Below are 124212 nucleotides of genomic sequence, written 5' to 3' on the forward strand. Positions count from 1 at the left end.
CAAGCATCAATCGGCATGCTTCGACAAGTTTTTTACAAATCACAATAACTTAATTCATTAACTAATACTGGATAGCAAATTTCATTTTTAAGTCCTTTTGAATATGATCTCTCATTGTCGACTTGGAATTTTTAACTCGGCTGAATGTTTACGTGTTCATTTCATTGGAGATCACTAAATTGACTTCTGCACAGCAGCACAACTCTCCACATGAGTGCTTGGTCTCTAGCTATGTGACAAATCAAGAATAATTCTGTTGCAAAAGTTTTATGACACCACATTAATAATTTCAATTATGTGACGGTTTCCCGAAACGCAAAATCGTTCATAAGTTCATCCATATTTTTTCCACTTCTTAGATGTTCATGAACCTAAACACAAGCCACCAGACGCTTCTCAATAGTGAACAAACTTGTATCCGCCATTGTTTGATCTGACTGGTAGACTGACCTTGGTTGTGACTGTTGACCCCCTCCACCTCTTGTACTTCTAACATTTCTCCCCTACACCAATATAACTCCCAACCATCACTTGATATCTACTAACAAAACTTGTGATACGCTGGAAAAAGTTTGTACGAGTCGTTACGGACTTTTCGCCCAGCCTCTTTTAATTCTTTACAATCTTTTGGTACATTAAAGATATATTGTATATTCTTATTTTTTTTAAATTTTTTACTACACAACTAGTATTACAATAATTTTATCACTAAAACCAAATATTTTCCTGATAGAGCACATTCTCGATACAACAGCATATATGAAGAATAATTTTGAAATTGGCGCTAAATACTTTATAATTATTTAGTATTTACATACATATATTTTATTCTTTCTCCTTCTATAAATTAGCAAACCAATAAAAAATTTAATATTTTACTATAGTCATATTGGTTGTAAATGTTTATTTACCAACGTACAAAATTCTAAAGAATGTTGAGAAATATATGCAGCAATTATCATATTTCATGATTCAATGAATTTCTTGCTTAAGCAATCTCGGTATTATACGAGGGCAACTCTGTCTCTATCTACAACTTGTTATTACACAGTATAAGTAGGTTTAGATTGTGTTACTAGTAGTACCAAAGTTAAAAGTTCATCTTTACGAGCGCTCATATAATCTGAGCTTGAATTTGGGTACTATCTTGAGGTATGTTTTTCTTTCTTTGCCCAGATTGTCCAACATGGTATAACGTCGAAAAAATACTGACAAAAAATGTATCTGGCCATAAGTGCGAGGTTCAGCGCCACTTCACACTTCTGACAAAAGAAAAACATCCCTCGAGATAGTACCTAAATTCAAGGTTAGATCTTGTGAACGCTCATGAGGTTAATTTTTTTCTATTTGTAGTACGCATTTAAGTATTTACCTACTTGCTTAATAACAAGTTGTAGATAGGGACAGAGTGGCCTCCGTATAATACCAAAGACCTTTAATCTCTCACTTTACAATAAGATCATATAAACTGAGATTTAACAAAAATATCTTTTGCTGCAAAATAAAATACGAAGAGCAGAAGAGATAGGGACATCGCATTTTTCACTAATTATAGTGGTGGCGACATAACTTGACATTATAAGGGAGAGTATTATTCTAAAAATTAATAATATAAAACAATAATACTAAAATTGTATTTGATTTTTTAGCCAAGCTTGTGTATAGATCAATCCTTAAACAACTTTACAGCAAGACATATATAATTGTTACAAGGAGCCTGATAGCAGGGATTAAGATATTTTATACTATTTTTTGAGCACAGAAAATTTGTTTCCATTCCACAAGGGGAATGGTAGGTATTTAAAGCACAATTTAGGAGCCTAAGAAATATAGTTGAAGATAACGATATTAGTTTTTTATAGTACGTACATGAAACTATATTGTACGAAAATACCATTTCTTTATTCATCGAAAAAAATATTTCTTGCATAAAATTTTCTTAAATTTGTACACAAACAAATACATTGTCACTCCTTGAAACTTTTAACTCATGGAAAATTTTTTATATGAGTCTGATTACAAAAAATGCCTACATTTCCAGTTTTAAATGCCTGCAATTCATTGTGGAGTTGAAAGTTGTCTTAAAGAGCTACAACTGTAAAATTAAAACATTGCCGGAACCAAAAATTATTTACATCACTTTAATAAGAATGCTAGTCTTTTTTAGACTAAACAATTATGGGCTTTGGGGAAAATAAAAAATTACATGCAGTTTCAAAGTTCAACCTCTTTGACTCACGAAGTTACTACTCAGCTGAATGACATTTTAAAATAAAACATGTAAAAAGAACCATTTTGAACACAAATAAAAGATACTTCACAAGAAACAGTTGCAATCCACAGGAATAAATAATTACAAGATCTAAAATATGTTTTATTCACATACAAAAGTCGTAGGTTTTACTTAAAACAATTAGCGAATACACTACAGAATTATGGTAAACAGGATCACTGATTGATAAAGTGAATAAATTTAAAAATTTGATACAACTGTTGAAGAAAAATAATACAAAAGCAATACATGACTCCGAATCAAAGCACTTAAAAAGAGGAACATTTAAGAAATAAAATCGTAGAAAGATGTCCAAAGAAAAGACAAGTTATTATGCATCAAAATATATCTCACGATTGATATTTCATATGTCATGTTTCATTATTTTTATTAATTACTGTTTGTCCCTCTAAAGTTTCACTGGTCACAATATATCCATTCTAAGAATTGACCTCAAAATATTTACATTATTCCTAAATTAAACGCCTTATAATCTAGGGAACGGTAGAACACTGTCTGCTGAGAACGAGAAGATTATCACAAAGACAGTTGACGATACTCAGAATCGATTTCAGTCCTAGTATGGTCGAGGAGGTGGACCTATAACAGCAACACGTTCAATCAGCTAAAATATTAAGCAAGTAAAAATATTCTTAGAGTTAAGGTAATTTTATACTTTGCAATAATGCAAAAATTATTTTTCATTCAATCTCTAAAAGAATCAATATCGTAAAAAAAATAATAACATACCTCCTCTCATCATGCCTGGGGGTGGACCCTGCATTGGAGGTGGGCCTCCCCTGCCCATTGGTGGCATTCCTTGCATACCCGGCTGCATTGCTGCCAACATAACAGTATAATTAAATTAAAGGGTAAAATAAATATTAATACTTAACTTATTTTAACTATCAATCCAGATGTTACTTGCTCTGTACTAGCATATAATTTTTAGCCATATTCAAGTTTATTATAGCATTGTTATACAAGTCGATAAGTGGGATTATTTTTGAGTCAAATGATACTACTTTTTTTAGATGTAAACAATTGTTGTGAGCTCCAAGAATACCTAACTTTCAAAAACATCATCTGATACTAAATAACAATAAATACTTTTGATACTAAATATTATCTGCTTGTTATTTTAAGTATACAAATACAGAAATCACGTCGTGTTACGTTCTGTGTATTTTATTCCACATCTGTTTGACAGTTTCGCATCGCATCACTGTCTGTGTGTGTATTCATGCCCTTAGAAGGTATTGGAATTGTCATTTGAATCCTGTCCTACTAATATTACAAATGTGCAAGTTTGTATGGGGTTTATCCTTTCTCACTCAAAACCTACAGATTGAATTAATATTTGGTATACACTTAGTTTAACCAAAAGAATGTACATACTCGTATATGAGCCTATTTCTGTTTCGATATTACTATAAATCTCTATTGTACTGATATTTAAATATCCCATTTCAGTGCATAGGGATAATAATAGCAAGATGGGCTGAAATATTAAAATATTTCTTTTATATACAATTCCTTAAAGTATTAAAGATGTTTATTTCCACCCATTTCGTAATTAATATTATTGTTTTGTTCAGAGCAGATAAGACAATTGGCGATTCTACAAGCTAAATACAATAGAACTCTGCTAATTATCAGCTGCGGGACACCGAGGGTAAGGTTAAAATATAAGAAAGGTTTTATTACCAAGAATAAACAAATTTTATTATTTTCATCCAATACCTTCAGTTTCTAAATATAATGCAAAATTATTAAAGGCTGCATCAAGTTTTAATTTTAACTATGTAAATGTTCATAATAACAATACCGTATTACATTGCAGTAATACACACCAACATTAAAATTAACAAAACTGAAAACAAAGTCACACTCTGCCAAAACATTACAAACAATTATCTTCTTGAAATATTTTGGCCTCAATTGGGGGAGAGCCTTCTTCAATCTACAGATATTAAACTGAAATCAAGTAAAGTCACTAAAAACACATACCAAGCATTCCAGGTGGCGGCATCATGTGGGGCATTCCCGCTGGCCCCGCTCGGACCTGGGGTGGTCCGACCATGCCCATACCTCTGCCTCCAGGAGTCATCACCTGTTGTGACGGTCCACCCACACCACGCACTGGGCCTTGTAGTCCTGTACACACCAACATCAATATGACAATTTAATAAAGTATTTCACATATAGATATCATAAGCGTTTCAGAAATTTAAAAAATGGGTTCGAGTGGTAAACAAAAGTCTTTAACAATTTGAATATGACCCACAAAATAGCTCTTCGTGCCAATTTTTGGTAATTAAAAAAATTGTAAATAAAGAATAAAAAGGATTCTTATAATGCATGATTCCCCTCAAGTTTTTTGTATTTTCACACGTTTTTGATTTTCCTAATAAATTAAGCTAAAAAAAGTAAAGATTGGGAACATATTTGAAGAAACTTGATCTTCTAGCGGCAAACAAAAGCTTTTGACAATTTGCGAGTGGCTCCTGAAATACATGGTTCTAGTTGCCTATTACTAGTAAATTATGAGTAATTGCAAATTTAGAGTAAAAATAAAGTTTTTATAATGCTGAATTCCCTTTAATTTCTTTTTTATATTTACGCAGATTTTTATTTTTTTTTTGAAAATTTGAAATCATATTTGATGGTTACCTTTTAATTATATTATAATTACGAAAGGCCTAAATGTATATAAAAAATGTTTGACATGCTCAGAAAATTTGCCAACACTTTTTATCTTGTATTTAATTATATTATGGGATGATTGAGTGATGAAAACAACAAAGCAATAGCTTTGTCAGATTTTGCTTTGTAAAGCAACCAAACTAACGCAACACACACATTCTGGCAGTGATTTGTGTTATTAACATCCGAATAGACATCACAGAGAATGAAAAATTCTATGCTTATAGAAGTCTTTCCAGATTAATTAAAGATAAAAAATCAACTTTATCACATGGAATAATCAGCAATTTAAGTATCAAAAGTTAGAATTCGCAATGAGTGTTAAAGTAACAGTTTACCTTACAGACATATTATCATTAATTTACTAGATATTGTGAACTGACTTTCGTGACCACTAAAACTGTTTGATATTGCTACCATCCAGGCTCTAAACCACGCATATACTAAACTAACTAATCAACTCAGTTGCCACACAGAACTGTGATAATTATAACCTATAACAATTTACTACAAACTATCCTTAGAATCACAATTGGAACAAAATAATTTTACTTCATGTTCTGACCATAACTTGTGCAAGTTACCGATATAACTGAAAGTGAAGGTGTTTTAAAAACCTTGAATTCTCCAAAACTCACAAATATAAATTTAATATAGAATGTAGGACAGAAGACTACAAATTTAATAACAAAATGGGATATGTTGCGGATAGCACCTGCATCAAAAGACTAGGAATATCGTAACTGTAGGGTGTGGGTTAGCCTTCACAGATAGGGTGGTTGGCTCTTATGTAGCGTAAGTTTGAGCACATGTGTGATAGGTAATTAGGTTAGGTTAGCTTTTATTATTTCAAAACTTAAAAAGTACAAAAAGTAATGTGTTTGCGATTATAACGCTTAAGAACCAAAATAGTTTCTACATAAATCTTTATAAAAAAATACACAGCCTAGAATAACGTAGATACAGGTTTTTTTTCTTACTAGAAACTTCCTCATTTTTGTAATGAGGCTAAGAAGAAATGTATATTAGACTATCAATGCAAACATTTGTTGGGTATTTTAGTATCATAAAAAAGCTATTTTCACAAATTTCTGGTCATTTCATAACTAAATCACTAGTTAAAAAAAGGACAGGCCAATTACCTTCTAAGCCTTCTTTAACAGTCCTCATGAGCCACTGGCTTGTGAGAAGAGTATTGTATCAAACAGAATAAAGGGAGAGTCAATACAGTACAAGGTCCATAGTACTGATAAAAAGTGCCATGGTCACGTGCAGGATTTGAACCTGCCTCTAATTCAGATCCAAAAGCCTGTCTTAGACCGCTCAGCCATCGGAAACTTAGTAATTCAGATTTTGACAAATGCATAATTAATAAGTGAGATTACCAGCTGGTACTCCACCGCCTCCTGCTGGGATGCCACGACCAGCTGCTCGTGCGATGCCGGGACCTGGAGCTGCTCCGGGGATAGGCACCCTAGGACCCTCTTCCGGAGTCGGGGGCCCCTCCACTGACAGCGACACCACGTTTTCTCCTCGCAACAGCACAAACCCTAGTAGTCTCCTCTCCTCTTTCTCTGGCTGCTTGGACCCCTTGGGTTTGAGCTTCCTGAATTCCTCACAATCTCCGATGATGACATTCATGTGTTTGTCAAATGCTGAAATTACAAAAATTTGTTTAAACTCAATCAAATTTTGTTTGTAAAGCTCAGTCAAAACACCTTTACTGCAGCTGTATACTGAATGAGACCAACTCGCAATGAGAATGTGTGTTTTAAGGCGTCTGCTGCAGTAAACGTGTTAATACACAATATGATACAGGGAAAATGTACATATACAGAGTGATTCAGGTAATGCAACCGGCACTTTCTAAGCTTATTGTATTATAAAAAATAATGAAAAAAGTTCATATAAACATAGGTCCAGAAATGCTTTGTTACTGAGTAACGGCCAACAAAAGATTCACCCACAATTTAATACCCGAGGTTAAATGATCATTTGCTGAGAGTTTGGGAAGAGGTATTCAGGGATTTTTGGATAATCTTGAACAGCAGTAGTACTATTAGATTTTAAATGTTAAAATGTAGTTTACTTCAAACTTAATTTAATTTATCAGTATAGTTTGTTACTGAATTGCGGAATTAACTGAACGTTTATTCCACTGCAAAATGTGTATTTCTTGCACGGTAAAGTGTTGGTAGTAAAATTTGATTTAAGAAGTAATATTTCATTGTAATTGCCTTATAGTACATATACTTTTCTTCAGTATTAAATTTTCTACAAATTTTTCTGTAAAAATGTGTTTTTATTAGCTATTTAACAAAATTGTTGTACATTAAACATTAAAAAATCGTTTTTTCAAATGCACTTTTTTGTGTTTTTACATATAGTACACCATAAACAATAAGAGAGATACAGTTATGGAACAAAATTTATTCAATTTATCATGTCAAAAACCATTAGAAAAAACTGCATTTGTATCTAAATCCCTCTTCCCAAACTCCCAGCAAATGATCATTTAACCTCAGGTACTAAATTGTGGGTGAAATCTTTTGTTGGCCGTTACTCAGTAACAAAGCATTTCCAGACCTATGTTTATATAAACTTTGTTCATTATTTTTTCATAAACTTTGTTCATTATTTTTTCATAAACTTTGTTCATTATTTTTTTCTAGTACAATAAGCTCAGAAATGACCGGTAACACTACCCTTTATAATATAGAGAAGATGAATCTCCTTAATTTGACAAGTTTACATCTCTCTTTGATTCAAAACTCGGTACAAAAGGTATGCGACAACAAATGCAGTAAAAAATTACAAGTAATTTTAATAACTTTGAGATGAAAGAAAAGCTGTACAATATAATTCAGGCATCAATCACATTATCTGAGACTGTTTCATAAAATTACTATAACTATAACTAACAGAATTCTAATTAATCTAACATACCTCAATTTGCTACAGATATTTCATGACGAACAATATTTGGAACCAACCAATTCGTGTCAGTAGCTTGGATATGAACTCAAAGGTTTTCAACACCAGAAATCTTGGCCACAAATTCTTCATTGTATGGAATAATAATCAATTTCAAATGTACCGTAAACAAGGTAAGAGTAGACCACACCACACGACGTGTAAAAGGTTTCCCTGAGGTTGCATGTAAAATTTCAAGTCTACAACTCTGATTGCATACTCAAGGTGTCCTGCGGACTGATAGACAGACGGACATCATGCAGAAAACAATTATGCACGTCTTCGGCAGACAAAAGAGAAATCCTGTCAGAGTATTAACTGATAGGGTTAAATGGTACTCAGCCAAATTTCATGGTTGGACATGCTCAATGAAGAAATCATTCTTGTCTAAGTATAAATGAAATTTCATACTAATTTGAAGTCTACAGATGACCTTTATTGCCATGTGATACGTTGAGTATGGTTTATAAGTGTTGGAGGTTAAATCCTTTTAGTGCCAAAGCATGATAAAAAATTTGTCCAAAAAAATGTCACATCTATTTCAGCGATTTTGTAACATTTTACTAAAACATCCATAAAATTAAAACAGTTTTAGATATGCTTTAATTTTTATTTTATTTTCTTTATAGATAAATTGTTTCAAAACATAAAACATGTATATACTGCTAATTTAATAAACCACAGGAATGGTTCTTACCTAAATATTTTTGAACATTTTTTTAGAAAGGAACATTTTTACTTTTTGTGTTGTTTACACTAAATTTGAACTAAACATCAAATTAATCTCATAAAATTCATATATTTTTTTCTTATAATTTAATTCATTCTGATTGTTTATATACACGAATTTTATAATATATAAAAAATGTTTGTGATAGAACTTTTTCATCAAATGCCCCTATACACGGATGTCAACATTTTTCAGTAGTTTTAACAATGCCCATATATATGTATGGATGTTGGTATTTTTTGGTAGTTTTTCAAATGTCCGTGTAAGCGGAAATTGACACTAAGAGGGTTAACATTGCTATTGAATTGCAATCAAGATGACCATAAATACAGCTAGCTTTATGATTGATAATTTATAAGATAATTGATCAAACAGAGCATTTGCATCAATGCACACTATTCCAGCATTCCTCAATTTATTGCAGTTGACAGCATTTCCATGACTGTACCATCATATTTTATTTGTGCATCATGTGAACTGAGTCTGCCATAACAGGGAACTTGAATACTGACAGAATAGACTTACACAGAGCAATAGATAGGGGATTCTTTATTTTAAAGGGCATGTCATTATTTTTGTTATTGGGATGCTATATATATAATTTATAAAAGTTAACTTTTGATCATACAGAAATAAAATATAATAAGAATAAACTCACACTAAATAAAATAGTTTATCATACACCTGTCATTATATTTAAATTGATAGTCATACATACCTTTAAATGTTCCAATAAATGTCCTGGAATCTTGTAAGGTAATTCTAACCCTGTAGTTAAGATGCTGTTGCATCTTATTGTTCTTCCCGATTGTCTGAAAATAAAATTTAAAATGCACAGTAAAATTATTCAAGAACTAAAATTACTAGTGAACATTTACTCCATATTTACTTTAAAAATGGCATGGAACAAATTTTTGTTGTCAAAGGCTCATCTGAATGGGATAAGACGAAAAAACACATCGCTAAAGAAAATGTGTATTTTAAATTCAAGTTTGTAAGCTGCAGCCAAAACAGCTTACTTCGTCCTGATGGAATCACATCTTAGATATGGCTTGACAGCATGGGGAGGAACTTTAGCACACAATATGAACCGAATCCTTGTTCTTCAGAAGAAAGCCCTAAGAACTCTTGCTAATCTTGACCCTCTACAGACTTGCAGACCAACTTTCACCAACCTACGAATCCTCAGAGTGGCGGCTCTCTACATACTTGAAACCATAAACATGTAGATGAAATAAACTCTATACACCTACCAGACTGTCTGAGAGACTTGACTGGCAATAAGCTGCACCAGGAAATAATGAAGTGGTTGATTGAAAAACCGGTCTACTCATTAAAGGAATTTTTTTGAAAACACTGAAGAGTAACATGTACTTATGACACGATTGTAATTCTTAACGGATTTCTTAAAGAAGATTGTATTGTATTGTATTACATGTTAATGCTGAAAACAAAACACAATGACCAATAAGAATATGAATTAATTTCCTAACATTTCAACAGCTCACATAAACCACTCAAACACGTAAATAAGTCAACTTAACATCTGGAATAGCCAATCAAAAATTCAACATCATTAACGTATTCTGCTCATGCCAGTGAACAAAAATATATATGGTTTTAGGGAGGTGGAAATCACAAACGTTATTTTTTAATAATTTAAATGTAAATTTGTGATTATATTTGTGTACTATGCTTCTTGTTATCTATAACTTTCAGCATTACCTGCTCCCGATACCTTATCTGAGTGTTATATGGTCAGAAAAGTTTAATTATGGACCATCTACCGTTCCATGCAATCTCTTCAGCAATGGCATCTACTCGTATTTCTCAATCGTGGCAGGTTAACTCTAATACAGTTAATTAGTTTTGAAAGTTTTTTAGCTCTCTGATTGTGGATTATGTGAGCAATTAAAATACTAAGAAATTATTCCTTTTTAATTGGTCGTGTTCTTCTGAGTGTGAGTATAAGTTGAGTAATCATGTGTTATTTTCAAATCAAGAAAAACTATTTTAATGTGATCGGAAGTTACCACGTGGCATATAAGTACATACAAAGTTATGGTTCTTCTTCTTTTACATTAGTTCTCCTTATTTATTGGACTTGTGTTTGTTTTTTACACTATTTATTGGTTTGTTAAACGGTTGCTTCAATTTGTATGCATTATTTTCAAATTTATTTTTATAGAAACAAGATTTGCGTTATTAAACTATTGCTATTGTCCTTCTGAACAACACAATATAAGGTTTTAGGGTATTAAAATGACAAAGAATAAATTTTAGAACATTCAAAGTGGAACTACTTTTCTTGCAAGATAGTAGGAAGTTATGGTTAGATGAATTTGCAATATTTGTGTTATTTCAAGTTATGTTTCCTGTAAGAGTTATAATAAATTACCGTAACAAGAAGAATATCGTACATTACAATTTTAAATACACAAATTTACAATAACATTACAAAACCAATTATGATCTAGGCTTACATATCAAAGAAACCTTATAATATTTATAATTTGCCCAGCTTGGTCAATAAGTAACCGTTTTTTTGAAATGGAGGAAAGAATTCTCCCCATATTTTACCAGGAGCCAAACCCACATATTGAAGCTACTTAAAACAAAACTCATCACTTGTGAGAAATATCTTACATATCTTCCTCATATTCATCGCCATTTCAAAGTCTCAAAATATTAGTTACTTCTTGTAGTTTATTATTTTCATTAAAATTACTATAAATAATAATCATATAAGTTAAATAAATTGTAATATCGTATTATCCTTAGGATAAAAACAATCATGAACCATTCAATACTTAATAGCAATCAAACAATGAGTGTAGGCTCCGTATCAAAGTCCACCCTTGATTTTATGAGTTCTTGGAGACGGAAAATAGTTTTTGTAATTTTCCCGGTTCTCAGAAAAATTTCCGGCTTATTACCGGTTTCCCAGTCGGGTGGCCACCCTGTTTACTGTTCTATAACTTAGGTATTTGCCATTTCCACCCATTGAAACCTTATGGATTTTATTCAGGAGGATGATAGCAATAGGTTGATAATGTGAAACCCGTATTTTGATGGGTCTGCCTTTAAATTCACAATTAGATAGTTTATTATGATGTTGTCCTGTTAGTACTAGGCTATCAATGCAATCTGACTTTTATGCATTGATAGGTATGTAATGAATGATAAGTGTCAGAAATATGAAGAGTTTCCAATTTCTTGCCCTACTGAACAAAAACATATCAAATCATACATTATGTAGTAATTTTAAATTGTAAATATCCATTATCAAAAGATTCCAAAATCTAGGTTGCCGTAAGAAAAGTTTATAGCCTATACGAATGTCCTTCTTAAATTTAATAAATGAAATAAGTATTCTCTCACCATTTTGAGGTTGAAGTTTTACACTTTTCAAAAAATATTAATCGCCTGAAATGAATGTATTTGTTTTAACACTTATCTTGGATGTCGTACCTAACCGGCAAATCACAACTCACTGAGAAATAGGCGCCATTACCACATTGAGCATTGCGTTACTCAAACGTTCTAGGAAACCAAATGCCAGAACCAAAGACATAAGAAAACAAGCCAGCGTAGAGATATGAGATTCGCAATTTATTGCTGCACCAAGCAAAGGGAAAAATGTAAAATTTGAATGCACTATTATATATGTAGATTTCAGCCGTAAATATACCGGAAGTTTTCAAAGTATTAGCCCCCTATTAACTTTTTTATGAATTGGGATAAAGTTATTTGGATTGGGGCATGCTTATTTGACCAACTGAGGACTTTTTTGGTTTATGAGAATGTTTGGCCTCCTCCCAAAATAGGTTAGTTTGGAGGTAAGTTAAATTTGAAAATTATAATTCCTAGCAAGTGGTACCCCGTTTCAAGTGTATTATAAAAAAGAAGAAGAATAGCACAAACTAGAGGTCTAAAAAATGTTATTCTATTAAATTTCGTGACTAATTAAAGTTTTAATTGTTTTATAACCTCCCATTTAAGTTACATTTAAAGTTATTGGGGAAGGGTACGATAAGCGGACCCGGTTTATTATATCGAAGAATGTAATCATCAATATTTAATATCCGCTTATCGTTCCCCAACACTTGTAATCTTGAACAGGCCAACAAGGTATCTAAACGAAATAAATCTTAAACGCATTTAAGCCCATAAACTAAGTAATTTGATCAACCGAGGTTTATTTATAACATAGGAGTAAAAGTTTAGTTATCAGATTTAACTGTTTATCCTCGTTAACTGATCGTGTGTGGAATTGTTCATGTATTCTTTTGTTTAATTTAAAACTCAGAATATATTTTAATTAATAAATTTTATTTTCATTGTAATTTATATTATTCAAGGAATGGATTATAGATTTTAATATAATCAAGGTTATAAGGAAATGAATGTTGTTATTGTAATGTTATATGTTCTTAAATGAATTGCATGTATCAAAGAATAAATATGGGTAAAAAATATAAATCATATTCAAAAAAATAGAATTTGAATAAGAAGACAGAAATTCCAATCAAAAGATTGACCCATAAAACCAAGTTTATTAACCCATTGGTTAATAAACTTAACAATTCGGTCTGGAATAATTAATTATGGAAATCATTTTTGTGGTCGTTGCCGCTCTCCAGTGGGCAACAGCTGTTCAGGTTAACAAGCGGCTCATTCTCAGTATCATGTCTTGTCTTGTTAGTGTCAGTCTCATCAATCATGACATGTTATTGTTGGATGGATAGTGTTGATAGCTGATTTGTTTTAAGGTTATGCTGGTTACAGTGTTTAGACAGTTTTCTCGTCTCATGAGGTATTAGTTGTTTACTGAGATAGTATTTTATTTTAGGTATCTATGAGTTAAAGGCCCACCCGGCAAATCACAAATTTGACGTTAGTTAATATATTCTGCTTATCCTCCTAAACAAAAATATATATGGTTTTAGAGGATGCAAATGACAACTAACATGGTTTTAGGCGATATATTCATATAAATAGTTAAGTTTTTAATGTTCTGTTTGTGTACTGTGTGTCTCGATATCTGTGTACTTCAATGTTGTCTGCGGCCGGGACTGATAGCTTATCTGTTATCTGAGCGCTTCGGGACTGTGGTCCAGTGCTTCACAAAAACGTGTTCTGTACCAATTTTTATATACAGCCATTGAAGGTATCCCGTCTTGTTTGTAAATTAATTTGTTGTTGAGCGAGAAACAGATGAGATTATATTAGATTTGTTTCTGTAAAAAACACCATGGTATTTAGATTGAGTAGAGTATGATAAGCGGACCTGGTTTTTACATCACTTATTACAATCATCTATACCTTATATATTGAATAAGACCGGTGATAGGAAAAATGACATTTAGTTAAGAAAACATAACAAAACAAACATGTTTAAATGGAGAAAGATACAGTAAATAATCTTTTAATGTTATTATGTATAGTATTCTAAAGTTCTATCTTTTTTTTATGTAAAAGATGTTACTTATGGAACAAATTGTGATCAGAATATAAAAATATGTGTACAATTGGTGCAGATAATTTAGTTATTGTTAAAGTTAGTTACTAATGGTTGATTATATCGATGGGTATAATAATTAAATATTGTTTGATAATTTAAATATAAAAAACCGGATCCACTTATTGTACTCTACCCTTTAGATTGGCTGCAGTATAGTAAGCCACCGCCACCACCACAATCGGATCAAGGTATTTTCTGGTTTGCTATGTTCTAATTCAAAACCTTATCTTCTGTAGGTAACTATATCATTATCCTGATCATTTTAACAGGTAGACTCTGGTAATGCTTGCCTTTAAAATGATCGATTATAATACTTGATGACTATAGGTTGTGCTGTTATTTGATATCTAAAGAATTGATTGTCATTAATTGAAATTAAGTTTTAAATAATTAACAGGTGTTTCTTTTATTTGCTTTTGTTGCTCAGATCTGTAGGAAACTGTTTGAGCAATTACTGTTAGAAAGACTATAGGGAAATAGAATGGCTTAGTGCTCTGTTTGAGAATCGGGTCTGCTTTAAATCTGGACATAAAATGGTGTTGACCGTGAATAAATAAATAGAGCAGGTTGTAGAATGAAATGCATAGGGAGACGAACACAGCCAAGAAATATCAGCAGTGATTCCTTTGGACTTGAAGAACACCTTCAATTTTCATGAAGATTGTTCTCTAGAGTCTTAAAAATAAAGGAGTGTCACAATACCCAAGGCGTATGATACAGGTATACTTCAGAGATAGAACTTATAAACTCTCCGATGGCCTAAAGATAGCTGTTACCAGTGGGATGCCACAGGGATCACTTTGAGGTTCAACATTGGAATGTACTGTACCTAAGATTGAGTTCTTACTTTGGGCCTCCTAGAAGGCTCCACCCTCATTGTTTTTGCCAATGGTTAAAACAGAGATGTGGAGTTGATTGAGCGAGTCAATGAGTCAATTGCCTAAACTGGACAGGAACTATATGAGCTGGGACTCTTTCTGGCTCCACAAAAGATGGAGATTATCATAATGGCTGGATGGATGAGGATCCTGTCTATCACGTTTATGGTCGATGGCACGATGACCACACTCAAGGTAGGATCAAGTACTTAAGTATCCCGGACAAATGGAGAACCTTCATCACTCACATTGAGCATACAGTGAAGAAGGCATCTGTGATGACGGTAGCAATCAGCAGGATCAAAAGAAACGTGCATGGCCCCAAGGAGTCAAAGAGACAACTGATTTTCTTTGCAATACATTCTGTGCGCTTCAACAAGGCTAGGTGCACTCAAAGTGCAGCAGGCTGCACCACAGGATTCTGTCTGCTTACAGGGTGGTCCCTTTGGAGGCGGTTATAGTTTTAGCGAAGATTCACCTCTTAGCGCAGGAAAAAATGGACAGTTTCCAGGGGAAGAAGACAGTACAGAACTCCATAAAAGGCTTCTTGGGCCTGGCAGCAGGAGTGGTAGGCAGAATGAAGAGGAGCCTAGACCAGATGGCCTATTCTGGATATCCTGTTGTGACTAAAAAGAAGACATGTGAAGTCAACAGCACCTGCCATGCTGTACTGCTCAAGAGAAGAGGACTCTACTTAATACATAGTTTACTTGTGCGAAGTGAGAAAAAGAGAGAGCTAGCTGAGACACCCAAGTCACCATTACTTGTTAGTTGACACCCAAGAATTTGATTCTCTGCACGTCAGAGTACAAAGGTGGCTGGGACACAGTGAGCCGATCAGCTAACTCCATCATCTATCTACAACAAGATGGAGGATGGAGTGCACAGTGATAAGAAGAAAATTATGAAGAGTTCCAATGTAGCAAATACCATGCTTGGTTGGCTCCATAGCGGTCTCGGCTTGGGGTTTAGCGGATTAGTGATCTTTATAATATAGCCAACCCGCATACCCTGAAATGAAGATTTGGAGAGATCCTTCATGGTATCTGAATAAAAGATTTCCAACTTCTCAGCTAAATATACAAACATATATCCTAATAAGAGAAGAAATGCTCCATTCCAAATCACTAATTTTTAAACAAATAGCAGCAATCCATGGACAACAATCATAGAAGATGTGTATAAAAATTAGCCTACTGTTTAGCTCCAAACTTCCTAGTGAAAGCTATCGTTTTTGAAAATTTCGTCTCTTTTAACGCCCAGACTTGGACGCCACTTATAAAGATTAATAAGTAGAATCCTTGCTAAGATTATTGTTAAAATCTATGTGGATGTTTGTGCCAACTTCAGAACAAATTTCAGTTGGATTTTCATCATCAACTGGTTCGAGAGGCTCTCATAAACACTTGGCCAATGAGTACCCACTTACATACTGACAACAATACGTGTGAAGTGCAAGGATCACAAAATAGTTTTGTATAAATACATATGCAATGTAATAACAACAAAAGTATTTTTCCCTGTGTAGTGTAAGTTCATTCTTATTATCTTGTGTAACTTAAAAGTATTTGGATGGTCAGGTAGAAAAATAATGAGGTTTCCAATACATCGGACTGCAATTTTTGATGTAAGTCCAGTGCTGTCTAATCATGGTGTTATAAAGGGTAATTATATAATCTGTTTTGAAATTCCGCAGGAAATGAGGATGAGTTCGTTCGTGCCATTTATACCTCACCAACCCCTGGTGCTGAGGGAGGATCTGTTATACAAATCCGTATCTTACAAGTGGAAGCTTGGGATGAAAGCTGGTGTAACCTCCTCAGATATAATTAATGATATACTGCATGAGGATGTTGGCAGTAAATTACCGGTTCAGCTGACAAGTCAGCAACTCTCCAGTCTGAAATTATCCCTTGACAAGCTTCTTGCCAAGAAATTTGCAGTCAAAAAGCGACTCACGGAATTGGTAAGTTACAATAGACAATATTCTTATTCCAATTTCATAAAGAAATACAATAGTCTGTCAGTTAGAGGAAAATTAACTGTTAGTTTGAGGGTTAATTTGGTGATTGAATGAATTTATTAACATTTTGTTTGTATATAATAAACAAATTAATTAATTTTTGAAACAGGTTATGAAGACCACTGTTGATCACAAGTCTGGCATGGCAGTGAGCGCAATGATCTTCGCTCCCCTCAAAATTTTGATCCCTTCCGACTTAGTGGGTGGAAGTAAAAACAAAATAAAACTGTTACATGTCATCCAAAGGACTCTGAAGTTTGGCAGGATGGATATCATCCCTTTGAAGTTTCTGATGGAAGGGTTGACTGTCAAGGGGTGGTTGAAGACCGTAAGAGAGACAAAGATAAGGGAGCATGTGCTCGCTAAAGTTGTAAAGTGGATTTGGATAGTAACAAAAAGACTGGTTGCTTCACTATTCTATGTGACAGAGGGTCAGGGCTGCCACCACAAGCTGCTGTATTTTCCCAAGAAGAGCTGGCAGAGTCGGACCGATTCTGCCTTCAACTACCTGGTTACTAGTGGGACACTACAGCCCTTGGACAAAGTGGAGGCGGAGAGGCTGGCAGCACTGAGGAAGCCGGCATCGCTGCGCTGGCTACCCAAGAAGATCGGGCTTCGTCCAGTTGTCTCTGTAAAGTAAGATGAACTGTGAACACGACATATGCTATCTCGCTATTATCAGATAAAGCAAACTGTTCCTCAGATATTAAAGATAACATATATTTTCATAACATGAAATTTTATATTATAAATGTATCAATAATTTAATTTTATCAAAAGTTATTGTTGACGGTGTATTGTTAAAATATCACAAAAGGAATGGATGTATTTGTCGTCATTAAATTGTTACTGTAATAAACAATATCCGTTTAGATATTGTTGTAAATGTACAATATGCCATCGAGTATAAGAATGTAATTAATATTATGCAAAAATAACAATTCATGTTATGTTTACTGGTTTTACATGCCAGTTGTAATGAGATTGATTTTATTTTCTTTATTTGTGTTTAAAGGTTAAGTGGAGGAGAGGACTTTTTAGTCCTAACTTCGCCTCTATAAATAAAGGCATTTTTCATTTCATTTCAATTCATAAGAAAAGAATTTACAGGTTAAACCGAAATCAGAAATTTATTGTCACGTAACATTGCATAATTGTAGTAGATAAGATCTACAATGAACAGGTGACTCGTCAATATAATTTAAAATCTACTTATCCTAAAAGAAATTTATAAACATAATTAATAATTGATTGATAAATAATCGTTATTAATCACACAAAACAGTGATCCAGTATGTATACATATATAAGCACACATGAAACATTAAATTATAATGGTACAGGTACAGATTATAATTTTATTCATATTAAAATTAAATAAAACTAGATGTAGCTATTCTTACTAAAATAAAATAATTTACTTAGTATTTAATAATTTACGTAGTCGCATACATTAAAATTATATTTGGGAGTAAAAGGAGGGGCTCAGATGTGTAGATTTTACAGTTTTGTTAATTTTTGACAATATAACAAGAAAAATTGTTAATACAGTTCTTTGCTTTTACCTTTAAACCCTCAACATTCAAGTTATTTTTTTGGTGTGTTTATTCAGGGTGATTTTTTCTTTAAATGTTTTGGGAAGAAGTCTAGACCAACTAGATCTTTATCAAGGATGGAAGTTTCTGTCAGCAACTACTGATTCCCAGTTATGAATTGACAATATCACAAAAAATCATTGTAAATAATAACTACATCATCGTTTATCAAGACCAAAATTTTGTCGTAGTTTTGTATTTGGTAGTGTAAAGCCAATCAATTTTGAACACATGTTCTCTTTCACTGCTAGAATTCCATGTTTTTCAATCAGTAATATTCTTGCTCACACCTTAAACTTATTTGGAGGCAACTTATGTTGTTGCCAGCTGGAGTGTAGTTTAGTCAAAGGTTATAAACACCAGAATCAATGAAAATATTCCAAATGCACTACAGGCAATGAGAATAAATTAATATGTTTGTCAATTTAAATATTTTTGTATGCTAGAGACAAATTAATGAAGTGTCCCTACAGGAATACAAAAATTAGATAATGAAGAGGGAGAGGAATAGAATAGAATAGAATATTTATTCAACAAAGAGACATTTCATTACAAATGTATGAGACAAGTCAATAGGCAACATTGGGCTTTATAACAAAAAGTCTTGAGTAAAATGATTTTTTAAGAAAAATTAATTAATCTTGGTCTTAAACTTAAAGTAACTTAAAAGCCTTACAGTTAGAGGAATTTTAATAACTTGAGGGTATTATCAAATGATTTTTAACACTTTTCTTCAACCTATGAGATGATACATCAACAAGACAACTAAACCTAGTACCATAAGAATGCATTTAATTTCTTAATTAATTGAACTTTCTCAGGATACTTTTTTAAAATATAGCAAACATTCAATAATGTAGAGGGAAAACAAAGTATTAATTCCGAGGTTTTTTAATAATTCTCTACAATGGTCAAGTTTAGTAGCTTCTGCTATGACTCTTGCAGCTTTTTTATACTAGAAATATTTCCTCTGATAGTGAAGCACCATCCCAGACAATTAGATGGTGCTTAATAGACTTAATAACTAATATGGGTCTGAAACAGCCCAAAGCAAGCCTGTCGTAGATTGCTCCTATCTAATTCAGCACTAAGGCGCTTCATAGCGAAAATACTCTGACAGAGTTTCTTTTTGAGACCAATAGTTTGTTAATTCCAACAAAGAGTTGGGTCAAAGTTTAAGCCCAGAAATTTTGGAAAATTGTTATTAGATTTTTCTTTTGTGCCAAATATAAAAGGACTTGTTTTTTCTTAATTTAAGACCAATTGGTTTGCAGCCAACCAATTTTGAGATAAATTTTGATTTAATTTTGAATTTTCCAATGCTTGGCTGCAACTTATATGCTTGTTGATGATAGTGGTGTCATCAGTGTACAAGACAACCTCTGATGGCACATTCTTACCTAGGTCATCAATCATTACCAGGAAAAGCAATGATCAATGCTTTTTTTTTCAATGAGGCGCTTGCTCCTTGGATGCAAAGAATGTGGTTGATGTCAAAAACAGCTCTGAGTAAGGCGGTTCAGACATGATCAGACCCTGATTTAGTACCTTCAGGTTTGAACATGTTCTGACTGGCGTGTTCAGCCCTGAATAAGCCTGATATACTCTGGCTGGGAATTGCATCAGTTGGAGCTTGCTTTTGATCAGTCATGTTTATTCATTATCAGGCTCATTACAATGTTTGAAAGGTATATATGGGGAAGCCTTAAAGACAGTGATGGAAGTTCTTATTGATTAACAAGGAATGAGGAGGTGACTATTTAGCTAATCTATTTGGTGGTGCAAGTAATTAAATTATTGTTTAGCCTATTGTCCTGTCAACTTACTCCAATAACATTTTTAATCTCAATTTTCCATTTTTCACTGGTATTTTTCTCATTTATCAATCATCTGAGATTGAATATTTCTTATTAATATATTCCTGGTTGCCAACATCCTAAACATAAATATTCGTAATGCTGCGAATATAGAGATGGGCAAGTCATAGGGCTAGTGGCAAGTCCCACTACGTACTCAGGGGAATGTAGCAGCTACAGTAATGGGGCAGATGGAAAGGCTATCTAGTAGAGTCGCCTTCCTCCAGAGTGGTGTCTGACCTTCTCTCACTAAGTAGATCAATGTCTTCTCGGGTTATAGGTCTGATCACGGGACATGGAAGGATCTTCACAGAGTTGGCATCCTTTAAGGGGATTCGCTCTGTAAAATGGTGATGAGCAGGAGGAAACTGCCGAGCACCTGCTTTTTGTTGTCCTGCAATAGCAAGGGAGCGATACGCCATCTTTTGTGGGTTGGACAAGGGTGGTGAATTTCCTCAGGAGGACCTGATAGGTTGTTTTCGGTGGTTTATGGACCTGCTGAAATCATAGACTAGTAGGCCTCATGTGTGCTTCTGGGGTGCGCAAAAAGCCCTTGAGGCTTAAGTGCATGGCAGTAGGCCACCCCATAGAAGAAGAAGAGTGCCGATGGCCTAGCGGTCTAAAACGTTGGACTTTGAGTCTGAGTTAGAGATAGCGCAGGTTCGAACCCTGTTGTGACCGTTGCACTTTTTATCAGTACCATCGACGTTGTAATGTATCGACTCTCCTACTTATTCTGTTTGATAAGGATCCTTGCACAGGCCAGTGAGAACATTAGTGGGTGTTGATCAATTTGATCTAAACTTCATATAGTAGACAATATTTTTTCCATGATTGGACATACATATCATTGAACTCATTCTTGTCTCTTTAGAAATGAATTTCCATTCAAAATATAAAGTCTAGTTCTCGAGATATCTTGTGGATAGTTAGACTACACAACCACTCAACCAATACACATATTGTGTCTTACGGAATGGTCAAACTGCAACATTTAATTAATAGTGCATTTGGGATATGAGGGAGTTTCCATATGTTTATTAGTTCTATTTAAATTGTTTTTACTAATTTAGTTTGGAAAAATTTAAACAAATACCCATTATAAAACTATCGAGCTTCTAAACTTTGATTTTAGAAATGACAAAACAGACAATGATGTGATCCATGCCAAAGCATATTTGAGAGGACTTCTTATAAAGACAGGCTACTCGGATTTGAATGAAAAAACTTTACATCAGATTTGGAAGAGTGTAGTGCTGAAAAACTGTGAAGATGGATATAAGAAATTGTACATGGTAGCTGTCGACATACATGATGCCTATGGCTCTATGAGACAGGTTAGTAAGAGTTGTATAGATACTTTTATCTACTATTTTGTTATTTACCTGGACAGGTTCCCTAACTGTGTAGCAGTATGTCTAACACTTGTTTTGTATTGGCTGTAAGAATTGCCATTTTTCCTTTACATATTTAAAGAGCTAAATTTGATTCTTGAATTTCTGGGATTTTAGGTAAAAACCAAAGACTAAAACAGGTATTTAGGTAAAAAATGTAGCTATGCATTTTTGCTTACTATCATGTATTAGACATTGTTTTTCTCCTTTATGTTATTTATAACAAAAAATATGTTATCTCACTGTGTCCAAAACTTCTGTGTGTAACATACGCGTATATACTAGGTTAGGAGCTACACTTGGCATGATACTAAAATTGTCAATTATATGTGTAATCCCTCAGATTATTACTGAAACAATTTTTGGCAAGTGTAGGAACAAAAAGCAGCAGTTAAATGAAATTTAAAAAATGTTTTTATTAGTATTAAAGTATGCAACTAAAACCCTCTTTAAAAACATTTTTTGTCATACACGTGTTTTGGCATCAATCCATCTTCAATGTATATTAACCTCTAAAGCAAATACTAAACAATTAAATATACTCATATGGAACGTTTAAACAGTTACTAACTTTTTAATGACACTGTTATAATTTTGATTAATACTTAATTTTTTTTATTTTTAAAAAAATTGATTTTGCCTTATTTTTCATATTGCTATTTAGAATATGTTGATGATCTTTATTATAGTTAGGATAAATTACATAATTCTTCTTTTGTGTTTAATTTTTCTCTTTTCAATATCTAAAATTTTCATGTTCTTTTCAATATTTGAGTAGTTGTGACCAGCTGCTAATAAATCTTTAGCAAAATTTGATTCTGCTGTAGATATATTATTCATTTTCAAAGATTGTGTATGTTCTTTAAACCTTTTATTAAAATGTCTGCCAGTTTTTCCAATATAATAGCTCTCACAGTCATTACAGTTAATTTTGTATACTCCAAATTTGTTTGTACAATTCTTGTTTGTGATCACTTTGGTTTCCTTTCTTTTCAGTAAGTTTAAAGGTATTTTTCTGATTGTTTAAAAATCCTTAAAGTTTGGTTGGAAAAAGACATGACTGTAGTGTGATTATTCCCAAGGATTACGAAGGAATTGTTTGTGTGCAGGATAAACTGTTGGAGATTGTAAAGGAAACATCTGAGTTATATATGGGGGAAGATTATATGAACCGAACTGTTCACATGGATAAGGTACATTGGCTGAGACCTCCTATATGCAGAGAACTTCACAGTAGTTCATATGACACCAGTCCTCACAAAGTAAGCACTCAATTTATATTACAACATATTATTCAGTACAGCATAGGATAGTAGTATGCCAAACCAAGGGTCACGTAAGTTTCATTGAAGTTGCATGCGAAATTTTAAGTCTATAGCTCATTTTGTTTTCTCTAGACAGAAATTAATCAAACAAAAATACATTTTTACAGCCCCAAGCAGACAGAAGCGATATTTTACAAGCCTACTGAGTAATAAGCTTCAATAACGCTCAGTTAATTGTCCCATGGTTGGGCATACACATCTGTGAAGTCACTCTTGTCTTTGTAAAAATGAAGTTCCGTACAAAATATAAAGTCTGCAGATGAAATCCTTCTCGAGATATCTTTTGGATAGTTAGGCTACACAAACACTCAACAAAATTGACACATGCTTATCATTATTCACAACGTTGCCTATCTACAAATAAAGTTACATGCAAAATGTAAAGGATAGCTCCATTTTTTTTTGAGATATCTAGTAGAAAACAGACATTTAATGGTATAAACATTTACAAAATTTCTAGATTTTAGCTCAAATCATTCACAAGATTTTACCATTAGTTATAGTCTTTGCTAATGTTCAGCCAAATCCCAAGGAAGGACTTCATAATTTATTAACATTTTAAATTTGACTAACATTATTTATGGTCCTAATTTATTGTCTAGCGTTTTCAGAAGCAATATTTTTTATTAGCTACATAACAATGAATATGATAAGAAGACTGGATATTAATCACTGTTTATTTCTTTTTCTCTCTTAAGACAAGAAGCTTAGAAATTGCACCTAGTCCTATAATGACCTTTGCCCTGCTTACAGAGAGAGTGACAGGATATTCTAAATGGGTAAGGATAGGGGCCGATTCCTATCAAGATCCATGAGGAAGAATTTAGGCCACTAATCTCAAGTCATGTCCCTCCGAAAGAAGGGGAGCCAGCTCTGAACCTCAGCCTCTCCAGTCAAAGCAGGCAGAGGGTGGCACATCCTTGTTGAGGCTAGCAAGAACCTTTGACACTTAGGAAACGAACCCCACAAACTCCCAACAGTAATCTCCCACAGTAGACTAGACCTATCTAATTACCCTTGCATTCCAGAATCTCGACATTTGCGGTTAGTGATGTGCCACTCCTGGACATCCATAAGGTTTTAAGTGAAACATTGGTTTTTGCTGTCCCCAGTGTATGTTCAGCCGGAAAGTATAAATTAGCCAGAAGTGATCTCTGCTAGGAATTGATCACTGTTGGTCATAATGGTCATTGATTAGTTATAACTTCAGCCAGTAGTGACACAACTCTACCCCCTTCAATTTAACTGTTGTTGCATATGTGTATAATGGCAGTTTCAGTTCAACATCTGTTAAGTGAAGATGGTCCTCCATAACAAGGCTGAAACTTTAAAACATGAATTGCGTTAGCAATATTTTTATGCAGTGTGAGCCTGAAAGCTTAGATGTTAAATATCATCCATTTCTGCAGTCAGAATGTTCTCTCAAAGTTTTCTAACTCAATAGCTAGGAAAAGATGATTCCATTAAAACAAAATTGGACCCAAAATCATGCCTTGTGGCATTCCACAGCTCACATTATGGATTTTTATTAGCAGCTGGTTTGTTGCATGTTAAATTATAAGTTATATACTTTTTTCAGTTAAAAAAAGGACTTAAAAAGTTTTAAGTACTCCTTAATATTTCAATTTCCCCAAAAGGACTATCATTTACACAATTAAAAGCATTACTGATGTCAAAAAAATATTGTAAAGAAAATTTTAAAATGCTGTGTTTGTTGATTTGTCTTGCATGAAACCATGTTGCTCTTTAGAAATGATGTCATTATTATGTAAAAAATGACCTTGCTTTTCATATATTATAATGTTTACCACTTTATAAAATGACACAATTGGGATGGGGTAATAGACATTTATTATGTATATATATATGTGTGTGTGTGTATCTATCTATCTATATATATATAATACTTTACTGAATAGTGAAAAACACACAAGGAAGCAAGGCATTTCTTCTACGTCAGCTGCTGGTGTATCCCTCAGCTCACTGACTAACCTTATCACTTCCATCTATGAGACTTCCATATGAACAGCAACTACTGTAGGAAGTGGGTCCTCTGGATTGCTCAGAAATGTAAATCGGATTTGCAAATCAATACTAAGAAAAAAGCTACATTCAAATTCAGACGAGGTTATGTTGGAGTTTTTTGTTTTTTGTTTTGTTCTCTTAGACAAGAGCTTATAAATTGCACTTAGTCGTATAAGAACCTTAGCACTACTTCCAGAGTGACAGGATATTCAGGATGGGTAAGGTTAGGGAGTAGGAGCCGCCTCCTATCGAGATCGAGGAGGAAGAATTAGGGCACTACATCTCAAAGTCATGTCTCTACGAAAGAAGGGGGAGCCAGCTCTGAACCAGCCTCTCCAGTTAAAGCAGGTAGGGGGTGGCATACCCTTGTTGAGGTTAACAAGAACCTCTAAGGTTAGGGAACAAACCCCACCAGTCTCCAACTCCAACAGTCATCTCCCACTGTAGACTAGACCTATCAAATTGCCCATGAACCCTAGAATCTTGACATTTGCGGTTAGTGATGTGCCGCTCCTGGACATCCATAAGGTTGCCCAGATTGAAGTGACACATCGGTTTTTGCTGTCCCATTGGTGGGTTCAACTGGAAGGTATAAACCGGCCAAAAGTGATCCCTGCTCGGTGTATGTTGGAGTTACTTTCTACCTTGCCATTCATGTTCTTGCTCTCTGTTTTATGTGTGTATTGCTCACAAGGCTGTTTAAATGTTTTCAGACAACAATAAGGAAAGTGTCAGACTTGATGTGTACGGTACAGAAAGCAGTACAATACCAAACCATCAAGAGAGAGAAACGGGCATATTTGGTCACCAAAGGCTTGTCTCAGGGTTAGTCACTTTGTTTAGATGAGCTGCTCTGAAAGTGACCTGTTAAGTTAGCGGTATGGGGGGAGGAGTGAGAGAGATAGAGTGATGTGGAAGAGGGAGAAGAAACACGGACTTACTTCCCCCTCTACGCTCAGTCGTAACTTTACCAATCGTAGGTTTTGTGTTAAGTAACAGCTGTTTTACAAACCCAGTAATAATAACAACAGCTGTTAACAATAAACACTTGTTAAAATACTTCTTAATTGTACTAAAATATTAAATAGATGCAATGGACTATTCTTTACATAAATAATAATATTTGTTATTCCATAACAACGAGAATAACAAAACATAGCGTGACGCTCCAAAACACTAACACAGGGAAGCAAAGCACTCAGTTCCCACTTGTGTCTTTTATATAATAGGAAATAGATCGAGCAGTAAAAGAGGGGGTTGGCGATAGGCGTGGTCGAGCTCCTGTTCCCTCCCGCTATGTGCAACAAATCTCCGTGCAGGTTACTTTCAAAGCGGCTCATGTATAGTCCTCTGGTTTGCCATTCAGGTATAATCCTCCTAATGAGTTGTCAACCTTCAATCCTTTTGTATTGGATTTTAATGTTGATTACAAATTAATTGATCTTAAAATCATTGCTTCATGATGGACAATTTAAAAAATTAATGGCCACAATCGTGAAACCAACCAGAATTTTATTAATATGCTAAATTCTAATTCTCGTCATCCAGGTTAGTTAAATCGAAGTCAAATTGTATGTTACCACAATTGCAAGCTACTAAGACGAAAGTTAATAAAATTTATTATTTTGTAGTTAGTATGTGGCAGACGATAAACCATATAGAAAGAAAAAGACTGAACCGAATGTTATGTTTTGGTATGATTTGTTTTACACCTCAACACCTAACATATGCAAAAACCTAGAAATTAAAAATATCACAGGACTCAGTAGTTATCTAGTTAGTTATCTATAATTTAAATAACTGGAGTGCAAAATGTTTATACCAGATTGTTTTTATTAATACCTTCACTATTTATTAAAAATTCCAAAAATCATAAATCTTTGCTGATTTTATTAGTTTTGTTTTTTGTTGATATGGTTTTACCTAGTTAAGATATCAAGCTTTTGAGGTACCTTTTTAAATATTTTAAAGGTATTTATGCCTAAACACTTTATTAATAATATTATTGAACTTTAATAAATATTTTGTTTTGAAACCAATTGTTAAAGCAATAAATTGTAGTTAATTGATTTAAAAACAAACACTCTAAAATACGATTGTTATTCTTGTGAGGCCTTTTGTTTTCAAAGAAAACATCATCAGACCACGATAGAAAGACAAAATACAGTGATAAAAAATGGATTTTTTAAAACTAATTTTGAAAATTTTAAAATTTGTTGTAGAAAGTTAAATTTATAAAGGAAAAGTTAAATGACAAATAACTGCTGTTGTAAATAAATACAGTGAATGAGTTTTCACATTATGTAAGTAATGTAAATTTTATTGTTTAGTTGAAAAAAATGCAAATGACATTAGTACAGAGAAGTAGTTTTAAAGCTAAATTTTGAGTGAAAGAACTTGTATAAAAGCTCATGTGCAGCCTTATCCTTAGTTTTATATTTATATTCATAAAGAAGTTGTTCTATTACACAACAAAATGACGGGATACATTGGTATATAGATTCAGTCAACTATTAACCCTCTGACGGCCCTTAGTATTTTCCTTAAATGCCAGGCCGTTTTTATCCCAGTTTTGCAAGCTATTTTTCTAAAATTGTTTTTTACTGCAAACCTATTTGTATTTTGTATACAATAATAATAAGTAACTCGAGTAAATATTTGCATTTGAATTTTTTACAGTGAGTAGGGAATTTTGTTGTTATTTACAAGTAAAAAAGGGGGAGAGGTGTGTCTGAAAAATATAGTTCAGTATATAAGTTTCAAATTTCAAGATTGCCTAAAGGTCACAAATTCAATCAAGTTTCAGAAAATGTATAGTTTTGTATTAGTCTTTGGGCAAAGAAATTAGTTTTAGCGCAAAAACTGAAAGTAGTACAATAAGCATGGTTTTTGTGTTCAAAGACATATTAATTTGTAAAAATGTTTATAAGCTGTTTAAACTGTAAACCGAACAATACTTGGTATCATTTCATTTACAATAAACTAGAGAGTACTATAATGATAAATACTGTGAGAAAAAATATGATTTTTATTTTTTATTTTTAGTAGAATTGATTTTATAATATGTTTAAAAAAACGGATAATTACCTGATAAAATCAGTTATTCTAATTATGCTATTGGGTTTTGTAAAATTTTATAATAAATGAGATTAAGCGTTCAGTCCAAATCAATGGATATCCGTTGATTGGCGTTTTAGGAACGAAAATAAACAACAGATATCCAATGAATGGCAATCGGAAGGTTAATAGTGTGCATGTTCAGACAGATTATGTGACCTTGACTTTAAGATGAGTGGATTCTTGGAGCCCAGGTGACAATTTCATTTAAATTAAATGTGATGCCTTTGTACGCTAGTTTGAGCTCAGTGTTCATGGTCTTTTAGTAAACAACTATAGTAGTTTGCATTCATTTTAAAATCAAACCATTCATGTATTAATTACATTTTATTTTTGTTATCTAATTAATAATTAAATTTTTTTTTATCAAAGCAGGTCTAGTAGAATTGCATTTTGGCTCTTCAGTATCACTACAGTTTTATCTGAAAATAAAAAAATTATCCAGTTTCTAAACATCATAAACTATATTTATATTTTGTCACACGTCCTGGAGTATTTTATTCCTTGGAGTGAAATTAGTGAAAAGAATTAAATTTAAGAAGAAAGGGAGCATCTGCAATGTAAGTGCAGTGATGTTGATAATTTTTGAATATTCATTAATTGTTAAGCCAAACTTATAATATTACTTATATTTACTGAAATCATAATTTAGAATTTAAAGTTTTGAAATAAAAAATATTTTTAATTTATTTGTATTGTTTTACTGTAAGTTATAATTATTAATTGTAATATTGAATGTTGTCTGTAGCTGTGCCATTGTCCGCGGTCCTCTGCAAGCTGTACATCGCCCATTTGGACAGAACACGATTGACGGAATTGAGGACAAAATCATGTGATACCATGGTCAGAGCTGTGGATGACTATTTGTTTATAACCCCAGATAACTCAAGGGCAAGCAGGTATAATAGTAATAACAAATTTTTTAAGTTATGAGTTCTCAAGGTCTTAACACGTTCATGATGGCTTATTTCCTGACTTTTTTATATGCTGTTGAATTTTACAATAATAATGGTAAAAAATTGTTATCTTTTTTTATGTTAAACATCTAAGTATAGCAGGGAAAAGTGGGCTTCATAATTTTGCACAAAAAAAGATTTAATATGTTTTTTCAAGGTTTCTCTGTGTACCCCAACGGTTACTCAAAAATTAATTTACGTAAAAAATTAGGCAGTAGTGTGTTTGATGGGGTCCTTGATAGTCTGATAGTATTTATTGAAGCGCAGGATCAAATTTAAGACAGGCAAAAAAATTAAATAAAGAAATCGATAGCAACACGTACCCCATCAGCCGTACGGCACGCTTTACAGATGGCTGCTGTGTACTCAACCTGCAATTGTGTAAGATCGCCTATACTCAATGGGGTACACATCATTGTGAAAGTGTTAATTTAATTACTTAACCCATTGGCTTAACTCATGATGGTTACTCCTGCACACTAGAAATGAACTCACGACCTCGGAGCGATTGTCCAATGAATTCTTTTGGTTTCTACAATTGCGGTAGTTAAAAATCCATTACATGGACAATGAACTCATCAATAAACATAATGCTGTTCAAAAAGCCTTTGTAACTATAGTTGAAAACCAGATAGTTGGAAGGGAATGTAAAGCTTTTATATTTATCATTAGGTTTTATTTCATGCACCAAATTGTATCATGTAAATACAGAACTTCAGCATCTCATTTACAAATTTAGACAGTAGTTTGTGATGTTTGCGATTTTGCTGATCAATACCAACAAATCTTGGCGAACTAAATGACACATTGAGCTTTTTACTGTGAGATACCCAGATCAAGATTTGGAATCATTTATTTATGAAAGGTCTCATATCATTGGAAATTATGTTTTTAGTTTTCTGAAAGTGTACTTTTTGTGACAAGACGCCATTCATAAATAAACTATTTGTGGAGTAGTTCATCTGTAAAGTAGTAAAACAAAATTAAATAGCTTTTCAACTAATAATCTATACAAAATATTTGTACTTGTCTGCATTACACTAAATTCCAAATCAAGTGATGTACAATGTCAAAATCCCAATGAATCTTAAGTAACTTTTATTTTCAAACAATAACTTAAAACTTTTTAAAAGAATTACTAAATATTTAATGTATTTTTTCAGATTTTTGGAAGTGATGTCAAGTGGATTTCCAGAGTACGGCCTGTACATAAATCCGACAAAAACACAACACAACTTGGAAACCTGTTCAGAAATCCATTTCTTTGGTTATGTAATCGATTCTGTTAGTTTAGAGATTTATGTGAAGTTTAACCAGGGTGAGAAGGCCCCTTATAGAAATTCGTTTAAGTTCTCAAACTGGACGAATCCTTTAATGTAAGTTTTTGAAAATATTATTCTTCTGCATGTACAGTATGTTTCAGAAGTGTCTCTGGAACTTCAAAATATAACCATGTTGAAATAAACTAAGAATTTTTGATAGGGTAAACCATTGTTAATGTCAAAGAATGACCTGTGATTTATTTAATATTTGAGCAAAGCAGAATAACTAATTGGAGACTTTTAAACATAAAGTGATAATATGTTTATTTATATGTGTGTAGTTAATTTAATTTGTAAATGAAGACTGTTTTCCCACTGATCATATTCAGTGAATATTGTTGATCTTACAAGGGTGGTCTGAAGTTTCCGACCTAACAAAGATACAAAACATTTTTGTGAAAATTTTATTTTTCAACATAGTCTCCTTGTAACTCAACACACTTCTCCCAGTGATACTCCCATCTCTGTAACTCGTCCAAATAGTAGTCAGCATTTTTCTCTGCAAAATAATTGTTCACAAAGGTGATTGCCTCTTCATTTGACAAAAATCTTTGTCTTACAAATGCAATTTTTAGATGAGGGAACAAAAAGAAGTCGTTTTGGGCCAGATCTGGTGAGTAAGGCAGACGGTCAAGCACTTCAAACCGTAATTCGTGGATTTTCACCATGGCAACCGCTGAGGTGTGAGACGTCATTGTGAAACAGAATTTTCTTTTCTTGCAAATTTGGCCGTTTTTTTCTGCAAGTTCTGCCTCCAGCTTATCAATTAATGATGCATATTATGCTCCTGTAATGGTTTTTTCCTTTTTGAAGATAATCGATTAAAATAACTACATAACTATCCCAAAAAACAGTCTACCCAGCAGGAATCACTTCTGGCTGGTTTATACCCACCACTGGGCACAGCAAAAACCGATGTGCCACTTCAATCTGGGCAACCTTATGGATGTCCAGTAGCGGCACATCACTAACCGCAATTGTTGAGATTCTGGGGTTCATGGGCAATTCGATAGGTTTAGTCTACTGTGGAAGATGACAGTTAGAGTTGGTGGGGTTTGTCCCTTACCTCAGAGGTTCTTGTTAACCTCAACAAGGGTGTGCCACCCCCTGCCTACTTTGACTGGAGAGGCTGGTTCAGAGCTGGCCTCCCCTTCTTCCGGGATGACTTTGAGATGTAGTGCCCTAATTCTTCCTCATGGATCTCGATAGGAGGCGGCCCCTATTTCCTAACCTTACCCATCCTGAATATCCTGTCACTCCAGAAGCAGCGCAAAGGTTCTTACAGGACTAAGTGCAATTTATAAGCTTCTTGTCACAACCAGTCACAATCACTTTTCCAGCCAAAAAACAGGTTTTGCTTTTTTTGGAACCGGTTCTCCCTTTGTAGTCCACTGTTTGGACTGTATTTTTGTTTTGAGCATATAATAGTGTATCCAAGTTTCATGTAGAGTAATTAATTTGCACCCAAAACTTGGATTTAAAATGCATAAACTGCGCCAAACGAGCGGTGGAAATGTTCATTCGAACACTATTGTGGTCTAATTTGAGTAAACACGGCACTCAACGCACAGACAACTTTCTTATGCCTAAATGTTGATTTAATATGTGACAAACACATTCTTTTCACATGTTCATAACCTCTGCTATCTCTGTCACTTAGTTTATATATGCTGCAAAGTGGGATCACTGAGTGTTTAATTCTCCGACTGATTACCGACGGCACAGCCATTCATCAATACCGCTTGTGAATTGATAAAGACGGCACTGCTGTTGGTCAACTTTCCGCTATTTTTACGTGAAAACCATTTAAGTTATAAAAATATAACTTGCATCATTCGAATCATCTACTCATAAATACCAATTAATTTTATATAGTTTATATTCGTAATATTACTCATTGTCAACTGGTATTAATCTAAATGTCGCTCGGCATACTGCTGGTGACGTGCTGCACGTTCTTTGTTGCTACTGTTGCTAGGTTATTATGTAGACTAGTTGTTTATAATTTATTGATACGTTGTGAAATGGGCGATCCTCATTGTTCAAATGATATACATGAACTATTGGATGAAAATATTAGTTCTGATGATGAAAGTGACAAATCGGCAAATGAATTGCATAATGATATGTCTTCTTCAGATATGTTGTCAGGTAGTCTGGATGAATTTAAACTGGTGGAATGTGAGTTGGGTTCTGAACAAATTGATAATGATAGTGACAACAATTCAACATTATCTGATATTCCTCTTCCCCAAAAAATTCATCAAACACCAATATGGATACGCGTATTGCCAAAAAAGTAGTACATAGTTTACATTTTTATCAAAACACTTTTTTTGTTTTAAATAAGTGTATATAAGTAATCAATTTATTCGCTACAAAACTGTGTATATTTTGTACATTTACAGTATCTTACTATGTAATGTACTACTACTATACACTTTAAATAAATGGTTAAACTTAATTTGTATTCTGATGATTATAGCTAGAAATAATAAATAACTCAGTATGATACAAATGTGAACTTTAATGATGATAAATTGACATACAGGTTTGAATTTTGAAACAAGATGGAGGATACAATAATGGTAAATTTTTTTAAATGCAGTTCTTAAATTTTAGGGCAGAGTGGTCGTGCTGCTTAATGGAATAGAAATATTAGGTATTGTTTTTAATAAAAGATATTGTAATTTAAAAAATAATTTTGTTAAATTTTAATTATATTAATTTTGAATTGTTAGCCAAATCGAATGTTCCTGGGTTTTATGTTCTTCCAATGGATCACTGTTAAATTTAAAAGGAATTTTTTCACCCAATGTCTGTCTTCCTTTATATAATAAATTAACCTTTCTTTTGAACCAAATACTGCTGAATAAAATGTAACCAGTTTCTTTATTTAAAATAATAATCTTGCTTCACTTCTTCTATATCCCTCTCTCCTCTAAACCTTTAAACCTCTGCTCTCTTCACTCAACAATCATCCCTGCACACTGTATCACTGACTTTAGTTTACTTTACAACTTTTGAGTTTTATATGTAATAAGGTGAATTTTCAATAATTTTGATATATTTAATTTTGTATTTATTATTGTTTGTATTAAAATTTGAGACAATTTATAAATTAATTATTCCTTAATTATCTAATTATTATTACTAGTACATTTCTAAATTAAATTAAATATTGAAATGAATGTGAGATGGGTGTATGAAATGAGTCATTACAACTATCTCAAGTCATGTGAAAACTACATTGAGTAAAAACTTAGAAAACAAAAATTTACAATACAGATTTTTCAATTTATATACAAATAAAAAAAACAATGCTCTAGTAAGTGCATATTTTTATTATTTTACATTTGTCTCTGGTTTTTAACAAAAGAAATCAGAAATCAGAAATTCTTTATTGATAATCTTTAAGATTACAAGTAGCGTCAATTAACAAAAAGTTTACATAGTTATAAAATATAAAAGTTCATGTTTGTCTCTGTCAAGTTGTCAGTCTCCATAAGTAAAATTCCTCCACTGTGTAGATGGTTCTTTGCAAGAGCCAGTTCTTTATTGCAGTCTTCATGTTAATGTGATTGTTTCCTATTTTCTTAATTTCTTCTGGCAGAGCATTAAAAAGTTTTTTCCCGGCATAGGTTGGTTTTTTCTCAAATACAGCTGTTCTGTGAAGAGGTAGGTAGGTAGTCTTGACCATGTCTTGTGTTATGTTCATGAAGATTACTATTTCGAGGAAAGTCTTTTAATAAGCAGTACAATATCGTTTCCAGAATATATAGAGAAGTCACTGTCAGTATATTCAATTCTTTAAAAGTAGCTCTACAGCTTTCTCTAGATCCTAGCTTCCCCATTAACCGGATTGCTTTCTTCTGAATTTTGAGGACTTTTAGTAGGTTAAATTGAGTTGTGCCCCCCCATGCTGCTATCCCATACCTGAGATGACTTTCAAATAGGGCATAGTACGCTATTTTGGTAGATTCAAGAGTGCTTGTTGCATGGGTCCTTCGCAAAGCATAGAGTGATGAATTTAGCTTCAGGCATAAGTTGTCAATGTGATTTGTCCATGTCAATGTATTATTTAGTGTTATTCCTAAATAATTCATGTCCTCTGTTTCTTGAATACCAGGGATTTCGGACACATAGTTTTTATTAGTTCCTAGAGTGAGTTGTTTAGTTTTCAAGCTGTTTAAGACCAGATCATTGTATTTGCAATATTGTTGGGCCATATTGAATGAGATGTAGGAGTTTATTTCTAGCTGTTCAACATCCTTCTGGGCTGAGAGTAGTACGGTATCGTCTGCGTACATGATGGAATTTGTGTAGTTTTCCAAGAATATTGGCAGGTCATTGGTGAATAAAATATATAACACTGGTCCTAAGACGGAGCCTTGGGGAACCCCTCGAGTCATAGGTAGTTTTTCAGATTTAACAGTACAGGTCTCTCCCATTCTTCTCTGTTTAACCTCTACAACTTGGTATCTTTCGTTCAAATAACTCTCAAACCATTTTAAGGCTGACTGTTGGACGCCAAGAGTTTGTAGTTTGGCTAGGATGAGCTTATGGCCAAGACAGTCGAAAGCTTTGCTCAAGTCTAAAAAGATACTAGTGATGGTGTTGCCCTCTTCCAGGTTGTCTGTAATATATTCAACAAGGTCTATTATTACTTTTATTTATTGCTACTTTACTTAAATTTCATGTGAACTTTTTACAACACTTTTGTGTTAATGCAATTTTAGCTCTAACAATGTATGTAATTTTAAAATGACTTGTCCTATTTCTGTAAACAGATCAATGGAATAAATGATTCTTATTCTTATTCTTATTCTTATTCTTATTCTTATTGCAGTTGATGTAGATCTTTCTTTTCTGAAGCCATGCTGATTATTGGATAGGAGGTTATTGTCTTGTAGGTGAGTGAGTAGTCTAGAAAGAGTGATCTTCTCTATTATTTTTGATACAGTTGGTAGTAGTGAAATGGGACGGTAGTTTGTTGCTTCATCTTTGTTTCCTTGTTTATATTTAGGGTATACTTTGGCCTGTTTTAAGTTTTTTGGAAATATGCTCTGTATAAAGGATATGTTAGTGATGTGAAGGATTGGTTTCAGAAGTTCAGCTTCGCAAAATTTTATGATTTTTGATGAAATCTCGTCCAAACCCGAGGAGGTTTTACTTTGAACTTGTACTTACAATGAACGGATTGTTTGTTTAATTTCTTTGGCTGTGGTTGGGGTCATTTCTGTCATTGTGGTATCTATATTGTAGCATGGACTATACAGTAAGTTGTCATTCGATATTTGGTGTTGCTTTAGCGTGTTTTCTGCTATATTTACAAAGAAGGTGTTAAGGTGGTCAGCGATTTTCTTTGGGTCCGTTTCTTTTATTCCGTTGATTGTTAAATGATTCAAGTCTGATGTTGATTTGTTCTTAGCAGCTCTTTCTCTATTTATGAGTTCCCAGACTGCTTTTGTTTTGTTATTAGCGTGATATATGTGGTCTGCATTAGCTTCCTTCCTAAGTCGCCTGAGTTTCAGATCATAGGCCTTCTTCTTCTGGCTTGCCTCAGATTTATCTTCAGTTCTTCCTGTGACATTAAACTTATCCTGCGCATTGATAAATTCCTTTCGTAATCTTAAGGTTTCTTCATCATAGACTGTGTTCTTTCTAGAGTGGCTTTGTTTCTTGGTCTTGAGTGGGCAGGCAAGATCTAATGCCCTTGTAAAGGTATTAAGGAAGTTATCGTAAGCGTCATCAATGTTGTTCGATTGCGTCACATTCTCCCAGGTTTCTGTGGCTAGGATAGATTTTAGGTAATTTAGGTTCCTCACGCATGTGTTTCTGTATGTTGAGAATGTTATATTTTCAAATATTTTAGGAAAGTCAGCTGTGCAATATTGGCCAGTATGATCTGATAAGCCAGTGTTACAGATTTCGACATTTAGTTTACTGGGTGGGAGGTCAGTGCATATAAAGTCAATAGAGGAGTTAGAGGTGGCTGTGACTCTCGTTGGTGGCAGGGCAAGTCTCTTTAGGTCATGTGAAGCCAGCAGTTCATCTAGTGCACCTTGTTCTCGGTTTCTGGTAAGGTTATCTATGTTGATGTCTCCAGTGATTATGATGTAAGAGTTGTGTCTTTTGACTTCAGTTAAGGTGTCTTCTATCACTTGGAGTGCAGTCTCAAGATTTGCATTCGGTGGTTTGTAATAGCCTAATATATGTATGTCCTTTTTATTACTAATTTTTATTTTAGTTCCAGTTACCTCACATACCATTTCTATACTGTATTTTTCCAGGTTGAGAGTGGTGGTTTTGTTGGCTAACTTCTTGTGTCTATATATAGCAACTCCTCCCTTGATATGCTCTGTTCTGCCATATGCACACACAAAGTCATAATTACTGAGCCTCACATGATTGATGACATGCTGTTTTAGTCCGTGCTCAGTTAGGACCACTATGTCAGCAGGTTTAGTATGTAGTTGGTGTTCCAGTCTTTCGATTTTATTGCTTACTCTGTCTATGTTCTGATGAAAAACTATGAGCTTCTCTGTTTTTGTGTTACTTAGACAGGTGCGTCGTGAGGTTGGCTTGTTTCTAAAAAATTGCTGGATGTGCTAGAGAAATTCGTAGAAGCTAAGGCAGATTCATTGTTAGTGCATGACAGATCACCACTATTACAAGCATACCCATAATGTTTTTTCATATGCTCCTTATAGAAGGCAATGTATTTTATGAAGAAGTCCTCATAGGTTTCATCGCTTCTTTTTGATATTGAATTAAGTGGAGGAGAATTGCTCAAATTCATCTTTCCATAAGGCTTTCCATTCACTTGGAGCTTCAGTGAATTTGCTTTATCTGCAGCTTTGGCCACTTGCAGGGAGACACTAAACATGTTTACCTTTTTACCTCTGGTTTTCCGGGGTGTATGTACTTTTTGTTTACTGGTTCCTGAGGTCGGGGGTAGGTTGCAATCTGTCAAAGTGGTTTGCAGTTTTTGTTTGCAGGTTTGGCTGGTTCCTGAAGTCGGGGGTAGGTTGCAATCTGTCAAAGTGGTTTGCAGTTTTTGTTTGCAGGTTTGGCTGGTTCCTGAAGTCGGGGGTAGGTTGCATCTGTCAAAGTGGTTTGCAGTTTTTGTTTGCAGGTTTGGCTGGTTCCTGAAGTCGGGGGTGGGTTGCAATCTGTCAAAGTGGTTTGCAGTTTTTGTTTGCAGGTTTGGCTGGTTCCTGAAGTCAGGGATAGGTTGCAATCTGTCAGAGTGGTTTGCAGTTTTTGTTTGCAGGTTTGGCTGGTTCCTGAAGTCAAGGCTTGGATTGTCTCTGTCATCGGTAATGTCAGGGTGTTTTCTAGTTTTTCACTAAATGTTAGACTGGATCTTGAGGTCAAAGTATTAATAGCTATCTCCATTCGTTCAAGTTTTGTTTTTATGTTAGATATTTCAACTTTGAAAAAAATTGAGCTGTCTCTAGTTTCATGATTACCTTTTCTACAGGAGGAAGTTTGAGTCTTAGTGTGTTTCAAAATGCTTGTTTTTGAGACTTGGTTTTCAGTTTTCCTTTTAAGCATTGAAACAGTTTTTTCTAGTTCCGCTATCTTCTTAACATAACCATAAATGAGTAGACCGAGTTTTGAGTCATTTTCCTCATAAATAGTTTGTGCTTCTAAGTAAAGTTTCTTCTCTTTAGTGAGTTGACCCTCAATATCCTTATTAAGCTGTAAAAGGTTTTCTATTTTGTCAATGTGTGCCTTTTCTAGGTTTTCCATTTCCTCCAATTTTTCCTCCATAATGCTAACTTTGGTTTTCAGCTTGAGTGTTTCCTCTTTTAAAAACTTGTTTTCTTCTACTAGTGCTGATCCTATCTTTGCAGCCATTTCCAATTTATCTTCTTGACTATCTGAGTTCTCTAAACAGTTATTTTCAATTAGACTATTTTGAAGTTCTTGAATGGTGTCAGAGCTGTTGAATGATATTGGACAAGCTAGCCTTTGATTGTTAGGATTGGGGTTAGATAGAGAAGAATTCAGGTTGAGAAGAATGATCTATAACACTTATTACTTATCATTCAGCACATATTTTTTTTTTAATGTGAAAAATATCCTGCATTGCAAAGGCAAAAAACCAGTGTATCATTCTGGAAGTTTCTTTTTATCAGTCGGAGGGTTAAAGGCAGAATATGCTGTCCTTCCTAGAATGCAGAAGAAATTACCTCTTCTTTTTATAATTAATCTGTGCTTCTAGTTTCTTTTTCCCACTTGATTTTACTTACGAATTTGAAGGCTAAATGGTGGTACATATATATTTTAGTAGTGAATTATTTTGTACAAAAAAAGACAGATTGTTCGTATGTTTAGCCTTGTTCTGTTATTTCTAATCTGCGCAGGGAACTTAATAGCCAATAAATGAGTGAGTTCTGTTCTGTACAAGGTAAACAGAACTTAAATAAAATTGTTCAGGTCTAGGCAAGTTTAGATTACAGTGTAGTAATAACTTTAGCGAAGGTCTCCCAATTTCTGCATTTCAGGGCGTTTGCCATATTGTGAGTAACTTTTACAGGGTGATGGAGGATAAGCTGAAGCGGATTGTGACTTTCAAGCTGAACTCTCTAACGACTGACCTCGATTACATGTCTGTGGAAGGATCTATGTGGAACGTGTTCCAGACTGCTTGTCTAGCAGCTTGTAGCTTCAAGGCGATGCTGGGATCCTGGCGGACATCATTGGATCTTGAAGCACTGGTGGGTTTGATACGCTACAGTGCTGAAAACATTGCGAAGAGAATTCGCAGGCTCAGATTTTCTGACGGTAATTTTTTAATTCCTCTTTAATTCCAAAGGCATTTCTACTTTGGATATGTGTGTGTGTGTGTGTTTGTGGGTTTTTTTATTCATCTAACAAGAAAAACACCAGTAGCAGTGTTGATTCAGTTTGTTAATGATGACTCTCATATTCAATGTTTATTGAAATTAAATAAGGCTAATGCCATTTATACAATAATGTAAATAAAAGTCATTTGACAGGTATTTGGTCTTCCGATCATATGTTAGTTTGCTTATTTAAAAACGCATATGTGACAGATATGGCCAAATACAAAATAATTGAATCGGAAAAAGTAAGCGCTCTGTGGTGTAATGGTAGCACATTCACCCAGCAAGTGAGAGATCCAGGTTCGACTCCCGGCGGAGCAAGTACTTTTTGTGATTCAATGTTTATTGAAATTATATATATATATATATAAAATATAAATTCCTAACTTTGAATTTTTCGAGTCATACTTTTTGTTGTTGTATATAGGACATATTCACTGTTAGAATAAATATGGCTTTATGGCTCAACATTATTTTATAACTGGCCAGGAGTGGTTTGAAACTATTTGTTTTCAAAAATTTCAAATTTACAATACTTATTATAAGTATTAATAATTCATACTAATATGTTTTTTTGAAAGTAAATAACATATATTCTGGTAACTCATTTTATAATGTCAATATTAAAAATATAGGTAAAGGATATCATTTGGAGTTCCTAAAAAATAGCCATTTCCCCCAAACTCTGCAAATCCCATAAAAATACTTCGGTGTTTTACTTCTTGTAATATTGACTTGTCTCTAAAGAGTTAAATAAATTTATACTGTATTTTTCATTGTAACTCTTTTATACCAACATTAATAGAAATAAATGAGTTTTCATCTGATAGTCTTAATTTATCTTTCTGATCATAATAAAAAGTACTAATAAAAAAAGGCCACTCCTGTTCCTTCCTTTTTTGCCACCATCTTGTTTCTGCCATTTGCTATTGGCCTCTGGTCAGTCGTAGGTGGTTGGTCAGCGAATGCAGACCTATTGTGAGCTGTATTCTGTAGTTGTTTTAATAATTAGTGTTGTGTTTAGTTTTTTATTAAATGCATGTTTTAGAGTTAGTAAGGTTAACACACAACATGGTGGTTGTGACTCCTGATTTACGCGTGTCACAACGCTCTGGTATAATTTGTTTATTTTAACCTAGTTTGTAATTGTTTACCTGAAGAAGAGATCAGATTGCAGCTCTCAAAACGTAGTGTTACTGATTTTTTGTATTACTGAATGATGACAAATGTCCGGAAAAATCCTGTTTCCCTCACAAATGTGGTGCGAGCCACTTCTAGTATTAAGTTAGGATCCTGGAAAGGCATTTAAAACACAGAAAAGTATTCTTGTAATCATAATATCCAAGAATGTGCACATGCTGTGTAGGAATGTGGCTGCAGGAAACTCGCTGGGTGGTCATTCGAGCATACTGGTTGTGTTTATCACACGGGATAACAGATCACAACAACTTCTTGGGTGATCTGATCCCAGCCGTGGAGACCCTAGAAGAGCAGATAAGGTCAAATGTCCGGCCCAAAACTCTTCGTCTTCTGCAGTCCATCACTGAGTCTCTTCCTGCACAGTTCACCCACGGCCACTAGTTCCACCTCGGGTATAATTATTTTTGCACAACATTTTAAAATCCTTTTGAGGTTATTATATACTTATAATTATGGCCAAGTTTCTATTCTCTATTTTAGAGTCTGTTGCTCTTATTACAATTGTGGTAATGAGAATTTCAGATTAATCAGATCATTTTACTCAGTTCCAATAAAAAATTTTTGGTTTTTTTTAAATACATAATTATTAATAACTGCGGATTTGCTTTGTTTATGCCATTCTGCATTGTGAACCGAAAACTGAAGACTTTTTTTGGGAAAATGTAACTAGTTAGGCAAAATGTTGAGTTAATTTGAGTTTTCTTAGCAATACTATTCTATAGCAAATGTATAAATATTGCTTTTTGTATATTGCCACACAGTATTTTATGGTTGTATCATAGATAAAAGTGTTGTATAACTTCTGTGTTCTCATACATACTGTGAGATAATACATACGTGGTGATTACCCTATAGTAATCGACCAAAGGCTGATAGGTAGGTCTCGAAGGCGAAAGGGCAGAAGTGTTGTGCTGTGCATTAATTGTGCTGGACACTTAAAGTCTCTGAAGAAAGTTTGTCATTACTTGCTCGTTTTTGGGATTGATTGTACACCCAAGATTGAGTTCTTAGACTCAATTTTATCTACTATTTCTAAAAGCTTAACTATTGTTGTTGGAGAGGATTGTCCTTTTATAAATCTGTGCTTGCTTTTTCTCTAAAAGTAGATAATTTCATAGCAAATGTTTAAACAATCTGCAAAGTATGATTTTTGGATTCTTGAAGAATCAAAGAGATAGAGATCTGTAATTTCAAGTTGGAATTTTCTAGGTTTTTTTTGTATAGGAGTAAATTTATTTATTTAAATTTTAGATGAGGAGTGCTATGAATTAATAATTCTTGTATGATTTGCAAAAGAGATTTTTTCACTTCATTTTTACATTATTTCATAGTCCAGGGGCCAATTTACATTATATAAGCACACATCCTGATTTTTCTTCAAATAGATGGAAGAATTTCTTCTAAGAAATCAAAGCCGTGCTAGTTTGGAGGAGGTCGAAATGGGAAAGATATCAAAAGGGCTAATAATGTGAAAGAGTAACTTAAGAGAATTTCATTGATTTCAAGGAAAATCAATTTGTATGCTTATGTAATCAGTATTATTAAAGATATTCTATCTAAACTGGTTGAGCGTTTTCATGTCTATTTTTCATAGTTCTATTTTTTTTAATAAACAACCTCTATTGATGAAGGTCTAATTGAGGTCAGTTGAATTTTGATACCGAGGTCTTAATGATGTTGTGGTGTTGGGTTGATTCAGTAGTTATGTTTTTCTGGGTTACTTCAGCAATCACTGTGATAAAGTGGTTTAAGTAACCAAGGAGATAACCCCTAAGTAATTTTTACATAACTAAGGTACTATGGAGCAAATGAACAAGTAAAAGCTCCAGGATCTACAGCATTAGAATGAAAGACATAAATAGAAACAGAAGAGATTTCATTGCCGATACAGTATCAGATAAGGTACCTTGAGCGGGTCACAGCAGTTGAGCCAACTGGGGGTCGATTCATTGGCATAATTACACTGATAACGATAATTTCAGGTTGAAGAATAAAAAATTTGATAAACTGTTGATAAAACTGTTCTTACCCTCGGGTCTAAAAGGTACTTGAACCACACTGTGCACAGTATTCACAAAAACAAATTCGAAAAACTCACCAGAATTGTAATAAAACACAGGAGCAATAGAGCCACGTGAGTATTATCTATCCATCAGTCTACTCCTGGTGTAATATAGTGTTTCTTTCACACCCCTCCCTCTGGCACACAGTTTTAGTTCAGTGCTCATAGTATTTAAAAAAAATATATGTTGTTGGTGCTTGCCAAGAAGTTGTGTTGACAGGGCTATGTACGAGGTCCAATCAAAAAGTATCCGACCTCGTCGTGTATCGCGGCTTCTGCTGCCAATAATGAGATAAGATTTGTTGTGACAATAGTTCCTACTATGATAAGGAAAGGTACAAAGTCTTATCTTGATCCCCCGACTGGTTCGCCGGAGACGGGTCAGTATGTACTGATAAGTCAAGTGCGTGTATCGGTTTTCTCTAACTGTGAAGATGAAGGAAAAAGTGGAACAACGTTATTGCATTAAATTTTGCGTGAAACTCGGAGAAAAACAAAGTGAGACCATTCGGAAAATTCAGCTAGCATTCGAAAATGAGGCAATGAGTGTTACGCAGATTAAAGAGTGGTATAACCGTTTCAAAAGTGGTCGAACCTCGGCAGAAAGTGACACGCGTTCGGGCCGACCAAAAACAAGTCGAACTCCGGAAATCATCGAGAAAGCAAAAGTTTTGATCTGTGAAAATTGTCGAATTGTCGACTGTGGAGGAAGTAAGTACTGAGTTAGATGTCAGTTTCGGATCAGCTGAAGCAATTGTAACGGATGACTTGGGATTGCGCCGGGTAGCCGCAAAATTTGTGCCAAAATTGCTGACAGACGAGCAGAAGCAACGGCGATTGGATGTTGCCGAGGACATGCTGCAATGTTGTGAGGATGATGCAGACTTTTGACATCGATAATAACTGGAGACGAAAGTTGGGTCTATGGATATGACCCTGAGACCAAATTTCAGTCATCACAATGGCAGTCTCCCCAGGATCCTCGGCCAAAAAAAGCAAGGCAAGTTCGAAGCAATGTCAAAGTGATGCTTACTGTTTTTTTCGACCACCGTGGAGTTGTGCACCATGAATATGCCCCTGAGGGTCAAACTGTGAATGCACAGTACTATTTAAGTGTCCAACGTCGTCTCCGAGATGCGATTCGCCGCAAAAGACCTGACTTGTGGGTGTCTCAAAATTGGCGGCTACACCACGACAATGCGCCAGCTCATTCTTCCCAGCTCATTCAAACTTTTTTGGCGAAACACGGCACTCCGCAAGTTCCTCAGCCTCCGTACTCTCCAGATATGGCTCCATGCGATTTTTGGCTCTTCCCCCACCTCAAAAAAACCATTGAAAGGCACCAGATTTGAAAGTCGAGAAGCAATTATGAAAAAAACGTCGGCTGATCTCATGGCGATGCCGAAAAGTGATTTTCAAGACTGCTTCCAGAAGTGGAAACGTCGCTGGAATCGTTGTGTTGCTTCTCAGGGTGCTTATTTTGAAGAAAATTAACGCCAGCTTTTTTCAGGTAACTTCAGTTTTACATTGCACCAAAAGGTAGGATACTTTTTGATTGGACCTCGTATTTGTAAAGATTGGTAATTTTAAATAAATAATAAAAGAGAAGTACATATATTAAATATTTATAGTATTAAATCCAATATAAATCTTCTCAGAAGAGTTTGTCCATTGAACGAGCAATAATATCAGGAAACAACACTGATATAAGCACATTTGTTTACTATAGAATATTAATGTTCAAAGATTGTAATTAATTCCAGGTTGAATGTTATTCTTTTCTCAGACCATCCCAATATTTTTATAGTTTTGTGATATTTTAATTGCTTTTGTTAGTGGCTATTAAAAATATTTCATCAGAAAAACATTCAATTTAGTAATGTTCTTACTTTGCAGGCTATTTGAAATTCCACATTCATTATTAAATTATTAAATGAAAAACAGATTTTTTGTTATGTTAAGTAAAAGTATAGTAGACTTGTATAGTTCTTTTTAATTAGTCAGTTTTATAATATATTATGATTTTTGCTATGTCTACTTAAGTCAAATCGTAATTAAAATCACTTTATCAGTGCAGTATTGTTAAAAGTTTTAAGTTTTAGTTGTATACCTAGCTAACATAAGACTGCATTTTTTATGGATCATTCCTTGGTTTTACTTTATCAATAATTGATTCTCATTAAATTGGATACTTCATAAATTTATATTTATTATCCCTGTCACCTAATTTGTAGTAATTTTGTCTTTCAGAAATCTATCTGAACACCAGTGTGTGTTAAGAGTCCATCTCACATGTGAATTATTAACATCGTACCAGGTAAGGTTTTGTTAAAACAACCTGAAATACATAAATAAATTTAGATATTTCATAAAAATGTTAAGCGTGAATTTTTATAACTTAATTCTTTGTTACAGAGTTCCTTGGCTGTCAGTACGTATTTAGTATGGATTTATAGACGTTTATGGTAAGTTTTTTTTTTTTAAACACATAGATTTTAAAAAGATTAAATAAATAAAAAAATTTTGAACTGCTTTTACTTCAGCTTGTATGATACTGTATCACCAGTACAATAAAAGACAGAGTGACGAATTGTGGCTACTCCTCATCGATTGGTACTTTTTTGAAAAAAAACCACAATATGCTGGAATTAACTTTTACAAGAAAATACTCAAAAATATAAAATCAGAAATTTCTTTTTTTAGTTTAAAAGCAAACTAAAAATGTATTTAATAAATAAAACCCTTTGTTCATTCAATGGACTATGAGGATACTGTACCGTACTCTATTTTAATTTAGTAAATGATCATAAATACATGATCTTAATTTGTTAGTTTTTGATACCATTCAATTGTATTCATGTTATACAGTATGAATAAAGAATATTTTGATTTGATTTGATGAACACTCTAAAAACAATTATGTTTAGTTCTATTATTAAGTAGTACGAGGGTCGTTCAATAAGTCTTTAGAAAAGGATAGAAAAATTAGTTATAAGTCAGCAAAATCTTTTTTATTTCTTATTATAATCTCCTTTCAGCTCTATACATCTAAATTAAGATGTCAAAAAAATACGATTTTGGAAATTCTTCAAAATAAGCATTTGTTTTCTCAAAAACCTCCTTCTTTGAAGTGAAGCGATGTCTGCCAAGCCATTTTTCGAAATTCAGAAACAGAAAAATGTTACTGGGGGTAAAATCTGGTGAATATGGTGGATGTTGCAACGTTTTGAATTTCAATTCAGCCATGTTGGCCGTCGACCACACGATTGTTCTTATTGTCCTCAGTTAGCAAACACGGCATCCATCTCGCGAAAATTTATTTTACTAACAATGTTTCATACAAAATTGAAGTGACTGCACCTTGTGATATCCTTGTAGCCACAGCTATTCGTCGATCATTCAAAATCATTTCCCGGAATTTTTCAACCATTTCGGGAGTAGAACTTCCACTGGTTGTCCCGATCGGTGTTCACCATTTGTAGATGAACGGCTATGTTTAAACTTGTTTACCCAATTGTAAACTGTTTCAAACGCAGGAGCAGATGTGCCATGAACTGCATCCAACTCAGATTTGATTTGATAACTTTCAGCGTTAAGCCTTTCAAGTAAAAATGTTTTATCACCGCTCGAAACTCTTTTTTCTCCATTATTATAAACTAACAAAAGTTGTTCACTTCACTCGTCAATAGAAACAAAACTACACGATGGATTGAGCAACAAAATATTTTTTCTTAAATCCTACGAGTGCCATATCTAGGATTTTCTAAGAAATTATTGAACGATCCTCGTATTAAAGCAGTTAGAGACAAAAAGGCCAGAATTGCCATAGTTGGAAGAAACAAACTAACAATATTTTTATTAATATAGTGAAAGAAATGTTATTCACAATTGCAAAGGTAGTTTCAAGAGAGTTCATTCTGCAGTTGGTGTTTTTAAAGGTTTTAAATAGCTTTGTGGTAGAAGGCTATAGGAGGGGAGTCCCCTTCCACCATCAGTCGCATCTGTCTTTACATGCATTTCCAGTTTCTTCACTCAACTCAAGGCCTTTATTAGATGTTGAGCAACTGTTCATAGTCTTCAGTTCATGGTATCTCTGAATTTTTGTATGGCGTATTTGGAGATTTGCTCCAGTCATTGCTTCCAAGTTGCAAGTAAATTCGTGCATATTGTTACTTTTACTTGTGTTTAATGACTTAATCCTTTTGTGATCTACAGTTAAATTTTTAGAGAAACATAAGTGGAAAATGGCTTAAGATTTAAGCATCATCTCCTAAAGTTGGGAAGATTTCTTGATTGGTGGGAATGTTTACGTTAAAAAAAAATATTTCCATGGATTTCAAAATTGTGTATAAATCCCCCTTTTTTTGGGGGGGGGGAGGGTTATTATTTGTGATTGTGAGTCAATGCGGTTTTTATTTGACAGATATAGATCATTCATGGTGTATAAAAATGTTGTTCATTATCAGCTAAGTTATACATTACATTAATATGCTCATATATGGCTGTGTTTCAGGTTACCTACAGACAATGTACACTCAAGATATCAGTTTTAATACTTTGTTGTAAATATTGGATTAAAAATGTAGTAATTTTTTACAACTTTTATTGCAATCTATTAAAACCTGTGTACACACTATTTTCAATCGTTCTGCCTGGAAAATTTTATTTTATCACACTGTACTTCCTAGGATATTGTACATGAAGCTCAATTTATCAATTTAACACTAGTTTGGTTTAACGAAGAAAGAATTATTCATAAATCAATAACAACCCCTTTTGTTAGGAAATAAATACACTACTTTATCTAAGGCCAAATATCTTGTTTTATGATAAGAAAAAAAACTTATAAAGCAGAACAAATTCTAATATTTGAGTATAAAATTTAAAAATAGTTGGTTTGAGTTCACGAAACATTGTTCAAAACTATTATAATGGTTGATCAACTTTTAATGAACACAAAAATCATAAAAGAATATTTAAAGTTCTGTGTTATATATTATTTTTTTAATTTAGACAAGTTTTCTAATCTCAAACTCTATAGAAATAATAAAGGGAAGGTCACTCAAAAGTTTTAGTAATGGGAAAGAGTTGACCAGTTTTGAAATATGATGATGTTGAGGACCAATAAATTCCTAAAATTTTGAAAAGTGGCTGTGTTGAGGCTTTAACCGTATGCACTCGAAGGCAGTATTTATTATTTGTCCTTGGAGCTTGTATGGCCAGCTCTACTGACCGCCGCCATTTTGTCTGAAGCGCGGATTAATTTTTGCGGTAATGTTACCTCAGCTTGTATGTCCAGCTGTACCGGCCAAGATGTAATACGTCCATAGCTAGTAAGGCCAGCACTACTGGTCACTAAACATAGCAGTTGGTTTTTAATATTCTCTTTGTTTTATAATGAATGGTGAGTCCTGAAACCTATCGAGTAGCTATACTTTAAAAGTCATTTTTAGGTAAAGCAGTAAATTTTAAATTAACCTATAATTCTTCTCTAAACATTGACTGTGGAAATAAGACGAATAACCCGTAGTGGGCCTATACACTGAGGGGATAGAAACCTAGAAAATTTTACTAGAAGACCTGTGCTAACTATTCTTTACTGCACATAGGTGCGTATTTTTCCATAAAAGAATGTAAAGAAAGAAATAAATGTAAAATAGTTCATGTCCGAGAATAACATAACTGTAAATGCGTACTGTATAATATTTTATTTACATATCTTTGTTAACAATATACATATAAGAATGAAATTTCTCAAATGTATGTTTATTTTTGCATTAGAAAGATTTATTGAAAATAAATTTTAAATTGTTTTTCATTTCTTTAAACATTTTAAATTACTATGCATATAAAGCTGAGGATATTGAAAAATAATTCCGATCTGAGAAGGCAAATAACAAATATGGCCACAATATGGCAACAATATGAGCTGTCAATGAAAGTAGTGTGGCCATCTGTACTGGCCATACAAGTTGCGAGGACAAACTACGGCAAAACTAACGCGAGCTGTCTGTGACCTTGGTGTGGCCAGTGCTGCTGGCCTTTCGAGCGCAAAGGGTTAAGAAACACTGTGGTCTTGAAATGGGTACTAGGTAGTTATTAATCAATCATTACATCTTTTCTTTAGTGTTTCAAAACTTTGCTATTAATTTTAGGTGTCTCAATATGAACAAGAGAATAGTGAGGTTTTAGTAATTGTTCAGTATTACAAGCTCTTTGCACGTTATGTAGTACTCTAGAACTCTAGAAGCTAAGAAGTGATGTGCGTTTTATAAGCACACCACCTATTTTTCATAAAATTGATAGAGGGGGATCCTCTAAGAAAGAAATTGATCATCTAGCTTGCCAGTAATGTTGGAGATCAAATGAAAAATGTCTTATCCATTAAAAACTAAAAACCAGGCTGTAAATAATAGTTTATCATCACCACTGATTTTAAAATTTAGTCACCATTTCAGCTAAATAGCCTTAATAAGGTTGGCTGACACTGATTTAACTTTTAATTATGCGTATGAAGGTGTGGTTGTCACACTGTGGTACAAGCTTTCCAATAACCTGTTCATATAACGTTGCCAAGAGTGACTCCAGATGGATTGTCACAGTATTTTGGAGTTCGTCATCTGATCGGAAGCTCTGCCCTCCTAGACACTTCTCCAATTCAGAGAAATTCACTTGATGCTAGGTCAGGCGTATAGGCTGGATGGTAAAAATGTCCCAATGACATTAAAGATGTGGGACGGGAATATTCTCAGTGGGAGAGAACTTATGAAATGGAAACATTGCTGAGAATATTTCTTTGCTCTGGGAAGATTCGCAAAATTTGGGAAATTATTTTATTTTGAATATTATAACACTTACTAACTGTTAAAGAACCTTAAAACTAGGTTAACTAAGTAAATTCATACACTTTAATATAAGAATTATCATTCCATGCATTAAGGTCTTATATTAAATAATATCCGGGATATTTATAGAACTAAATGAATGTTACATCCTAAACCATTATTAAAAATCAAGCATTTTTTAACAAGTAATTTCCTTGGGACTCATGTTCAAACATTCTAGGTATAAAGTTTTAAAAATCTACCTAATTTTTAAATTCACTGTTTTTTGGCTTTACAATTTGTAATTGTTAGGCTAATAACTACCAATATTGCCATACCATTTAGTACATTAATGTTTTAATAAATAATAGGGAAATATAAAGCTTAATGTAATATTTACTTAATTCTATGATCTTTAAACGTTGAAAAAAATGTGTTTATTTCTAACAAGTCGGTTAAGTTCAGATCCAAAAACCTAAACCTATATCCAAATATTTTATTTATATTTTAAAACATAAAGTAGGAATGCACAGATAACAACAAAATTTAAAATAAAAAAGCTAATTAAGTTGATCATAAACCATGGTTTAGGTCTTAATAGTAATTTAATTACAATGAGGTTTAATGTAGATATTTTATGGAATTTTTATGATGTTTTGATTCAATCAATAATATTTTTTTAACATTTAAGAGTGTTTGTTATTTTATCATACAATTACCATATTGGCTAATTAATTTGAGTGATTTACCTTTTAAATTTATAAATACCTGTGAATGTTATTTTTAAATATATTTCAGTTTTTGAGTTTGATTTAATCCAAATATACTGCTAATAAATACATATTGTGTAAAGGTGTTTGAGCTGTTTTGTTAATTAATCATAAATTCTCTGGAGTTTATGAATTTTAGGAATTGCCGACAATGTTCCCTGGGAATATTTCCTAGATTTTAAATTCTCGGGAATTTTACATCACTGACTGACATCTATCAAGGAGCCATGTTTTCAGAGCAGCGCTGCGAGGACAGGCTATGTCTTGATTAAGGACAATTTCAGAAGTGAAAATTCCTCTCCTTGTGCTCTGAATGACTCCCCACAACCATCATAGAGTTTCACAGTAGCCTTTTGCATATATCCCTGGCTGTAAGAATTGTATAAGCAGAACACCCTTCTGGTCCCAAAACACGGTAGCTGTGGTCATTTCGTTGTTGATGGGTTTTTTGGTACTTTGGATTTGTTTAGTTAATTTTAATGCATCAATTGTTCTTTGTTTGAAGTTAATTTTTGACGATGGGAGGATTGTGAAGGAAACAGGATTTTTTGGACATTTGCCATCGTTCATTGAAACAAAAAATCTTTAACACTGCTTACTGATTTTTTTTTGTTTCACTGAACAATGGAAAATGTCCAGAAAATCCTGTTTCCTTCACATACATTGTTGTTTAGTTTTTGGGGTATGATACAGAACCCATGTCTCATCCCCTGTCATAATTGTTTTCAAAGAATTTTCTCCAGCTTCATAATAATTAAGAAACTATAATTTTGCTACCATTTGTCAAACTTTGTGGTCATTAGACATCTTTTGAATCTATCTTGTAGTTCTTTTTTCTAGATTTGTGGCATTGGGCTATAAATAGAACAAGTTATTAAATTCTAGTCACTTTTCCAAAGTTAAACAATGTTTGTAATACAGTTGTTTAATTACTGTAATTTTTTGTGAATGATTTATCAAATACTGTAAATAATATTATACTAGTCACTTTTTAATTTGCAAATTAACTAATACGTAGTAGAAAATAAGAAATTGATGCTGCTATTCCTACACTGTTAATTGTCCATTGTCAATGCAATCAGAAACAAGCATTTGACACTGTAATTAAGATAGTGCATACAAATTGTTTGCAATTACAATTGCAATCGGGTATCACAATCTACGATGCACAATAATAATAATAAGGAAGTTGTAGTTTCTGGATGGAAAATTTTAACCATGCCAAGTTGTAAATTTCATCTGAATTTATTTAAGCAACTTTTCATTGGTTTTTGTAAGCAAATAAATTCTACCATAATGATTTACTTCTCGGATGCTATTTAAAAAAATTAAATAGTGTTGACTGTTGGTTTTTTTAATGAATGCTATTCTATAAACACGGAGTACTTTCAAAAATCATCATTTGTAGTTATGACAGAAAATAACCTTAACAGCCAAATTTAACAGGGAATATACTAGAACTGTTTTAATTACTAATTTAAAAGAATTAAAAGAAAGTCAGCTGTATTCAAGCTGAGTTGAGACGGGTAAACCAGTCCTGGACTACTACACGCATCCGTGGCACGTTTTGGCACTAGATGCTGAAATCGGCTATTCCGTGTGAAAGCACCAATGTCCACCCATTTTTCCAGACTTACTTACCTAAGAAACTTTATTTATTTGAAGAAGAGGTCAGATTGCAGATCTCAAAATGTAGTGTTACTGATATTTTTGTATCACTGAACAATGGCAAATGTCCGTAAAAATCCTGTTTCCTTCCATTATGAAAAACAAACATAAAAAAAAGAAGCACACCCATTGTTTGCAACTCCACAAGTCCATTCGGCAAATTTGTTCAAATACATGCTATTCTATAAACACAGAGTAGTTTCAAAAAATACCAGTTGTAGTTATGACAAAAAATAACCTAAACAGTGAAATTTTACATCTATATATTCACTTAGTGCTAAAATGATTTGCTGTCACAATATTTATGTTGAATTAAAAAATTCTATTGGCACGTTACATATAATATTAAATACTTTCAGTCGACAAATAAGAGAGAAATATCATAAAATAAACTGTACAGTGTCTTTAGCAATGTTGAATGTCCAATTTAACAACAGAAGAATATTGCCTTGTGTTGTTTAAGTGGGAACACACTTGCATGTTTAACTCTCACAGAAACATCTGCCACTTATACTCATCAGGAGATTTATATTGGAAAACAAAATAATATGATATTGTAAATGTTGTGTTTAGCTCCATTTCACCTTCCGCCTAGTGTAGTGTCTAGTCTGACTCGTTGATGAATTAAAAATTCGATGATGAATACGTTCTAAACTAACTCTTTTCATTGTTTCGACATCAGACGCCTAGACTACAAAAGTGTTTTTTTGTTTACCCACCAGCTATCCAGTGTAATGTAGATTAAGCGTTTTCATTCATCGTGTTCACAATTAAGTACACAATGATGTTTTAGACACAATCCTAAAACATGACGGAGCAACCGAGTTTTCTACACATAACTTAGCTATGGTGGGAAAGGTTGGTTCAATGTGAATGTTGAGTTTAGCTCCTTTTTCTCAGTGCAACATCTTAAATCTGACTGTCACAGACTTGACTCCTTCAGGCTTTTACCTCACATGAATGTCAAATCGATTCATCTCCCATCGGTGGTGTGACATACTGTACGAGATAGAGTACAGAAGCTAGTACTATCAGAAGCCTAATTATCCAACCGTATCAAGAGCCTATTTTTATACTATAGTAGAGTTTGCCTATTCAAATGTTTTTACAATTTTTGTTTTAATACATTTTACCACTTTCGTTTAAACTATATTTTTAGCCTATGTATATGTTTCTGAAGTTTCTCTACCCTTGAAGTATGCTGCCCTTACCTATAGCCCTTAATTAAGCCCATATGTAATTCCAGCCTTGCCTGTACTACATGGGTTTCTAAACAATTAATGCACTTCAACAGCAATACAATTAATTTATTATCGATAAATTGGAAGTATATATATTTATAGATTTAAGTAAGGATTTTGAATGTTTGGATATAGTTTTAATATTAAGGTTGAATCTCTGGGAGTCAATGACAAGGAACCACAATTACCTAAGCAATAGGAAACCCAAGTAGGCAAGGATGTAGCCAGGACAAAATTTGAGGGGAGTCAAGACAAAATTGGGGGGCCTCCCACAGAAAATTGAAATTTTTGAAACATTCAATTTTAAGAAGCAAAATAGTGACTTTTGCACAAAGTTTTTATGTGTGAATAGGTTGTATTGACAAGTGATATTCATAATTGTGGAGGCACTGCTTTAGTAGGCTTTACGATTAATAATTGAAGTTAATTAGTATTATGTAGTAATGTAATTTAAAAAAAGAGGCTTTTATTGTCTGCAAAACACAGTGCATAGTATACGAATCCACATTGAGAATTGATAATATGTAAGAGTTTTTACAAAAACAAAATTCTTCTTGACTTCTGAGCCATCGTATCTAGTACTTGCTCTGGAGAAACTGATATTTTCCCGTAGTGGACAGAAAGTAAGGCAAGTGCAGTCAACTGCTCATTCCTCATTTTGTTCCTTAAAAACTTCCAGACACATTTGTTAAGAACAATTTTTCAGCAGTACATGCTAAAAAAGTAATTTTAAAAATTGGGAGGGGGAGTCCGGCCCCCTTGGACTCCCTCGCTGGCTACGTCCTTGTAGGTAGGATTTACTCCTTGTATTGTTTATACCTACGCTGAGTTTAGCGAAACTTACGTTGTCACTTACTTTATGGGCAACCCCAGGAATATCTAAGAACAGCAAAACACTAACCTCAAATGTCGAGATATTTGGTTAAAGGACAACTTGATCGGTAGGTCTAGTTTATTTTATACTATCATACATTTTTGTATTATATTATTGTCGATAGTCAATTATTTCAAGGTAAAAATGTAAAAAATTTGTGGTTTTTACTTGGTAACTGAATCTGTAGTTTTAGAAACAATAAATCATCTGGAAATTATAGCATTAGCAATCACATTTTAAAGAAATTTTCTAAAAATATAGTTCTATTACTGACAGATTTATTCAATCAAAGCATGTTAGAAGGTGAATTTCCATATTGTTTAAAAGTATCCATTGTAATTCCACATTTAAATGTGAAAGAAGAGAATTCTATATGAATTGTTATAGAACTATTTCTTCACTTTCAGTGTTTGCTAAAGTTTTTTGAGAAAATAATAAAAAAGCTACTAATTGATTTTTTTAATTTGTGGCTATCTAAGCACAAAACAGTTTGGATTTAGAGAAGGAATGAGTACAGAATATGCTTTGTTGACCTTTTTTGAGGATATTTATGATGGAGTCAATGTTGGCAAAAATATTCAGCTTTATATATTGACATTACAATGGCCTTTGATATAGTAGATCATAAAATATTAGAACAGTTATGGTTAGGGGTTGTGAGGGGTCTGCCCCACAAATGGTTTGAAAGTTACTTAAAAGATAGAAATCAGTGTGTGATAATAGAGAAAGTATACAATGAATTTGAAAAAATTGAGTGCAGTGTGCCTCAAGGTTCAGTTCTGGGTCTAATTCTTATTCTGGTGTATATCAATTCATGTAATGGAGGATTAAATGGCAAATTGACACCTTATGCATATGATACAGCGTTTATGTACTCTAATTACAATTTAGAAACTGTTCGTAGACAAATGAATGATGATTTAGAAGTTTTAAAACTTAGTTTAATAAAAATGCAATGCTTCCAAGTGACAAAACCTTTGAGGTAAAAGTTGGAAATAAACTTAGAATACGGTGTATCATATCATTTTATGTGCTCTGCAACTGTAGAAAGTTGCAACTGTAAAAAGACTGAATAAGTAGATCGATACAAATACCTTGAACTAACCATTAACTCAAATTTATCATGGAAAGGTTATGTAAATTCACAAAAAAAAAGAAGTTTTATAGAAATTTGTGAAATTTTTATATGTTGCATAATGTATGTCCTTCAAGCTTGCTGTTAAATGTTTACACTGGTTTAATACACTCAGGACTAAGTTATGGGCTTGTTGTATGCAGGGGAGGTACATTTATACATGCTTTACCTTTCAAAATTGAGTGCACTACGATGTTGACTGACACAATCCCAAAGCACGGTGGAGCAACCGAGTCTTTTACACATAAAGCAGCTTCTTCAGTCAACATCGTAGTGTGCTCAACTGTGCACCTGATGAGACAATGAGTATACCTCTTCACCTAGATTGCACTACTTTTTGTACTTTGGTTGTCTCTGATGTCAAAACGATGCGGGGGGTTCGTTTTGAGTGTTCTCATTCTTTGTCACCGACTATTTTTGGATCCCTTCAAACCAAAATGACTCCAGATTTCAGGAGTCAAGTCTGCAACAGCATTACGTAAGAGGAAGGTGAACTGGAGCTAAATTCAACATTTCTAATCAGCCCTTCCCACCATAGTTTTATGTGTGAACAAAGCCCTAAAAATAGGTTTATTTAATATATTTTCCTATTGTAAAATGATTTTTTGTTTTAGGCTGAGGTTTAAATAATAACTCATTGCTGTTAATAACATATATTTCAAGTGCTTCATGTTTTATGTTTTATATAATTATGTATATATAAAGCTACTTGATTGAAGAAGAACATATGTAGGCAAACAGTCAAATGATTTATAATAAGTACTGAGTAATGAGCTGTAATTATATGGGATATTTTAGGTTACACTCACAGAATAAATTTCTTAACTAACATAACTACAGGTGCAATCTTTTTGGATATTGGGTAACATAGTGAATCAGTCTTGAGTAGTAACAACATTGTTTTTACTGTAGGTAATAATGGTTTTGAGTCTAGTTTATCCAATAGTTGTGAATGAGTAGAGCAATGTCAGCAATCAGTACCATCGAGCTTGCAATTGGAAATAACATATTGGAATATCATTCAACGGTTGCGACCCACAACTACTCAGATACACCTGTTCCACTGTATTTTACTCATCCCCAAAGTAGAATGGCTGAGATGGTACCCACTACCACCACTGCTACTTTACTGTGGATATGGAATGAGATCTGGACAGGATGTAACTCTCTGAAACATCAGTCTAGAAGCTGTACAGGAGACATTTTAGGTTTAAGTGCAGAAGATGTTTACTGTTTATTGTCCTAGAAAACAAGGAAACAGTAACTTACCCGTACAGAAAACAAATCTGCGATAAAGCATATTTTGAACAACTACCAGAGAATGAAAGAGTGAATTAAGGCTCTGTACTTGGACTTTTCTTGATAGCCTCTCAACTGCCCAAAGTAACTTCAAAATCATTGAGGAACAGTCACACAGCTCTGTTTGTTAATATCAACTAAACAAAGACTGTCTCTATCTTCAACAGAGCCAAACAATACTGTCACATCAACGATCTGGTTTTTAATCAAACAAAACCCAATCAAGTAATATTTACAATATTTCATAACCACTACCAAGGTCTCCAAGATAAACACACTAGAGTGAGGTACCTTGGGCTTACTTAGGCCAAAACCAATCCTGGGAATCCCATTTAAATTGACTTTGACGCATTAGTTCTATTTAGCAAATGGATTTTCATAGTTTGGTGTTATATGATTAACTCTTAAAAGGTGTTATTATGGTTGTAAAACTATAAAATAACACTCAAGTGTTTGTTTTATGTATAGTAAATAAAAAAGAGCAAAATGCCTGTTTAGAGTCAAGTACACTTATACAAGTATATACTGATACCTTCAACTTCCACCCAAGAAAACTACTGTTTATTTCACAGACCAGTGACCGCAAATATTCCTAACATAAGGCACATGAATCGAACCCACAACTTCAAGGCCAACTCCTGTATATTTTATCTGTTACATTATAGTACCTTAAACCACCCAGCTATCCTAAATTGATGTCTGAGAGAGCAAATAGCTCACTAATGTTTTAACTATACCACAAAGTATATAGGTAGTCAAATTTGTGTAATCCATTTACAGTGGAAAGCAGCGATCATACTGAGGTTCATCAAAGGTTTAAATATGATATGAGTATTCATACAGTAGAAGAATGAAAAATAAGAAGCACTGAAATCATAAGTGTATATAAGGGGGGGAGGGGAAGGTATTTAGGGGGCTCATCCCTACCCCCCAAATTTTGAAAAACACATTAAAATTGTATCCAGTACTTTGTTTTAAGCTAGGTCACATTTATGAGGTCATGGGCTCAAATATTTCAAGTGGGAAAATTAGTGAGCCTCTATTTTGGAGAGTATTTTCAAGAACGTAGCAGAAAAAATTTTGGGGGGTCCAGACAACTAAAATTTTCCCGCATTGAACAGAGAGTAAGGCCCCATTTTGTTCCTTAAAAAGTTCTTGACCCGTTTCTTTATAGAGAACAATCTTTCAGCAGTACATGTCAGTAATACTGAATTATTTAAGTAATAATAATTGTTTACTAAAAAAAGTAATTGAAAAAATATGGGGGATTTGCACCCCCTGGATATCCTCGCTGGCTACATCCTTGAGTATTTTATACTTCCTAAATCACTCTGTGAATCAGCCTCCCCCCCCAAATTAATTTTCTTTATACGCCATTGAGCTGTAATAGCAGTCCTTACATGACACACTTGAGATATAGTCTGATTGCTTGGGGAGGATTAAAAAGAAAACAAATCATATGACATTACATTTTCATACCAAAGTATTCTACATACAGTAGCAAAATAAATTAAAGGCAAAATACAGAGCATTCAAACTGGCATCCACCCAATAGTGCTCCTTATACAAAAGAAGAAGTCTTTATCAGAACTTTTAATAGGGTTTTCATAATGTTCCTAATTCTCAGTCTGCTGTTTATATATTATACAACAAAAATGAAAATTTCTTTGTAATTAGCCTATTCGAGAAGTGCTATTCGAATAAACAACAATCTTTCAAGATTTTCACTATTGCTAGTGTAATTAAACAAAATATAAATTATGATAAATCTCTTGTTTTTATTCTTAGTGCTATTAAAACCTTTAACCAGTTTTGAACCTAAATTTGAATGTAAATGTAAGGAAATGTAATATTTATTTAAAATAAACATTGTAGTTTTGAATAATTTTATTTCAATTTACTGAATAGTAATTGTCTTCTTAGAGTTTTGAATCACAAAGATCAGATCTTTGGCTTTTTTAGCCTTACTGAAAGATCTATTTAATAATTAGGCAATTATTATTATCAGGAAATCCGAAAAGTGTCCAAAAAATGTTTCAGGACATCCAGAAATCAGTTTTTAAATAGGTTTTATGAAACCACATGCCGTTACCCACCACATTACATGCAACTTTCAAAATCAAAATCCTTATACTACTTAGTAAAAGCACTTATGTAATTTAATGGTCATATGAACTTTTCCAAACATGACGAGCATACATCAGGTACATATTATTGCAGTGTTTATGGTTAGGAGGATTAGGGTTTAACCTGACTTAGTATCATGTTTTGTACATATAGGAGCTGGGATTGTCTTGTTGCTCCGATCAAGAGAATACAAATACAAAGGTTTCTGAAACCTACTTCACTTTACTTCTATCCATTGTCCTACACTTCCTATCTCAGTCAAAAGATATCTACTTCCGGCCGTTTAAATTCAATTACCGTGCCACAGTTGAGTTTGCCTCAATTTGGTCTTGATCAAAAAACGAAAACAATATGTATGTAGCTCTTTAAAATTTGTTCTACGATATTTCCAGTGCCATAGTTGTATATGCCTTGTTGTCCGGATGAAGATATATACATACATATGAAGGACTGAGAAGCCTATTTCGGACTAGAGGGAAACCATACCTACTTCCAGTATAAGGGGGCAATCCTAATTAAGTTCAAATGTTTCAAAATAATCATTTATAAGGTTTTGCCTTATAGAAGTTTTTTTTCCCACTATAGTCTGGGAAAGAATGCATCATTTAGGCATGTTAGTGTTGATTTCTTTTTATTTCCTTAAGACACTGTTAAAATGCCATATCACAATTCCAAGGAAGCCCACCAGTTTTGAGTACCTTAAGTGAAAACAATCCATTCTCAGATTTCAATGAATATTTTACAAAAGGAATTGCCTGAATTGGTTAAGCCATTCTCGAGATTGGTGTTTAGCAACACATTTTGTGATTCATTTTTCCTTATAAGTTGTAGAGATTTTACTTAATTTTATATTGTGCGACAAGGGAAATTAATAATATCTTAGGAAATTTTAAACTTTGAGTATTTTTATTACAAAGGAGAATGCTCTGTTTGTAATTGTTTATTATTATCAGTAAAATTTACAGATATTTAATATTATTTTCCCTTCTCAACATGTGTTTTAATATTTTTTTAAAGCTATAAATACAATACAAAGATTATATTTGGGACAATATTATAGTATGACAGATAAATATTTAGAGTTAAAATTATTTAGAAAACCTATAACAATTTTGCCTTAGTGATAAATTTATGAAATATTATTACAAGAGATACTGAGGCACTATGAATAAATCATATAGGTTTTTCCTTTTGGAGAACAAACAGCCAGTTGCTCAGTGGGAGGGGAGGATTCAAATTTGGAGATGTCTCTGTTAACTCCAGAAATGATTTGGTCACTCTATTAGGTTCCTACATCTAAAAGAATGATACCGGAACAAGTTGAGCAAGAAAGATTGTTTTCTGTAACCTTGTGCCATAGGACAGAATGTAAATCACATCCAACAATCAATACAAGGGTGTAGCCAGTGAGGGGGTCCAAAGGGTCCGGATCCACCTCAAATTTTCAATTGTATCAATTACTTTTTTAGTAAACGATTATTATTATTTCAATAATTCAGTATTACTGACATGTACTGCTGAAAGATCGTTCTTAACACAGATACGGGTCAAGAACTGTTTAAGGAACAAAATGGGGGCCTTACTTTCTGTCCACTTTGGGAAAATATAAGTTGTCTTGACCCTCTCCACCAAATTGCTTTCCTGGCTACGTTCTTGAATCTGTATAAACATCAGGTGCACCTGTGCGCTAATTACTTGGTGTTCAAGTTTTCTCGAATTAAATATCAAAGTATTGACATAGGTTGATATTAAATTTATGTATTTATAATGAGGGATATTCTTAATAACGTAAATGATAATATGATTACAAGCCCATCCGTGGACTTTATGTTCTTTTCAATTCAGGTAGTGTATGAAACACATTCAAAGTTGAGCCATACCTTTGACCCAAGTTGTAATTTACTATTACTGTTACATTTGATGTGGACCAACTATTCTGAATTGAACATATTCCTGGATGTAAACTTAGTCTCCAAAAATGTAATAAAAATTAAAACATATTAAGAGTAGTTTTGTTTGTCTTTTCCTATTAATTTATAAAACTATTTCAAAGCAAACAAATATTTATTTTAAAATGCTTTGTTTTATATTTTACCGTTTTCTGTAATGCAATAAACTCTATTGTGCAAAATTGTATTAAAAATTACTTATCTCCAATACAGAAATAGTTTAGTAAATATAAAATGAAGAACGCTGGTTTACATGGTTTTGTTGCTTTCTGGTCATATCGTCAATTTACAATTGTTTGTAAAGTTTCAATTTTTAGGAATAAAATTATAATTTCATGTTCTGTCACAGTTGCATTGTAAGTTTTATAGCAGTTAGAAGCCAAGTGTTGTAAAACGATCTTGAGTTTTTCTCCATAAGATCAATGTTGAACTTCAAGCGCTTTTCCTTCAATTATAGAATAAAGTAAGACACACTTCATTTTAAAGATATAACTAATACAATCCAAACACATTTTGGTTTTTCTTGTTAAGTGTATCCTCTTTCATGGTGTTTAATAAAAAAATATTTTTAACCTTTAAAACTGGTGATAAATAATTTTTTCAACAATTACTTTTGGATGCTATTAACCACCAAAATTCTATAACCACAAAAATAAATAATTACATAAAAGCCTTGAATTTTATTGTTATTATGAGGCTAAAATCAAGATGGCCACCAGCATACCCACCTCTTATGTCATAAGAAAGCAAACTAAGGAGTAGTCTTGTTCAACCATTCCTTCAGCTTTTCCTTTCCTAATACAGTACTATTCCTTTCTATTTCTACTCTCATTAAATTTATTTTAATTTTGATCAAATAGTAATGAAAGGTAAATATTTTTATTGTAACTCTCTACACACTACTAAGTGCTTATTAGAATGACTTTTCAAAGGTGAAAAATAAAACTCGTGTTCTGGTTACAACAATGTTATTGTTAAAAAGACAATACAGAGGTAGGCTATAGCATTGCAGAGGACATAAACATGTGCTCAAACAAGTATAAATAAGTCTTCTCAATAATACAACTATAATAATAATCTTAGACATCTCGGCATCAACACGTACAAGCCAGTCAATAGGTGATGTGCCTTCACAAACATACACCAGACAACTCACGGAACATCACAGAAGAGATCAAAATGTACAAATCAAAACAACACAATTTCAAATACTATAACCGCGTATAAAATATTCATTTACAACATTTTCAAATAAGCAGTAAACAATTTGGAAATTTAAAAATTGAAATAAATTATTTACAATAGAAAGGGTTGACTAATTGTACAAGGCTTAACATTTTTAGTGATGTGAACTATCAACACTTATTCCTTAAACAAAACTGTACATCATAAAAAATGTTTCATGTACTTATTCTGGTGCCTTTTTATCTCTAAACTTACTGTATACATTCTATGCTTTAGAAGTCTTCAGTGAATCCTAGATCTTTAAAAACATCTTCACTTTTCCTCACACAATTTTTACAAAACCGTACCATCTTTACAAATATACGGACAAACATAAAACATAACAATAAATAATATTAGTACCAAATGGGTTTTTAAACATTTTATTAGATGTCACGTCTCTAGCTTAACTGCTTATTTTGATTTTTAAACGATCTTGATTTATTTTCATAGCAATAACAAACATAAATATTTACATTTTAGTTACGATTAGTATGAACTTTACCCTAATATATATTTATAGCTGAAATATATGGCAGTGAAATACTTTTAAAAACTTTTATCACAAAGTACAAACTAGAATATAAAAACTGTACGCTACATATAATTCAATAATTTTTTTAAACTTCCAGGTTTCCCATGGAGTAATTAATTGCTTTTGTAAGCTAAATGGTAATTTCGCAAATTACCTCCAGGATCCAAGAATCTTCTTAAAACAACTTGCTTAAATGCTAACACACAATAAGTACAAGCTAACATCTAGGAGGTAGTGAGTTGTTTGGCATTTCAATAGATAAAAGATAGAGTAAAACAATACAGTCTTATGATCGAACTTAGTCTATATTGCACAGTCTCACTGATTACTAAATTACAGACAGCAGCAAACTAAAATTACCCCTGTCTATCACAGTAGTTCAGTCTACTAATAACCCTGAGATTACGATGCCCGAGCGAACTGGATGACAGAGCTATGTCGCACAGCACTCACTTCGGGTTCGGAAGTCTCCATCACTTCGGGTTTGAAGTTGATCTTCCGTTTTCGTGGGGGAAGTGTCAGTTCATCTCGAGGGAGTATGGCCAAGTCCAGAGGGTCGGGAGAAGAAGATGGTGATGGACTCACGGGATTGCTGCTCGGAGGGGTTAGAGGATCGTTCGATTCACGACGAGATAGATCACTCATAATTTTGATCTCCTCCTCCGTCATTTTGTCCTCAATAGGGAAATTTATAATTACTTGCTGGTTTTCCATGTACTCAGGGGGTTGTGGGAGGGTGAAGTTGTAGGAAGGTTGCCTCCGATGAATCGTAGCGAGGGGGTCCGGTATAAGGTATACCGGAGGTTCGGTAACTGGAAGAGATGTCGTCTCTATCACCTGGATCAGTCCAGTGTTGTGATTACGGTCATCGTTCCAGTTGGTTATATGTCTCCCCTCGTACTCAGCAGCGGCTGCAGCCAGGAGTGCAGGATTCAGCCCGGACGAAGGTGGGTGCTGCATATTGCGCTCCATGCGTGGGTACAAATACTGAACGAGCTCACGCATGTTTGGATGAGGTTGGCTGGACGTAGCCTCGTAACTCTGTCTCGTCACCGAACTGGAAACCGATGTTTGTATTTTGATAACTTCTGCCTCCAAGTCTTTATTATGATTTTCTTTGTCACTGGTCGATGATGCACACGACGACTCGGCTAGTCCAGGAGATCTAACATCATCTTCACCTCTCACATCGACCGCCGATTCTGAATGACTTTTGATGTGACTTTCCATTGACTTTTTGGATGTGAATGTCTCGTTACAGATGGTGCACTTGTATACTTTCTCGCCGTAATGAGCGACGAGATGAAGTTTCAGGACGTGATTGTATCCGAAACTCTTCCCACAGATTTCACAAGCGTATGGTTTTTCTCCTGTGTGGGTCCTGTTATGAACCTTGAGCTGCTTGGAACAGGTGAAGCCCTTACCACATGACTTACACACGTACGGTTTCTCTCCGGTGTGGGTCCGCATGTGGATTACCAGCTGCCCGCTCTGGATGAACGTCTTGGAACAGACAGTACACTTGTGGGGACGCTCACCCGTGTGTATACGCATGTGGCGGTGTAGCTTACCACTGTGTTCGAACGCTCGCTCACAGATATCGCACTTGTAAGGTCTTTCCTTCGTGTGGATTCTCCGATGCACACTGAGGTTCTCCTTCACGGAAAAGGACTTCTTGCAGTACTCACACTGATAGGGCTTCTCGCCGGTGTGTGTACGGTAGTGTCTAGTCAAACGAGCCGGCACCGCAAAACTTTTCCCACAGAAGTTACACTGATAAGGGTCCTCTCCTTCCTTCCCGTGAGAGCGAAGGTGGTTTTGGAACGTATTTTTTTGATCAAAAGTCTTATTACAGAATGTACACTGAAACACTTTCTCAGGAACAGACGTTGAAGAGTCGACGGCTGCCTCCTCGACGGCTGGAGTGATGGTAAACACAGGGAGGTCAGGACTACAGACAACTCTCTTGACGGACAACTCCTCTACCGTGGTGGTGGTTGCCGGAGCTGTCTGCGTCGTGGGCAGTAGAGGGCTGAGCGTACAGTCAGATCCCACCGGCAAGCACTCTCGTAGTCGCCCGTCCTCCGTGACTGGAGACATATCCGGGTTGAACAATCCCAGTCCCACCATCTCAGACACTCGGTTCCAGATTGTATCTGAAAACAGGAACAAAACCATCAGTCATACATACACACAAGAACAAAAAAGTATAATTAGTTATTCACATTTGGTGTTCTTTTAAATCAATACAAGTAATAGATAGTTTTGATTCATAATATTTAAAATATAAGAAATGAATAAAAAGAACAATAATGAATACATAAATAAAATTCTGAAATATTCCTAATGTTTAGTTTAATTATTATTAAATGCATTGATGCTTTAAATTACAATACATTTACCGTTAATACCAGGTTAAATTGTTGATTTGAAAATACAACTTGAGCAGGTAATAATTAAATCTTTACACAGTATCTATTGTATATAATGAATGTAAATAATTAAATAGTGTTACATGTATAGATTCATTGACAGGGCACAAATATAAATACTAATCCAGTTTTCTGCAGCATTTCTTTCTTATGGTAATATTAATGTTGTTTGTTAAAACTAATTGTAATACTTTTAGCATTCATTTTTAGTCTTCATTTTATATGAGATAATTTTTTTAGTAAATTTTAGGCACTGAACAATTTAATAAATCCCGAAATGATATAAAAAAATGTGATTATAAAAATCATCTTTATAGTATGAAATACTTTCATAAAAGTAAAACAAAATTTTAAAATTAAATTTTGGTAAAAATTCGATTATAATGGTAAGGATTTGAAAATTGTTACTTGTCTTTGTAAAGTCCTAACATAATATTTAATTTTATAAGCAAACCAGTACACATTAAAGATATACTTATGGGATATACTTCTTCATTAATTTAAAATCAAACAATTTTGAAGATATTTTCTTAAATAAGGATAGCAAGTTAGCTTTAATTACAATGTTAGTTGTCCAGACTTGAACAAACATTTAATAACTTAATGGTGGTAGTTAGTCTGATTCATTGTGATAATTAATGTAGTTTTATAAACAAAATTAGCGTCTATGTTCAGAAAAGATATAAAAAATGTTCTAAAGAACCACATGACCCCTTCATGTTATTAATTATCAATATTTAAAGAGTGGTTAATCTTATTGACGACATTCAACAGACGTAATAAATTAACTTTATTCCAAATATTAGTAACTCTTGCAGTCTATTTACAGTTTTATTTTTTAATTTAGAAAATATTGAAAAATAGCCTACACACAGATCTAAACAAACGATATACAGTGTTTTTTTTTTTTTTTTTTTTTTTTTTTTTTTTTTTTATCATTATTCTGGATAAACACAAATTATTTTTAGAAATGTGACTAGTGAGAAAAGTTCTTATAAGATAAACTGATAATTTAACTTAAAAATAACTTTTACATCAGAGTTACCACCAAGACCAATCCAACTTTTGGCATTCATTGGGTTATAGTTTTATCTCATTGCAGAAGACTGTTTTACTAGGTTGGTTGGTAGTAAACATTTCATGATCTCATTTTTGCACTTACTGGTAGTATTGTTCTCATTTTAAAGTGGATAAACTCTTTTTATAATATAATAATTAATCTCAAATTAAAACACAAAAAAAAACAATAATAACTAATTTATTTGATTTACTTTTATTTATTGAACATAGCGTTATTGCAATAACTTGTGTTATAAAATTTAAATGCAACAATTAACACAAGGAAATATTTATATGCATCAGTTTGAGAAAATAGCAAGGACAACAGTAATTAAAAAAGAACGGACAACAGTAATTAAAAAAAGAACGTCTTACTTTATAATGATATTTACATTCTCACATTAAATGGTTTTAAATATTTTATTTTATGTTCAAAATATAACACTAAACAATTTAATAGTATATTTGGGAATTAATTATTACTTACTCTGTATTTTTCAATAAATTAAAGAATATTCTCTTAGTTTCCATGTTACTAGAAGTTTAATAATGGTACTTTTCAATAGGGCTAACATTTGAATGGTTTAGAAATTTCTCTTATAATGAATTAAAACCTATTTAAAACCATAAATCATAAGTTTTTTATATGAAATTTGGCCAATTTTGGTCTTGAGCTAAATTTGAGATGGTTTGCGTTTGTTTTATAACATAAGTTAGCTACAACGTACACACTGATGTATAGAATAACACTGTTATTGAAGTCGTCCTTTACAGTACGTATGTTATCAATGTTATTTTTATAACATTGATAACATACGTACTGTAAAGGACGACTTCAATAACAGTGTTATTCTATACATCAGTGTGTACGTTGTAGCTAACTTATGTTATAAAACAAACGCAAACCATCTCAAATTTAGCTCAAGACCAAAATTGGCCAAATTTCATATAAAAAACTTATGATTTATGGTTTTAAATAGGTTTTAATTCATTATAAGAGAAATTTCTAAACCATTCAAATGTTAGCCCTATTGAAAAGTACCATTATTAAACTTCTAGTAACATGGAAACTAAGAGAATATTCTTTAATTTATTGAAAAATACAGAGTAAGTAATAATTAATTCCCAAATATACTATTAAATTGTTTAGTGTTATATTTTGAACATAAAATAAAATATTTAAAACCATTTAATGTGTGAATTTTTAATATTCATGAAACCCCAATTTAAAAATCAAGCCTACTAATAGCAACTTCAGATCGAATTTAGCCTAATATTTCAAAATAAAAAATGCGTTAGAACATTTAAGCTCGGGAAATCTGTTAAAAGTGCAACCCGAATAGTTAGTTAGTTTTTTCTAAAATTAAAATGTCAGAAAATCACTAGTTAATCAGAAATCACTGTAAAATATGTTAAATTAATGACGCGACTTGTAATTTCCAAGTCACTTATTCATGCGTTCTACGTAATAGTACGGCTATTACCGTCTGTGAATCATTATAAAAATTATCATATTAGCCTATTATATAATCCGGTGTTCTAAAGCAGTCGATATAGTAGAAAATATTTTAAAGTGTAAGGAATCATATTGCACTTGAATTTCTGAGCAATATAGTTTTAGAAGGCGGCAATGTATCAAATAAAACGTTATATACAATAAAACGTTAATTAGCGCGTTTTTATAACGAAAAATAATAAATACCGGTACGATACAAAACATACAGGCATCTGATAAAGTAGCCCGCCAATAAATTAGCTTGTAATATCTTCAAAGCTGGATTTTATTATTTTAAAGTGTTCTAGATTTCTAGTACAACGGAGACGTATTTTTCGTCGAATAAATTCAAACATATTTTTCAAAAATAAAATTCTTTTAATTCGCGATTCTTTACACAAAGATCGATCGATGGTAGATCTATTGCGGAGACCGTAACGAGAAGTTGGGAGTAAGTTTTAAAAAGTAGTCAAATATATCAAAAATAAATAATAAAGCGTGAAAACTTTATTTAAAATCGCACAAAAAATAAAAATAAATCTTACCATTCTGTTTATAGAAAATCCTAAGATTTTTAATCCACTCCTTATGCGTCCTATCCCAAATTTCAGCCATGGTAGTACTAGAGGAGACCCACAGAGGCACTGAATGGTGGTGGCAGGTCCATGACTCCCCTGCACGTGGAAACTCCAGCAGGGAGGGAGAGGAGAGGAGGGACTGCCAGGGAGGGGAGGGAGGGGACGCCGTGACGTCATGGTGCATCGCCCCGACCGGCGTCGGCACGTGTACAGAGTACCTGCCCACCGGCTCCGAGTTGTGGAACACGGGGAGTCGCCGGTAGGCTAGGTTGTTGGCTGGGAGGATTTGGTTGCAAATGGTTGGGAGGTAATAGGATTGGGCCGATCAATCCAAAATTTGTCAAAATATCAAATGTCGGATCGTTGGATTTATGATTTCAAATATATTAACTTCTTTAGAGCTTAATAAAATCAATAAGTTGTGGATAACGGCTGTTAAATTTTTAGAAACTAAGTATACCAAATTGTTCATATACAAACAACGGTTAGATAAATCAAGAGAGTATTTTGACGAGTTAAAATACTACACTACGATCTCTTTTTAGTTCATAATATGTACATTTAACATTGTTATTTACTAAATCGTCGGAGCCACAGTTCAAAATATAGTAACTAATTTACCAATGTAGAAGGCATTTATTTCTTAGCTTTGTTGTGATCGACTGACATTTCATCTCAGGAAGAATGCATCTTTAGCCATTAAAAGGCAATGATATTCAAAGGCTTTCCGTCCTGCAAAGTAAAAAACTCCAAAAGAAATAAGCTAGTAAATTATTTATAACGAATGCAAGCCGCGATCGCGGCTGGAGTGTATTGGACTGAAGGAGCGCATGCGCCTATCGCTTGTGGAGGCGCGGTGCTGGGAGCGGGTGTCTGGTTCTGACGTCACCGCGGACACCAGCGACCAGCGCCTCCACGTGTGCGCTGCCATCTCGATCACCGACCTCACCAACAGACCCGCCAGTGAGCCGCGCGTGCCAGAACTGACCACCATAACCTTCTAGCTACTGCCACCTTCCACAGCCTCCTCTTCGCTACTGTCTTCGCTTTGTTGCAACCATTCATTCCACGAACATTTATTTAAGTGGCAACTCATTTTGGGACATCGATTTACTAAAATTACGCGGCCTTGAAAAGCCAGATAGTCTGAATAATTAAATGTATTTTTATCTTTCAATTATTGTTTGGTTCAGCTTATAGTTTATAAAAGGGCAATAACTTAATTCTTTTTAAAATTCATCCAACACGTTTTTACAAATAGTCTAACTATAACAATGTAAGCTTATGCGACACAAAATAAATGATTCATAAAGTATTATTATGAAACAATTACTTTTAAGTAACGACTACGACTACAGATCGGTGTTTACCGCTGTACTGTATCTAATTAATACGAATAAATACTCCAAAATAGAGTACTCTAATATGATTCTAATATTAAAAAAAATAAAAATAAATAAAATATTACGTATGGTATTCGAAATAAATTTTGTGTATTGAAAATTTTAACGTTTATCTCTACAGTGATGTAGAACTTAGGCTACTACTCAAACACAAGTCAGTTCTATCAAGCAAGATTGATAAAAATTGATAACTTTTGTACATCACAGTGGTTCTTATCATTTTATCGAAGAGAGTCGGAAATGCTAGAGTCTAAACATAGCTATTATTTAATTTATATCCTAGATTATCACTAGATTATCATTAGAAAGAAAGTTGGAGAACGTTAATATTTTTAATTCCCTCACACTATTTTAGATTATCCGAAAAACAATGCCTTCTCGGTACAATAATTTTTAATGTGTTGCCAAGTTTAACGCTGTACGGATGATCATAATTTTTAAATGGTTTTATCCCGTATATTGTACAGTAGAGCTGTGCAAATAATTCTCATTATATATTTTGTTTTAACTGGTTTACTAGAACATTTCAAAAATACTGGATATAAATATATTACTTTAATCTATGATTATTATTTAAATTACGTAATTATTACATTTGTGCACTATTTCTAAGTTTAAAATTACAATTATTGTTATAAATCGGGCACTGTAACGGGGTTTTCTGCAACATTTTATTCATTTCTCAAAGAATGATTTTTGTTTGAGTTTCGAATGAAAAAGACCAAATAAAGACTAATAATTGTATGTTATTAATAATTTCATCGGTTATGTGATTAAAACTTATATGAAATAATTTTTAAATTTAAGCATCTTGACTGCTTTCAATAATGAATTTACATTGAAAATGGTATAAATTGTAAAAACAGTTCACTTATGCAACATTACTGTTATATAAGAAGAAAGCTATGAAAGCAGAGTTAATAGAGAAGTGGTTTCGTAACTGAATTTAGCATACACATTAAAATAGCTCTCATCTTATTTGATTTAAACCTTCCCAAGTTTTGTATAGGCTATGGATCTTATGCACTGGCAATCATTATTACGTTTACTAATGACAACAAATACTAATCGAATTCTAAAACAATGTTCCCTATAATGGAAATCCTTATTAGATTCACAACTGATTCATTGGCACAAAGTAGTCTTTTAAAAAAGGTTCAGAACCCGATCTGGTTGCCTAATTTTATCCATTGCAAGAACAGAGTGCATTGACCGAGTAGGGCCAATCCCCACTCTTGTCTCTAATAAAAGATAGCTAACGAATCTCCTTAGTTCGAGAAATAATAAAACACTTGAATTATTCATTTTTAGTGATAAAACAACAATAATAAAACGAAGAATAAAGGATTGTAGCCTACATTTTTATGGTGAGAAAGCTTGTTGCAATTTTTCAACAATCACTCAGACAGGAATATATACCGAGTTCATGTCCCGTAATAATGGTTGGAAATTAACATAATTCGCTTTTAAATGTTAAAAGCAATGATTTTATAGATGAAAACCACATAAGCGGTATCAAAGTTCTACGTTAACAATAAAGTTTAGTCAGAAATGTCGAAATATGGGTGCAGCAGCAATGGCGGAGGGTCCAATCCAACGTCCGCCATCTTGGTTCCTGACCTTACATACAGATTCAACGCATGCGATTTGGAATGAATTAGAAACACCACGATGCATTTCTCGAAATAAATTATTCATAATTAATTTTATACATTTTCGTTTTATCGAATTAAAAGTGGAAAGCACAGTAATAACAGTCATTTGCTGTAATAGTTTGCTGAATTAGTTTGATTTTGAACTGTACCATCCACCATGGAAACCAGACACGTTGCATGTTACATTGATCAGGCTTTGTAATTATCACTAGTTATCACCCTTGCTAATAATTCGGTAGCCTAAAACGTAAATATCTTCATTAAAAAAAATTGTTGGGTGAAAGAAGTCAAATTTTATTTTAGTTCAGTCATTGTGGCACTAATTTAATCTTGAAAGGATAATCCTAATTTATAACAAATAATTGGTTGATTTTCTCGAAGTGCATTTTAACGACGAAAACTGAGTTAGAATAATTATAGTGGTAGGGAATCAAACTTAATATATTTGACTAATTAATGAATACATGATTGTACCTCTCTAAAGGTTACATTTTTTCTGGCGCAATAAATGTATTTTGGGAAGCAAGTTTTTTGAGTCGAGCTGAAGGGGAAGCTTATTGTAGCACAAAGGGCGAAGACCCTCTCTGCTCCCTCTCCCCCTCCGATTTCGAGTAATGAATGCCACCCCCCGCTTCACTAGCATTGAGCTTGCATCAAGATGTGGAGAAATTGTCTTTCATATTTAGGAGCCAAAAAATCCCCAAAAGGCTTTGAAAACTGAATACTAGTTTGAAAAAATCACCGTTTACACAATTTTACTTTACCACTTCAAAAATTATTATTTTATTTTTTAAAGAAAATCATATAAGGGAAGCGTTAAAAAGACGTGTAAAATTAATTATTACAAAACATAATGGAAATAATCTTTATTACATTCAAACTTATATTACATTAATTAATTATTACATTTAATTATAATTCCTATATTTTTTGAAATGCTTATCAAACATGAATCTTCAACGTACACATTTTTATTACTATATTAATTACTATAATATGTTTACTACTATGATATAAAACTAGTAGTAATTTACTACATTCACATTATGCAGTTGCAGTAGTGGAGGGAGGGGGAGGGGGTGGCGTTCATCCTGAGTGAAATGTGATTATAACGAACAAGCAAAATTTTTAGTTACATTGACCTGTGGTAATTTCGTAGGAATTGCATTCGATTGCAACTTTGATTGCTTGAAAAAATTACTAAGGTTTCATAAAACCTCTCGTACAAAGGCAAACATTAAAATGTTGTGATTTATTTATAAAACAACCGAGTTGGTGCAGTAAAACAACAAATAAAATATATTAAATATAAGATAAATCTCTTACCTTTAATTATTTGTAAAAACCATCATCTTCCACTCCTGACCTACGCCAAAATATAATTAGACTACGGCGACCGGTTATAAAAAAAAATTAAAACGAGCCGCACAACACTTTTCCGGCCGTAAAAACACTACACAACTTTTAAATGATTTTTCACACGCGTATTTAATTATAAAAACTAATTAACCACGAGCGAAATATATATACGGCAACCCTTGGCGATAGCAGAAGACGTATTGTACGAGGAGAGTGTTTACTTCGTGGTGCCGAGTGTAGCCGAAGCGATCCGGAGATGGCCGACGCTGCCAAAAATCTGTTGACACGAGGCCCCCTTCGTCAAAGTCCAACGACCTCCTGATACGGACCCGTGGCTCAGTGAGGACTCCACGTGGAGGCGCTGGTCGCTGGGGTCCGTGGTGACGTCATGACCCTGACCTACCTTATGCGAGCTCGGCCGCGCCAGCGCTGGTGGTGGTGGGAGGGGGGGGGACGCGCAGCCGAAATAGCTCTCTTGTTTACACTCCCTATCACACCCACTCCACTCTGCTCGGTGACTTGATGCACTGCTGTGTTCGCTCTCTCCGCCTTGTCTCTGGTGGCTCGCCCGTGTTCCTCTCGCCTCGAAATCCTACAGGAAGAACAGAAAAGTGTTCAAAATTATGTTTTTTACTACTTACATCAGTAATCAGTATGATGTTTGTAAGAACATCGTATTATTCCAGTAACCTTTTCAAAAATTCCTCTTTCATTTTGAAGAAAAATGTTATACTATTAGGGAAATAAACCAGAGTTTCACGACTTGTCAGTTTCAATAGAAATGCAGGGACGTAGCCAGCGGGGGTACAAAGGATTTCCCAAAATTTTCAATCTTTTAAATTACTTTTTTTAGAAAACTATTATTATTATTTAAATAATTCAGTTTCACTGACGTGTACTGCTGAAAGATCGTTCCAAACATTGAAACGGGTCAAGGACTTTTTAAGGAACAAAATGGGGAATGAGCGGTTGATTGCACTTGACTTACTTTCTGTCCAGTAAGAAAAAAATATGTCATCTTGACCCTCCTCCTCCCCTAAAACTTTTATTCTGGCTACGTTCTTGTCGCAATTTAAATCCTAATTTTTCGCAAGCTGGCGCAAATGATTAGCTATAGATACAAATCGGATGTAGTAACGTGAGAATAAAACGAAAATAATAACACAAAAATTAAAATAGAATACTTTTCTATTATTGAACAAACCGTAATTGGAATGATCTTTTCTCAATACAAATCGTAAATACACTGGAAGATAATATTGATCTAAATGTGTTAAAAATCATCAACACAACCGTCCTCTTACAAAGAATAATGATAACGTTTCGTCATCTGTAATCATGCAGTTGGCTTTTATTCCCACGATTGCAAACAACACCATTTATCTCTCGGCGTATTTTCAAAGAAATAATATCTTTGGCCAGGAATAATAATAATAAAGTCCTCCAGGAACTTGCACATTCTGGTGACATTGCGCCAAAAGTAATAGTAATACTAACAAGCCAGCATGGCAAATTGGATCACCTTCCTCTTTGTATTACAACTCTCAATGTCAAAGACTTTATTATTTATACTGTATTACATTCGTCACCATCCGAAAACTTCTTTACTCTTCTTATAAACTACATGCCATTTTTTGTGAAATGGTTAATTGCAAGAAGTAGCTATAGTATTTATGACTGCAATAACTGTATTCGCGTATTCAAATCATTACCGACCGAAACCAATCTCAAAAGAAACACCGCAAAGTCCAATCAATTTCAATGGACAGATAATGCTCATGTAATTGATGCAGGTTTCGCGGAATTCCTTGTGATAATTTAGATCGAGGTCTGACCTAGAAAATCATGTTGCCCTTGTTTGCCTCATTTATGCCTAATTGATAATCAAATTGTATGTTTAAGTTCCATAAATTCTTATGGACTTATGCTCTGAGAAGGCTGTGTAAAATACAACAGAAAAGAGTAATTAGACTACAAAAACTAAAATAATTGCTCAGTTAAAATTAGGAGAGCTGTATTATGATGACATTGTCTGCACTGCAGATACAGCCATCAGTACAGTGAGTTAGTGATGGGAGGATCGAATACAAAATCAAATAGTATTCGAATACAGCCTGGGTATTCACATATTCGAATACCTCAAAATGAATTCGAGTAATCTTGAAATGAATACAATTTCTCTGGAAGAATCGAATTCAAAACTACAGTATTCATTAGTTTGGACTAATAGTATTCAAATAACATATTCAAGAGCTGTGTATTCGTATTCATATACAAGTATTCATTGGGGAGTTTTAGATGAATATATTATACACTTCATTAATGTTTTGAAATAAGTTATTAAAATTTACAAACTTGACAAAATTTATAACTGTACAAATATTCGATTTGATATTTGATCTGTACACAATGAAGACCAAAAAGAATGTTTATTTCATGTTATTGTGTAAAAACAAAATATGATTGAGGTTTTGGCTACAATCATTGGTGACAAAACCTTCAGTAGAAAAGAATCTTTCAGACGGGATTGAAGTAGCGAGTAAATAATTTGTTTTTTATTTTAGTTCATAAATCATGGAGTGTGACATGTTTGTAGGAAGTACAAAAAGAGAAAGGATTTTCCCACCTTTTTGGCAGGACTATTCCAAATAACCAAGAAACAATGGATTACGGGAATGAAGTAAGACAAGTCTCTTAGACATAATGCAGATAAAGTATTCGAATACTTGTAAACATAGTATTTACAGGATGGCAGATTCAGATAGTCTCAAGGTAGGTCCAACTAGGTAATTTACGGTGGCTAAGGCTTTACTCTGTTGGAATTACTGGATTTTAAATGATGCTACCGAATTAGTCTTGGACTACACCCAACACTGATGTCAGCATAAATGTGGTTTGAATGAGAAGATATGTGGTTTGTGAGTGAGAGTGCGATAAGAATAAATGATTTCTACGCAATATGCACAGTGTACTTTGTTGAAAATAAAATTGGCTACAACACCTACGATTGTATTTTCCCAGGAAATAAGAATACAAATTTTAACTGAAACTGAATTAAAACTAATTTGTCAGGTAATCACACATTGATATTCTCGATACGAATATCTGTAATATGAGCACTATTTTATAAGGGCGCAAAGTATAACGCATTCTCCACACAAATTGCACAAGATTTAAAAGTTTTCTTCCAGATAAATTGAGGGGTTTTCATATTTAACTCAATGCTTAAATTGTAACTCCTAAGGATTTTGCATTTTCGACCATTACCCTATATACTTAGTTTTTACTCGCTGTTCAAATTACTTATTAGGGGACAGACAGGCGCTTCTTGAAATAGTGCCGATGTTCATCCATCTGATGACTTCATAGAGGTTCTAAAGACTTGAAACTTGGTACATGGGTTCCTCTTGGTCCAAGGAAGAATAATATTTATTTTGATGCCAAAAAGTTAAAGGTCGACCCGTCTGTACTATAATTGTTGTTAAAAAGGTTCTAAAGACTTGAAACTTGGTACATGGGTTCCTCTTGGTCCGAGGAAGAATAATATTTATTTTGATGCCAAAAAGTTAAAGGTCGACCCGTCTGTACTATAATTGTTGTTAAAAAGGTTCTAAAGACTTGAAACTTGGTACATGGGTTCCTCTTGGTCCGAAGAAGAAGAATATTTATTTTGATGCCAAAAAGTTAAAGAATAGCCTGTGCGATATTTCTTCATAAAAATGTTCTAGAGACTTGAAACTTGGTACAAGGGTTCCTCTTGGTTCGAGGTAGAATCATATTTGTATTGATACCAAAAAGTGAAGGAATTCTCTGTTCGTTAATCCTTACAATAACTTCGTTTCTTCATGTCGGGTTTATTCATACTCCGTTTTATAGATTTATTTCTATAGTTCTAGGTGCTATGCATTAATTTAGTCCTGAAATATGTATTGGAGGTAATAAAATAAGACATCGGGTGAATCTTCTACGAAGGCTTTCACTTTTAGTCCTTCACTGGGACTACCGCGGTTGTTGGATCTCCGAGCCTTTTCCTCAATTACATCACAGGTACAGAAGGCTGTGGGCACAGAACCATTATTTCTCCTTATGAACTGTCTCCAACCACTCTTCCCTCCGTGTCCAAGGCTATCCACAAGTAACTTTCTCTCTCTTTGTCCGACCAGTCGGTAAACCACGCTCCGAGCATCTTATCTCGCCTACGTAACAGACGCATCCACTGCGTGTGTAATATTCATAGTCGGTGTTACGTAACAACTCAACCTCGTCAAACTTGGATTGACTGACATGTTATGATGTGATAGCTCCGGTTTCGAGGTTATGTGGACATGATGGTTTTTAAATTACTTTATCCATTTATCAAACAATTTGTTTTCAAACAGGTCTTCTGGAATTTCACCGATCGTTTAGTGGTTGCGTGGACTTATCTTCAACTATATAGAAGTGACTGGAAATAATTGGTTTTCATCGAAGGCGCATCCAATTCTTTAGTCTGTACGGTTTCAGTGTTCATATTTTTAATACCTGTAAACGTTACTCAAGTCACTGACTGTGTTCCAAATTCAACTTTCTCAGTCCAAAATTCTCAGTCCGTACTGATAGTTGACACCCAGTTGAGAATTTAACTTCACTTAAATTGTTCACAGGTTAAAGTACAGAAGTGGGAGCTATACGCTAAGCCTTCATAAAACTATAACTGGAATTTTAAGATGAAGTTTATTTTAAAGCAGGCGATAAAGTGATAAAACAAAAACCGAAGCAGAATGAAAATAGATTTGAAAGGTGAGGGTTAGCAATGAACTCAAATACAGAGATGAGTAAAAACCTAACCCACTTGGTAACCCATGTAGATAAGCAAATGTGATGTTGTCGTCATTCAATGATAGAAGAATACTCTTCCTCAGGTGGATAACTAACCTAACACATAACTAAAATATTGAGTGATGTATCGGGACTCGCATAACTCAGGAATCACCACAAAAATGTGTTAACTGCGAGCACACGATCTCTAAAACATGGACTTAATAAAGTAAGAACTAATTATTTAAACCATACTAAAATTACAGGTGACCAACTAGTTTATACTAGAGGCATTTGTTTAGTACTGAAGGAGTTTGAGGTTATTCAATGTCCTGTTCGATTTTAACTCAAACCCAACGAGGCACAATTATATATAGACCCTTAACATGTTCCAAGTGTTTACTATTAAACTATGATTAATATTCAAAGGAAATCGTGCAACACGATATGTTCCAGGAACTACATAGGAATGTCTGTCAATAATCCTATACCGAAATATTCCAGAGGAATCCTAGTGATCATAAGAGCTTCTATTATACCTTATATAAAACGCACCCTATTAATTGTCCAAGTGGAGTATGATTTGGTTATCATCTCGTAAAAAATTCACCTTCTGGACGTTTTAAGAGTTTCTGATGGAATACGAAGGGCTACAAAGGCCATTATGCCACAGGACATTGTTTCTAGGAATTTGGGTTTGTGATTATCTCTAGCCTTGGATTATCATTTAGGGACAAACATGGGGCATGCATTCCTTTCTAAAGGATATGATTAGGATTTGTAAAAAGGCATACGTATATGCAAAAAATAAAATAAAAACACGTTTGGGAGTTAAGATCCAGAGCGTCTGGGACCTGACGCTGTTACAGACTTGACTCCTGAAATCTGGAGTCATGTTGTCTGAAGATCCAACTAATTCGGAAACAAAGAAACTCAAAATGAACTATTTACATCATTTCGACACCAGAGAGTCACCTAGACCACACAATATAGGTGAAGATGTACTCTCATTCTCTCACCAGGTGCACAATTGAGTGCATTGAAAGAGATTTCAGGAGTCAAGTCTGTAAAAGTGTCAGATCCCAGACACTGAACTAACAGGAAGGTGAATTTGAGCTTAAATCAACATTCACATTGGATCAACCCTTTCCATCATAGCTACGTTATATGTAGAAACACGTTTCTTCAACTTAATTACTTGGTATATTATATAAGTCGCTACGTATAAAGTCGCTAAGATATATACAGTTTCCAATGATGTATTATGGGGGAAATGCTGCTATCAAATAAGTAAATAACATTGTTATTCCCATTAACAAATGTCAGAAGCGTCTAAGAGAGTAAATTTAAACTCCGAGTTGTTAAGGGATAATGGTTGATTTCTGTCTCCTAACATACCCATACTAAAACGTATGGTGCGGTTTGTGGTGCACCACAAAATATAAATTAATTGCCGAGCTGTGGAACTAACACACCCCCTAAAATCTAATTTAAATTTATTTTAGTGAATTCCACAGAATGATTGAGTAACCCAAACGCTTATTTATGTAAATTGAACTGTAACCTTAATTAGGTTATCCTAACTGGAAAACGTATGAAAAATTAATCTTCTAGCTAGATGACTTGTGAGATAAATGAACATCAGAGAGTTAACAAGGGAACAATGTAGCAAGTAAACTAGCCAAGCGGGCGCTTTTAACATGCGCTCTTAAAAGTCCTTAGAGGATAGAAGAGGATGATATAGGAATGTATGTAAGAAGGACGGACAATAATGACAGAATGAGAATAAATGATATAAAAGGAGAAGGTGCCACAGATTAAGTTAATTCAATACAGAGGCTGTGCACAGTTTTATGTTCTGATATACAATGTCAGGGACACATTTTAGTACAACTTTCCAGTGTAAAGTATGAGGGTATTTTATTTAGGTAGTCAAAGATTGGTACATGCCGTTGAAATATAGTAAATCCTGGTGATTGAGGGATGATGTCAATAAACTTTCACTGTATATGGAATCTCATGGTAATGTTTTTTAAACGTGAAACAATAAATAGATGTTCTCTCTGTTATAATTGGCACTTCGTTCTTATTTGGGGAACAAGATTTTACCTAGATTGTAGTCATGCATTGGTTTAGTCATTTGCCTGAAGAAGAGATCAAATTGTACATCTCAAAACGTACTGTTACTGATTGTATTGTATCACTTAACAACGGAAAATGTCCGGAAAAATCCTGTTTCATTCACAATCCTCCCATCATTAAAAACAAACTTCACACAAATAAGATTCCACCGACATTATCTTTTCATTTTTAAATATTAATTTTGTGTGTGTGGTTTTACTTACGACAAAGCACACACGTCGTTACTTTACTTACGTTTTATTTACTTTTATTGTGTTCGTTTTCATTTCTTATAATGTGACAAGAATAATGATGCATTAAGTCAAAATTTGGACCACATTTGAGTTCGTTCTGTTAAAGAATTGTATCATCAGTATATACAGTTCCATATAAATGTTAATGATTTGGTTTCTTAAACAAATTTGAAATATTTCTTCTCTATATAACATCACTGTGGTTAGTAGTCAATGCAATATTACAAATATGTAGTCGTAGCATACAAACATGTCTTTTTTGTCCTGAATTTTAGCAAATAGTAACAAACTAGTTTTAGCATGTAGACGTGTCGTTTTTGAGCTGAACTTTAGCAAATGTAACCATCTAGATGCAGTTGTAGCATACAGACATGTCGTATTTTAGCTTAAATTTAGCCAATAGTGGCCAACACGGTGTAGTTGTATCATACATACATGTCATTTTGGAGCTGAATTTTAGCCAATAGTGGCCAACAGGGTGTAGTTTTATCATACAGACATGTCATTTTGGAGCTGAATTTTAGCCAATAGTGGCAGCAGGGGTAGTTGTATCATCATACAGTCATGTCATTTTGGAGCAGAATTTTTAGCCAATAGTGGCCAACAGGGTGCAGTTGTAGCTTACAGACATGTCTTTTTTGAGCTGAACTTTATCCAATAGTGGCCAACAGGATGTAGTCGTAACATACAAACATGTCTTTTTTGTCCTGAATTTTAGCAAATAGTAACAAACTAGTTTTAGCATGTAGACGTGTCGTTTTTGAGCTGAACTTTAGCAAATGTAACCATCTAGTTGCAGTTGTAGCATACAGACATGTCGTATTTTAGCTTAAATTTAGCCAATAGTGGCCAACAGGGTGTAGTTGTATCATACAGACATGTCATTTTGGAGCTGAATTTTAGCCAATAGTGGCCAACAGGGTGTAGTTGTATCATACAGACATGTCATTTTGGAGCTGAATTTTAGCCAATAGTGGCCAACAGGGTGTAGTTGTATCATACAGACATGTCATTTTGGAGCTGAATTTTAGCCAATAGTGGCCAACAGGGTGTAGTTGTATCATACAGACATGTCATTTTGGAGCTGAATTTTAGCCAATAGTGGCCAACAGGGTGTAGTTGTATCATACAGACATGTCATTTTGGAGCTGAATTTTAGCCAATAGTGGCCAACAGGGTGTAGTTGTATCATACAGACATGTCTTTTTTGAGCTGAACTTTATCCAATAGTGGCCAACAGGGTGCAGTTGTAGCTTACAGACATGTCTTTTTGGAGCTGAATTTTAGCCAATAGTGGCCAACAGGGTGCAGTTGTAGCTTACAGACATGTCATTTTGGAGCTGATGTTAGGCAATAGTGGCCAACTGTATCATACAGACATGTCCTGAACTTTATCCAATAGTGGCCAACAGGATGTAGTTCGTAACATACAAACATGTCTTTTTTGTCCTGAATTTTAGCAAATAGTAACAAACTAGTTTTAGCATGTAGACGTGTCGTTTTTGAGCTGAACTTTAGCCAATAGTAACCATCTAGTTGCAGTTGTAGCATACAGACATGTCATTTTGGAGCTGAATTTTAGCCAATAGTGGCCAACAGGGTGCAGTTGTAGCTTACAGACATGTCTTTTTTGAGCTGAACTTTATCCAATAGTGGCCAACAGGGATGTAGTCGTAACATACAAACATGTCATTTTGTCCTGAATTTTAGCAAATAGTAACAAACAGTTTTTAGCATGTAGACGTGTCGTTTTTGGAGCTGAACTTTAGCCAATAGTGGCCAACAGGGTGCAGTTGTATCATACAGACATGTCATTTTGGAGCTGAATTTTAGCCAATAGTGGCCAACAGGGTGCAGTTGTAGCTTACAGACATGTCTTTTTTGAGCTGAACTTTATCCAATAGTGGCCAACAGGATGTAGTTGTAACATACAAACATGTCTTTTTGTCCTGAATTTTAGCAAATAGTAACAAACTAGTTTTAGCATGTAGACGTGTCGTTTTTGAGCTGAACTTTAGCCAATAGTAACCAATCTAGTTGCAGTTGTAGCATACAGACATGTCATTTTGGAGCTGAATTTTAGCCAATAGTGGCCAACAGGGTGTAGTTGTATCATACAGACATGTCATTTTGGAGCTGAATTTTAGCCAATAGTGGCCAACAGGGTGTAGTTGTATCATACAGACATGTCATTTTTGGAGCTGAATTTTAGCCAATAGTGGCCAACACAGGGGTGTAGTTGTATAGTAGTTGTATCATACAGACATGTCATTTTGGAGCTGAATTTTAGCCAATAGTGGCCAACAGGGTGTAGTTGTATCATACAGACATGTCATTTTGGAGCTGAATTTTAGCCAATAGTGGCCAACAGGGTGTAGTTGTATCATACAGACATGTCATTTTGGAGCTGAATTTTAGCCAATAGTGGCCAACAGGGTGTAGTTGTATCATACAGACATGTCATTTTGGAGCTGAATTTTAGCCAATAGTCGCCAACAGGGTGTAGTTGTATCATACAGACATGTCATTTTGGAGCTGAATTTTAGCCAATAGTGGCCAACAGGGTGTAGTTGTATCATACAGACATGTCATTTTGGAGCTGAATTTTAGCCAATAGTGGCCAACAGGGTGTAGTTGTATCATACAGACATGTCATTTTGGAGCTGAATTTTAGCCAATAGTCGCCAACAGGGTGTAGTTGTATCATACAGACATGTCATTTTGGAGCTGAATTTTAGCCAATAGTGGCCAACAGGGTGTAGTTGTATCATACAGACATGTCATTTTGGAGCTGAATTTTAGCCAATAGTGGCCAACAGGGTGTAGTTGTATCATACAGACATGTCCTGAAGTTAGCAAATAGTAACAATCTAGTTGTAGGTTGTAGCATACAGACATGTCGTATTTTAGCTTAAATTTAGCCAATAGTGGCCAACAGGGTGCAGTTGTATCATACAGACATGTCATTTTGTAGCTGAATTTTAGCCAATAGTGGCCAACAGGGTGTAGTTGTATCATACAGACATGTCATTTTGGAGCTGAATTTTAGCCAATAGTGGCCAACAGGGTGTAGTTGTATCATACAGACATGTCTTTTTTGTCCTGAATTAGCAAATAGTAACAATTTAGTTGTAGTTGTATCATACAGACATGTCTTTTTTGTCCTGAAATTAGCAAATAGTAACAATTTAGTTGTAGTTGTAGCATACAGACATGTCGTATTTTAGCTGAAATTTAGCCAATAGTGGCCAACAGGGTGCAGTCGTAGCATACAGACATGTCTTTTTTGTCCTGAATTTTAGCAAATAGTTAACAAACTAGTTTTAGCATGTAGACGTGTCGTTTTGAGCTGAACTTTAGCCAATAGTAACCATCTAGTTGCAGTTGTAGCATACAGACATGTCGTATTTTAGCTGAAATTTAGCCAATAGTGGCCAACAGGGTGCAGTCGTAGCATACAGAGATGTCTTTTTTGTCCTGAAGTTAGCAAATAGTAACAAACTAGTTGTAGTTGTAGCATACAGACATGTCGTATTTTAGGTAAACTTTAGGCAATAGAGGCCAATTAGATTCGTTTTTCACATACAGGAATTCTTTATTCGTATTAGTATAATAAATTGTTTTATAGTGTTTCTCTGATTTGTTACTCCGTCTGTCAATAATTTAACCTTATCTTTACACAATATTATTTTTAATTGCTCTGTATACTACAAATAAAATTAAATACTAACAAAACTGAAATAAATAAGTCATGGAATTGTTCTTCACAACTTTTTTCCTTTTTACAATAATATTAAATTACAGCGATCCCCGCACTTGTTGATTGTGTAAAACGCAATTTACTCACCCACGTGTGACATCACAGTACTTAAACGATCAACAGGTTTTATGTAACTATTGTGTATTTGAAACCAGCACTTACCGTCGTCACATTGCAACACGATGCTCCACAACACCGCACGGACAATGTGCAGTGCAACTGCTTAGCTTGCAGCTACCAGGAGACCTTGCCACATTGACCACAGCTTATCAGTCTGATAAGGCATTTGCTTGTGAAAGGTCATCCGTAATATGTTATCCGTAGTAAATAAAGAGAGAATATAAAACTCAGCAAATTTTGCAACGAGTGTTTCCACCATCATTAAAAACTGCGGACTTTGAAAGCGCTTTAAAAATATAAATCTATTAGTATTTTTAAATAAATGAGGTCACAATCTTTGATCAATCAGTTTTATTCTATACAGGATGTCAGGTAACTCTCTGAACAAAGGTATACGCGTTATTGCTCAGGTCAAGACAAACATACTTCACCATATGAACTTGGATCTCCGATGGTTAGTTTCCCATCTGTCTGTCTTTATACGTTTTTCATGCAAAAAAGTAATATCTTAAAAACTAATTATTTAAATTATACCAATTCTGGCTCAAATTTTTATAACGACAAGGCCAGTTACTGAAAAAATATAATCAATTTATCTTTAGTATTTTCAAAATGGCGGCCATAAAAAATTTTAAACTTTGAATATGTTAAAACTAGCATTTTTTCTCAAGTATTGCGAGAGTAAAAGTTTTAGTGGATTTTTATCATAAATCTAATGACACTAAAGTTATTTAAATTAAATATTAAAAAAAACTGATTTAGAGCAGATTTACTGTGACAAGACACGACCCACATTGAGATTCTCAGCGAATAGCCAACAATACAAAAACTGAATAAATGGCAGAGTTTGGGGGCCACCACAAGGCACTTTGGTGATAAACTTTATCACCTAAGGCAACTTTATCGTCCTTGGAGACTCATTAGAGTCTCCGAGGACAATTAAACTCACAACACCATTGATAAAAATCTTGTTTTTTTTTAATCAAAATACGTCACTGGTGGCGTTACTGGACGCAATGCTAAAGTATTTGCCCGGAGTCCAATAGAACACAGCTGTTGCTTTTATTTATTCTTAAAATTATCTTAGGGTACTAACCAAGTGAAATAATGCTGGCAAAACGTATCGCAAATTTTAATTTATGAAACAGATACTAATTACATAAGTATGAGTTACAGAATACAACGCTTTTCTATTTGAATATTTAAATGTGTGCTTGTAAGAAATCTAGGTCTTACGTGACTTTTTGCTGAGGTTGACAATGCTATGCGTGTTTAGTCCGATGGTAAATACACCGTTTAAAGCTTTGTACTGTCAATGAAAAAGGATCACTATACCTTTCCTTTTTATGTCCATTTTCCCTCACCTGATGTCGTTTATTACGTCATATATTATAATATGTAAAAATAATTAATATTTAACTGTAATGACAATGAAGATTTAAACTACGAGTATATGGCATTCCGTCAAAGCTAAATAAAGTCAGGAGCAATACCACTTCTACTTCATTTTATATTTATTGGTAGACTTGGTCAAAAATAGTAGGAACGTAAATATATTTTCTAACAAAATTAGAGTATGGTTGATTGGTCAAAATGATATATGTTTAAGATAATAAACTAGTGTATGGTTAGTCCAGTCTGCTATGTTATAATAATATTTAAATGGATACATGAGAGCTTTATAAAACATTTGTTTATAATATTTAATGTCACATGTTTAAAGCCTAATATTTTAATTATAATTATAATATATTAATTATACTCAAATTAAACTTTGAAACATTGTAGTACGGTAATATGGTGGTTAAGCGGTGCCTAAACTGTATAGAGATGTGTGTGTGTGTGTGTGTGTGTGTGTGTGTGTGTGTGTGTGTGTGTGTGTGTGTGTGTGTGTGTGTGTGTGTGTGTGTGTGTGTGTGTGTGTGTGTGTGTGTGTGTGTGTGTGTGTGTGTGTGTGTGTGTGCATATGTATGCGTATCATGTATGTAAGTATATGTATGTATATATATATATATATACACAATTTTTACAATAATGTATTTTGTACTACTTAAACAGATCTTTCGTAAATCTTTATGTTAAACTATGGTACACAATTACAATTACGATTACAATTAAGAACAATTAAGTACAATTAAGAAAAGACTGATGGACTCTTCCCCCTACACAGACCTATAGTCTATATGGGGAATTATTCATTGAAATTATGGAAGTGTATTGTATATGTTATTGTTTTGTGTATGTGAATAAAAAGATTTTGATTTGATTTGATTTACTACATAAGCTACAATAACAAATTTTTATTACTTAATTCTTGCTCGTTTCCGCTATTGATTTACTCTTTTGGTATACAGTATCCCCAACACAGGCACAGCCTTATGGAGTACCTACATTTCCCTTATTGTGTCAAATGTATTGGCCCAATTATTAGTACACGTACCAATTGCAAAATAAAATAAGTAGAATATTTTTGTTTGTATTTGTTATTACTTGCTGTTATGTTGACACTATGGTGTTATTTATTTTTAAGCACTGGCAATAATATGTGGTTGTAATATTCAGTGTGTTTTTTTAGTGAAATAAATTATTTATTATTATTTGTATGCGATGCTGTAAACTAGTAGTTTGATAACCGCCACGTCATTGCGAGTTTAATTTAATGACCTTTTGAGCACTGTTGAAAATTCAATAGCTACTATAGATTCAGCCTTGAGTTTCTTTTTGAGTATGATTTATGTAATATAGAAACTTACATTTTGAGATTGAGGATGTCAGAGAGTCTATCGAACCACAATAAGGGCTTACCACGCGTTGTTCGCGTGATTCCAAAACTGCCAAAACATCATCTCCCCCTACGTCTGTCTACAGCACGCGACGCACGGAGGAGTCCAAAAATTGTGGTGTTCACAGTTCAGCACAGTTTGTACTACAATGTATCATGAGATTATATTGTTTTTTTTTTTTCAATCCAGGCAAAATCAAATGAGTAAACGGGAATGCTGAATTTATCTACATTTCGTCTTCCGCTCAGTGGAGCGTCTGAAATCTGACTCTGTCACAGCCTTGACTCGTAAAATCTGCCACTGTCACAGCCTTCACTCCTGAAATCTGACACGATCACAGACTTGACTCCTGAAATCTGCCACTGTCACAACCTTGACTCCTGAAATCTGATACGGTCACGGCCTTAACTCCTGAAATCTGACATGGTCAGAGCATTGACTCCTGAAATCTGCCACGCTCACAGTATTGACTCCTGAAATCTCCCAATGTCGCAGCCTTGATTCATGAAATCTGACATGATCACGGACTTGAATCCTGAAATCTGACACTGTCACAAACTTGACTCTTGGAATCTGGAGTCCGCTTCCGTATGAAGAGAAAAAATCTACAACGAAGACGTTCAAAACGAAGACAATGAGAACCTCTCTAGATTACACTGGGTAGCTTCTGGGTAAACCAGACAGAGCTCTTGTGTTGTCTAGGTGTCTCAGATGTCAAAACCACGCTAAGTGTCTTCTTTGTCGATTTTCTGGATCTTCATAAGGACGTGGACTGCAGATTGTGGAAGGTGAAATGGAGCTAAACTCAACATTCGCATTGAATCAACCCTTCCCGCCTTAACTAACTTAAGTGTTGATGAAGTGCTTGTGGTGCATGTTTCTGAGTTCATAGTGTATAATAGTTACAGTAGTCACTCCACATATAAACAATTTTGTCCAAGTGACTTCGATGAAAATACATTTAAAATATCAAATCAACATATTCACCTCCGATCATTAAACTAATTTTTTTATACAGATTTTCGATTGGGAATAATTAAACATCTTTATTACGTGTATGTAATAATTAAGTATTATTTTTGTTTATTATTAAAAATGGAAATTCCACTTCAAACTTTTTCCAAATGGTAACATGCAAGTAAATAAATATGGTACTACAAATATAACATTTGATAAATTATCGAACTAATTAACAGTTGCTAAACAATCGAACAACTAATTAACAATTGATAAACAATCTAACAACTAATTTATTGGTACATAATCTAACAACTAATTAACAGTCGATAAACAACGCACCAACTAAGTAACATTTTTATAAATAATCGAACAGTTAATTAACAGTTACTAAACAATCGAACTACTAATTAACAATTGATAAACAATCTAACAATCAATTAACAGTTGCTAAACAAATAATAAGTAAGTAAAAGTTGATAAACAAACTAACAACTATTAACAAATTAACAGTCGATAAACAATGTAGCAACTAATTAACAGTTTATAAATAATCGAACTACTAATTCTCAGTTGATAAACAATCGAACAACTAATTAACAGTTGATAAACAATCGAGCAAGTAAGTAACAAAACATGACGACTTTATAAAAATAACAGTGGATTACAGTGAAATAATTAGTAGTTATGAAATAAAAAATGTTTCGAGTAAAGTAAAACTATGTAATATATACAATTGATAAACAATCTAACAACTAATTTATTGGTACATAATCATGTATATAGTACATGGTTATAGTAATTTAAGCGAGTAGTTTTGTAGTTTTAGGTAATAGATTGGAAAAAAGGATTTATGAGATATAGGTGTGGGAAGACTTACGAGCGGGTAGGTCAATGATTGAAAGGCGTGAGTGGTTGAGTTCAATGAGTGTGGGATACTGGGTGGTAGGGGGAAGTGAGGATGGAATGAGCAAGGTTTATGGAGATGTGGACAGCCATTTATGTTCATGGTGTTCAAGCCAACACAGAAGAAGTCCACCTCGTCAGGAACGGAGTTTCCAAGGTCATGCAATTTTGTTATTGGTCGATAATTGTTTGATATGCTGTACCGGCCTAACCTTACTGTATGGAAGTACAGCAACCCTGTATTAACTTTCAATACGTAAAATAAAATAAATATCCACGAGTTTACTTTAGACTAAAGAATATTTTTGTGCTTTAACAATACCCAGGCTTCTATTGTGGATGCTCTAGATATTGTGAGGAAAGCAAACTAACGCTTTCAAATGGTAAATCTAATCTTATGATCTATTTACAAATATTTTTATTTAGGTTCCTGTACAAAATGGCGGACGTTGGAGTATTTGTAAGTCAAAACAGCATAACTCTTCTTTATCCTCAAAATCTCTTCAGAAAATTAAAATTTTTTCCAATCTTATTTTCACATTTTTCAAAATAGAAAGGAGGGGAGAAACTCATGATAACTCAATAAAAACTGTTATTCCACTTTAAAAAAATCTTATGTGGTTAACCCTGCACGTTTGGAGTTTATTACTTAAGTTCTGGACCATTTTTCAAACATTTGCATGTGATATTTTATCATTTTGTATTACACATGATCTTTTTTCAGAAAGAACATGGCCTATAAAATGAAAATCCTCAGAAATACATATAATTTTGTGTTTATATATCAAAAAATTTTAAGAAATGAGATATACATGTTTTTCAAAACTTCCAAAACTACAAATTATATATTTTTTCCAAAATAAATAAGCCAATTACCACACCAATGATCTTTGAACAAATATTACTTAGAACAATTTATAGACAATAACAATGTTCTGTCGGCATACATTGAAAAATAATATTAGTTACATTATCGTTTTGAAAATGGATATTCCTGTTAATGTTAAATATCGATTACAATGTAAAGCGCATAATTTAGTGTGTGCACAATCTGCTGTTTCATATAAGCCCATAGCTAACTGAGGAGCTGACTTGAATTTCTCACTATCTTCTGAATTAGAGCTTCAATTTTGTCAACGCATAGAGGAACCTTTCCTGTTTTACTTTACACGACGTAAGAAAAATATCAACTTAATGGCACTTTAAGGGTTAAAAATTTCATAATGTATTTTGAGCTTAAAATCAAGCCGCATTTATTTTGAGATATAAACCTACTAATAATTTAAACTAAATGTATAATATTGTAAATTAATAGTCTATATAAACGTAATTTTTAGTACGCGTTTACGAAATAAAAGTTGCTTTTTATTTGACCAGTTTTGAGTTTTAGTAGCCACATTAGATGTAAATTTCCATTTAAAATAAATAATAATGTGTCATAATGTTTTAAATTACTTTTTTTGAGATCGATGGTAAAACCCGTATATCAATATATAAATCGGTTAAAAAGTTATTTTAAAAATACAACTGTTGGATTTTTGTTTAATTTTTCCGATCCACAGGTAATTTATCACTGCCATGCCTTGTTGCTCCTAAAACGCGAAAATGTATACTTATTAATGTATATATTATTAAGTAGAGACAAAATATTTAGTCAGCAAGACAACCAGTAAAATAATAGTCATGGCATGAGTTCACCCAAATACCCAACACGTTTATCCCGACAAAAATAGTAAAATGTTGTAAATCACGATAACAGTAACATAGGTTAAAGTTACAACTCAAAAGCCACCGGACCGACCCGTGGTTGTTGCCCTGATATGTATTAATGTACTTGACAATGGGGGAACTTGAGCTTGATTCGATTAACAGGCGTTGAGGAGGGAGAGTTCTGTCCATGTTTGATAGCGGTAACGTGTGTTTTAGCGTCCATCAATGTTTAACCTCCAACAATATGACTTTGAGCATCGCTGTTTCAGTATGAATTCTCCTAAAAGAAACGTAAACACAATAACACTCAATTTTCAATTTATTTCTTATATTCTGGAATTACCAATAATCGCGGTTTGCTTTCAGTGGAAAAATGAAAAATTTCTATATGTCGCCATAATTTAGCGTCAAACCCTAGCTTCTTTTAAAAAAAAGTACAGCCATGAAAATGTTCCATAACAGAGGAAGAACTTGGACGGTAATTTAATTTTTAATCTTTTGTAGGACTCTGTTACAAAAAATAAATCCGGTGGAAAGGGATGGCCGGCGGGGGGGGGATGAATACATGGAAAAACGGAGTTACACTTGTTTGAATCAGATTCTTACAATCAACGTTTCATTGGCTGAGCGTTAGCGAAGCATATCACTGGAGGGACCCGAAAAAGCAATTTCTGTATGTCTGCCTATCTCACACTGGATTTTGGCTGAGCGTTAGCAAACCTTCTTATACTGGTAACAATGATGGTAAAGAGACAATCACAGAATAAATAAATTCATAAACAAACTGGTTATATGACATTTTACCATGTGACGCAGTAACACATACAGCTATGGTTGAAATTTTGCATACACCTCAACACATTGTTGTAAAGGTGTTATAAAAATTCCCATCACTTCTTTCCATTTTTATCGGAAGGCTTACAAATCCACCTTAAATAGGCTTCAGTTCCGTTTATTCGAGAGCTGGTTTCAGCTATATTCTAAACAGCTGTGGCTGTAATTAGATTACTACTTAATGTATTATTATTGAGTGAGCGGATGGGGAGGAAGTAAGCAAAGAGAGTCAGACACGCACCATGTCCTCCCACACTGTCTCGGGGCTGCTGTCCTAGGACGGACGATCCTGTGACGTCAGAGAGAGGTCGACAACCCTGCACGCGCCATGACCAGGAGACACCCGTGACTGCGCCTCCCTCCCCTACTGGGGGAGCACACCCCAACATCATGCCTCGGTTCTCCTAAAGGTCCTTGCCCTTGCAGCCAGCCACCCCTCCTAGGGGCGGGCCTAAGGCAATCTCCGGGCCGCTTTGTCTCCAACAATTAATTTGGAAATCGATCAGTATTTTTTGGACAGCTTTTTCAGGTTGAAATCAGAAAAAGTTGAACTGATGAATTCAATTAAATTATGATTTAATGGTTCCTTTTGCAAACCAGGGTTGTAAAATTGTAATTATTAATTTAGCAAAATAGCGTATACATTTTCTACATTCTACCAGCTTCTTCTTATTGGAATCAGATGCTCAATTTATGAAAAAACTCCAATAATTAAAAAATTGTATTTTTGTGAGGCCTTTTGTGTTCAATGAACATATCATCAGACCCACATAACTGAAATAAAAGTAACGTCATAATACAAAAAACTTAGACTTAAATATTAATTAAGTCTAAGTTAACAATACAAAGAGATAGAATTTGAAAGACCAGGAAGTATGTCTACTGTGTATGTAAACATTAATATTTAATTAGATTAAAGGCAGTAACGGTGATTTAGGAGAGGTCAAGGCTCATTATTTACTAAATCATTTTGGTTCGTCTGCATAAAAATCGTTTCGTAAGCATCGAGGGAATTTTTTATTTCTATTAATAATTTAACTTTTTTCTTCATAAATTAAGCATACGTTTTCTATTTAAAAGCCATCCTCGGGGAAACGCAGTCTGTACAAGATAAGCTATAACATTGAAAACGAAAACCGCTACAAACAGCTATAACAATACCTTTCTAACAGAATTAAATTGAACTATGTCTTGAGAATCTTTCGTGAGGAGGACCAGAAATAGTCCACGTCTCTCAAAATTCAACATAACATGCCGATAAATATATAAATAAAGTCAGGGTAGTTTGTTGTTTTTCTTTATTTAGTTCTACGAAACGAGATTATTTGAAAAGGAATGGAGAGTACTTTTATCAAAGAGGCGAAGCCTTTTATCAAGCCTTTTCAACCACTCAAACTCTGGTTCTTTGTTATCATTGGACAGACCTACAGCTTCGCCAAATACTTCACCGTTGTAACTCGATGAGGACAAAGTAAATATAAATTGGGATGTATCATTGCAATAGATGTAGTAAAGGTTGGGTGCCTATAAAACCTGTGGAATTCCCGTATTACTTTAGATACATTGATACATGATTGGGGAATAAATCAATTTCGTGTATAGCTTGCGTTGATTGGATACACAAACGACGCGAGGGCTTATCAATTTAAATTTTAAACGCAGGTTGTTATTTTTCAACAGAAGAGATGTCCTTTGAGAGAGTTTGTATATTACAGAAGAGTTGAGAAGTAGGAGCAACTGTGTTTTCGGGTGTTGCAAAGGGATTAAAAAGATTTTATAAGAGATATATTTTTATTTTTCCATTTATGGTTGCATTTCAATTAATTTTGTTCATCTTCTAAATTATTTAATGTTTCTTGGTTGAACTCACAATGAATGGAAAATGAATTATGAAATTAAAAGTTGACTTTCGGTTACAGTCATGTCTTTTTTTGTTTCTTGGCTGTAAATCTTAGAACGCTCGTTCATACAGTATCCAAATCCATTCCAACGCTCTACATCTACTTACATCTGGAATTACAAATTATCTGAGAGCTTTGAAAGTTCAAAATTGAATGAGTGAATTAGTGAAGAAGAGAGTTTACTCGTCGAAGAGGCGAATTTCTTAGTAATCCATAATCTACTTATTATACATATCTTGGTCTCTGATGTCAAAATTATGCATAAAGTTCGTTTTGAACTTCTCCATGGTCAACTTTTTTTATCACTTCAGACGGACGTTGACTCCTGATTGCAGGAGTCAGGTCGGTGACAGTGTCAGATTTCAGACCTTCCACTAAGCAGAAGACCTCAAATTTCATATTACACTCTATTATTTACGGAATATATTATAGTAAATAATTTCGGCCATGATCCATACAATATTTTTGTTTATGCACATTAAGTAACGATTGTTGAGCAATTGTTATATTTCAATTTTTCGAATCTACCGTTTTAAATGAATGATAAAATTCATCTAGTCTATCATAAGACTTTTTTGCAATATTTATACGTATTTAATTCTACTACAAATATCACTACGTACTATAACTCAAATAATTATCACAATTGAAGAACCTGTAAATAAACTCATAATGACGTGATATTATCAACGGGGCTTGAATTCTGCATACACTACTACAGTTTTTTGTTACTACTATATATGTAGAATCCGACTCGTCCTTATAAAATCATGTCATTATCATCTGTTCGTCCTTACGATATGTCTTGATATAAAGGACCTACAGTCTTCAAACTTGGTAAATGGGGTTCTTTTGGTCCAATAAAAAACTCTATTGATAATGAGTTAAAATAGTCAAAATTTAAAGGTAAAAATAAAATTCTAACATTTTTACATTGGTCTTATGAGTAGCAGCGACAACGAGAAAACCGCAGAGTAAAATTTTGTAAACGAACTTAGGTAAAATAACATGACTTTTTATCATGTGACATCGTAATCTTTCGTTATGTTCTGTTAGGTCATCGATACTTAGTTGAATCGATTGACACAAAATCGATGATTAAATAACCCCAAGTACAACTAGTAATGATCACACAGTTTTCCAATATTAATTTGTATTTAACAACATGAAAATTGATAATGGAAAATTGAATGACCATGACTACTACATCTATCAGACTAAAATTGTTCCAATTGCTCCATATACTTAGTTGAATCAATTGACACAAAATCGATGATTAAACAACCCCAATTAGTACAACTAGTAATGATCACACAGTTTTCCAATATTAATTTGTATTGAACAACATGAAAATTGATAATGGAAAATTGAATGACCATGACTACTACATCTATCAGACTAAAATTGGAACAATTGCTCTAAGAATCTGATTCTCAGTTCGGCTCAGATGTGCAGTATTTAGCTGATTTGTTTCAGGTTGTTGATTCTGTGTGAGGGTTAGGGTAGAAATCGTGCACCTCCTTAATGAATTCACCGTTTCATACGTTCTTATTGTGCTACAGTAGGGGAGGTGGGTTAAAGGATATTGCAATGAGAAATCCGGCTAAACCTTTTGCATGACGGTAGTGAAGTCGGTCACTAGTTTACAAGAGGTTTACCTGTGATCCTGGTGCTGGAAAGTTTAACAAGCTTCCAATTGTTCCATTCGAAGCTTGGAAACTTCTACGGCCTCATTGTTTGTGGTTAGTTTTCCCATTTCTTCACCAGTTTTAACTTTAGTGAACTAGAGATGGGTTGTAGGACTGAAGGTCCACGCCTCATTTTGACGAGGGTGGCTGACGTCACGTTTCTGCACGGCAGGACTCTTAGACGCGGGGACTACCAATCCTACTTTCCAAAACTGACCCGGCCGTGTATTAGTTTTTGTAGGTAAACTCATTCTAGCCTACATATTAAAATGGCTTCTTCGTCTGGAAATCAGTGGAACACACTTGCACCGTTACCAAATCAACACTGTGCCTCCATCTCAATAGTCAGATAAGTCTTGTAAAGTTGAGCTAAATTGGTAACGATGACATTATGTGCCACTGTGTTGTAGTAGTACATAATTATGTAGTGGTACATAATTGCACCGTTACCAAATTATCATCGTGCCTCCATCTCAATAGTCAGACAAGTCTTCTAAAGTTGAGCTTCTTTGCCTGGAAATAAATCAGTGGAAATCATAATTGCACCGTTCTCAAATAATCATCGTGCTTTCTCACTTATTGTGCTCCACATTGTGTAACATACAATAACACGTTGTAAGGGTTGTAATACGTTTCTGATTAATGATGATTGGTTTTTAAATAGATTTTTGATGATGAAGAGGATCACATCAGTGTTTCTGACCACCACTAATCCTATTACAGATAAAAAGGAAGGAAATTGCATTTGCAATGATAAAACCATAAGCTGTGAGTCAACCCGCTATTTCTCATATTACTAAATATATCCGGCAAGAATACGTCTGCAAAGAAGATTGCACAAGTTACAATAGAGTACGGAAACACCAACAGAGCAAATGTGAAAAGAAGGAAAGTTCATTGCATAGTGTGCTCAAGGAACAGGAGCGGAAAAACAACTAAAAACATGTAAGAAACCAATGTGGATAAATCACATCAAAACTGTTTTAGAAGAATGCTTGTATCCTGAAGCTGAATCGGTATAAGGACTAATTGTAAAAAAATTCTGCATAAGTATTTCATTGATTTCTCCCGGTAATTCTGTGTACTAATAATATTTTATTTTGCTCGATCATGAGCAGTAAAATTGGTAATTTAAAAAAATATATACAAATTTATTTTATTGTTTTGTAAACAACCAAACCATATTTTAAGACTCCAAAAGTTGAGCAATTTTAAGTTATCAAAATAAGTATGTACCATAATGAAGCAAAAGGAAACATATTTAAAATACATTTTCAATATTATTTCACACACACAAACGCACGCGCGCGCGCGCGCGCACACACACACACACACACACACACACACACACACACACACACACACACACACACACACACCGTAAAAGCTGATCAATAGTATATATATTGATCAAAAAGAAGACGACACTGTAAAAGCTGATTAATATATATATATATATTAATCAGCTTTTACAGTGTCGTCTTCTTTTTCTAAACAAAGTTATTAAAAACTGTTATTTTTACACAAATGTTAAGGATTGAAGAGAAAGCAGGTAAATCTTTTTTTGAATCTGTTAAAAAAACTTCAAACAGTTATGCAATAATTAAATACAACTATATTATGATAAACCAACATAAAATTTAACAAAGTATTTTGGTACGTTTATTAAAAAAATTACTAATACAGTAGTACCACAAATAATTACGTTACTACTTAAGGGTTAAACATCCTATGACAATTTTCAATATATACATTAACTTTTTAGATATTATGTATTCAGTAACGCTAAAATTAACTGAACAGCCTATTATAATTAATATTTATCACCAGGGCTTGTACTTAATGAACCAACCTGACATAAATGCTTAGGGTATGTAGTTTCCATATAATACAATAAGGATTCCTTTAACTGCCCCCAAATCTTTTTTCTGTGATTCTGTAACTACTGAAATAGTAACGCAACCAGGAAAATATATCTTTCTGGTTGTAACAAGATAAAAAACATATACTAGTTTCCGATAGGTCTGACACTAATGCCATAATAGTAGATTACTTGATGGGAACAAAAGAACAACCCTCGACATAGTGCCTATCATATAACAGGATCAAATTCTGTAGGGTCTGATCTCACATGCCTGAGAGAGTTATAAAATATTATAACCTCATTTGCATAGATGTTCTATAAGTTCTATATCGTAAAAACAACTCCAACCCCGGTTGACCAGTTGGAAGCCTGTTATCTTTAAAGCGATAAGACGGTTGACTCGTACTGATAAAGCCGTAAAACTGATTCTTAAAAGCCTTTACCAATGTAGAATAATTAGAGAATTGTCTTAGGTTAGAAAAAAGTGTTGGGAGTTGCTGACATAATTTGATCTGATAAACATGTAGTGGTTCTTTTCCGTTAATTCACTACCATTAGTTTTAAGGTCTGGAATTCCGTTAATTCACTACCAATGATGTTTGTACTTAAATTAGATTAAATTTTGGTTTTCTTTAGCCAATTGTGTTAGTTAATAATAGTAAATACCTGGAATGAAGTGATTTAACGGAAAAGAACCAACTCGTCTTATCTTATCAGTGATAAACGCGCGCCGCTTATCTTTTGCCTGTAATGAAACCTGCGTTAGTTCTGTTTGAGTTTTGTGAGTTGATCTGGGCTTGGACTTTGCAAGCTCGAGTTAATTTTTTTTTAAAGAGCAAGCAGCGCAAAGCGCTGCGCAGCGGGCAAGAATCGCGTGGTAGTGAATTTAACGGAAAAGAACCCATGTAGTGTGTAAGATAAGGGACATAAATAAACACAAATTCAAAATACAGTATTACAATCTCTGACAATTATAAATATAAATCTTGAATGAAAATAGAATCCAACAATTGTATCCATGTAAATCTGTCTAATCACGAATTCAATAGTTCATTATCAAAGACATTTTGCTCAGTTTTGTTTTTACAAAATTAGAAACTATTCCTGTGTTATGGTTTATTTTAACGGGCAGTATTCAATGTGGGTTCAAAAGTCAGAGTTACTTAGAAATACCCAAGTACTATTATTGATTCTATCGCTCTACTTACAAGTCAGAGACGAATACTAAACGATCTGTACAGTTTTCAAATCCGTTAAAAGCTTCTACATGTTTCTCATGACTAGACTACGAAATTGCTCGTACCTAATAATTCAATAAAACGGAGCTTCCTCTTACTTTCCCAACAAAATATTATTTATGCATTGGCTTTTTCCCAGAAAAATTAAATCGCTTACAATAAAAAAATATACTTGTTTGGTAACTACCTGGTTAAGTGGATCCTGAAAACCCTTTAATCATTTAAATGCATTAGAAACGGCAAACTGAAATCGTGTCAGTAAATCCAGCTAGCAGTTTTTCAAGTGCAAGCGAGTTTTTGAGGTTGGCCCACTGGAAGAACTTGTTTGCAGCATTAGTGATGCAGGATGCCCGGTCCTGGCACAGAACTTTATAGGACCTGTTTGTTCCCTCTTTCTCTCTCCGATCTTCGAGCCTGCCGGACAAAAACTGCAGCCTTCAGCCTTCCTTTCTTTTTTCACTTCACATCGCGCGGTACCTGCTCGGTACCACAATCAGACAGTGTCTCCAGACTCGGTGGCTGATGATTTTTGGAAGATCACAAGTTTGCGCATCATCTACATATCTTTGAAAAATACTTTAGATGACTTTGAAACACTTGAAAGATTCATATGAAATTAAATTACTTACTCATTTCTTTAACTTCATTGAATTTAAATCTCTTCTATAAATTTTTGTCAAATACTCGTTTACAAATTGTTCTTGTTTGTTATTGCCAATGGCGCAGTGCATCGGGAACAACGGTTGTCGCGAGATAACCGGATCAAGCAGCGTCGAGCGTGGCTGCTGCTTGGATGGGTGACCACTGAGCGATCCTGTCCTTGCAAGCAGCCTGCCTGCCCGGCCATTGGTGGTGGTTCGGAAGTCACCTTTAAGCCGTTGGTCCCCAGGTTGTGTTAGAGAAGGCGGTTCTTTTCCGTTAATTCACTACCACGCGATTCTTGCCCGCTGAGCAGCGCTTTGCGCTGCTTGCTCTTAAAAAAAAAATTAACTCGGGCTTGCAAAGTCCAAGCCCAGATCAACTCACAAAACTCAGACAGAACTAACGCAGGTTTCATTACAGGCAAAAGATAAGCGGCGCGCGTTTATCACTGATAAGATAAGACGAGTTGGTTCTTTTCCGTTAAATCACTTCATTCCAGGTATTTACTATTATTAACTAACACAATTGGCTAAAGAAAACCAAAATTTAATCTAATTTAAGTACAAACATCATTGGTAGTGAATTAACGGAATTCCAGACCTTAAAACTAATGGTAGTGAATTAACGGAAAAGAACCGAGAAGGCTTCTTAGCGCTAACTTAGCCTGGTAAAATAAGACATCTTTACTTTTCTTTCTATAGTAAGTCTATCTTAAAATCCCATCGTTCTCCATCTTGATTACTTTTTCCCTTTAGAACTTCTTCCCTAATAACCTCAAAGTTATATTTTAGCTCTTTCCAGTTAATGTGTTAACTGTCTGACTCTTAATTTTGCCTTTTGTATACCCTAAAGGAAATTTGTTTTCTACATTTGCAACCAACGTACTGCTTTGTATCTTATTGCAATGAAGTCCACCTTTACAACTTCTTAAAAATATAATCACCTGTTCACAAAGTATATTCTCTCTTATTTTCTCTACTTCCCTTTTCTGAATTTGCAAACAACCATCATTGGGGATTTAATTAAAAATCTTAGAGAAATTTTAATGCTACATTCAGTGGAAACACTAAAATGTAATTTTGAAATACATTGGGTTAGTTCTTGAAACGGTATTTTAAATTTTGTTTAAAAACATTTCGCCACTTCTTGGGCCCTCTTCAGTTTGAATCGTATGGTGTTGTATGTGGTATGTTCAGATGCGAATTGTTAGTATGTATGAATGGTGGCAACGCGACTTCGATCGTGATTGCATCACACTTCATTATAATGTACTCTTGCTCTATCATTGTTCGTTCGTTGTAACGCAGTACTTGTCCAAATGTTTAGTCTAATTAAAAAACAATGTACAATCGAATTAGTGTAAAGAAATTCGGAAATTCTTAACGTATACGATATCAACATATCGCCAGCCACCTTACAAGTAGGTACACCCCAGAATTGTAAATAACAATGCAAAAACCAATGTTTGTGTCCATATCGGAATATAAAGGAAATATGTGTGAAAAACACACTTTCAGAAGCTAAAGCATAATGAAAAGATTTATAATTGTTTTATTATTAAAACAGTAATGGTTATGTTTCTTCTGGAACAGCACTATTTAACGTTGTTGTATGTTATTGTGTCTTTATATTACCTCAAGATTATGTTTTTTATTACTTTATATTAAACGTTTTAGTACATAGTTTCACTAATACGCTTGTCTTATACTTTATATAAATCTTACAAATACAACAAACTCACAAAATATCGATAGAAAATTAGTTACAGTCCAACGTTAGTAACGACATTTTTAGCTAATTAATCACTAAAAACTTATCGAGCTCTTAAAAATATAAACTTTTTCTACGTCAATTTTATTCATAAATTGTTGAAATGGGCAGTTTAAAGGGAAGTAATTATTTAGTTTTTACAATCACCTGTTAGCTGACTAATTTCTCAGAATCGCTCAAAATATGATTTAATTGAAACCCCTTTCAACTATTATCTCAATTGTTCAAACTTATCTAAAACTATATAACTCATATGCCTAACGTATACAAAATGTCCCAAAATTACAAAATTAAATACTTATAACTCCTTGTAGAACGGTCAAAATAGTCTTTTATCCTGTCTTTGGTGTCTCTAGAGAGATTATCTCTCTAGACAGTGACTCTGGAATAAATAAACACGTTGGTGCTCTGGGCCCTCAAATATCTTGCTACTCCCCTGTACAATATGGTAAGGTAAGAAGAAGCAAACAATTATTTTATAGCGGAACTTGATCATAGCCATTTATAGCCATACTCAATGAAGAAGAATTGACTAGATCAAGTTCGCACAAGTTTGTGACGTGGAAATCCATAAATGAGTGCATCATAATATTCGCAGAAATGAACTGTGGCGTGAAGTCATAATACTCTGCGGAACAGGTGGCATGTCAGTATTCTTTATTTCATGCCATCTAGGCGGTAGTTGTTTTTAAATCTTGCTTTTTAAGAATGCTGTACCAAGCGCCTACTTTATAATACACAGGGTGGGCCATAAGTAACTTTACAAAAATGCACTGCTGCAGTAATTGTTAATTATATTCTGCATTTTATTTATTTAATTCTCTTATAAAATCACTTCTAACGAACCACATTGTGGTCGATGCCTGTCCTGGCTGGACGAAAGTCATAGTTTAATTTAATAACTATTGGTATGGGCTAATATTCGGTTTGAGTGATATCTAGGTACGTCAGACCAAGAGCGGAATTCTTTGAAACCTATTAGTAAGTGCACAGTACAATTCCAAAGTACATTTGTGTACGTAAACCACCTTGAACTTCACATGGGATGAGAGGCTGAAATGGTAACATAATTTTGGGCATATGCCGTAATTATACGCTACAAAAGGTTTAACACAACATTTCGAAGATTGGAATCTATACTCTTCGTCAGGTGGGGGAGAGTTATTAATACATGCAAAAGGAAGAACAGAAAAAAACAAAAAAGGTTCAAACATACCCGAAAGCTACTCGGAGTTTAGTCCAGGGGTTATCACTGCACAGGTTGAAGTCCTGAACACAAGTCACGAGCACGAGAATCACGAGCGTCACTCTTTCGCCTGTGCTTGTGTTATGTGCGATTGTCATTCTCGTGCTCATGACTTGTGCTCAGGACTTGCATCCTGTGCAGTGATAACGCTTGGCTGAACTCCAAGTAGCTTTCGGTGCGTTTGAACCATTTCCCCCCTTCTTTTCTTCTTTCTGTTCTTTATTTTATGTATGTATTAATACCTCCCCCACCTGACGAAGAGGATAAATTCCAATCCTCAAACGTCGTATCATAATACCTTTTATAACATATAACGATTGCAAATTAATGTCCGAAATCCTGTTATCCTTTCAAACCTTCCATCTTAAAAAACAAACTTTAAACAAAGAATAGATTCTGAACAAAAGGAAACCAAAGTCAGAGGAGCTCGGGAAAGTTTCGATGTGCGATCCGTTTATAAATAAGTGAACTTGCCCTTCACTGGTCTCTTTGGCAATTGCAACAAGCAATATTTAAAACTTAGTGCAGTGTTGCCAACTGCAATAATGTTGCAACTACGAGTACATCGTAGTAAGTGACCTTACTTCTCCCTCTTTCACACACACGCACAAACACACTTTGGCGCCAATATAAACTGTTTCAATCTACGATGCAATCTCTTGTACACTGGGTCAAGGGAACAGTTCAGTTCAAATACAATACAGTATTTCAAGCTTTTCAAGTGTAATCAGAAATCGGGAACTATATTGATATTTAAATTGACAAATTTACAATGGGACTTATTTGATGTAATATCTCATTAACTCAAATAAGGATAAAATGAGAGGTTCGTAAGTTGTATGAACGAGTATGACAAAATTCTAGTAATAAATGCCAATAATAAATACTTGGCTGAGCGTTAGCGAGCCTATAGTCGAGCTGCTGGAGGAATTAAAATTCTGTCTGTCTATCTATTCGCAAAACATAACGGAAACGCACTAACCAATTATAAACTTAAACTTTGCATACAGGTTTCTCTAAAGGTAACAAGAAATTCGATGATGGTGCAAATCACTGTATGGGATTTAGCTGAGCGTTAATGAAAAACTTTACATTGATCTTATGGTTAACCAAGACAACAGAATACCACAAAATAAATTAATGGAAGCAAGCTCAGTTACAGGCAGCATATTAACACATGTATCCTAAATAACAAAATTAAATGAGCTATACACTTGATCGAAGTATGTTAGGCGACAAGTGGTAGCGTAGCCGTGTATATTAACAATTATTAACCTTTAGTAAGTTATTATATTCATTATTAATCCATTTTATAACAACTATGACTAGTTAATTAATTAAATTAAATGAATTGATTTTAATGTAGGTTAGCATAATTTATACAACAAACCGTCGTGTAATTTGGTTTACTTCTTTAGCTTGTCATAATGTAACCTAAAATGACTATTAAGATACAAATAAAATGCCACATGTTAAATAAACTTAGGCATTGTACGCCAATAAATTCAACCAATAAAGTCATCAGAGTAGGCTACTCAATAATATTATTTAATGCAGTGCAGTCTTGTAAAAAAATCATTTTTTGGTACCTTATCCGAAATAATTGACGATTTCATAAACATTTTTCAAAAACATTATTATAAATTACCAAGTCTGTGAAAAGCCACTGGAAAAAATCAAGCGGCCATTGGGCTACCTTCTTATCGGAGTAGACAATAAAAACCCGGTAAATCACGAAGTTCAACAGCAAAAGCTTTTTGTTTAAATATCTCGCGACGATCGCATCTTTTCGTAACTCAATTAGACAAAAATTGAATACAATGCGAGTTACATTCGTAGCGAATTTTACAACGATTCACTTTAACCTAAAAATATTAGGCCGTTAAAATAGTGAAATGCTAGTTCAGTATAATAATTCTCGCTGCAATACAGTAAGCACCATTTGATGCTTACGTACAACGCCTTTGTATTAGGTACGCCTTAAAACATTTACAACGCCGCACAAAAGAAGCTCTGTCGCACAACGGCATTTAATTTAGTAGCCTACAGCTGATGTGTTGCGGCACACAGCACAAATCTGTTGTGTACTAGAGTGCAAGGTCACTCCGCACTAACCTACATCAAGATGGCGGAGTGTGGCGACAATTCGCAAGGTTATGTTGGCAGTACAGTTGGCAGTTGGCGGTCTTTCCCTCACTCGTGCCAACATTGAGACATTGAAACGATAACAGCTATCTACGAGAAGCATGATAATTTCTATCGCCATAACAACATTTGGATTAATTACATCTATCTAATCTAATTTGTGACACTACGGGTTGTGCACTGACAATTTTATCGGTTTTGTTATGATAGTTCTTATCTTAATCTTGATTGTCGTAGTCGGTATTTAATGCAATTGTGATGATAGAAAACTAAACTATTGTTTTCGATAGAAGCATCTTCAGTGACATCGGGTGCAATAGAATGGGGTTTCGCGAAATAGATTGTTCGTACTTGCGCAAGGCTTTGTAACCATCAGACTGAACATTTCTTTTACATTCTTATTTTGATTCATTAACCCAAAACGTTTTCTAGAACGTCAACGACTTGGTCAAAACTGTATTATGTACAACAATTTATGTCCACGGCTTCATACAATCTTTAAAATCGACTCTGGTGATTTAGAAATGATCTGGGCTACATTGAAATTCTCAGCGAATACAAAATCTGTCATGCAAATACAAATGTGAGCCATGTCTTGTCACAGTAAATATGCTATAAAACAGTCCTTTATTATTCGATTTAAATAATATTGGTGTTATTAGATTTGTAAACCTCTGCAAAAATTGTTATTCTTTGAAATCTTGAGAAACAAATGTTACTTTTTAAGATATTCAAAGTTTAAATGTTTTAATGGCTGCCATTTAAAAAATAATAAAGATAATGAAATGATATTTCTTTTCAGTAACTGGCCTTGTTATAATAAACATTTGAGTCAAATTTGGTATACTTTAATTTATTGGTTTTTAAGATATAATTTTTTTTATAAAAAACACTTACAGACAGACAGATGGGAAACTAAGCATCGGAGACCCATGTTCATATGGTGAAATATATTTGTCTTGACCTGAGCAATAGCGTGGTATACCTTTGTCCAGAGAGTTATGGGACACCCTGTATATAGATCATATAAATTACCGATGTATGGAAGTTGAATTAGAAATAAAAACTTATTGTATCATTAGAAACCACACCAACATGTTATGTATGTAATTATATCTTGGTACAAACTTGTCACCCTTAATTTCTAGGGTTATCGGGTAGAGGCAAACAATATACAACGGTGAGCCACAATCGCCACAGTTGTGCTTTTAGCGTCATTCAGATCCAAGTCCAACCAACTGTAAATGTTGAGTTAGCTCCAGTTCACCTTCCTCTTAGTGCAGCGTCTAGAAACTGATGCGGTTACAGAATTGTCCAACGAACTCATCACAGGTTGTGAGATCTAGTTATTTTTATATTTTATTGGTTAACGGTAACGTCATGGTTTTATGTAGCCTACGTAACGCCAAAATAAATATATGTACACGTTTAAAAACATAGCTCAGTAATTAACTAAAAATTCGATAAATAAAATAAAGAATTTATTTTTTCACCAAGTGAGTTACTCTATAGTAAAAAATATCAAAAGTAAAAAAGAACTCATATGATTGCTCTCAGAGTTTTACAAATTAAGTTATTCTACTATCTTCTCGTTCCTATAATAGTTACCAATGTAAACGTATTCTCTAACGTTCAGCCAATTCCCAAGGAGTGGCAAGCACCATCATCGAATTCTGTGTTGCTCATATAGAAATGAAGCTTCATGCAAAATTTCAGATCTATAAGCCAGTTCGTTTTGAGATATTGTGCGGACAGGCAGACAGACAGAACATTTTTCAGTCCCTCGAGTGATAAGCTTTGCTAACGCTCAGCCAATTAATCATGTTTAATGTATTAATGTTATTACTGTTCCTGTTTTAACCACCAGATAGCAGGCATCCAGAGCGGTAACATGATAAGTGTTGGCAATGGAAGATGTAAATTGTCCTCCTCCGTAGGATGTAGTCTCGGCTCTCTGAGAGATCACGGGTTCAAATCCCGGGGAGGCCAAATCATGTATAGACACGATAAACAGTGTACTTCACGGATAAAACAGTGCACTTCGCCGATAAAGAATATACTTCGAAGCCGGCAAAGCTAACGCTGAGGCTTGAAAGGGAATATAAAAATATTATATACTTTCTTATAGAATATTACATCAAATGTCACGGTTAGCCATAAAATACATTTGACAATATCCACATAGTTACACGATACATTCGTACAGTCTTGTAAAAAATATGACTGATACGTTCTGTAAAGACATTATTTGAAGTATTCCTTAGGCTTTTTGTAAAACTAATAGTTACTGTACTCTAGTGGCATCAAGTTAGACTAGCTAACAGTTTTTGTTTGTGTAGCTTATGTAACTAGTGTTACTAAGTCTAGGTTGAATTGTGTCAAGTCTCACGCTAGCCTATACAATACCTAAAAATGTAAAAATACAACCGCACTAGTCATATGCTTATTAGTACATTTTAGTTCAGTCTAAAAATATTGCTCCTACCTTCTATTTATTTTATATAATATCTAGATATGTCCTACATTATTTTTGCAAGAAAAACTGAAAGTCTAACTAAAAACTTAGTACGAATATAGCTTAGATCTGTTTTGTACGGGTATTATGCTGATGGTTCTCCTATTAAATAGAAACTTTTAAAATTCACTACAAATTAGGCCTAATAAGGTTAATCTTAGATCGCGGCCAACATCATGGCGTGAATTGTAAAATTAGATGCTTTGTACAATATAGAAATATCTTTTGAAATGCTGTATTATATATTATTATAGTACAATAATGACATACTATATCTGTCACTTTCTGTACTCACTTGCATTAACGGTTCACCACTGGGTTGTTATTAGCTGCTATTTGTTATTGCTCTATTTATTTCACAATCGTTAACGTCGCATGTATGAAGGCAACAGGATTTTCCGGACATTTGCCATCGTTCAGTGATAAAAAAAATCAGTAGCACTACGTTTCGATATCTGCAATCTGATCTCTTATTCAGGAAAATAACTAACCCAACACATAATTACAAACTAGGTTAAAATACACTAATCATACCAGACCGTTGTGACACACGTGTCAGCAATCACAACCACCATGTTGTGGGTCAGCTTCACTAACTCTAAAACATACACTTAATAAAACATTAAACACAACACTGATTATTAAAACTGTACTACAGAATACAGGTCACAATAGGTCTGCATTAGTCGACCAACGACCTACGACTGACAAACAAGTCGCATGTATGATGTAGAATAGAAGATACAGTTTTACAGTATCTGTTGCAAAACAAATAAATACCTGTGATTGGTATACTATTACCTAATCACTTGGTTTGTTGTATTACAAAATTAAATTAAATTTAAAAAACACCTCTATATTTCTTTTTGCACAATCTTACGTTTAAAACTTGAAATCTTCAGAACAAGGAATACAAGTTTTTTACTCGTAACCAATAAATGCTCCGTGACTGAAGCCACACTAGTAGGCAATGGACATGTAACTAAGTGTACGACATTAACCTAATAGTAAAGGAGTCGAGATCCAATTTGTATTACATAGGCACACAACCTTGTTTTTCAGAACAAGGAATACAAGTTTTTTACTCGTAACTAATAAATGCTCCGTGACTGAAGCCACACTAGTAGGCAATGGACATGTAACTAAGTGTACGACGTTAACCTAATAGTAAAGGAGTCGAGATCCAATTTGTATTACATAGGCACACAACCTTGTTTTTCAGAACAAGGAATACAAGTTTTTTACTCGTAACTAATAAATGCTCCGTGACTGAAGCCACACTAGTAGGCAATGGACATGTAACTAAGTGTACGACATTAACCTAATAGTAAAGGAGTCGAGATCCAATTTGTATTACATAGGCACACAACCTTGTTTTTCAGAACAAGGAATACAAGTTTTTTACTCGTAACTAATAAATGCTCCGTGACTGAAGCCACACTAGTAGGCAATGGACATGTAACTAAGTGTACGACATTAACCTAATAGTAAAGGAGTCGAGATCCAATTTGTATTGCATAGGCACACAACCTTGTTTTTCAGAACAAGGAATAGAAGTTTTTTACTCGTAACCAATAAATGCTCCGTGACTGAAGCCACACTAGTAGGCAATGGACATGTAACTAAGTGTACGACATTAACCTAATAGTAAAGGAGTCGAGATCCAATTTGTATTACATAGGCACACAACCTTGTTTTTCAGAACAAGGAATACAAGTTTTTTACTCGTAACTAATAAATGCTCCGTGACTGAAGCCACACTAGTAGGCAATGGACATGTAACTAAGTGTACGGCGTTAACCTAATAGTAAAGGAGTCGAGATCCAATTTGTATTACATAGGCACACAACCTTGTTTTTCAGAACAAGGAATACAAGTTTTTTACTCGTAACTAATAAATGCTCCGTGACTGAAGCCACACTAGTAGGCAATGGACATGTAACTAAGTGTACGACATTAACCTAATAGTAAAGGAGTCGAGATCCAATTTGTATTACATAGGCACACAACCTTGTTTTTCAGAACAAGGAATACAAGTTTTTTACTCGTAACCAATAAATGCTCCGTGACTGAAGCCACACTAGTAGGCAATGGACATGTAACTAAGTGTACGGCGTTAACCTAATAGTAAAGGAGTCGAGATCCAATTTGTATTACATAGGCACACAACCTTGTTTTTCAGAACAAGGAATACAAGTTTTTTACTCGTAACTAATAAATGCTCCGTGACTGAAGCCACACTAGTAGGCAATGGACATGTAACTAAGTGTACGGCGTTAACCTAATAGTAAAGGAGTCGAGATCCAATTTGTATTACATAGGCACACAACCTTGTTTTTCAGAACAAGGAATACAAGTTTTTTACTCGTAACTAATAAATGCTCCGTGACTGAAGCCACACTAGTAGGCAATGGACATGTAACTAAGTGTACGACGTTAACCTAATAGTAAAGGAGTCGAGATCCAATTTGTATTACATAGGCACACAACCTTGTTTTTCAGAACAAGGAATACAAGTTTTTTACTCGTAACTAATAAATGCTCCGTGACTGAAGCCACACTAGTAGGCAATGGACATGTAACTAAGTGTACGACAATAACCTAATAGTAAAGGAGTCGAGATCCAATTTGTATTGCATAGGCACACAACCTTGTTTTTCAGAACCAGGAATAGAAGTTTTTTACTCGTAACCAATAAATGCTCCGTGACTGAAGCCACACTAGTAGGCAATGGACATGTAACTAAGTGTACGACATTAACCTAATAGTAAAGGAGTCGAGATCCAATTTGTATTACATAGGCACACAACCTTGTTTTTCAGAACAAGGAATACAAGTTTTTTACTCGTAACCAATAAATGCTCCGTGACTGAAGCCACACTAGTAGGCAATGGACATGTAACTAAGTGTACGGCGTTAACCTAATAGTAAAGGAGTCGAGATCCAATTTGTATTACATAGGCACACAACCTTGTTTTTCAGAACAAGGAATACAAGTTTTTTACTCGTAACTAATAAATGCTCCGTGACTGAAGCCACACTAGTAGGCAATGGACATGTAACTAAGTGTACGGCGTTAACCTAATAGTAAAGGAGTCGAGATCCAATTTGTATTACATAGGCACACAACCTTGTTTTTCAGAACAAGGAATACAAGTTTTTTACTCGTAACTAATAAATGCTCCGTGACTGAAGCCACACTAGTAGGCAATGGGCATGTAACTAAGTGTACGACGTTAACCTAATAGTAAAGGAGTCGAGATTTAATTTGTATTACATAGGCACACAACCTTGTTTTTCAGAACAAGGAATACAAGTTTTTTACTCGTAACTAATAAATGCTCCGTGACTGAAGCCACACTAGTAGGCAATGGACATGTAACTAAGTGTACGACATTAACCTAATAGTAAAGGAGTCGAGATCCAATTTGTATTGCATAGGCACACAACCTTGTTTTTCAGAACAAGGAATAGAAGTTTTTTACTCGTAACCAATAAATGCTCCGTGACTGAAGCCACACTAGTAGGCAATGGACATGTAACTAAGTGTACGACATTAACCTAATAGTAAAGGAGTCGAGATCCAATTTGTATTACATAGGCACACAACCTTGTTTTTCAGAACAAGGAATACAAGTTTTTTTACTCGTAACCAATAAATGCTCCGTGACTGAAGCCACACTAGTAGGCAATGGACATGTAACTAAGTGTACGGCGTTAACCTAATAGTAAAGGAGTCGAGATCCAATTTGTATTACATAGGCACACAACCTTGTTTTTCAGAACAAGGAATACAAGTTTTTTACTCGTAACTAATAAATGCTCCGTGACTGAAGCCACACTAGTAGGCAATGGGCATGTAACTAAGTGTACGACGTTAACCTAATAGTAAAGGAGTCGAGATCCAATTTGTATTACATAGGCACACAACCTTGTTTTTCAGAACAAGGAATACAAGTTTTTTACTCGTAACTAATAAATGCTCCGTGACTGAAGCCACACTAGTAGGCAATGGACATGTAACTAAGTGTACGACATTAACCTAATAGTAAAGGAGTCGAGATCCAATTTGTATTGCATAGGCACACAACCTTGTTTTTCAGAACAAGGAATAGAAGTTTTTTACTCGTAACTAATAAATGCTCCGTGACTGAAGCCACACTAGTAGGCAATGGACATGTAACTAAGTGTACGACATTAACCTAATAGTAAAGGAGTCGAGATCCAATTTGTATTACATAGGCACACAACCTTGTTTTTCAGAACAAGGAATACAAGTTTTTTACTCGTAACTAATAAATGCTCCGTGACTGAAGCCACACTAGTAGGCAATGGACATGTAACTAAGTGTACGACATTAACCTAATAGTAAAGGAGTCGAGATCCAATTTGTATTGCATAGGCACACAACCTTGTTTTTCAGAACAAGGAATAGAAGTTTTTTACTCGTAACCAATAAATGCTCCGTGACTGAAGCCACACTAGTAGGCAATGGACATGTAACTAAGTGTACGACATTAACCTAATAGTAAAGGAGTCGAGATCCAATTTGTATTACATAGGCACACAACCTTGTTTTTCAGAACAAGGAATACAAGTTTTTTACTCGTAACTAATAAATGCTCCGTGACTGAAGCCACACTAGTAGGCAATGGACATGTAACTAAGTGTACGGCGTTAACCTAATAGTAAAGGAGTCGAGATCCAATTTGTATTACATAGGCACACAACCTTGTTTTTCAGAACAAGGAATACAAGTTTTTTACTCGTAACTAATAAATGCTCCGTGACTGAAGCCACACTAGTAGGCAATGGACATGTAACTAAGTGTACGACATTAACCTAATAGTAAAGGAGTCGAGATCCAATTTGTATTACATAGGCACACAACCTTGTTTTTCAGAACAAGGAATACAAGTTTTTTACTCGTAACCAATAAATGCTCCGTGACTGAAGCCACACTAGTAGGCAATGGACATGTAACTAAGTGTACGGCGTTAACCTAATAGTAAAGGAGTCGAGATCCAATTTGTATTACATAGGCACACAACCTTGTTTTTCAGAACAAGGAATACAAGTTTTTTACTCGTAACTAATAAATGCTCCGTGACTGAAGCCACACTAGTAGGCAATGGACATGTAACTAAGTGTACGGCGTTAACCTAATAGTAAAGGAGTCGAGATCCAATTTGTATTACATAGGCACACAACCTTGTTTTTCAGAACAAGGAATACAAGTTTTTTACTCGTAACTAATAAATGCTCCGTGACTGAAGCCACACTAGTAGGCAATGGACATGTAACTAAGTGTACGACATTAACCTAATAGTAAAGGAGTCGAGATCCAATTTGTATTACATAGGCACACAACCTTGTTTTTCAGAACAAGGAATACAAGTTTTTTACTCGTAACTAATAAATGCTCCGTGACTGAAGCCACACTAGTAGGCAATGGACATGTAACTAAGTGTACGACATTAACCTAATAGTAAAGGAGTCGAGATCCAATTTGTATTACATAGGCACACAACCTTGTTTTTCAGAACAAGGAATACAAGTTTTTTACTCGTAACTAATAAATGCTCCGTGACTGAAGCCACACTAGTAGGCAATGGACATGTAACTAAGTGTACGGACATTAACCTAATAGTAAAGGAGTCGAGATCCAATTTGTATTACATAGGCACACAACCTTGTTTTTCAGAACAAGGAATACAAGTTTTTTACTCGTAACTAATAAATGCTCCGTGACTGAAGCCACACTAGTAGGCAATGGACATGTAACTAAGTGTACGACATTAACCTAATAGTAAAGGAGTCGAGATCCAATTTGTATTACATAGGCACACAACCTTGTTTTTCAGAACAAGGAATACAAGTTTTTTACTCGTAACTAATAAATGCTCCGTGACTGAAGCCACACTAGTAGGCAATGGACATGTAACTAAGTGTACGGCGTTAACCTAATAGTAAAGGAGTCGAGATCCAATTTGTATTACATAGGCACACAACCTTGTTTTTCAGAACAAGGAATACAAGTTTTTTACTCGTAACTAATAAATGCTCCGTGACTGAAGCCACACTAGTAGGCAATGGACATGTAACTAAGTGTACGACGTTAACCTAATAGTAAAGGAGTCGAGATCCAATTTGTATTACATAGGCACACAACCTTGTTTTTCAGAACAAGGAATACAAGTTTTTTACTCGTAACTAATAAATGCTCCGTGACTGAAGCCACACTAGTAGGCAATGGACATGTAACTAAGTGTACGACGTTAACCTAATAGTAAAGGAGTCGAGATCCAATTTGTATTACATAGGCACACAACCTTGTTTTTCAGAACAAGGAATACAAGTTTTTTACTCGTAACTAATAAATGCTCCGTGACTGAAGCCACACTAGTAGGCAATGGACATGTAACTAAGTGTACGACGTTAACCTAATAGTAAAGGAGTCGAGATCCAATTTGTATTACATAGGCACACAACCTTGTTTTTCAGAACAAGGAATACAAGTTTTTTACTCGTAACTAATAAATGCTCCGTGACTGAAGCCACACTAGTAGGCAATGGACATGTAACTAAGTGTACGACATTAACCTAATAGTAAAGGAGTCGAGATCCAATTTGTATTACATAGGCACACAACCTTGTTTTTCAGAACAAGGAATACAAGTTTTTTACTCGTAACTAATAAATGCTCCGTGACTGAAGCCACACTAGTAGGCAATGGGACATGTAACTAAGTGTACGACGTTAACCTAATAGTAAAGGAGTCGAGATCCAATTTGTATTACATAGGCACACAACCTTGTTTTTCAGAACAAGGAATACAAGTTTTTTACTCGTAACTAATAAATGCTCCGTGACTGAAGCCACACTAGTAGGCAATGGACATGTAACTAAGTGTACGACATTAACCTAATAGTAAAGGAGTCGAGATCCAATTTGTATTACATAGGCACACAACCTTGTTTTTCAGAACAAGGAATACAAGTTTTTTACTCGTAACTAATAAATGCTCCGTGACTGAAGCCACACTAGTAGGCAATGGACATGTAACTAAGTGTACGACATTAACCTAATAGTAAAGGAGTCGAGATCCAATTTGTATTACATAGGCACACAACCTTGTTTTTCAGAACAAGGAATACAAGTTTTTTACTCGTAACTAATAAATGCTCCGTGACTGAAGCCACACTAGTAGGCAATGGACATGTAACTAAGTGTACGACATTAACCTAATAGTAAAGGAGTCGAGATCCAATTTGTATTACATAGGCACACAACCTTGTTTTTCAGAACAAGGAATACAAGTTTTTTACTCGTAACTAATAAATGCTCCGTGACTGAAGCCACACTAGTAGGCAATGGACATGTAACTAAGTGTACGACATTAACCTAATAGTAAAGGAGTCGAGATCCAATTTGTATTACATAGGCACACAACCTTGTTTTTCAGAACAAGGAATACAAGTTTTTTACTCGTAACTAATAAATGCTCCGTGACTGAAGCCACACTAGTAGGCAATGGACATGTAACTAAGTGTACGACATTAACCTAATAGTAAAGGAGTCGAGATCCAATTTGTATTACATAGGCACACAACCTTGTTTTTCAGAACAAGGAATACAAGTTTTTTACTCGTAACTAATAAATGCTCCGTGACTGAAGCCACACTAGTAGGCAATGGACATGTAACTAAGTGTACGACATTAACCTAATAGTAAAGGAGTCGAGATCCAATTTGTATTACATAGGCACACAACCTTGTTTTTCAGAACAAGGAATACAAGTTTTTTACTCGTAACTAATAAATGCTCCGTGACTGAAGCCACACTAGTAGGCAATGGACATGTAACTAAGTGTACGACATTAACCTAATAGTAAAGGAGTCGAGATCCAATTTGTATTACATAGGCACACAACCTTGTTTTTCAGAACAAGGAATACAAGTTTTTTACTCGTAACTAATAAATGCTCCGTGACTGAAGCCACACTAGTAGGCAATGGACATGTAACTAAGTGTACGACATTAACCTAATAGTAAAGGAGTCGAGATCCAATTTGTATTACATAGGCACACAACCTTGTTTTTCAGAACAAGGAATACAAGTTTTTTACTCGTAACTAATAAATGCTCCGTGACTGAAGCCACACTAGTAGGCAATGGACATGTAACTAAGTGTACGGACATTAACCTAATAGTAAAGGAGTCGAGATCCAATTTGTATTACATAGGCACACAACCTTGTTTTTCAGAACAAGGAATACAAGTTTTTTACTTCGTAACTAATAAATGCTCCGTGACTGAAGCCACACTAGTAGGCAATGGACATGTAACTAAGTGTACGGCGTTAACCTAATAGTAAAGGAGTCGAGATCCAATTTGTATTACATAGGCACACAACCAAGAAGCCACACTAGTAGGCAATGGACATGTAACTAAGTGAACCTAATAGTAAAGGAGTCGAGATCCAATTGTATTACATAGGCACACAACCTTGTTTTTTACAAGTTTTTTACTTCGTAACTAATAAATGCTCCGTGACTGAAGCCACACTAGTAGGCAATGGACATGTAACTAAGTGTACGACATTAACCTAATAGTAAAGGAGTCGAGATCCAATTTGTATTACATAGGCACACAACCTTGTTTTTTAGAACAAGGAATACAAGTTTTTTACTTGTAACTAATAAATGCTCCGTGACTGAAGCCACACTAGTAGGCAATGGACATGTAACTAAGTGTACGACATTAACCTAATAGTAAAGGAGTCGAGATCCAATTTGTATTACATAGGCACACAACCTTGTTTTTTAGAACAAGGAATACAAGTTTTTTACTTGTAACTAATAAATGCTCCGTGACTGAAGCCACACTAGTAGGCAATGGACATGTAACTAAGTGTACGGCGTTAACCTAATAGTAAAGGAGTCGAGATCCAATTTGTATTACATAGGCACACAACCTTGTTTTTCAGAACAAGGAATACAAGTTTTTTACTCGTAACCAATAAATGCTCCGTGACTGAAGCCACACTAGTAGGCAATGGACATGTAACTAAGTGTACGGCGTTAACCTAATAGTAAAGGAGTCGAGATCCAATTTGTATTACATAGGCACACAACCTTGTTTTTCTTGGAATTGATAGTGCTATTTTATTAGGCCTACTAAGAAATAAATCGTTTGTCAGCCGCGCTAGTTTTGGTGGAGGTCAAAATAGGAAGGTATCGAAAAGGTTAAAAATATATTTTTTCTCAAATCACGATTTTTAGCTTGTACATAGAGCCGGTCTACAGACATGTAAACAATGTTACACAGCGTCTGTTAACCGTACAGAGAACTTCTAATTAATTGGTCGAATGTAGCGACTTTCAACCTTTGTATCTCGTTACCTGCCGGCGATAATTGTTAGTCATGTGACTGATGGTTAGTTTTAAGTTTTCCAAGAAAAACACGAAAAATATAACTATTGATTCCATTTCGACCTATACTAAAACTTCTAGATTTCCGTCTAACGAGAACTCCTCAATCGGTTTCAAGTATTGGATCTCCACTCCTGGACTATAAACAGTTCATAATCGAGTGTCTCAGTTGGTGGTAGATTTTCTTTATGTTAAATAACCAGCGCTAGTTTAGGTTGGTGTTGGCTCGCTCGTTTATTCTAGACGCCCCACCTGAAGGTATTTAGAAGTTTTTTGAGGTCCGGTTCGCGATATATATATATATATATATATATATATATATATATATACTAACTAATCACTGTGTGGAATAGAAGAATTAGACATTTTTATTTTAAGAATAAGAGAGAGCGAGTCAGGGATGTATTGATAAATTTAAAACTTAAAGGTGAAATTAGTATGATTTTAGACAATGTGATGATAATAACAAGTTCGATATACATTTTTAAATTATACTCACAGTGTGTTAAATATGTTTAGAGTATGAATAAACATTGAATCGCAAAAAGTGAAAAGCCTCTGTGGTGTTAATGGTAGCACATTCACCCGGCAAGTGAGAGATCCGGATTCGAGTCCCGGCGGGGCAAGTACTTTTTGAGATTCAATGTTTATTGAAATTAAATAAGGCTAATGATGGCAGGTAAACGTTATGACTTTTCTTTAGAAATTCCAATGAATAAACATTGAATCACAAAAAGTACTTCTTGCTCCGCCGGGACTCGAACCCGGATCTCGCACTTGCCGGGTGAGTGCGCTACCACTACACCACAGAGCTCTTAGTTTTTACGATTCAATTATTTATTCCAATTTGTTGAAATTAAATTTAGCTATTGCCATCTATACAAATTTAATGAACGTAAATAAAAGTCGTTTAAGGTACTTGGTCTTCCGTCCATATGTTAGTTTGGTTATTTTAAACGCATATGTGACAGATACGGCCAAATACGAAATAATTGAATCGTAAAAACTAAGAGCGTAAATAAAAGTCGTTTAAGGTACTTGGTCTTCCGTCCATATTTAGTTTGGTCAGAAAACCACTGATTAACAAAAGAAACGAACAAAACTCAAAGTAATAAACAATAGAAATAAACTATAAATGAATGTATTTACATGTAACAAGTATTTATTTACGTATTAAACTATATATTACGTTTCTAAAGAAAAGTCATAACTTTTACCTGCCGCCATTTTGGCTTGGGTGAACTTTTTGGAGGTACGGTTCGCGGTTTTGTGTTCTACTAACAAACCACTTTAATTCTATTTACAACTCGGCCTGTGCTTGAGTTAAAGATTTTCAAGACCCCGTCTGAGGGGCGTCCCCCTAATGTTGTGATGAAAACCAGAGAGTCACTTTACAGTGAAGATATTTGGCATAATATTGATAAGCTAACGTTGTTAATTATTATCTGTAATTGTTCGATAGCTGCGAGGTCTGGTCCAGATTTACTTGATACTCTGTATATACAACAGTTAAATTAGAATAATAATTTATTCCTACATACAAATATAAGTACATATTTTACATCAGTAAATTCCTAGGAATAGCCAAATCGCACGTCTAATTACGTTACTTTTTTAGTTCAGGTCTCAGTAAAATAATTCTGGCCACTTTCCGAGGTGTTGAAATTAGATTAAAATTCAGATTCTGAACATTTAAAACAAAAGTTACAGTACAAGCACAATCAATCTTTTTGCTGTGCAATAAAAACAATTACACATGTCAAAAGATTGTTTTTATTCGGAATACACTTTCGATTTCGTAAAAAACTTAGTTTTTTTTATTTTTGAAAGCCCAGAGTGGAATTAGGTTAGAAATTCCATTGCAAATGTTCACCAAGGTTGTTTAATTTGATGTAATTTCTATTGTACAAACAGTTTTAAAATGTTATATTCCAAACGTGTGATCCATTGGTGTAATGCAGCGTGATTCCGATAAAAGTGCGCATAGAGGATGTGAATGCAAACATTTTTGGTACAATACACATGGGGTCGCAAATGTTTCGTTACCGAGAAAATTGAGAATTTTTTAAATGCCTCATTGTAGGCAACACGCATTGTTTCTTTAGAGATTCAGCCAAAAAACGCAAAGCTGCTGAAACTAAATGTGTTTTACTTCTTAATAACAAATAAAAGAACCTCTTCAAGCAAACAAGAATGTAAATATGTATTAATTTTAAAAATATTACTAATCGGCATTTTCGAACAAACAATACGAACACAAATGATGCACATTTTCTGATCTATAAATTATATATAAGTATACAAAAAAATAATTTTACATTCAATCTCATGCTCATAATCAACTCATACATACCCAGAAAAAAACAATAGTTGCATTGTTAAATCAGTATTGGACCAAATGAATTCCGCATGAAAAAAACAACAAGCATTTTTACTTTAGCCAATGACACTATAAAAAAACACTTTTTTAAAAAGCCAAGCAAATTAACTATTGCAGATATAATCATATCTCTCGACATCTCATTACTTGCTAAAAAGTGTTTTCGTTTTACAAAAACGAATTGTGCGTGTTGTGGCAGGCAAATCTCGCAGAAGTTCATGTAGAAATGCATTTTAAGAGCACAGAATTTTGACCTTTCCATCTTTGTATATTTACGAGACCATCATCTATGCCAGGTTTCATTGTGCAAATGTTGATGGACCTGCTATACATGACCACAACACGCGAGCCCGAATAGACCTGTGACAAACCCAACATCGCTCGGCTCTGGTGGATGGACTGTCTCAAAACTCAGGGGCTAGGTTTTTTTGGAAACTCCCCAGTCATTTAAAAAATATAACAGAAAAAAACATTTAAAAAAGAATAGCGATTAGAGGGTTGTTTTTTTCGGTTGGGGAGTTTCAAGTCTAAACTCTCTTATATTAATCATTTGTATTGTTTTTATTATGTAATGTAAATTTAGTTTCTTATTCTTCTTGATTTTCATACAAATATTGTATTTTTATATTTAAGTTACAATAATGTACTAGTGACGTTTGTCATACATGTCTACGACAATAAAAAGATTGAGATTGATTATATTTTAGACTTGTGTTGTCGTAAAGTAGTTTTCACCAAATTATTTAAATGTATTTGCTAATTTAAATCTTTTATTCCTTTTTAAATCAATATTAAAATGTATATTGTACTGAGTGGTCTATTCACGTCATCAGACAACTAACCACTTATACTTGATTGACCAGTAATTAGGTTGACCGTTCTCCGTTGCTAACTGCGTTCGCACTTTATAACACAATTAAGCTACATTTCTTCTCGTAGCGAACAAATAAAAAGAAGAAAACACTTTAGTTTCAGTAGCTTTGCGTTTTTCAGGCCGAATCTAAAAAAAGGGAACACCATGTGTTGCCTACAATGAGGCATTTCACAAATTCTCAAATTTCTCGGAAACAAAACATTTGCGACCCCATGTGTATTGGACACAAATTGTTTGTATTCACATCCTCTATCAACCATGAAAAAAATCACCCTGTGTTACCAATGGATCGAACAAACGTTTGAAATATAACATTTTTCAAACCTGTTTGTACAACAGAAAATACATCAAATTAAACCTTCTTGGTGAATATTTACAAGCGAATTTCTAAACTATTTTTACTCTGGATTGAAACAGCTTTTTTAACATATACTAAAGCACAAGAAGTTTTCGTACGAAATCGGAAATGTATTCCGAAAAACCAATCTTTTGATATGTTCTTAACTTGATATAAATCTTTTTTTCCGGCGCAAACGTTAGGCAAGTAGCTTTCGTGTGTTGTTACCATCTTGGATTACCAGACGGAAAATGAATTTTTAGTTATTGAGGTTAAATTGTACAACACTTACCATTAGTGATAGCTCTTTAACTCTTGCTCACTGAACTCGCTGGTCTATACCAAGAGTGTCACCTAAAATTATGCGGGTTATACAAAGAATGCCTAGTTGTATTGAGAAAATTTGCAGAGGTTGTAAAAAAACATATCCCAAGTAGTAATTATGCATATATATTGAAATTTTTAATTATGGACTAATAAGTTTCTCTTTGTATAATATATATTTATTAAATGTTCGTTTTACTGAAATTTGCTCACATAAAAATTATACAAATTAAATATTTATTATAACATTTCTTGATTTTTTTGAGTTGACTGTTACTACATATTATTTCATTTTTAATAAATATGCAAAGCCTTCTAAACGAAAATGTAAAAGAAATTATTTTTGCAAACCGGGCTTTGAAACTACCGGGAGGCGCGCAAAGTAATCAGCGCAAGAACATACCTCATTGTTATTATTTGCATTGGCATTGTATCTGTGAGACACAGTTTCGTAGCGGTGTGTTGTGTAACCAGACTCTTCCATAGCGAACAACTACTACAACTACTAGGCCTACCAGCGTGGGAGCGTTTATTACCCCGAGGTAGTCTCTAGGCCGTATATCACACCTGGTGCTGCGTACCCCTTATCAGACTCAAACAAACTGTTCCTGTACCGAAGTACAGACTCAGCCTCTGTGTCGCGTACAAGAACACCGTGATCATCCTTCGTTCTAGAGCAGTTCAGAATTTAATCCGCAGCAGTCTTCGGGGTAATATGGCTGCAGTGTTTTTCATCTCATGTGACCATTAAAGCCATCATGTCAAAATTGTGCAATGATGTAAATTATAAATTGGCCTCGAGAGCCATTGAGAGAAAGGATATAGAAAACGATTCGTTTCCTCGGGTTTTTAAGACGTGAATTGTTGCGAATGTTGAGTTTAGCTGCAGTTCACCTTCCTCTTACATGCAGCATCTGAAAGCAGACGCTGTAGCAGACGTGACTCCTGGAATATGTTCGTCTGAAGGGATCCAGGAATAGTCGGCAACGAAAAAGGAAGAAGCTCAAAACGAAATCTCGATATGAGACACGCCCAGACTAAAAAATATAGTGCAATCTTGGTGAAGAGGCATTCTCATTGTCTCATCAGGTGCGCAATTTCAGATGCTGCACATAACAGGAAGGTAGACTGGAGCTAAACTCCATATTCGCATTGAACCAACCCTTCCCGCCATAGCTGCGTTATGTGAATTAAATTAAAATTCTACAGTCGGCCCCACAAAAATAGTCCGATAGTGTCTGTTGTGTTTCAATCCCCCCTCTACATCGCGTGCCCAACACTGTTGCCAGATTTACATACACGACAAACTACTGATCCGTCTCTACATAAATCAATAGTATTGGGTGTTACCATAAACAAATAAACATACGTTTAGCTTCATTAATCTGTTTTTCAGACGATATGCAAATCAAACCCAAACAAATAGTGACAGTAGTGACCGTATCACGTCACAGCGGGAATTTCTGGTGGTCGGAAGCGATATGGCAACACTGCCTCAAACGTCATCGGATTGTTTTGGTGCAGGCTGCTATAGTCATTTGTTCACTTGTACAATTCGGGACGACTGCCCCAGGAGGATTCATTTCTGGCTGGTTCATACCTTCAATTGTACAGCAAATACCGATGAGTTACAACTGGGCAACCTTATGGATGTCCAAGAGCCGCACGTCACTAACCGCAAATATTAGGCTGTTGGATTTGGTGGGGCTCCCTAAGTGTTAAGGGGTGTTACTAGCCTAGACATACGGTTGTGCCTCCAATAAGCTTTGATTGGAGACGGTGATGCAGAGCTGGAGTAGTCCCTCTTCTTCCAAGGAGACATGATTGAGATTAATGCCCAAAATTCTTCCTCATGGATCTCGACAGGAGGCGGCCCCTACCCCCAATCTTACCCATCCAGAATATCCTGCCACTCCGGAAGCAGCACAAGGTCCTACGTGCAATTTCTCAGCTTCTTCTCCTAAAATAACAACAGATTTCTTATAATTTATTTTGTACAATATGATTGCCCTATGTGAATGTTGAGTTTAGCTCCATTTCACCTTCCGCTTAGTGCAGTGTCTGAAATCTGAAACTGTCACAGAGTTGACTCTTGGAATCTGAAGACCACGTCCATCTGAAGAGATAAAAAAGTCGTTGACGAAGACGATCCAACCAAACTCTTTTCATCGTTTTGACATCAAAGACACCTAGACTACAGAAACGCTCTGATATTCCAAGTAGCTGCCCAGTGTAATCTAGATTACTCATCTAGATGAAGAGGTGTTTTCATCGTCTCATGAGATGCAAAATTGGGTGCACTAAGGTGTTCTAGACGCAATCTCAAAGCATAATAGAGCAACAGATTTTTCTACATATAAGTTAATATATCTGTGGTGGGAAGGGTTGATTCAGTGCGAATATTGAGTTTAGTTCTATCCCTCCTTCCACTTAGTGCTGCGTCTGAAAGCGGAAGGTGAATTGAAGCGAAACTCATCATTCGCATTGAATCTACCCTTCCCACTTGAATATTACACTATACTGGCTATTTATTACCCGTTGCTTTATACGCAATTATCTAAAATATGATAAAGCATCAAAGCTATATAATTATTTTTCAGGGCTCTTAACTATACTGGGATTTGTAATGGTCATTAGAAGAGAATATGACCATTACATCGTACTTCCCTGGATCTTCCTTTCAATAATTTAAACTTAAATTGAAAAGGTGTGTGTGTGTGTGTGTTTTTTCAGGCCTCAATTCAGACACAGAAAGAATTCCTAAATGATTTTAAAATTTGAATAACTGCTATTGAATTATATATGGCCGATTGGAGGGAGGAGTCAAATAGCAAGGAATCAAGAGTTAACCGCCCATGGTTTCAGGAACTTCTATTACATTTTGAGACAGCTATTATACATAAAAACGAGACCTTAACACGAAACAAATAGGCATTTCTTAGTGAATAGGTACGATGGAGTTCTATTTTGACATTTTAAGAAAATACGATTTTTAGTTTTCAAATAAATCATGCAGACTTTCATCACAAACTTACATATACAAACCCACATATAGAACATCCAAATTTTCACCTATAAATTTAGAACTAGGATAAACATAACCGAGATCTCTTTCTTTATGGGGTAATTCCGGTTCGCTTGCTTGTTAGTACCCAAGTAATAGTAAATAAAAATGTTCAAATACACTGTACGATGTAGCTTTTCGATTCCTGTTCAAAATTAACCTTCTGTTTCCTTGGCGTTCTGACTAGGAATTATTCAGACCGTGTAAAATGTTATGCCTATACCTTACTTATTTTTTATGTATATGAAGTAACATTACTTATTACATATACATTATAAAATACATATACATTATACATATACAATATTACATAATATACATTATACAATATTACATATACATTATAAAATACATTATAAATTACTGTATTGAATGAAGCTTAGTATTTTGTAATGAATAAAGCTTATGGAGATCTGTGCCATTATGTTCCAATAACAAAGACCTTTAAAACGACTTCCACATTGACCTAGGTTTGTATTTAAGATTTCCCAGAAACTCCCCACGGAATGCCCTCCCCCCACCTCAAAAGCGTTATATTGATCTAACTGGCTGAGCGTTAGTGTAACCTACCACTCGAGGGCATGGACAACTTTTCATTTCTATCATTCTCTGTATCTGTCTATATCTCTGTCCGTCCAAAGGGCATCGGCATCTCGCAAACGAACTGACCTCTAGACTTGAAATTGTGTATGAAGTTTTATTTCTATACAGGCAACATAAAGTTCAATGGTGGTGCTTGTCTCTATATTATAGGGTTTGACTGATCGTTAGTGAACATTTTTACATGGGCCTTATGGGTAACTATGATTGTAACAAACAAATCATGGAATACATATTTGTAAATAGACTTCAGTACAATATAATAATGACATTATAACAAATTATATATTGCTGGATTGGTTGGTAACATTTTGTTACATTCAAAGGGTCATACGATTCTTTGTTGTATCGGTTTATCCTAATAATATTATAAATGAGTGACTAAAAACTGAGTGACTATTCTAAAAAAAGTGATTGTTTGTTTTTTTTGTTTTCACGCGTAAACTGTTCAACCGATTGTACTGAAAGTTTACGTGGACATTCTTAAGAGCAGTCTAACTCGAATTTATTTAATTTTTTCGATTTTTGTTTTTTTGATGATTATTATACTTTGAAAGTTTTTAAATCCAATGATGTATAACACATGGTACTAATAAATTTATAACCCAACTTAAAAATATTTTTAAACAAGTACTGCACGATATCTCAGCGTGGATTTTGCCAGCTCTTACGACTTTTTGTCACAGGAACTTCTTATAATAACAAAGTCTCTGCAGAATATGTTTATGCTTTATACAGCTGGCAACACTGTCTGTTTACTAACTTGTGTGGTTATGCTTCTGCTTGTTGTCAGTTGTGTTGAAAGTGAATAATACAGTAATCTGAGTTACCTAGATTGAGTTATTTTACATTCTGTGTTAGTGCACATTGTTTATTTGTGAATTGGTTTAGTGAATATTACTGTTTTATTTTGTATTAGTTATAAGAAAAGTGGTTTCCGCTATTCGGCTTTCAAAGTCAGGAAGAATGTTGGTAAGCCTAAGCCTAAGCCTAGGCCTACTTAAGTAACTGACCCAGTCACCACAGAATCGAAGTCTTCTACCTCTAAATCCAAGCTACAGCCCAACTTAGGTAAATACAGCACAAATGATAGCCTAGAATATGAAATAGGTGACTTGGCTCAACTAAAAAGTGCTCTAGATGAGGTTGCAGTCTGTAAATCTTGTCACGGAACGCTTAGCTTTAGTGAGAAGACTGCGGTAGGCCTAGCTTCTGAATTTGTTTTTTCATGTGAACAATGTGATGTAAATAAGACCTTTCCTAATTGTGACAAACTTACTACTACTAGTGATGATGGCAAAGCTCAAACGTACTTTTACCTAAATTTGACCTTATATAGTATCCAAGCCCTGTCAGATCCTGAGTTGCTAAAAAAAAAATGCTTGAAGGGGAAGTCCCAAAACCTCAACGAGTGGCTAAACAACGTCATATGGGCCCGTCTACCAAAGAGAAGATTTGTAGCTATTGATACATTGAAATTCGGGGTTTATGAAGCTGTCCTCTCTT

General features: G+C 34.2%; 3 protein-coding genes across 8 annotated transcripts; 1 reads left to right on the forward strand and 2 right to left on the reverse strand.

Moving 5' to 3' along the window:
* Nucleotides 1-2361: 2361 nt before the first annotated feature.
* LOC124364605 (small nuclear ribonucleoprotein-associated protein B) lies at nucleotides 2362-12231 on the reverse strand. Its single transcript, XM_046820202.1, has 6 exons — nucleotides 12063-12231; nucleotides 9400-9493; nucleotides 6364-6633; nucleotides 4283-4429; nucleotides 3023-3112; nucleotides 2362-2872 (listed from the first exon to the last, which is right to left on the reverse strand). Exons 1-6 carry the CDS (start codon nucleotides 12063-12065, stop codon nucleotides 2850-2852), a joined length of 627 nt encoding a protein of 208 aa, XP_046676158.1. The 5' UTR covers nucleotides 12066-12231; the 3' UTR covers nucleotides 2362-2849.
* Nucleotides 12232-12318: 87 nt separating this feature from the next.
* On the forward strand, nucleotides 12319-47415 carry LOC124364603 (telomerase reverse transcriptase-like). Of its 3 annotated transcripts, none has more exons than XM_046820200.1 (13): nucleotides 12319-12520; nucleotides 16780-17049; nucleotides 17216-17742; nucleotides 21693-21894; nucleotides 23061-23213; nucleotides 26015-26126; nucleotides 29167-29317; nucleotides 30538-30750; nucleotides 39245-39492; nucleotides 40921-41146; nucleotides 45067-45133; nucleotides 45232-45281; nucleotides 47330-47415. In XM_046820200.1, exons 2-10 carry the CDS (start codon nucleotides 16783-16785, stop codon nucleotides 41133-41135), a joined length of 2088 nt encoding a protein of 695 aa, XP_046676156.1. In that variant the 5' UTR covers nucleotides 12319-12520; nucleotides 16780-16782; the 3' UTR covers nucleotides 41136-41146; nucleotides 45067-45133; nucleotides 45232-45281; nucleotides 47330-47415. The 3 variants fall into 3 exon arrangements, with proteins under 3 accessions (XP_046676156.1, XP_046676157.1, XP_046676155.1); XM_046820199.1 differs by lacking the exon at nucleotides 12319-12520 and adding an exon at nucleotides 13355-13497; XM_046820201.1 differs by lacking the exons at nucleotides 12319-12520; nucleotides 40921-41146 and adding an exon at nucleotides 13354-13497.
* A 14239-nt stretch (nucleotides 47416-61654) lies between these two features.
* On the reverse strand, nucleotides 61655-101137 carry LOC124364606 (Krueppel homolog 1-like). Of its 4 annotated transcripts, none has more exons than XM_046820205.1 (3): nucleotides 101005-101137; nucleotides 72847-73035; nucleotides 61655-64618 (listed from the first exon to the last, which is right to left on the reverse strand). In XM_046820205.1, the coding sequence occupies exon 3, from the start codon at nucleotides 64590-64592 to the stop codon at nucleotides 62865-62867; it is 1728 nt and encodes a 575-aa protein (XP_046676161.1). In that variant the 5' UTR covers nucleotides 64593-64618; nucleotides 72847-73035; nucleotides 101005-101137; the 3' UTR covers nucleotides 61655-62864. The 4 variants fall into 4 exon arrangements, with proteins under 4 accessions (XP_046676161.1, XP_046676163.1, XP_046676160.1 ...); XM_046820207.1 differs by lacking the exon at nucleotides 101005-101137 and adding an exon at nucleotides 83538-83626; XM_046820204.1 differs by lacking the exons at nucleotides 72847-73035; nucleotides 101005-101137 and adding an exon at nucleotides 72411-72839.
* Nucleotides 101138-124212: the final 23075 nt, after the last annotated feature.

This window comes from Homalodisca vitripennis, chromosome 6 (assembly GCF_021130785.1).
Source record: "Homalodisca vitripennis isolate AUS2020 chromosome 6, UT_GWSS_2.1, whole genome shotgun sequence".
Taxonomy (NCBI): domain Eukaryota; kingdom Metazoa; phylum Arthropoda; class Insecta; order Hemiptera; family Cicadellidae; genus Homalodisca; species Homalodisca vitripennis.

What these genes read in the sequence shown, in the direction of transcription:
- LOC124364605 (XM_046820202.1), bottom strand. An exon ending in AGGCGGTGGAGTACCAGCTG is followed by an intron (nt 4,430 to 6,363) that starts GTAATCTCACTT and finishes TGGTGTGTACAG; the next exon opens with GACTACAAGGCCCAGTGCGT. An exon ending in GCCGCCACCTGGAATGCTTG is followed by an intron (nt 3,113 to 4,282) that starts GTATGTGTTTTT and finishes TTATGTTGGCAG; the next exon opens with CAATGCAGCCGGGTATGCAA.
- LOC124364603 (XM_046820200.1), top strand. Translation starts at nt 16,783, where the DNA reads ATGAGGATGAGTTCGTTCGTGCCATTTATACCTCACCAACCCCTGGTG. An exon ending in ATGACACCAGTCCTCACAAA is followed by an intron (nt 23,214 to 26,014) that starts GTAAGCACTCAA and finishes AAATGTTTTCAG; the next exon opens with ACAACAATAAGGAAAGTGTC. An exon ending in CACCAAAGGCTTGTCTCAGG is followed by an intron (nt 26,127 to 29,166) that starts GTTAGTCACTTT and finishes TGTTGTCTGTAG; the next exon opens with CTGTGCCATTGTCCGCGGTC.
- LOC124364606 (XM_046820203.1), bottom strand. Translation starts at nt 68,210, where the DNA reads ATGCACCATGACGTCACGGCGTCCCCTCCCTCCCCTCCCTGGCAGTCC. An exon ending in GATTTTCTATAAACAGAATG is followed by an intron (nt 64,619 to 67,993) that starts GTAAGATTTATT and finishes TCCTGTTTTCAG; the next exon opens with ATACAATCTGGAACCGAGTG.